The following is a 133,837-nucleotide window of genomic DNA, read 5'->3' on the forward strand; positions in this document are numbered from 1 at the left end:
AAAAAAAATATTAACTCTTTGTGCAGTTTGCTGGCATTCAAACTACTAAGTAATATCAAGTGTGACAATCTGATTTTGAATTTTTTCCCCCAAGAATTTTGTCCCCAAAACTGAATAATAATTCTGTACTAGACCCACAGTTCCTAAACTGTGTTATGAGACACCCCAGGGTGCCTCGGCAGCAAGCCCATGGAGCACCATAGAATACAGTTGACCCTTGAATAAATGGGCTTGAACTGCACTGGTCCATGTGTATGTGGGTTTTTTTCAATAGTAAATACTATGGTACTACACAATCTGTGGTTGGTTGGATCCGTGGATATGGAACCTCGGGTACGATGAATCACGTATAGAGAAGACTGACTATAAATTACACACAGATTTTCGAATGTGCGGAGGGTTGGTGCCCCAGCCCCACATGTTGTTCAAGGGTCAACTGTATCTTAAAAGTGCAAGGGAAACACAGTGATAGTCATCATCTGTCGGAAACTACGCAAATTACTAGTACAAGGTAGATCATGACTGCAACATTAGATTGTTTTCCTTTTGATAATGTCATATCTTTGCAAAGTTGGGTTTTCTGCAGTTGGTGTGATAAAAAGCAAATACTACATGAATATCAGTGTGGTACAGGAAATGAGTATGGTAGTGCCCAATCTGATTCCAAGGTTTGAGAAGTTGTATGGCACCCAGCACATCCCAGGGAAGTAAATAAGATTGCAGTAGTCTCCCTTATCCTCGGGAGACATGTTCCAAGTGGATGCCGGAAATCTAAGATAGTACTCAACTTTATATATACTATGTTTTTTCCTATACTAACAGGCAGTATATACAGCATGAATATGCTGGACAAAGGGATGATTCACATCCTGGGTAGAACAGAGCGGGGTGGTGTGAGATTTCATCATACTATTCATTTAATGGTGCACAATTTAAAACTTATGAATTGTTTATTTCTGGAATTTTCTGTTTAATATTTTGAGACAGCAGTTGCCAGAGGGTAACTGAAACTAGAAAGTGAAACTGTGGATAAGGGGAGACTACTGTTCTTTAAAATAGAATAAACGTATTATTTTTTTCTTTCAATTTATATGTATTTTTTTTCATATGACTACAAAACTGTGACAACATAAATATGTGTTAAGATAATTGGATCTGACAACTTAATAAATGGAATTTTTAGATATTTCTTTTGTCCTGAGTTGCTGTAAAAAATTAATGAGACACTAGAAGCACAACTGATTAAATTTTTTAAAAAATACACTTGTCCCTCTTTTACCTGATCCTTCTGAGCAAAAGGTCTAGGTGTGACAAATGGTAAATTTGTAGTTATTGGAATGGGACCCAGTGGAAGGAGAGTACTGACTTAGGTACCAGGGAGGACCCCTTTGGTCCCCGGGATGGGGGCATGGGACAGGGAGGGACATTAATGATTTGTCTCTGGAGAATTGCCTCTGGAGCTTCCTCAGAAAAGAAGACACCCTGGTTCTCTCCAACTATGGCAAGCCCTTTAAGTTGACCTGACTGCTGAGTTGGCCATTCCCTGCAAGATGGTTGGACCTTGATTTAATCACCATTCTCTTTAATCTCAGCTGAGAGCCTGTTGGAAACAACAGGGCTTGGTCCTAGCTCCTGTCCCTTCTACACAAAACACCCATCAGATCTCACCATCATTCCCCTGGCCATTGCTCAGTCATTCCATTGGGTGGATGAATGCCAGTTGGCTCGTAGCAAAGAAGAACTGTTCACCAAAGTCATGGTGACTTGCACTTCCTCCCTTCCTTCTTTCCTTCCTCCCTCCCTCCCTCCCCTCCTTCCTTCCTTCCTTCCTTGCCTGCTCTGTTCCTTTTAACCATTTGACTTGCAGTCTTTCTCTATTATTATGTTTTATGTCTATCTTTTTCTATTAAACACCATATAGGTGGATTTTGTTTTTAAATCTAGTTTGGTAATCTTTGCCTTTTACCTAGAAAGTTCAGCCCACTTATGTTTATTGTAATTATTACCACTGTTAGATTTATTTCTACCACTTATTTTGTGCTTTCTCTTTGTCCAGATTTTTCTGTGACTTATTTTTCTTCTTTCTTGCCTTTTTTATTTGGATTGATTGTGTTTTTCTCGTTTTATTATTTTTTTTTCCCTCTACTGATTGGATAGATATGCATTTTATTTCTTTTTAAAAAATAGAACAACCCTATAATCCAGCAATTCGATTTCTGGTTATTTATCCAAAGAAAACAAAAATGCTAACTCCAAAAGATGTATGCACCCCCCACGTTCATTGCAGCATTATTTAAATAGCCAAGATATGGAAACAACCTAAGTATCTACTGATGGATGAATGGATAAAGAAAATGTGATACACACACACACACACACACACAATGGAATATTATTCATTCATAAGAAAGGATGAAATCTTGCCATTTGTGACATGGTTGGACCTTGAGGACATTATGTTAAGTGAAATAAGTCAGACAAAGACGAATACTGTATGACTTCACTTATATGTGGTATCTAAAAAGACAAATAAATAAAAACAAAAAAACAAGCACATAGATAAAAAGAACAGATTGGTGGTTGCCAGAGGTTGGGGGCAGGGAGGTGGGAGAAATTGTTGAACGGGGTCAAAAGGTATAAACGTCCAGTTATAAAATAAAAAGTCCTGAGGATGTAATGTACAGCATAGCAACTATAGTTAAAAATACTGAATTGCATATTCACATATGTATTCAAATATGTATTGCATATTGCTGCTGAGAGAGTAAATCTTTTTTTTTCAGTTAACACATTTAATTATTCCTTACTATGAAAGTAATATATAATTAATATACAAAATTTTGAAACAACAGATTTGTGACTTGCCTAAGGTCATGCTGGTCTAATAAGTGGCACAGTCAAGGCTTAACCTTCCCTGGGAATCTATGCTGTCAACCGCAGTTTTGTATGAAACCATTTCCCTATGTTTGTCTCCTTTGGCTGACTCACATACAGGGTCAAATTCATTGTTATTTAACATACTGGCACGTATCAGTTCAGGGCATTTGTTTGTTTTGCACAGTTCCATCTGTCTTTAACATAGGTTAACAGTATGGAACTTCTCTTGGCCAAAAAGGCAGCCAAGAGTAGTAGTATTGGGGGATAGTAGTAACATCCTCATGATAGCAAATGTAACTGGAGAAGTTTTTGAGGCAAATGGAATGATACATGATAAACTGGCTCATTTCAGAGACTATCTAGTGCTCTGAAAACTTATGTCTAGCTTGATGGCAATGCTGTCATATTATATACAAGTTAGTAAATTATTGGCATACTGTTTGGCCAGGGAAGGTCCCAGGTCACCTCCTCCTTTCCTTGTGTTTCCCCAAGCTCTACTTCTGCTGATGGGGTTGTTTGTTTGCTTTGTTGAGAATCATACTTTAAGATGATGCTTGCATAAATACATCATCGCATTTGTTTCCTTGGTAAATATTGGCTTACTTCTCTTTTTAGTTTACATTTAAGTTCAAAGTAAGCCCTATAAAGTGTTGGAGAAACTATGTATCAGGGTCTCAGCCCCTTCATCCATAATATTAAGGGTTAGGTTAGATGATAACTGAAGACTTTTCCATCTCTCAGGTTCCTTAAACTTTCCATTAGTCACAATGGAAGAAATTTCAGGACCTGGGATCACATTAACACATTTTTTTATTTTTTTCAGCAAATTTGGGTGGATTCCAGGAAATGTTGCTAATTCATTTCCTGCCAGCTGCAGAGAGTGGAATTTGTGATTTTTGTCAGTTGATGAGTGTCAGATAATATTCATGACAAACTGAAATCAGAAGGGAAGCTGACTTTTAGTAGGGACATCAAAATGATAGGAGGTTAGGAACTGGACCCCGTTTCTCATGCGTGAAGTGGAATAAAGTGAAATAAAATTCTCTGCCACAAACATGTTTAGTGAAGTATAAAAAAATCTAGTTACAATTTTGGCTTATAAAAATAATATCGCGGGGCCTCCCTGGTGGCGCAGTGGTTGAGAGTCCGCCTGCCGATGCAGGGGATACGGGTTCGTGCCCCGGTCTGGGAGGATCCCATATGCCGCGGAGCGGCTGGGCCCGTGAGCCATGGCTGCTGAGCCTGCGCATCCGGAGCCTGTGCTCCGCAACGGGAGAGGCCACAACAGTGAGAGGCCCGCGTACCACAAAAAAAAAAAAAAAAAAAAAAAAAAAAAAAAAAATAATATCGCACTCCTTTCCTTTACTCTCAGAGCCTGAATGGAATGTAGACAGAATAATGACTGTCCAGGTACGTGCCACAGTGGTGCTCCTTTGAGGAGGTGTGGTAGGAAATGCACTGGTGGTAGAGGTAAAGAGACTTCCTTCGATTCTTGATTACCCCTCTCACTGGTGTGTGAACTTAGTCATGTTATTTAATTTCTTTGAGCCTACATGTTCTCATCTATAAAATGAAAATAATAAAATGTTCCTGAGAGGTTTATTGAAAATATTAAATTTTAACATATTGGTAATGGCTACTGCTCAACCAATCTAGGTCCACAGCTTCGTATTCAGAAGTTTGCAATCTAAAAGTTGTAAAAATTATTTTCTTGAAACCTCCTTGGTGGCAAAACCTCAACTGTCTGATCTGATCTCACTTGGTAGAAATTTTTACCTGATCATGTGAAGCTATTTACAGTCTTTACGTTACTTGAGGTGAATATTCATGTTTTGCTGCATAAATATGTGTTGATTATTTGTGCTGTCTCAGACCACTCTAGGGGAGGTATACAATGTACAATTTAATATCTTTTTAAAATTTAAAACTTCCTGAATTCTGAAATGTACACGGCCCCAAGGATTTCTGATAAGCGATTTTAGGCCTATTGAGAGAATAAATCTTAAAAGTTCTCATGACACACAAAATTTTTTGTAATTGTGTAAGGTGATGGATGTTAACTAGACTTATTGTGGTGAGTATTTTGCAAAGTATACAAATACTGAATCCTTACGTTGTGCACCTGAAGCTAATATACCATTATATGTCAATTATACCTAAATTAAAATATTTTAAATATATATTTTTAAAATTTAATATGCATGCTGAGAGAGTGTAGAGTTAATTATTATTACCCTCCTCCAGAACCTTATAATGTTTTTATTCTAATTACCTCCCTCCTGACTTATATGCTATTTTTCTTAATTAACCTCTTAGCTCTATCATTTTTTTAAAAATTTCACTGTATTGGACACCTCTTATGCTCCATTACAGATCCTCTCGGTCTTACCTGTCCCTTTATATAGCCAGTACTATGGTGAACAGTTTTCTGTGAGCACTCACCAGATCTACAGGGATACAAGCTGATAATGCCTAGCCTCAGGCTTGCCCTGTGCACCTCCTGCTTTCTGCCCTGAGGCTTCTGTGTTGATGCCAAGGTATGGAGTAGCCTGGGAACATCGTGGTGCGCCTAGAAAGTATAAGGGGTTAATACTCATTTTTTTTCATTTTAGTGTTTGGAAAGTCCTTTACAGAGGGTTTATTAGAGGTAAATCTCTGTGTTTGTCTGAAAATGCTTTATTTTACTATTGTTCTAGGAAGAAAATTTCACTGGATATGCATTTTCTAGGTTGACAGTTCTTTTTTTCCCTTAAACTTTCAGGCCTGTGGAGATGTGTGTGTGTGTGTGTGTGTGTGTGTGTGTGTGTGTGTGTGTGTGTGCCAGTGTCTTCCAGGCTTTTTCTTTTTCTTTTTAAAAAATATTTATTTATTTATATTGGCTGCGTCGGGTCTTAGTTGCGGCACACGGGATATTTTGCTGTGGCGTGCAGGCTTCTCATTGTGGTGGCTTCTCTTGTTGTGGAGCACGGGCTCTAGGCACGTGGGCTGCAGTAGTTGTGGCACACGGGCTCAGTAGTTATGGCTTGCGGGCTCTAGAGTTCAGGCTCAGTAGTTGTGGCACATGGGCCTTCTTGCTCTGCGGCATGTGGTATCCTCCCGGACCAGGGCTCGAACCCATGTCCCCTGCATTGGCAGGAGGACTCCCAACCACTGCACCACCAGATTTATCTTCTAATTCACAATGTCTTCCTTCAGCTGTGTCTTTTCTCTTGTGTTACTTTTCTTCTGAACATTTAATTTCAATTTTTATATTACTCATTTGTAGAATTCCTATTTTGGTTCTTTTTCAAATCTGCCTAGTCAACTTTGATAACCTTTGCTCTTACTCATGGTTTTAATTGCCACCTTTATTTCTTAAAACGTATTCAAGATTTATTTATATTCTGGGTCCAGTGATTCTTTTTTTGAAATCTTTGTGGATCTGGTTCGTTCACTGTAGTTCCTGCTTGTTTGCTAATGTTTTTAAAGGAGGTTTTATTAAGATCTATTTTACATATCATGAAACTTACCCTATTAGAGTATTCAATAATTTTTGGTAAATTTAATGAGTGGTACAGACATCACCACAAATCAGTTTTAGAACATTGTTATCACCCTAATAAATCCTCCAGGCCCATTAACAGTTCGTCCTCATTCTCACTTCCAGCCCCAGACAACCACTTGTCTACATTCTGTCTCTATACATTTGTCTTTTCTAGACTTCCCATATAAATGGAATCATACAATATATGGTTTCTTGTGTCTGGCTTCATCTTTTTTTTTTTTTTTTTTTTTTTTTGGTATGCGGGCCTCTCACTGTTGTGGCCTCTCCCGTTGTGGAGCACAGGCTCCGGACGCGCAGGCTCAGTGGCCATGGCTCATGGGCCTAGGCGCTCTGCGGCATGTGGGATCTTCCCAGACCGGGGCACGAACCCACGTCCCCTGCATCGGCAGGCGGACTCTCAACCACTGCACCACCAGGGAAGCCCCTGGCTTCATCTTTTAACATAATGTGTTTTGAGGTTCCTCCATGGCATAGCATAGTAGTTTATTCCTTTTTAATGCTGAATCTGTCCATTGTATGAACACACTACATTTTGCTTATCCATTCACCAGTTGATGAGCATTTAATTGGTTTTCAGGTTTGGGCTCTCATAAAAATTGATGCTATGAATGTATGCATGCAAATTTTGTGGGAGCATATGTTTTCATTCCTCTTAGGTAGTTTCCAAGAAGTGGAACTCTTGGTTCCTAAGGAAATTTTTTGTTTAACTTTTTGAGAAAACTGCCAAATGTTTTCCAAAGTGGTGCACCCCCTAACCTATCTGCTTATATGACCTGAGGCACTGCTGTGGCTGGACTGGCCGTTGGGTTCTTATTATGACTGCAGGATGCACCACAGCAGCAACCATCAGGGAACTTTGAAAAATTAAGTGCTGGAGGGTACATGGCATGCCTGAGGGCCACACAGCAAGGTCATGGGGAATTATATACATACATATATATATATATATATATATATAGAGAGAGAGAGAGAGAGAGAGAGAGAGAGAGACAGACAGACAGACAGACAGAGAGACAGATACAGAGACAGAGACACAGAGACAGAGAGAGAAACAGAGAGACAGAGAGACACAGAGACACAGAGACAGATAGAAAGTGAGAACCTGCAGTTCTGCCTTTATTAAGGTTGAGAGTGGGGTGGCTAGGGTTTTGCAGGTTCACTCTTCATTGGTGAATTTAAAACCTAAGAGCATGGACTCCCACAGGGACCTGCAGCAACAGCAGACATGGCAGGGGGCACCTGGCCAGGCGCTAGCTGGGTGATGCATTGGGGGAGCCTGACCCCCTCCAGATGCCCACCTTCCCGCCCGACTATGGCTTCCTCAGGCGCAAGGAGCATGCGATGGTAGCCCCTCAGCTGCAGGTGGAGCAAGGCGCAGCTGGTGCTTCATCAGCATGACTACTGCGCTCACTACCTCATTGGGCTTCTCAGGTGTAAGCTGTCACATTCCCCGACTTCCTGGCCTGCAAGCACGACAGCACAACTGGGACTACTGCGAGCACATGGACTACAGGAAGCGCCTGAAGGCATTTGAGTCAGAGCCCCGGCTGCTCCAACAACAGCAGGAGCAGAAGGAGGCAGACACAGCCAGAGCCAGGGGCCCGGTGAGGTGGCCTGAGAGGTGCCTGTAGTACAACTGCCTACCACCCCATGGACCAGTCAAGAAATAAAACCTGCAGGCCCCACCACCCAAAATAAATGAATGAATCCCAAGAGCAGGAATTAGGGCATGGGGAGGAAAAAGCAGGAGCACGCAAGAGGTCAGCATCACCCAGGGCTTTCTAAAAGGGGAACTTCTTGGGTGGAGGTGTCCTGGTTCCTTATCTAGTTATTTAGATGGCAGCATGTTTATTTGAGATGGACGTCTTTGAAACGGGTGTCTTGGCAGTGAGAAGCTTAATATCAGGCACTTGAATTACAATGAAAAAAATGCTTAATGTCCGGCACTTACAGCACAACATCCTTACTGACTTTATTATTGTATTAGTCATCTAGGGCTGCCATTACAAAATAGTGCAGACAAGGTGGCTTAAACAAGAGACATTTATTTTCTCACAGTTCTGGAGGCTAGAAGTCCATGACCAAGGCACTGGCAAATTTGGTTTCTGGTGAGGGCTCTCTTCCTGACTTGTAGACAGCCACCTTCTTGTTGTATTGTGTTTTCACATGGCCTTTCCTCTTTGCTCACAGGGAAAGAAAGAGAGATCTCTGGGGTCTCTTCTTCTAAGGACACCAGTGCTATGAGTTGGGCCCTACCCTTATGACTTCATTTAACCTTAATTACCTCCCTAGAGGTCTTGCTCCAAATACAGTGACGTTGGGGGTTAGGTTTCAACATATGACTCTTGGGGGGACAAAATTCAGTTCGTAACATCCTGCCCTCTGGTCCCACCAAATTCATGTCCTTCTCACATTCAAAATACATTCACCCCATCTCAATAGCTCCAAAAGTTTTAACCTACTCCAGCATTAATTCCAAGTCCAAGATCTCATCTAGACATCATCTAAATCAGATATTGGTGAGACTTGAGGTGTGATTCATCCTGAAGCAATATTCCTCTCCAGCTGTGAAGCTATGAAGAGGAAATAGCTTTGTCACATAGGCTTGTGGTGACAGTGGCAGCACTGGTGATGGCTGAATCACCTCTGGGGTTATTCTTTCCTTTTCTTAAAGGATTAAGCATGTTAAATCGCTCTATTGTCCTGTCCTGTAGAATCCCAGAAGTCCAAAAGCCATCCTTTAGAAAGCCTTCCTTTACTTCATCCAGTCTCTGTTCCCTTTGGTCCAAACTGGCAGTGTCTCTGCTGCTGTTCAACATAAACCTATTTTTGCTTCTAGCTTCTGCTGAGATAGCTGATTAACTCCATAGTTAACCATGGATAATCTCCTAATAGAGTGACTGTCTAGCCACACCCTTGGGTGTTCTCTCCAGAACAAGCTTTTTCACTTTTGCACTATAGATAGGCTGAGAACTTCCCAAATCTTCAAACTCTGATTCTTTTTTGCTTAATCTTTCTTTCAATTTATCTTTCTCCTCTTACTTTTTTTTTTTGTGGTACGCAGGCCTCTCACTGCTGTGGCCTCTCCCATTGTGGAGCACAGGCTCCGGACGCACAGGCTCAGCGGCCATGGCTCACGGGCCCAGCCGCTCCGTGGCATGTGGGATCCTCCCGGACCGGGGCACGAACTCATGTCCCCTGCATCGGCAGGCGGACTCTCAACCACTGCGCCACCAGGGAAGCCCTCCTCTTACGTTTTACTATAAGCAGGAAGGAGAGGCCAGGTCACGCCTCAACAGTTTGCTTAGGTATCTCCTCAGCTACATATCCAAGTTCATTGCTTGTGAGTTCTAACTTCCACAAAACACAAGACTACAATTCAGCCAGTTCATTCCCAGTTTATAACAAGGATCACCTTTCTTCCAGTTTCCAATAACATGTTCCTCATTTCTGTCTGAGACCTCACCAGAAGCACCTTTAACATCCATATTTCTACCAACAGTCCCTTCGTGGAAATCTAGGCTTTTTCTAGCATGTACCTCAAAAGTCTTCCAATTATACCCATCACCCACCTCCAAAACCACTTCCACTTCCACATTTTTATGTATTTTTTACATCAGCACCCTACTTCATGGTATCACAATCTGTATTAGTCAGGGTTCTCCAGTGAAACAGAACCATCAGGAGATATATGTATATCTATATATACATATATATATATATAGTTACATTTATATTATATTTATATATACATACACTTTCTACTAAGGAATTATAATACGTGATTATGGAGGTTGACAAATCCCAAGATCTTCAGTGGAGTTGCAGGAAAGCCAATGGTGTAGTTCGAGTCCAAATCCAAAGGCCTGAAAACTGGGAGAGCCAAGGGTGGTGTTCCAATCTGAAGGCTTGCAGACTGAAGACCCCAAAGAGCCAATGCTTTAGTTTGAGTCAGAAGGCAGGAAAAAGCTGATGTTTCAGTTCAATGGCAGTCAGGTGAGAAAAATTCTCTCTTAATCCAGAGAGGGTAAGCCTTGTCCTAGTTAGGCCTTCAATTGATTGGATGAGGCCATCCACATTAGAGAGGGCAGTCTGTTTTACTCCCATCTCCCAATTCAAATGTTAATCTCATCCAAAACGCCCTCCAAGAAACACACAGAATAATGTCTGACCAAATATCTGGGTACCTGTTGGCCAAACTGATACATAAAAGTAACCATCACAATTAGTATCTGTCCTATTTATTATAGCCATTCTAGTGGGTGTGAAATATCTTACTGTGTTTTTGTTTGTCTGTTTGTTTGCATTTCCCTAATGACTAATGGTGCTGAGCACATTTTCATGGGATTTTTACCCATTTGTATATCTTCTTTGGTGAAAGATCAGTTCATATCTGTTGCCCATTTAAAAACTTGCATTGTTTGTCTTCTTATTGAGCCTAATGTGTGTTTTAAAAATTAATTTAAACAAAACAACCTAACAAACAATCAAAACAGTTCACCCATTTTATTGACCCTAATGTGTTTTGTGATTTATTTTTTCTTGTGAGTTCCTGTGTGGGAACTTTGAGGGCCAGGTGGAGGGTGTATTTCTCCTGGGAGGATCTGTGTTTACTCTGCCTGGAACCCAGAGGTACTATAGGTGTAGGTCCAATTTCAATTAAATCTTCCCGGTAGTTTCTAGGCCAAACAGGTAATGTCATTTTCTGCCATTAGTCTTGCTGTGGCTCTGGTGACTTTATTTTCACAACAACAATAACAACAACAAATCAGGATTTGTGGTCAGAATGGAAATACTTACTGGGGACAAAGGGTCAGACTCTTGGATGTCATGACTGCCTGGGAAAATCCAGATTGTATATAGTGACAGGGCCATCCTCACCCTGAATTTTAGAGCCTGGCAAGGCCAAGTGGACAGAATTTGGTGTTATGAAAATATTATCTTATATCATTTGTAATTTAATTTTAAATACTTTAAACAGTACAATATGTGTGTGCTCTTTTAAATCAATATCCTAGGTATGGTTAATTAACAACTGAACTGTTGGGGAATGTAAACTCCAGGAGAGGTTGATTAGCTTTTGAAAGCTTCTAAGCAGATGTCCACACTTTAGAGAGCTTCAACTATCTTTATTTCCAGTCAACACTGAGACTATGTGGATTTTCCTTTGGTGAAATAACTAGTATTTATTATGTGTGGGTTGTCTAGAAATATTGTACAGGGTATTTCTATATCCTGTCTACTCTTTTTTTTTTTTTTTGTACGCGGGCCTCTCACTGTTGTGGCCTCTCCCGTTGCGGAGCACAGGCTCCGGACGCGCAGGCCTAGCGGCCATGGCTCACGGGCCTAGCCGCTCGGTGGCATGTGGGATCTTCCCGGACCGGGGCACGAACCCGTGTCCCCTCGTCCCCTGCATCGGCAGGCGGACTGTCAACCACTGCGCCACCAGGGAAGCCCCACGTATAACTATTTTTGAGTGCACTTGCTACTAAATGTTGGCATGAACAACAGAATTCAGTATACATGTTATTATAACATAACATTGTAACATTGTAAAGTAGGAAGGCTGTGAGGTAGAAGAACTCACATATAATGTTAAACAAATAACATCTACAAAGAGGGAAGGGGTATCCCACCAATTAGATTCCCGCTTTGGAAATTCTCCTGCTCCAATAATTTTCAAGCTATTCTGTTTTGGGAAGGAGAGGAGAGTCCTTGAATGTATGGATTAAAACGAGGTATGAGATATCTAAGGCTTGGAAAAGCTGTGTCTAGCCCTATTCCATATAGAGTATTTACATGTCTCTACAACATCAGCCAAGGTCTCTGGAAGCTTGACCCCAACCACCTCAGAAAACTTGGGGTTGGAGAGGGGTGCAGTTATTTGCCAAATGATTGGAGAGGGAGAGAAATCTTTATTTATTTGGAAATTATACCGTAGCTGCCGAGTTAACCACCAATGCTTTTACATAGTCTGAAGAAAGCTCTTCTTGGCTCACAGATTCAGGTATCAATAAATAATAATGATAGGCAAAATTTACTGCAGGCAATCTTCTCCTTGTGCCAGGTATTTTACACGCATCATCTCATTAACGTATGTACATTTCCATACAATCCTATGAATGGATGATTTTCTTCCAGTTTTATATATAAATACAGTGAGGCTAAAAGATCACATAATTAGGTGTTTGCATGTCAACTCAAGCTTTTTCCTATTCATCACCCACATCATTATATCCTCTAACTGGGAAGGATGGGGCAAGTCAATCTCTACATGAGCGTGTAAGCTAACTCTGTTTACAGGAGTTGCCAACGGCATGGGAGTCAGGATCTTTAAAACGTAACACATTTTAACTCTTAGATTCACTCCTAACTTCCCCCCCTCCCGCCCCCGTCTTGGAGCACCGCTTTCGGATGAACCCAGCGCTAGAGCGAAGCTGCTGGAACGGGAGAGGGAGGTATTCTTTGCAGGAGAGCCAATGAGACCGCTGGCTCTTGTGAGTGGCACGTCATTCGGCCAATAGGTTCAGCCCCTGAGGCCCCGCGAGAAGACGGGAACTCGGGGTTTGGAGCATGCGGGTCCGTGCCGCTGCGCGAGCGTTGAGCGCAGCTTTCGCTTGAGGCACCGCTGAGGTACGCGAGTGCTCGAACGCTGGTGAGAGGAGGGGACGCAGGTGTGGAAGGCCGGGGAGGCCAAGGTCGCTCTGCTACAGGCCAGCTGGGCTTTCGCTCAAGCTCTTGCTGGTGAAACGGGGGCCCCTCCGGCCCACTCGGACCCTCCCCTGTCCTCTCACCCCATATCCCTGAGGAGCCGCGAGGGCCTGTGGGCCCCTGGGTGGAGCCTGGGCCGGGGGCGGGGGCGGGGAGTTGTTATTTGAGGCTGGGGGGTAGGGGGTAGGAGGAACGCAGGACCTGGGAGAGGTGGGAAGGTGGTGCCTGGGGAAGGAGGGGACTCTGATGGGGAGAGGGGTTTGGGCGGGCGTGAGTGTTACTCGCACACAAGGGGTGGGCAGGACCCCCAGGGGAGTTTTGGTTTGGGGAATGATGCTTTCTCCAGGGTGGAAGGGATGTAGTATTTGCCTTCAGGAACCTCTTTTCTGGTTAGGCCCAGTCATATGCCCCAGCTCGGAGCTCGTACCTGGAGGAGTGGGGAACGTAGGCCTCGCCGGTCCTGGGACCTGCCTGTCCTTGGATTCTCCCCGCTTGTACCTTATACTCAGCCAGCCACCTGCTGACTAATCAAAGGAGAAAATCCGCATTAAGGGAGGGCCTGAATCTGTAGAAGTGATGGTGGAGGTGAGGGAGGGGTGGAGAAAGCAGAGGATTCCAGAAATCCTGTAATTGGTAGGTGTTATAGTGCCTCTCAGTGTGTACCAGTTAGGCCAGTGATTGTTCTGGTTTCTTCCAGTGGTGGTGAGAAGGTGTGAGTGAAGAGGCCAAGCTAACTGAAAAGGAGTTTAAACAATTAAACGGGAGAACTGTAGTAACCTTTGAGTAAGGGAGGCATATCCTCCCATTTTAGTGTAAAAGGTAATTTATTTAAAAAATTTTTGTCAGATCCTGAACTGCCTTCACCTATAGTTGACTTAGGAATTGTGCGTCAGTCTTTTCTTTGTATGCATGGCCTGATTTCTCTGTAGCTAATACTTAAGACACGTCTGCAAAAGTTAAGAAGAGGCTTACTTGTTGGTCACAAAAGATTCTTCAGGGGTCAGGGGTGAGTCCAGACAATGAAGGGAGCCCCTGAAAGAAGGAGTCCTGAAGTCTACAGATTATAAAGTGATTTTGAAGAAGCTTAGTGAGTCTGAGACTTGAGGGGCGAGAAGAGCATCATCCCTGGTTACCTTGGGGGGTGGGGGGAGGTGTTAAATTTCACCTGTGAGACTCAGCAGGCATCATAGGCTCAAACCAGAAAGGGTCTGTACCCTGGAGACCTCAGTTCTGGTAGAGTTTGAAAGAAGAGTTTTATAGAAAGGAATTGGGTAAAGATTCAGAGAAGCAGCTAAGGAACCAAGGAGGAGATGGAGAAGTTTAATGTGAAAATAGACTGGAAAAATATTAGGACTCTGGTAGAAGAAAGAGTGGCCCAAAATGAAGCAAAACCCATAAATATTTATGGACAAAAAAATTTTATGCTATGGCTACGTTAACTATAAACTTACTTATAAAGCAAAATCATGCCCATACATAAAAAGCGTTTCCGTTTACAACTGGTAGTTAACTTACAGGACTGAGTTCTCTAAGAGGCCATTTGGGTAGAAAATATAAGTAAATTCAAGGAGGGCTTGGCCTTTAAGAGATTGCTGATGGAGAGTTTAGAATATTCTGTGCTAAACAGAAGCTTTTGAAGTGAACGTAATGTAGGAGGCTGGTTGTATCACTGGCCTGATCCAAAGTAGCTTTTTTTTTTTTTTTTTTCCAATGCTTTGTGAGTCTGTCTTGAAGGAAAAGGAAAACAATTGGGAATCATTTAAATTATAAAATGATGGCAGATAATTAACCAGAACAGATTGACACCTGTGTCCTCTGCAGCCTTGCAATGGATCCTGTCCGACCACCCTTCAGGGGCCCGTCTCCTGTGCACCCATCTCAGTCTGTTCGGATGCCGGGCTCTTGGCAACAGGCTCCAAAACCTTTGGACCCAGCTCTGGGCAGGGCACGACCTGCAGGCAGAGGCCATGTATTTGAAAAGCGAGAGGAACCAGGCCCACAGAGTGGGCCAGTGCAAAAGGTAAGACCGTGTCTGCATACATAGTAGCAGCACACAGCTTATCATCAGGGCAAATAAGGGATTTCAAGGTACTTAGGAAACTGGGAAGCCCTATATGAAAGAAAGGGTTTGTTTTTTTTCCCTTGAGCAACTGGTCGCCTCTTGGAATATATTTCAAATTCTTGAGTTGCAAGTCTAGAAAAAGGGCCTCATAATGGATGTTAGATGGACCTGGGTAAATGCCTTAGTTCTCTAGCTTCTATAAATATAAATATATACATACATAAATAAGTTTAAAGGTACAGTCTTTTGTTTTTTTGTGAGTGTTTAGATTTCCACTCTGGGTTTGACTCTATGGTATTAGCAGCCACTCTTGCCTCTAAGGTCATAATTGTTAAGAATGGTTCCTTTCAGGGCTTCCCTGGTGGCGCAGTGGTTGAGAGTCTGCCTGCCGATGCAGGGGACGCGGGTTCGTGCCCCGGTCTGGGAAGATCCCACGTGCCGCGGAGCTGCTGGGCCCGTGAGCCATGGCCGCTGAGCCTGCGCGTCCGGAGCCTGTGCTCCACCACGGGAGAGGCCACAGCAGTGAGAGGCCCGCGTACCGCAAAAAAAAAAAAAAAAAAAAAAAAAAAAGAATGGTTCCTTTCAGAAGGCTCTTTGCCTTAATCTTAAAGAAAAAGAGGATCTTCAGCTATTGTTAGTGCTGTGTGTATACTCGCATGGACATGCATTCTTAATCTCCTAATTATATAGTAATTTTAAGAATGGTATTTGTCTATAATTAATCTCAAAGAATAAAGAGTTAGCAAATACAGGAAGAACCTAATAGTGCAGTTATGACAATTTTAAGTAGGTTGACAATGTCAGATGTAACGTTCTGTAAGAAGAAACATTATTGACAGTAATCCTATATTTTTACTCAAATGGATTGCTTGAGTCTGTATGTGGCAACTCTAATTGGTGTAACAGTAGTAAACTTCCAAGACTGCTACAGGAAAACGGTAGCAAGTTTTGTTGAGGTTGTTTAAAAAAACCCCCAAATTCTGATACCCTTAAATGATCCATTTTTTGGGAAAATTTATTAGCCAGTACACTTGTTCTCTCTAACCTTAGGTGTACAGGAAATGAACTAGAAAAATAATTCTGTTGCATTTGTTATAATACTGTATATCAAATCATAAACTGTAACTGTTTATGCTTGAAAACCTAATATGACATAAGTGGTTTTGTGTTTTTTTTTTTTACATAAATTTATTTATTTTTGGCTGTGTTGGGTCTTCGTTGCTGTGCGCGGGCTTTCTCTAGTTGCGAGGAGTGAGGGCTGCTCTTTGTTGTGGTGCATGGGCTTCTCATTGCCGGTGGCTTCTTTTGTTGCAGATCACGGGCTCTAGGTGCGCGGGCTTCAGTAGTTGTGGCTCGTGGGCTCTAGAGCACAGGCTCAGTAGTTGTGGCACACGGGCTTAGTTGCTCCACGGTATGTGGGATCTTCCCGGACCAGGGATCAAACCCGTGTCCCCCGCATTGGCAGGCAGATTCTTAACCACTGCGCCACCAGGGAAGTCTGACAGAAGTGGTTTTTTTTTAAGACCATAAGGATTTAAACAATTTTTATAAGGTATTTTTATTCTTGTAACGTTTATAGAATTTGAAGTGGATGATTTTTATTATTTACCAAGACTTGAAGAAAACCAGCAGTGTTTCTGGGGTTTTAAACTACATCTTAGAATAACTTTATCCTTTGACTTTCTGTAGGAATCTGTGGGTTTGGTCTCAGTGTTCCAAGGACTGGGCCTTGAAACAGTGTCCCAGACCCCTGTGGAACAGGAAATGCGTCCTTTAGGTATGTGGAAAACTAACTTGAGAAAACGTGGTGTTACATATGATTGCTTTGTTCTTAACTTTACACAGTTTATCTTCAGAAAAATTACTGTACTTTATAAAATGTTCAGCTCACGGTTACAGCTGGGGTTTGACCATTCCATTTAGGTAGAGGCATTTTAGGTCGAGGCTTGTCTACCAGTATGGCACACAAGGACAAAGAAGAACCCCATCCCACTTTTCTGGATCGTTCAGTGTTGGCATCTGGAGATAGCAAGATGGCAGAGGCCTTCGTTGGTTGGAATAGGTGGGTAAAGTTGCCTTCTTGGCTGGCCATCAAATTCAGATGAAATATCTCTTAAGGCCAGAGAGAAACTCTAAAGTGGGTTGTATTATCTCACAAAGAAACAATGCATGGTTTCATGGTAAGAATGGGTATTTTCCAAGAGTAGTCAGCAGCTACTGATGCAGTCAGTCTTTGGACGAGCGTAAAAGCAGTACTCCACTGCACAGTTCACCACCCTGTTTGCCCTCTTAAGAATTCAGCCTGGTGGTAGTGGTTCTTTAACCCAGGTGGGTCAAACTTCCATCTCAATTTCTGCTATGGAAGTTGGCCCTGAGAGTCAATATTAATAACAATTGATGAATAAGTCATGTTGGCATATTGGATTTGGAGCGAATCCCAATGCTTGGGTCCCTTTTGCTGACTCCTCCAGGAAGAGAATGTAGACTTGGGGGACATTTGGATGGGGCATAGATAGAAGCATGACTGAGAAAGTTCTGATTTGCCTCTTTTCAACATTTCAGAACGCTTGGAAGAGGGAATTTGGATGCCTTTTTATTACCAATGGGAAGAGCAGCTGGTGGTATAGGCAGAGGAGTATACAAGGCTCCCGGTGGTCTCAGCCTGAATTCTCAGGATCCTGCCCAGCTGTCACCTCCGCCACCTCTGCCCCCGGCCCCACTGCACTCTCTGGATCACCCACCACTTGGGACTGCAGAACACATGGAAAAGTAAGTCAGGAGTGCTGCCTTCCCTGCTTGGTGATGATGTGGAGGAGGCCTCTGCATAGTATTGCAAACTCTGTTCTGTTGTGTCTAAAGTCCTCCTTGGGTGGTAGGTACTGCAGGGTTGTTTTGTTTTTTGCCAGTGGGGAGAATGACAAAGAGGGGGGGCAATTCCTGATGAGGTGAAATGGGGTTAGTGATGATAGCATGTATCTATCTAGAGTCTACTCATGGCTTTTCATTTCCTTCCTAATTCAGACATAGATAATTCTTTGTCATGTTGAAGATAAGGAAGTTATCTAGGAAATACATTGCAGCAGTTCATTTTTCTCTCTAGAACTAATTCTTATGTTCTTAGTTAGCTGGCCTAGTTATTCTAGTGATATTACTAGGACAAATAGGGTGACCTTGCTTCTCTAATTAGAGATTGCTAAGAATTTACCTTCTGGCTTTCAAAGCTTCTTTTGTATGTCTTGATTCTTGGTCTGTGTACCTGTAAGCAAAGTGTGAAATACTACTTCCCCCAATCTATCTTTCCTTTCCTTTTCTTTCTTTGTATTTTTGTGGCATGGATTATTTGTTTGTTTTTGGCATATGTGGGTGCTTTTGTTTTTTATTTTTATTTTCTAGAGAGCCTTTTGTGAAGCAAGGATCAAAAGGAACACCTCAATCTTTGGGATTGAACCTTATCAAAATACAGTGTCGTAATGAAGCAGTTTATCAATATCATGTGACTTTCAGGTATTCACAGCTTTTTTTCCCCCCTGTATTGTTCACTTCTTAGAGAGCAGTAATGAAATAGTTCCACAGGAATAACTGAATTGTTTTTGTGTATAACTCCTGATGCAGCTCCCCCTACAGTAATCATCTATTCAGATCCTTGCAATAAGTTTAAAGTTAACATTTTGTGTGTGTGTTTAGCTATATTACCAACCCAGATTTTAACTTAATAGGTGCAATTTTATGCATGAGGTTAGAGGTGGATTTTCTGTGAAGTTAATGAAACTTAAGTTCAGGGCCTTTTACTTGCATAGACCCCTTCATAACCTTTTTAATTTATCTTGTATCTGTAATTCTGTATTCCTCTTCTTAAAGAGACACCCCCCCCACACACAATGGTATCAGATACACACCCCACAATACTTGGATCCTTCCTGCATGAGTGCTATACCAGCATTTGATGGCTCTCCAATGATAGTCTAGGGTTAAATTTGAGGGTGAAAAAAACAGACAAAATAACTTTAATTTTATATTAGTAACTTTAGGATTTATGATACTTATTTAAAAGTTAAGAATTTATATTAGTCTGTGTTCTTTTTTAAAATCTCAGGAGAGCCATTAGCTGGAGGTTATTAGCTGGAATTGTGAAAATAAATGAGTGTTCTGGAATATTTATGGAGAAAAAGGAAGATGGAAGACAATTTTTGAAGCACAGCTATTAATTGGTACAAGAAGAAGAAGTGGAATGAAAGAGAGAAGAAAGGAACAGTTAGGGGAACAATACCCTGAAGACAGGGTTATAAAGCCAGAAAGAAGGACCCATTTGAATGAGGGGGAGGTGGTTGACTTTGGCCAAAGGGAAAAAAGTTGTTGAATTTGCTTTCAAGAGGCACCCTTGGTGATTTTCTAGTAGCTTTATTAGTGTTATGGGGAAAAAACGAGATTAAAAGAACAAAGGAGAGCCTGGGCCATGAGAAATAGCCAGTGGATTGGTCACTTATTTTAAAAGTATGTAAGAGGAATGAGAAATGGAATGATAATTGCTTTAAAGGTTTCTGTGAGGTAAGAAACTAGAGGTGACCACATATGACAAGTGAAGAGAAGGAGTCAGGAAACCTGGTGAAATTGAACTAGCAAGAGGGGAAGGTGGTGGGAATGGGCCTGCTCTGGAATGTAAGGGATGGAGATGGGTGTTAATGAGAGGGAAGAGTACTTGCTCTGGAAATGGATTGACAACTGGTAATGAAACAGAAAGGAGTGAGAGACTCCTCACGGGTCTCTGCATTGACCAGGCTGTGGAGAAGACATGGATTCTATAAATCTCGAGATTGTAGATGTGGACCTTTTAAGCCACAATGTGAAGAGGATGAGAGAATACCGAGAGGATGTATTACAGTGACTGGTCATCCTGTAGCTCCCTTGACATCATGGGGCTCTAAAAAGACAAATTTAAATATAGTGTCTTGGGCATAATGCCATGTATGTGTGAATTTTTTAGAAGAAGCATTTTGAAATGTGATGTTAGCCTGTGAGTGCTTAGTTTGGGCGATGACTGTATTGGATTACCGCTTGATTTTTTTGTTGATGTTATCTTTCTTCATGTACTTGAACATGCTTGACCCTTTTAACCTTGGATTTGTTTAAACTTCGAAGTTGTGGAATAGGTTGTGTGTTACTGTGATCTATTGGGACAATCATTGTACAAAGTAGCTACTGGACTTTTTCAAAGCTGTAAGATTTGTGACAGTGAATTGATAAAAAGTTGAAATTGCTGTGAGTGAAAAATGGTTAGAGTAAAATCCTATATTTTTTTAAAATATATTTTTAAAAGAGTGTATATTTCTGTAGACGCTAGAGCAGGGATTAGCAAACTGTGGCAGGCCTGCTGGGCAAATCTGGCCCACTGCCTGTTTTTGTAATAAAGTTTTGCTGGAACATAGCCATACTTATTGGTTTACATATTGTCTACGAGGCTTTTGTGCTATGTTAGCAGAGTTGAGTAGTTGTAGCAGAGACCATATGACCTGTAAAATCTTTCCATAAAAGTTTTCTGACCCTCTGGTCTAAACTCTCGAAGAATGTACACTGACATGATAAGGAGTTGTGTTTGGGTGGTGGAATTATGGATTGTTTTTATTTTCTGTGAGCCAGTATCCTTGGGTCAGAGTTCTTTTTTTAGTCAGATGTATTTCAATTTTTTAATATGACCACTAGATGGAGCAGTAGTCATAAGTGACTGCGTCTCTAACAGACCTACTGCACAGCTGTAAAGTCAAACTGAAATAAAATCCTCTTTATTATTTTCTAGCCCCAGTGTGGAGTGCAAAAGCATGAGGTTTGGCATGTTGAAGGACCATCGAGCTGTCACAGGAAACATCACTGCTTTCGATGGATCCATTCTCTATCTGCCTGTTAAGCTTCCACAAGTGAGACCAAATAGGAAGGGCACTTTGGGATGAAGCATGGGTGGTGGGAGATCACAGTGTCCCTGAACATTTGAGTTGTACTTCCCTATTCTGAGAGGAAAGGCAGACTTCTCCATAACAAAGAAATTGCAAACGGAGAAACTTTTACATTTGAGTTCTTTCTAGTCCCTTCTCAAGAGGAGTGGTTGGAAGCCTTTGACCTCAGTGACAAAGAATAGTTCAAGATTGCAAATTCAAAAGGCTCTATTGCTAGTTCTCCATTGGGTTTCTCTTACCACATCCTTTCATAAATCCTACTTGTCATGCTGTGATTTTGTCTAGTGTGGACAGCAAAGTTACAGTAAAGAATAAAACATGTTTAAGATGTTGCAGTGTTCTAGAACACAGTTGGATTAGATTAGTGCTTGGTAGTGTTGTCATTTCTCTTTACTTGCATATGTTTATTTGTTAGGTTCTTGAGTTAAAAAGTCAAAGGAAAACTGACAGTGCCGAGATCACCATTAACATTCAGTTGACAAAGATCCTGGAGCCCTGTTCTGACTTGTGCATTCCGTTCTACAATGTTGTTTTCCGTCGGTGAGAAACGACTGAAGTCTTATTTTCTTTAACCTCAGTCTTGTATTTGTAACAAAACTCTTCAGGAAGCTTGGATGGTATTAAAATATAGTGCATATATAGATGAGTTTGGAAACATTTAATAAATAAATGGATGACATTAAGGCTAACTTATTAAAAAGTTATCTCAGGGTTTCCCTGGTGGCGCAGTGGTTGAGAGTCTGCTGCCGATGCAGGGGACACGGGTTCGTGCCCCGGTCCGGGAAGATCCCACATGCCGTGGAGCGGCTGGGCCCGTGAGCCATGGCCGCTGAGCCTGTGCGTCCGGAGCCTGTGCTCCGCAACGGGAGAGGCCACAACAGTGAGAGGCCCGCGTACTGCAAAAAAAAAAAAAAAAAGTTATCTCACGTGATTGTCCAGATTCGGGTATATGAAAGTAGGTTTGAAGTAGCTGGATAGAGGGGGATGGTTTCCTTCCATTCATTCAGGAACTTTTTTTTTTTTTTTTTTTTTTTTTGCGGTACGCGGGCCTCTCACTGTTGTGGCCTCTCCCGTTGCGGAGCACAGGCTCCAGACACGCAGGCTCAGCGGCCATGGCTCACGGGCTCAGCCGCTCCGCGGCATGTGGGATCTTCCCGGACCGGGGCACGAACCCATTTCCCCTGCATTGGCAGACGGACTCTCAACCACTGCACCACCAGGGAAGCTCCATTCAGGAACTTTAAAAGCAAATGTTTATGGTACATATTTAATGGTGTCAGTGATGGGGCTACTTGAAGAGGTAGCATGTAAAAATTTTTGCTAGAATTTTTCCCAGTCCTTTGAATTTTTGGATACAGACAGCTCATAATTTTTTAACTTTTCTGAAGACTCCCAAATTTTCATAAAACTGTTATTCCCCAACCACCTTTTTTAAGATGAAACATAGAACCTGATTTCTACTTAGTAAGCTGAACTGCCAGGAACAAACATAACTTCCTATGCCTGACTGATAATCACAAATTTAGAAACGGACTTTCTTGTGCTCTTTTTAGTTAATGGGGAAAAGTAACGTAAATTGAGCTTGGGAAGTCAACTTGATTTTTGGTTACCTAGTCAGTAGAAAAAGCTGCAGTCAGTTGCATATACTGCAAGATAAATACTTTGGTAATTTTTATTTTTCTTTTGGCAAGAGTGTTCTCAGCATAAAAGCTATATTGTGCAAAGAGCATCAACATTTCTGCTCTTTTAGGCTTCCAAAGGAAAATGTAGCTAAGAGCAATTGAACTTAACTCTTTTTAATTCTTCTACTAGAAAACCCATTCTTGCTCTTTATTTCAGGGTAATGAAACTTTTAGATATGAAGCTGGTGGGGAGAAACTTCTTTGACCCTACAAGTGCTATGGTACTCCCGCAACACAGGTTGGTGGTGTTTTCTTCTTCCTCACTTTTGAATGTTCTGGAAATAAATTTTTCATTTCAATCACCATATTAGTATTTTATGATAGTGGGTACAGTTTATGAGTTAATTATTTTCCATAATTTAGGTTTTTAGTAAGTTCACAATGATGTTGACTTAATTTGTTTCCTATTGCTTTCTCATTTTTATTGGGGAGGGGCAGTATCTGCTCAAGGTATCGCCTCAAATGAGGCATGGAAATATCTGTGGTTCTTTTAGAACCCCAGCGTAAAGGCCACCTATGTCTTCAGATTGCAGATCTGGCCGGGCTATGCAGTTAGCATCCGGAGGACAGATGGAGGTCTTTTCCTGCTAGCTGATGTCTCCCATAAGGTCATTCGGAATGATTCTGTGCTGGACATCATGTGAGTGGATGGTGGCATCTACGTTTAACAAACTAACAATTTTCTGAGAAGTTCAGTAATAGCTGGTAATAAATACAGATAAGCCATTGTTCCGTTTGGGTTTTAAATTGTAGAATAGATTGAGAATGCTGAATTGATGTGCTCTTTCTGTGAGTCCTGTCAGGATAGGCATCTGAATAGAGACCTGCTGCACTTAGACTGAGGAGGAATGTATGTAAGTCTCTGGTTACGAAGACTTGGTTTAATATACACATACCCTGAGTTCTTGTTTAAGTGTATTACTCTAGTAAATATTTACTGTAGTAAATATAGATGTGTATAATTTGTAATCGTTACATGAAATCCTGTCTTATACATAAATCTGTGTGCATCTATGACTTCTTTTTTTTTTTTTTTGCGGTACGCGGGGCTCTCACTGCTGTGGCCTCTCCCATTGCGGAGCACAGGCTCCAGACACGCAGGCTCAGCGGCCGTGGCTCACGGGCCCAGCCACTCCGTGGCACGTGGGATCCTCCCAGACCAGGGCACGAACCCGTGTCCCCTGCATCGGCAGGCAGACTCTCAATCACTGCGCCACCAGGGAAGCCCCATCTATGACTTTGTTAGGTTGTGTACCTAGAAGTGGGATTACTTAATGAAAAGGTCGAACATTTTAAAGACTTGAAATATTTACTATAATAAGATGTTTATATATATATTGACTGAATACTCTCTAGAAAATTTACTTAGTTTATTTTCTCACCAGCTATGTATAACTACTGGGTGCTACCAAACTTATGAATCTTTGCTTATCTGATAAATTCATTCATTCCATCAACATATATTTATAGTGCTCCAGTTTGTACCAGAGTTTTGGAACTTACCAGTTAACAAAACAAAGATCCCTCTCCTCATGGAGTTTGCATTGTAGTCAGGTGAGATAAATAGTAAATAATAAGCACGATAAGTAAATTGTATAGGGTACTAGAAGTGATAAGAGGTATGGAGGAAAGAAAAGGTAGAACACAGGGTAGGAGAGATCAGGAGTACTAGGGGTGGGATGGAGAGGGGAGAGAGCTGTCATTTCAGTAGCATGTCAAGCTCATTTGAACCAACACTTGGAACAGGTGAAGGAGTTAGCCAGGTAAATATATGGGCTAAGGGAATTCTTGTTAGAGGGACAGCTGAGGTAAAGGCCTAAGCCAGAAATATGCCTGGCTCTTCAAGGAGCAACAGGGAAGCCAGGGTGGCTAGAGCAGAGCAAGTGAGGTGAGGGCAGTGGAAGGATGGAGGAGATGGAAGGAAGAGCTGAGGATATAGAGCTTTGTAAGTCTGTTGTCAAAAGTTTCGGTTTTAGTGTGAGTGAAACAGGACTTGTAGCCAAGGAGTGACACGATGTGACTTGAGTTGTGAAAGGATCCCTCTTGTTACTTACTGCGTGGAGAATAGGCTTGGTGGGATGGGGTAGAAGTGGGGAGACCAGCCAGGAAGCTCTTGTAATAATCCAGTGGAGAAATGAGGGGGTGGCAGCAGTAAAGGTGGTCAGTGGTTGGCCTCTGGATTTGTTCTCAAAGTAGCGTTCAGTCGATTTCCCAGCCGGGTGGTGGAGTGTGAGAGGAAGAGAGAGGTTAAGGAAGACTCAGACTTTTTTGACTGAATTTGCAATTATTTATTTTGTCTCTCCTAGACTCTCTGTCCTTGATGGGGGAGACCATCTCTCTTTCTCTCACATGGTACACCCAGACGTAGTTTATTCCTAGCCTGTAGTAAGTGTTCAAGAATGTTTATTAAATAAAAATAGATGTCTTTAAATTCGCTCCTTCTTTATGGTTACTGTCTTTGTTTTTCTACTTAGAAAGGTCTACTTGTTTTAATTTCCAGTGTTTTAAACCTTCTGGAACTTGGTTAGGATCATAATGATTGTTTTGGTACGGTTACACAATTTATTGAAAAACACTTTTCTTTAGATTTAAATCACTATTTTTATCAAATGCTAAAATACTTGGATTTATTTCTGAATATTTCATTTTGAACCACTGGTTAAAACCAGTGTGATACTGTTTTAATTATTGCCGTTTTATTAGGTTTTATTATTTGTCAGGGAATTCTGTTTTCAGAATTTTTATTCTGTACCCCCCTTACTCTTTCATGTGAAACTTTGAATAATTTAGTGAAAATAAGACAAAAAGTCAATTGGCAATTTGAATGATATTGACTAGGGAGAGTGTTCAGTGAGGCTTCCTATTCATAAATTTGACATGTCTTTTCATTTATTGAAATTTATTTTTATTAAAGTTTTAGTCATATTATGACTACACAAAAACTATAGGTGAGCTATGTAGTATGTACTGTGATTATTTTTGTTTTCTGCACAATTATCTTGGATATAAAAACTGTCTTTAAAACATTTTTTCTAAGTGCATAATTTTGTATGTACTTACCATTAATTCAACTTTAGATTCACATCCATTTGTGTAATCTCACTGTACATTCAGGCACTAGGTATTTTGTCAGTTTCATCCTCCCTGTCCCCTCCCCCTCCCCCCCCCCCCAAATCATTTCTTGGATTGTTTAAATCAAATTATATCTAGCTTTGAGCTCCTGTTCTCCAAGACAGTAAGAAGTCCTAAGTCAGGTATAACCCCATTATATTACATACGAGACCCTGAGATGTTCATGGTCCTGGTCCTAGTCTGGCTGTAGTGCCTAGCACTCAGCCTTGGAGAGCATGACTCAGGTGTGGGGCTCTGCACTTCTTAGTTTTCCCTTGCAGCCTTGCAGTTGTTACACACTTGGGACTTTGCCACCTTTCTTTCCCTGTGTGCTTTATGTTGTTATGAACCACTGGAAACCACAGAAGAGCAGTTATTTTCCTGGAAGTTAGGTCTTAAGGCTAAAAGCTGCTGCATTTCTCATCAGGAATGCTTGACTACCTAAATGTCCATTGAGAGATGAATGGATAAAGAAGATGTGGTGTGTGTGTGTATATATATGTGTATACACACACACACACACACCACATACACACAATGGAGTACTACTCAGCCATAAGAAATAATGAATTAATGCCATTTGCAGCAACATGGGGGGACCTAGAGATTATCCTATAAGTGAAGTAAGTCAGAAAGAGAAGAACAAATACCATATGATATCACTTATATGTGGAATCCAAAATATGACACAAATGAACTTATTTACAAAACAGAAATAGACTCGGACATAGAAAACAAACTTATGGTTACCAAAGGGGAACGGGGGTAGGGGAGGGGTAAATTAGGAGTTTGGGACTAGCATATTCCAACCACTCTACATAAAACAGATAACAAGGTCCTACTGTATAGCACAGGGAACTATATCCACTGTCCTGGAATAAACCACAATGGAAAAGAACATGAAAAAGAATATGTACGTATATATGTAACTGAATCACTTTGGTGTACACCAGAATCTAACACAATATTGTAAATCCCCCAACTATACTTCCATAAAGAGGAAAAAAAGAATGGTTGGCTTATTTCTCAAAGGGTAATGAACAAAGAAGGTTAGGTTTCATATGTTGCTATTAAGTTCTCAGTAACGCATTTAACGACCCACAGAATTCGGTATCATCTTAGAAATCTCTGTGAAAACCTGAGTGGCTTCAGTTTGGACTGGCTGCTCTCCAGCGTAGCTGATAGTTACTGTCTGGGATTCCCCTTCACTGTGGTGAAGACTCCCTTTCCCTCTCACCACAGGTATCCTGTAGTTCGATCCCATGACGACTTCTTCCTGGTTTACTCTCTTGTTTCTGAGCTCTTACGTGTTTGAAATCTCTTTATTTTACCTTAGTTTGATTGGGCATAAAATTTGAGATTGGAGATAATTTTCCCTTGGAATTTAAAAATCATGGTTCCACTGGTTTTTTTTTTCCCTTCGGTATAATCTTTATTCATGTTCACATATTCTTTCACATATTCTTTCCTTATTTAAACTTAACTCTTTGGGTGTTATCATAGTAACGCTCTATTTGAATACACCTTATTTCTGAATTTTTCCATTTTTTCATTCTGTAGGTGAGTAAACAACCACCTCTTACACCATCCTTATATCTTTTTTACCTCATTTGTACCTTTTGAGCAAGCCCAAACTTGATTTTAGTAGTGCTTCATCCCTTCTTTTTTTTCATATTTTAATTTTAGATTTGATATGTTAAATGCTGTGTAGGTACTACACTTCTAAAAAATTATTATGGTTAGTAATATATTTTAGTATTGGTAAGGTAAGTCCTTCCACCTTGCTCTTACATCCACTATCTTCCTTTTTCTTTCCTATAACTATTTTTCACATTTATTTTCCAGATTAATTTCAGAATACTTTTGTTGAGAAAGTATGCCAGAAAATGCCACTGCAGTTTTGCTCCATTTTCTTTCTGCTTTCAGATTTACTGTTGAAAAAATCTAAAGCCGTTCTGATTTCTTTTTTGAAATTAAGTTTATTTTTTATTGCGGTATAGTTGATTTACAATATTAGTTTCAGATGTACAACGAAGTGATTCAAAATTTTTATAGATTATATTCCATTTAAAATTATTATAAAATATTGACTATGTTCCCTGTGCTAATTATATCCTTGTAGCTTATTTATTTTGTACATAATGGTTTGGACCCCCTGAATTCCATACCCTTATCTTGCCCTCACCGCTTCCCTCTTCCCACTGGTAACCACTAGTTTGTTCTCTTTAACTGTGAGTCTCTTTCTTTTTTGTTATATTCACTAGTCTGTTTTTTCTAGATTCCACATGTAAGTGATAAAATGCAGTATTTGTCTTTCTCTGACTTATTTCACTAAGCTAATACCCTCCAGGTCCATCCATATTGTTGCAAATGGCAAAATTTCATTCCCTTTTCATGGCTAAGTAGTATTCCAGTGTGTGTGTGTGTGTGTGTGTGTGTGTGCGCGCGCGCGCGCATGCTCGTGTGTGTGTGTGTGTGTGTATGTGTATCTCAGTTCTTCCTTATCCATTCATTTGTTCATGGACACTTAGGTTACTTCCATATCTTGGCTATTGTAAACAATAATAATAATAATGCTGTTGTGAACAATGGTGTGCATGCATCTTTATGAATTAGTGTTTTCTTTGGATATGTACCCAGGAGTGGAATTGCTGGCTCATATGATATATTTTTAGTTTTTTGAGGAACCTCAATACTGTTTTCCTCAGAGGCTGCACAAATTTATATTCTCATCAACAGTGTACAGAGGTTCCCTTTTCTCCACATCCTTGCCAACATTTGTTATCCGTGGTCTTTTTTTTTCTTTTTTAAATTTATTTTATTTATTTATTATTTTTGGCTGCATTGGGTCTTCTTTGCTACGCGCGGGCTCTCTCTAGTTATGGCGAGTGGGGGCTACTCTTTGTTGTGCGTGGGCTTCTCACTGCAGTGGCTTGTCTTGTTGCGGAGCACGGGCTCTAGGTGCGCAGGCTTCAGTAGTTGTGGCACACGGGCTTCAGTAGTTGTGGCTCGTGGGCTCTAGAGTGCAGGCTCAGTAGTTATGGCTCAATAGTTGTGGCGCTCGGGCTTATTTGCTCTGCGGCATGTGGGATGTTCCCGGACCAGGGCTCGAACATGTGTCACCTGCATTGGCAGGCAGATTCTTGACCGCTGTGACGCCAGGGAAGCCCCATCTGTGGTCTTTTTTTTTTTTTTTTTTGCCGTATGCGGGCCTCTCACTGTTGTGGCCTCTCCCATTGCCGAGCACAGGCTCCAGACGCGCAGGCTCAGCAGCCATGGCTTACGGGCCCAGACCGCTCCACGGCATGTGAGATCTTCCCGGACCGGGGCACGAACCCGTGTCCCCTGCATCGGCAGGCAGACTCTCAACCACTGCACCACCAGGGAAGCCCCAATCTGTGGTCTTTTTGATGATAGCCATTTTGACAAGTGTGAGGTGCTATCTCATTGTGTTTTCTGTGTTTTTTTTAACATCTTTATTGGAGTATAATTGCTTTACAGTGTTGTGTTAGTTTCTGCTGTATTAACAATGAATCAGCTATATGCATACATATATCCACATATCCGCTCCCTCTTGCATCTCCCTCCCACCCTCCTTATCCCTCCCTTCTAGGTGGTCGTAAAGCACTGAGCTGAGCTCCCTGTGCAATGCAGCTGCTTCCCACTAACTATCTGTTTTACATTTGGTAGTGTATATATGTCAGTGCTATTCTCTCACTTCGTCCCAGCTTACCCTTCCCCCTCCCCGTGTCCTCAAGTCCATTTTCTACGTCTGTGTCTTTATTCCTGTCCTGCCCCTAGGTTCATCAGAACCAATTTTTTTTTTTTTTAGATTTCATATATATGTGTTAGCATACGATATTTGTTTTTCTCTTTGTGACTCACTTCACTCTGTATGACAGACTCTAGGTCCATCCACCTCACTACAGAGAACTCAATTTCATTTCTTTTTATGGCTGGGTAATATTCCATTGTATATATGTGCCACATCTTCTTTATCCATTCATCTGTCAGTGGACACTTCCATGTTCTGGCTGTTGTAAATAGTGCTGCAATAAACATTGTGGTACATGACTCTTTTTGAATTATGGTTTTCTTAGGGTATATGCCCAGTAGTGGGATTGCTGGGTCATATGGTAGTTCTATTTTTAGTTTTTTAAGGAACCTCCATACTGTTCTCCATAGTGGCTATACCAACTTACATTCCCACCAACAGTGCAAGAGGGTTCCCTTTTCTCCACACCCTCTCCAGCATTTATTGTTTGTAGAATTTTTTTTTTTTTTTTTTTTTTTCGCTGTACGCGGGCCTCTCACTGTTGTGGCCTCTCCCGTTGCGGAGCACAGGCTCCGGACGTGCAGGCTCAGCGGCCATGGCTCACGGGCCCAGCCGCTCCGTGGCATGTGCAATCTTCCCAGACCGGGGCACGAACCCGTGTCCCCTGCATCGGCAGGCGGACTCTCAACCACTGCACCACCAGGGAAGCCCTATTGTTTGTAGAGTTTTTGATGATGGCCATTCTGGCCAGTGTGAGGTGATACCTCATTGTAGTTTTGATTTGCATTTCTCTAATGATTAGTGATGTTGAACATCTTTTCATGTGTTTGTTGGTAATCTGCATATCTTCTTTGGAGAAATGTCTGTTTAGGTCTTCTGTCCATTTTTGGATTGAGTTGTTTGTTTTTTTGACGTTGAGCTGCATGAGCTGCTTATATATTTTGGAGATTATTCCTTTGTCAGTTGTTCTGTTTTCAAATATTTTCTCCCATTCTGAGGGTTGTCTTTTCATCTTGTTTATGGTTTCCTTTGCTGTGCAGAAGCTTTTAAGTTTCATTAGGTCCCATTTGTTTATTTTTGTTTTTATTTCCATTTCTCTAGGAGGTGGGTCAAAAAGGATCTTGCTGTGATTTATGTCATAGAGTGTTCTGCCTCTGTTTTCCGCTAAGAGTTTTATAGCATCTGGCCTTACATTTAGGTCTTTAATCCATTTTGAGTTTATTTTTGTGTATGGTGTTAGGGAGTGTTCTAATTTCATTCTTTTACATGTAGCTGGCCAGTATTCTGAGCATCAATTATTGAAGAGGCTGTCTTTTCTCCATTGTATATTCTTGTCTCCTTTATCAAAGATAAAGTGACCATATGTGCGTGGGTTTATCTCTGGGCTTTCTATTCTGTTCCATTGATCTTTATTTCTGTTTTTGTGCCTGTACTATACTGTCTTGATTACTGTAGCTTTGTAGTATAGTCTGAAGTCCAGGAGCCTGATTCCTCCAGCTCTGTTTTTCTTTCTCAAGATTGCTTTGGCTTTTCGGGGTCTTTTGTGTTTCCATACAAATTGTGAAATTTTTTGTTCTAGTTCTGTGAAAAATGCCATTGGTAATTTGATAGGGATTGCATTGAATCTGTACATTGCTTTGGGTAGTATAGTCATTTTCACAATGTTGATTCTTCCAATCCAAGAACATGGTATATCTCTCCATCTGTTTGTAGCATCTTTAATTTCTTTCATCAGTGTCTTATAGTTTTCTGCTTACAGGTCTTTTGTGTCTTTAGGTAGGTTTATTCCTAGGTATGTTATTCTTTTTGTTGCAGTGGTAAATGGGAGTGTTTCCTTAATTTCTCTTTCAGAGTTTTCATCATTAGTGTATAGGAATGAGAGAGATTTCTGTGCATTAATTTTGTACCCTGCTACTCTACCAAATTCATTGATTAGCTCTAGTAGTTTTCTGGTAGCATCTTTAGGGTTCTCTATGTATAGTATCATGTCATCTGCAGACAGTGACAGTTTTACTTCTTCTTTTCTGATTTGGATTCCTTTTATTTCTTTTTCTTCTCTGATTGCTGTGGCTAGGACTTCCAAAACTATGTTGAAAAATAGTGGTGAGAGTGGGCAACCTTGTCTTGTTCCTGATCTTAGAGGAAATGGTTTCAGTTTTTCACCATTGAGAACAATGGTGGCTGTGGGTTTGTCATATACGGCCTTTATTATGTTGAGGTAGGTTCCCTCTATGCCTACTTTCTAGAAAGTTTTTATCATAAATGGGTGTTGAATTTTGTCAAAAGCTTTTTCTGCATCTACTGAGATGATCATATGATTTTTATTCTTCAGTTTGTTAATGTGGTGTGTCAAACTGATTGATTTGTGAATGTTGAACCATCCCTGGAATAAATCCCACTTGATCATGGTATATACATCCTTTTAATGTATTGTTGAATTCAGTTTGCTGATATCTTGTTGAGAATTTTTGTGTCTACATTTTTCAGTGATACTGGCTTATAATTTTCTTTTTTGGGAATATCTTTGTGTGGATTTGGTATCAGGGTGATACTGGCCTTATAGAATGAGTTCAGAATGTGCCTTCCTTTGCAAGTTTTTGCAGCAATTTGGGAAGGATAGGTGTTAACTCTTGTATAAATTTTTGGTAGAATTCACCTATGAAGCCATCTGGTCCTGGACTTCTGTTTGTTGTGAGTTTTTTTATTATTGAAATTTCATTACTGGTAATTGGTCTGCTCAGATTGTCCATTTCTTCCTGGTTCAGTCTTGTGAAGTTGTACATTTCTAGGAATTTGTCTATTTCGTCTATGTTGTCCATTTTATCCACATAGTTGTTTGTAATAATCTCTTGTAATCCTTTGTATTTCTGTGGTGACAGTGTAACTTCTTTTTCACTTCTGATTTTATTGATCTGGGCACTCTTTTTTTTCTTGATGTGTCTAGCTAAAGGTTTATCACTTTTGTTTATCTTTTCAGAGAACCAGCTCTTAGTTTCATTAATCCTTTCTGTTGCCTTTTTAGTCTCTATTTTGTTTATTTCTGCTTGTGTTCTTTATGATTTCTCTCCTTCTACTAACTTTGGGTTTTGTTCTTCTTTTTCTAGTTCCTTTAGGTGTAGGGTTAGGTTGTTTCTTTGAGATTTTTCTTGTTTCTTGAGATAGGCTTGTATCACTATAAACTTTCCTGTTAGAACTACTTTTGTTATGTCCCATAGATTTTGGATCATTGTGTTTTTTTTTTTCATTTGTCTCCAGGTATTTTTAAAATTTCTTCAGTGACGCCTTTTTTAGTAGCTTATTGTTTAGCCTCTATGTGTTTGGTGTTTTGCAGTTTTTTCCCTTTGTAGTTGATTTCTAGTCTCAGTGTTATAGTCAGAAAATATGCTTGATATGATTTCAGTTTTCTTAAATTTACTGAGAATTGTTCTGTAGCCTAGAATGTGATCTACCCTGGAGAATGTTCCATATGCACTTGAAAAGAATGTGTATTCTGCTGCTCTTGGATGGAATGTTCCATATATATCTATTAAGTTCATCTGGTCTAATGTGTCATTTAAGGCCAGTGTTTCCTTACTAATTTTCTTTCTGGGTGATCTGTCCATTGATGTATGTGGGGTGTTAAAATCCCCTACTATTATCTTGTTACTGCCAATTTCTCCCTTTATGTCTGTTCGTATTTTTTTTACGTGTTTAGGTGCTCCCATGTTGGTTGCATATATATTTATAATTGTTTTATCTTCTCCTTGGCTTGATCCCTTGATCATTATGTAGTATTCTTCTTTGTCTCTTTTAACAGCCTTTGTTTTAAAGTCTGTTTTGTCTGATATATGTATTGCTACCCTGGCTTTCTTTTGATTTCCATTTGCACAGAATACTTTTCCATCGTCTCACTTTCAGTCTATGTATGTCTGTAGATCTAAAGTGAGTGTCTTGTAAGCAACATATATATGGGTCTTGTTTTTGTATCCACTCAGCTCCTCTGTCTTTTGATGGGATCATTTGGTGCCTTTACATTTAAAGTAATTATTGGTAGGTATGTACATATTGCCATTCTGTTAATTGTTTTGGGTTGTTTTTGTAGTTCTTTTTGGTTACTTTTTTCTGCTTTTGTTCTCTTCCCTTGTGATTTAATGACTATCTTTAGTGTTAATGTTTGGATTCCTTTTTCTTTTTTGTGTATATCTATTATGGATTTTTGGTCTGTGTTTATCATGAGGTTTATATATATGATTATATATATGATTATTTTAATTTGCTGCTGTCTTAATTTCAAACACATTTTAATAGCTCTGCATTTTTTACTCCTCTCCCCCAATGATTACTGTTTTTGATATCATATTTTTATCTTTTTGTTTTGTGTATCACTTAACTACTTACTGTGGATATAGATGATTTTACTGCTTTTGTCTTTTAACCTTCCTACTAGCTTTGTATGTGGTTGATTTACTACTTTTACTGTATATTTGCCTTTACCAGTGAGCTTTCTTCTTTCATAATTTTCATGTTTCTAGTTGTGGCTTTTTCTTTTTTGCTTAGAGAAATCCCTTTAACATTTCTTGTAAAGCTGGTTTGATGGTGCTGAACTCTTTTAGCCTTTGCTTGTCTATAAAGCTTTTGATCTCTCCATCAAATCTGAACAAGAGCCTTGCTGGTCAGAGTGTTCTTGGTTTTAGATTTTCCCCTTTCATCACTTTAAATATATTATGCCACTCCCCCCCCCCCCCCCGCCTTTTTTTTTTTCTGGGAGAGGGAAGGATTTATTATTACTTGCAGCAAGTAAGGAGAACACTGGGGTTGTTTCCCAAAGCAGTGTCTCCTGTGCCACTCCCTTCTGGCTTGCAGAGTTTCTGCTGAAAAGTCAGTTGATAGCCTTACGGGAGTTCCTTTGTATGTAAGTTGTTGCTTTTTCCTTGCTGCTTTTAGTATTCTCTTTTTATCTTTAATTTTTGCCATTTTAATTACAGTGAGTCTTGGTATAGTCCTCTTTGGGTTGATCCTATTTGGGACTCTCTGGTGCTTCCTGGACCTGGATGTCTGTTTCCTTTCCCACGTTAGGGGGGATTTTCAGCTATTATGTGTTCAGATATGTTCTCTGCCCCCTTTCTTTCTCTCTTCTCCTTCCGGGACCCCTATAATGCGAATGTTATTGCAATTGATGTTGTCCCAGAGATCTCTTAAATTGTCCTCATTTCTTTTTATTCTTTTTGCTTTTTTTTGGTTCAGCTTCAGTGATTTGCATGCCTCAGACTTATAGTTTGCTGATCCATTCCTCTGTATCATTTAATCTACTGTTGATTCTGTCTAGTGTATTTCATCTCAGTTACTGTATTCTTCAGCTTCTTTTGGTTTTCCTTTATGTATTCTAACTCGTTTTTAAACTTCTCACTCTGTTCATCCATTCTTCTACTGAGTTCTTTGATCATCTTAATGGTCATTACCTTGAACTATTTACTGGGTGGATTGCCTGTCTGCACTTCACTTAGTTCTTCTGGTTTTATCTTGTTCCTTCATTTGGGCCATGTTCCTCTGTCGCCTCATTTTGCCTAACTTGCTTTTATTTCTGTGTATCTGGTAGGTTGGTTATATTTCCTGACTTTGGTGGAGTGGCTTTTTTTGGAGACATTCTATGTGCCCCAGCAGCTTGGTCCCCTCTGGTCGCCAGAGCTATGTGCCCTATGGGTGTCCCCATGTGGGCTGCATGGGTCCTTCAGTTGTGGTGGACTGACTATTGTGGGTGGTCTGGTAGGTGTGCCTGGCCCTGGTCCAGTTGGTTGCCAGGCCCTGCATTGTGCAGAGGCTGCCAGCCTCTGATTAGCATGACCAGTCACAAGGTGGCTGGCTGTGGAACTCCAGGGTGTCCTGGGACGAGTGCTGGCTCACTGGTGAGCACAGCTGGCTTCTGGCATGGGTGTTTGTGAGACTGGTGTTCCCAGATGATTGGGGCTGGTTCCTGACACAGCTGACTGCAGGTTCTGGGGTGTCCTAAGGCTGATGCCAGCCTATTGGTGAGTGGGACTGGATCCCGGAGTGGTTGGCTGAATCATCCAAGGTATCTTAGAGCTGGTGTTGGCCTGCTAGTGGGTAGGGCTGGGGCCCAGGATTTCCTGGGGCTGGTGTCAGCCTGCTGGTATGCAGGAATGGGGCCCAGGGGGTCCTAGGGATAGTGCTGGCTCACTGGTGTGTGGAGCCAGGTCGTCGGCCATCTGGTGGAGAAGGTCACGTCCAGTGGTGGCTGTGAGCTCAGGCGGGTCTTAAGGTAGCCTGCCTGCTGGTGGATGTGGCTGTTTCCCTGCCTGGGTAGTTGCCAGGTCTGAGGTGTCCCAGTACTGGTGCCTACAGGCTGGTGGGTGAGGTGTGGGGTTGGGTCCTGAGGCTAACAAGCTAGAGGGAGGATTCCAAAGTGGTGCTTACCAGCACCAGTGTTCATGTTATAGAACAAGCTCCCTAAAACGCTGCCAGTGTCCATGTGCCTAGTGTGAGCTACAGTTGCTTCCTGCCTCTCTGGGAGACTCTCCAGATCAGCAGGTAGGTCTGGTCCAGGCTCCTTTCAAATTACTGCTTCTGCCCTGGGTCCTAGAGTATGTGAGATTTTGTGTGAGCCCTTTAAGAGTGGAGTCTCTATTCCCCACAGCCCTTTGGATCGCCTGAAAAAAGAAGCCCCACTGGCCTTCTAAGCAAAACATTCTGGGTGCTCATCTTCCTGGTGTAGGACCCTTGTGCAGGGAAGCCTAATGCAGGGCTCAGACCTTCACTCCTTGGGGAGAACCTCTGCAATTGTAATTATCCTCCTGTTTGTGGGCCACCCACCCAAGGGTATGGGACTTGATTGTATCAGAACTCCATTCCTCCTACCCATCTCATTGTGCTTCCTTCTTTATATCGTCAGTTGTAGAAGGTATTTTCTGGTGGATTCCGGTCTTTCTTATCAGTAGCGCTCTGTAAATAGTTGTAATATTGGTGTGTCCATGAGAGGAGGTGAGCTCAGAGTCTTCCTTCTCTGCCGTCTTCCGTTCTGATTTCTGATTCCAGAATCTTTGTTTCTCCCACATGCTCCCTTGGGAGTTTTGGGAGCCCCTCTTTACTCCAGTATTTTGAAATTTTATTGGTTCTTCATTTCTTCTGCATCTCTTAGGATTCTATCTTATTTTCCATTTGCTTGAAGAACCCCCTGTAGTATTTCCTTTAGTGTGGAATCTGCTAATGGCATAACTTTTTTAAGGTATTATATCTTTTTTTTGGCCTTTGGTTTTCAGCAGTCTCGCTATTCAGGCATACCTCATTTTATTGCACTATGCATTATGGTGTTTTTTACAGGTTGAAGGTTTGTGGCAACCCTGCATCAAAAAAGTCTGTTGGCACCATTTTTCCAACAACATTTGCTCACTTTGTGTGTCTCTGTCACATTTTGATAATTCTCACAATATTTCAAACTTTTTATCATTATTATGTTTGTTATGGTGATCTGCGATCAATGATCTTTGATGTTACTATTGCAAAAAGATTACAACTGGCTGAAGGCTCAGATGATGGTTAGCACTTTTTAGCAATAAAGTATTTTTAAATTAAGATACGTACAATTTTTAGACAACGCTATTGCACACTTAATAGGCCACAGTATAGTGTAAGCACAACTTTTTAAAAAAGTGTTTATTTGACTTTCTTTTTTTTTTTTTTTGCGGTACGCGGGCCTCTCACTGTTGTGGCTTCTCCCGTTGCGGAGCACAGGCTCTGGACTCACAGGCTCAGCGGCTATGGCTCACGGGCCCAGCCGCTCCGCGGCATGTGGGATCCTCCCAGACCGGGGCACGAACCCATGTCCCCTGCATCGGCAGGCAGACTCTCAACCACTGCGCCACCAGGGAAGCCCTGCTTGCTTTATTTTTGAATGTTTTAAAACTTACTATTACTGGTTCATTATAAAGGGTGAAAACTCAGGAAGAGCCAAATGGAAGAAATGCTTGGAGCAGTGGAGGAGAATAGGGGGTCGGGGGCTTCCATGCTCTCTTCAGGCACACCCACCCTCCCAGCACTTCCATGAATTGAGCAATCAAGAAGCTCCCCCAAACCCATCAGTTAGAGGCTTTTATGGAGGTTCTGTTATGTAGGCATTATTGGTTAGATCATTGGGTCTTTGGTGACCAAGTTCAATCTGCAGCCCCTCTCCCCTCCCCAGAAATTGAGAGGTGGAGCTGAAAGTTCTCAGTTATGGGGCTGAAAGGCTAGGTTATGTCTTAGTTTTTCTGGGGACCATCCCCAATCCTGAAGCTACTCATGGGCTCCCAGCCCCCTGTCATCTCATCTTCTGCTTGTTTCAGGTTTAGTTTGCTCTTGTTTTTCCAGTGTCTCAAGGTAGAAGTTTAGGTTATTTATTTGAGGTATTTTTTCTTTTTAATGTAGGAATTTACAGCTATAAGTTCTCCTGTAAGTATTGCTTTAGCTGTATCTCATAAGTTTGATTATGTTGTGTTTTCATTTTTATCTAACTCAAAGTATTTTTTAATTTCCCTTGTAATGTCTTGTTTGACCCATTGATTATCTAGGGTAATATGTTGTTTAATTTCCACATACTTGTGTACTTTCCAAATTTCTTCCTGTTATTTATTTCTAATTTCATTCTGTGGTTGTCAGAGGAATTACTTTGTATATTTCTATCCTTTTATTGAGGTTTGTTTTATGATTTAGCATGTGATCTATACTGGAGAAGGTCACATGTGCACTTTGGGCATTTTAACTTTAACTCAAATATTTTTTTTTCTATCTACCAAGGAAAGTGCAAGAGTTAGGATTGTAGTGTGTCTTTATATCAGAAGCAGGGAGATGTTGAGACTTTGACATTAGCAAACCCATGACAAACAAGAGAAAGAAGCACTAAGGTCGTCTAAGGATGTGTGTTTGTGAACCGTATCTCAGGTTCCAACCACAGATAGGAAGGGGCCATGAGATCAGTGACCCAACTATCATTGACCCTGGAATTTGAACTAAATAAACAAAGTCACCTTCTTTCACAAATTGACAAGGAATGCCTTCATGACATTTGAGAAATTTGCTTTTTCACAAATTGGTTGCTGATCTAATGGCCCTCCAACCATAATGTCTCAGGAGTAGGTTGGCTTGGTTTCAAGACTTATCTGGCTTATGCCTCTATCCATTCCTTATAGAACACTCCCTTGTACATTTAACAGAGACAAGGAAATCCAGGACAGAACAAAAACGAATGAAAGACTTTATGCATATTGACAAGTAATAGCAAAAGCAAAATAAGCAAATGAAGAATAATCAGTTTAATAGCAAAAATATTTTCAAATAGTATATCTTCAAAACAAAAAACCTAAAAACCTTGTACAAAGAACTAGGTCTAATTATATACCAGATAATGCACTTCTAAACTGAAAGGTCAATATTATTAAAGCAACCAGAGCCTAATGAAACTAGTTAGACCTCAGATGGTTGTTGGGATTGACTAACTTGGCAGCAGATCTGAAGCACAGTGGAATTAAGCATAAGGGGCCCAATGAGTGCATCTGTTGGCTTGAGACTCTCTGGAGTGTTGCCTGGGAAGAGTTTTCACAGTTATCTTGCTGAGACCTCCAGAATTATCAAAGGATGATGAGACCTCTTAGAGAAAGCTGATTTACTGCTTACTACAGTAAGAGACTGTTGATCTTATACAGAGTACTGTATTTGAGTAGTGTGTAGTTCAGGACTGCAGACTTAAAACGGGCCAAGTAGGTCAACATCGTCTGTAAAAGCATTGTTGCTCAGGTGAGACTATTGATTGATTAGCGCTTGGTGGGATGCTTATTGGATTATCATTCCCTCATTTCCAGAAACAAGGGGATGACACTGGTTGAGTTGGCTTGCAAAAGTGTGTTTTCTGAGGTGAGTTGATGTAGATTAATTAAGCAGGTTTAAAATTGGTTCTTATGACTACTTGTTACCATTACTACAGAACAATCCATCTTTTCTGAAGTTTGTGGGGATTTTTTTTCCCCAAGAGTGTATGAATATCTATGTTTTCATCTAGTTTTATTGTTTAATTTTTTACATATTAATTTTAAAAAATATTTTTAAAATTTATTTTATTTATTTTGGTTGTGTTGGGTCTTCGTTGCCGCATGTGGGCTTTCTCTAGTTGCAGCGAGTTGGGGCTACTCTTTGTTGCGGTGTGCGGGCTTCTCATTGCGGTGGCTTCTCGTTGCAGAGCACGGGCTCTAGGTGCTCGGGCCACAGTAGTTGTGGCACGCAGGCTCAGTAGTTGTGGTTTGTGGGCTCTAGAGCGCAGGCTCATTCGTTGTGGCGCATGGGCTTAGTTGCTCCGTGGCATGTGGGATCTTCCCGGACCAGGGCTCGAACCCGTGTCCCCTGCACTGGCAGGTGGATTCTTAACCGCTGTGCCACCAGGGAAGTCCAGTTCTAACCTTTTAATCTAGTGATTTCACTTATGGGAAATCTGTCTCAAAGAAGCAATTTTAAGTATAGAAGAATCTTTATAAAAGATGTTCATCCAGAATTATTTGTTAAGAGTGAAGCAATAGAACTATTATTTAAAAAGTAAAACCAGTGAATTAATGTACCCTCCACTTAGTGAAATAGTATTATGGAACCATTAACATAGTTGAAGGTTTTGATTAAAAATACTTTTAATTAATTTTTCTACAATGTTGCAGGCATTTAATAGACAGTAGTGAGTTAGACAAGCATAAAATGTATTGATGACTAAAACTGTGCAAATAGGAAGCAAAAATTCATGAAACTATCTGAGATAAAGTCTCTAACCTTATTTCAAAACAACTTTATGTTCTAAGTGCTTTATATGTGTAAAGTCATGGAGTTCTTTCAGCAACACTGAGTTAGGTAGTTTTTTCTGACTCCACTTTCACACAAGGAAACTGAGGCACAAGGAGGTTAAGTAACTTGCTCAGGGTCTCATGTGCTGCTAAGTGGCCGAGCCAAGATTTGAACCCAGGCTTTGGCTCCAGGGTCTGTAGTCAGTGTTGAACTGTTTCAGGTTTCTGATGGTTTTTCATCACTTACTGCAGCAAGTTCTGCAGGATACTAATTGCCTACAATGGTAATAGATGTTCAGTGAGCTAAAAGGGAAAAGGGAAGGAGGAGTCTGTGGTTCAATAAATTTGTAGGTAAATGAAACTAAATATGTTTCTCTTTTTTATCAGCCTGTTGTGGTAATGTGTGTTGTGAACCTCTAAGAAGGGGTTATATTATGCAGAATGGACTCAACTTTTTTGATTGTAGAACCTTTTTCACCCCCCTCAGGACCTCTCAAGGGACCAGTGTTCCTCAGGAATGTACCCTAGTTGACATTGGCCCATAGACGAGTCCATGGTCCATGCTCTGACCCACAAAGGAATTCATATCTGGTCCCTGTCTGTCTTCAGCCTACACTGACCATCTTCTGACCCTTTTTCACCTCCTTGCTCGCCCCAGTCCCAGATCCCTAATTGTCCCCTGCATACCTGTGCTTCCGCCTAGGGTGTTACCTACCAGCTGCTATGGCGTCTCTGCCTGGCAGGTTGCTCCTTCAGGTATCACCTGCCTCTGTAAACTTTCCTTGACTCCCTGTGCATGCTCAGACATGCTTTCTGTGAGTTTCTGTTGTTACCTTGTTCATGGCACTGTTACAGAGGTTGCCTCGAGAGTGCATTTGTCTGTGGTGAGTCTTTCCATCTCTTCATATTTAGCATCTTCACCAGTGGTGTCTTCTGAAAGGTAGTTGTAATTTCTTCTGTCAGCTAGAAAGGGCAAATATACTTTAAAGAATGTTTTATTGTTCTTCTGTAGACTATCTCCTAATAATGATACAAATTATTTTGATGATTAGTGTACCTTATTTTAAGGAATACAGTGAATTTTATCAATTTATAGTTGCTGTTTTTAATTTCATTTTTATCCTTTCACTTTTTTTTTTTTTGCGGTACCTGGGCCTCTTACTGTTGTGGCCTCTCCCGTTGCGGAGCACAGGCTCCGGATGCGCAGGCTCAGCGGCCCTGGCTCACGGGCCCAGCCGCTCCGCAGCATGTGGGATCTTCCCGGACCGGGGCACGAACCCATGTCCCCTGCATCAGCAGGCGGACTCTCAACCACTGCGCCACCAGGGAAGCCCTGTCCTTTCACTTTTTTTGGGTAATGTTAAAAAGGAAAGAGATGAGGGTCCTATCTCTTAAAAGAGACAGCTGGCGCCTTTTGGTGCTATGTAGTTGTGATTGTAACTCTAAAGTACTTATTTGCATCCCCTATGCCTTTCATGCTACTCTGTGTATACTGCATATGATCCACAGGTTTATTGTCTTTTTCCAAAGGCATGCCATGTACCAACAGCACAAAGAAGACTTCCAGGACGAGTGCACTAAGCTTCTGGTTGGCAGTATTGTCATAACCCGATACAACAATCGTACCTATCGTATTGATGATGTGGATTGGAATAAGACTCCAAAAGATAGCTTCACGATGTCTGATGGGAAGGAGATTACATTCTTGGAATACTACAGGTAGAGGGAAGAGACTGGGCTTGGGCCTGCAGGTTGGGGCTGTAGTCTCCTGTTCTCTAGCAGGAGTGGCACACAACAGGACACTTCAAAAATAATTGGATTGGTAATGCACCCAAGATTGATGAGCTCATTTGTGGGATTTGACCTGAATTTGCTACCCTTACAGTTTTATTTCTTTCAGTACTTTTTGGAAGTTATTTCATAAGTTAATCTCAGGGCTTCGAATTGTGTTTTCTTTGCTGTTTTGTTTACAAGTCTGTTTGGAGAGATTAAATTCAAGTCATTAATCATTTGACTATCATTTTGCCTTTTTAGTTACCTAAGCCCTTTAACCTGATACAGTTTTTAAACAAATTCTTTCCTGGACTGTTATCCTATTTCCCCTCTATTTAATTGCAGCGTTAACTTGAGCCTGCTTTTTCCATTTATGTGTATGCTCTGGTGAGTTTCTGATGGATCCTTGACAAGGGTATAATGCAGATTGTGTACCTCAGTCCTGGTTAACACTTTGACTGTGATGCTGTAAGAGTGGTGATGCTGCTTCTAACTTTTTCCCCTGCCTCTGTTCGGCTCTAGCAAAAACTATGGGATCACAGTAAAGGAAAAGGACCAGCCACTGCTGATCTACAGGCCCAGTGAGCGACAGAATAACCAAGGGATGGTGAGTTGGAGGTGTAGGGGTCAGGGTGTCAGGCCTGTGCTTCCATCTAAGTTCTCCACCCATCAGCCCTGGGAGCCGTGGGACCTGTGATTACAGTGGAGCTATGATTGCAGTGTGGTTGGGGAAAGCTGTGTAGGGTTTTGTCTGTCTCCTCTAGCCAGAGTTGCTTTTGCAGTCTCCTTAGTGAGGAACTAAACATCCATAGAGCGAGTTAGGTTAAGGAATAAGGAGAATTTACTGCTAAAGAAGATGAAAACACTGGGTCCATTAGGGAAGTTACAGGCATTTTAATAGAACTGGGGGCCAGGGAAAAGTGCCTTGGTACCTGACTCCTGTTTTCAGAGTAGAGACTGAAGATCAATAGGTTAAGATGAGACAGAGGCACCAGCTTGATAGGAGGTATTGTCTCAGCTTATCTGGAGGCCGAAGTGGAACAAAACTTTTAGCTTTTCTAGTTTTTTCTCTCCTTTTGACAATTTGAATATTTTTCTCTTTACCTAATACAACAGGCTATCGTGACTTGAGGGAGAAAAGGGTAAAACACCTGTAGTGTTTCCTGCACTCTTCTCTGGGGTTTGTGTTCCTTAGTGTGCCAGTGATACACCTGCAAGACCAGCTCTGGGCCTGGGAGGTCTTGTACTGGTCAGGGGAAGAAGATCCTCTTTTACTGCCTTGCTTTCCCTCTGTTCTCTCCTCAAAGCTGCTAAAAGGCGAAATCCTGCTGCTGCCTGAGCTTTCCTTCATGACTGGAATCCCTGAGAAGATGAAGAAGGACTTTAGAGCCATGAAGGTAAGAAGTGCCTGCTTTGAACCAAAGACCTTTTTGATAGCAGATACAGCTAGAACTGGGCCAGGTTTGCACGTCACCTGGGCAGGTTCATTTTTCCTCTATATAAAGCATAATCTGTGTCCCTTCCCACACACTGTGAAAAAGCCAATCAGAACTTTCTTTGGAATGTTGTTACAATAGTAGAACGACTGGATTATAAAGTAAAAGGAAACAAATAGTTCTGGCATCACCCTCGCCAATCAGATGGATGACTGTAAGCTGGTCATATGACCATAAATGAGGTTCTTTGAGAGCACTGAATTTTTTTTAACATTTCTGTAAGCCTTCAGTTTATTTGAAGGGAGGAGGAGATAATGTAGCAAAAAGTCAGCAAGTGAGAGGATGAAATTAAAGGATAGAAGTTTACTCTGTGGGGCTCGGGGTGTCCTGGAAGTCTCATGTTGGGCACAGTCTTGTAGGAAATAGCTGGAAGGCAGAGACGTTTGCAGCAGTGTGGGTCCAGACCCCAAGGGCTTCACCTCCACACTGTCTGCTTGGGGCTTTCCACCCTCACACTGCTCTGCTGTCTCTCTCTCAGTCCTTGTCTGTCCTAGTTTTGGAACCCCGGCCTTGTCTCAGATGCCACGTATTGTTTTTAGTAACATCATAAAGAGCTAAAATGAAGTTCTGTAAGAGATGTCTTTCATGTTTACCTTCTGATACTTCTGCTTTTAGTATGTAGGTCAAGGCTCCTTCCTTACAACTCTCAGTAACGTAATGATTTTATGATCTATGGGGCTATCTGTATAGCCCCATAGACTCAATGCCCTAATGACTGCCACACAGGGAGCAACAGCTGCACAGTTCATTAGTCCCAGAAGAATGAAGAAAGAACTCACTTACGTGATTCAGAATCTTCATGCACACCTATTAGATATTCATTCAACAATAAATATTAGAAAACACCTATTATGGGCCACACACTGGACCTAACAAGTGTCTTACGGTGACATTAAGTGGCTAGTATCATGTGACATAAAGTAGAAGACTGGATGTGTTTTTCCATTCCATTATGTTTGCCTGCATGCCCGGCATAGGGCATTTCCCCCCCCGCCCCAGATATTAAATAGATGTAATCAAGCCCCCTTACATGGCTTTGAGAAAAAGAATAAGATTTAGATGTTATAAGAAAAAAACAGTGACAATTTTAAATACTTACTTTTTTTTTTTTTTTTTTTTTTTTTTTTTTTTTTGCGGTACGCGGGCCTCTCACTGTTGTGGCCTCTCCCGTTGCGGAGCACAGGCTCCGGATGCGCAGGCTCAGCGGCCATGGCTCACGGGCCCAGCCGCTCCGCGGCATATGGGATCCTCCCAGACCGGGACACGAACCCGTATCCCCTGCATCGGCAGGCGGACTCTCAACCACTGCGCCACCAGGGAGGCCCTTAAATACTTACTTTTAAGTATGTATGTATATGTATAACTGAATCACTTTGCCGTACAGCAGAAATTAACACAACATTATAAATCAACTATATTTCAATAAAAAAAACCCAATTCTTTTATGGTTGACATTTTAACCTTGCACTTCATGCACATTATGAGATATTTATTAAAGCCCTTGGAGATATTTTAAAATTTCTGTAGATTTCAATGGGAAGGAGGTTTTCCATGGAAATTTGTTATACATTAGGGTTTATTTAACCTCATACTGGAGAAAGTAATAACTTAGTATCTCAATTTTGGTTCTATTTAGGATTTGACCCAGCAGATCAACCTGAGCCCCAGACAGCACCATAATGCTTTGAAATGCTTGCTACAGAGAATTGCAAAAAATGAGACAGCCAACAGTGAACTGACACGTTGGGGACTCTGTCTGCAGAAGGATGTACATAAGGTAAACCAGAAAATATGATGGTAGGAAACAGCATTAACCAAAGATTTTAGAGCTTTGTGAGACTAGGTGATAACTTCCTATCTTGTCTTTATTTTGTAGTTTTTGCTTTATAATTACACTTTTTTTTTTTGGTCCTAGTCATAATACTTGAATTTCCTTGACTTAATTGGCTAGTATCTCTTTCAGATTTTCTTTTGTATTTCCCAGGATCTGAGCTGTTAATTTCCAGTTGAGCAAAAGGAATATTGACTTAAAATTTTACCTCATTTTTAGTTTTCCAACCCAAATTATTCTTAAAGTTCTCTATGTCTTTTTTCTTTTTTTCCCCTAAGTTTTTCTTTATCTTTCCCAATAATTAACTTGTGTTTCTTTGAATATACTACTCTCATTCTTTCCGTAGGCATAAAGTCTCAGACTTGTACATTTTAATTTTCGCATGGCCCTTTCTGCCTGCAATTTGCCTGAGTCCATTCTGTTGTATTTTGTGCAGCGTGAGCCATAGTGCAGAGGCAGCATGAGGTGGTGGTGAAGTCCTTGGCTTTGAATCTCAGTTCTACCACTTGCCATCTTAGTTACTTGGAACAAATTGCTTAGTATCTCTTATTTTCTTTATCTGTGAAATAAAGATAATGATTGAGTTAAAGGAATTAAATGGTAAAATCTTCAGCATACTATCTTGACACATAGCAAGTGCTCAGTAAATATTAGCTTTTATTACTTTTAATTTTCTTTCTAGGTTATACCAAAATAATTTTATCTTTTCTCTAGTTCTCGTGCACTCTGAATTGACTCCTTGTTAAAAACTGTTTCTTTTTTTTTTTTTAAATAAAAGTAATGGAAAGTCAATAAGGAAAATGTGGGTACTGTAGAAAATGTAAAGAAGGAAATAAAAACTTCAGTAGTTTCATCACCCAAAGATAATATCTTAGTGATTTATTTTAGACACATTAAAGATAATATTATTTTCAATATATTTTGTTTCCTTAAACTTTTTTTCTGTGAGGGTGAATCTTTTCTTAAAAAATTGTGCTTATAACTGTATATGGTTTTGCATCTTCTTTTTAATTTATTATTATATCTTGAACATGTGTTCATGTTATCAAATATTGTTTGAAGAGGCAGAAAACTTAAGCCAGAGAAGAGAAAAGTTTATCCATAATCATGCTGTATCAGAATAAACACTGTTAACATTTTGGTACATATCCTTCAGTGTTTTTTTGTCTGTGTGTATGTGTATGCACACAATCACATGCAGCATGTTTTCAGATGGTTTCCTTTTTTTTTTTTACTCAGTTTATTTAGAATTTTTTTCCATGTCATTTAATATTTTTCTAAATATTTTAATGGCTAACAGGTATTCATTTTATTAATAATTTCCTATTCTTTTACATTCAAATTGAATTTAGTATTTTCCTGTTATAAGTAGTGAATCTGTGAACATCCTTGTAACTAAATCTTTGCACATGATGTTTATTTTCATAGATTTATGGAAGTGTAATTGTTAGGTCAGAGGACATTTATGTTTTTCGTACTTTTTATTATATATTACCAACTGCCTTGTAGAAAGGTTCAGTTTTTTACTTTCATAAGCAAAGGTGAACATTCTTGGTAATACAGGTATTGTTATTCTTTGTGTTAAACTTTTATAATATTAAGAAAATCATTAAAAATTTTTTTGATTATAGGTAAAATAAGTATTTTGTTACTTTTTTAAGAAAGCAAGGAGTAGAGCTCATAAAAAGTAAAAATCCTACATAATTACATATTCCCCCAGAGATACTCATTACTAAATGTGGACTCATTCAGTTTTTATAATGCATACATTACTATTTATTTTTTGCAAAAACAGGATTATATTAAATGTACTTAGAAAGTTATTTTAATAATTGCAAATATCCATCATATTGATATGTTATCAACTTAGTTATCTTATTTTTGGATATTTAGATCTAATTGATTCATTATTATTAACTTTAATTTGGTCTTTCATTATATTTATGCTTTTTTTCCTGCTTTTCTTTTGTATAAAGTATAATAGTAGTTTATGTTCAGCCTTATTAAGAAATATTCTCTGATTTTCTACTTAAATTTTTCCCTTAAACTGTTCTTAAAGATTATTTTCCTGTTCACCTTGTATTTATAGGCATTTTACATGAATTCCCTGGTTCTAAAGAGACAGTGTTTTCTGATTCCTTTCTTGGGGACCATGTTGGAAGCTTCAGTAATTAAAGAGCGGCGCCTATCAAAATTCACCTGTATGTGTGTCCAGAGTTTTATTGACATGGACTCTTACTGCTAACAGTTGCATTTTTCTACCATTTTCAGAAGTTATGACAGGGACAGGTCTATATGGTAGAGTTGATCAGGCCCCAGAACAGTATCAGCATTCTTCTAAATAGTGTTTACAGATGGTTCATGTCATAGGCACTTTATTTTCTGTTTAGATTGAAGGACGTATTCTGCCAGTGGAAAGAATTAACTTAAGGAATACATCATTTATCACATCTCAGGAACTAAACTGGATTAAGGAAGTAACCAGAGACCTTTCCATCTTAACTGTAAGTGACTTGTGAGGTGGTAAAGAGAGGTCCAGTATTCCTAGAAGTGTGGAAATTAGGAAGCAGGAATTATTTAGTGTCCTCTTTTTGAGAGGAAGTACCAACTGAATTCCCATCCTGAATTATTTACTAAACAGAGGTCCTTTGAACAAGAGCGAGTTGATGAGTTGGTAGAGGGAAGCCCTTTGCTTGACCATAGACTTACGACAAGGAAATAAACTGCCATGGTAATTCATTCAGTGCCAGCCTATTACCCACTCTCTCTTTGTTCTTCCTTCTTCTTTTCTCTTTCCTTCCTCTTTTTCCCTAGGGTTTCCATGAAAGAAATAAAATTAAAACAGTTTCCCACCAAGGCAACCAAAGAACAAAATGGTATATATATATATATATATATATTTTATTTTTGCGGTACGCGGTCCTCTCACTGCCCTGGCCTCTCCCATTGTGGAGCACAGGCTCCGGATGCACAGGCTCAGCAGCCATGGCCCACGGGCCTAGCCACTCTGCGGCATGTGGGATCCTCCCGGACCGGGGCATGAACCTGTGTCCCCTGCATCTGCAGGCGGACTCTCAACCACTGCGCCACCAGGGAAGCCCAGTATATAATTATTTTTAAATGTTTTTGGCTCACCTGGTCTCTATGACAGTGCATAAAGTACATACATTTGTTTCTAAAACTTTTTTTTTGAAATATATTTAAAGACAAAGTGCACTTATGTATATAACTTGATGAATTTTCATAAGTTAAATAAACCTGTGTAATCAACACTGAGGATTAAGAAACAGAACTTTACCAGTGCCTCAGAAGCCCCACCCCCATGCTCCTAATTACTACCTACCTGGCACCCTTACACAACCCAAGAATGACCACTATTCTGACCTCTAACAGCATTGATTTTTTTCAGCTGTGTTTGTACTTAATATATACATGAAACCATACTGTATATATTCTGTCATGTCTGGTTTCATTTCTTCAGCCTTGTTTGGTAAGTTTCTCCATACTGTTAGGTATAGTTACAGACCTTCGATTCTCATTGCTGTGTAGTATTCCATTGTGAGACTGTGCCACAATTTACTTATCACACACATCTGCATTAGTAATCAGCATTAGATAAGACAGGACTCAAGCAGAGAGAGTGAAAAGCAATTTGTTCTTTAGAATAACATCTCCTGATATGAAGTTGGAGTGTTGGGGAAGTTGTGGGAAGTACTAAAAATAGCTTGTTGTTGCTCTAGGTCCCCATGCATTTCTGGGCGCTGTTTTACCCAAAGAGAGCAATGGATCAAGCCCGAGAACTGGTGAACATGTTAGAGAAGGTAGCTGGCCCCATTGGCATACGCATGAGCCCACCAGCCTGGGTGGAACTGAAGGATGATCGCATAGAGACCTATGTCAGAACCATTCAATCCATGCTGGGAGTTGAGGTAATAAATTAATTTGAGTAAATTTTCAGGATGTCCATTCTGAAATAGTTGAATACTTGATTTTTATTTTTTTTTTTTGCGGTACGTGGGGCTCTCACTGTTGTAGCCTCTCCCATTGCGGAGTACGGGCTCCGGATGCGCAGGCTCCGGACACGCAGGCTCCGCGGCACATGGGACCCTCCCGGACCGGGGCACGAACCCGTGTCCCCTGCATCGGCAGGCGGACTCTCAACCACTGCGCCAGCAGGGAAGCCCTTGAATACTTGATTTTAAATTATCTTGGTTATTGGTCTGCTATGGATGATGTCCAGGAATCTGTATCTTACTCATGTGCACGTGAAATACTGAATTAACAAAGTAGTCGTCATGCCCTTTGGTTAGTTTCGCTTCTCTCCTTCTTTGTTGGCACTCTCACTCACTCCAGCGTTCTGTTCCTCACGTAATTGCCTGAGATAATAGCTGACTTAACTTCAATTTTTTATCTATATAGAACATGTGCTCAGAAAGCAATTTCCTGGGCCAGGTGCCATCTTGCACGATTCAGTACTGAGCTGTCACAGTGTGGTCAGGCTCAAGATTCAAATTGCTCCAGTGATGAACTTGGCAGTGGGCCCATCAGCTTGGTCCAGATAGCCGAACCAGGACTACTGGAGCTGAGCAGGTTATAGTGTTCACAACTCAGTAGTTCAGGCCTGCAGTTCTTATCTGTTCGTACATAAAACAGAGGAAGAAGATTAAGGAGGGAAAAAAAGCAGACCAGAAGTTTTTGGAAATAACTAGTCCTTGCAATGAAGAGTCAGTTCTTGTGAGATCAATACTAGAATTGATATTCTAGTATTGACTAGAATACTAGTCAGTCATGACTTTCTCTGTTCATCCACCGCTCTGCGTGTGTCATCTGTAGAAGCACGCTCATGTTCTCTCTTTCTTTGTATTTTCTTCCTGACTTCCCATGCCTTCTTACTCTGCCATGGCCTCCCCCGGGCCTGATCATTGATAAATTCTGCCCTGCTTTCAAAAGAAAAACCCAGCTGAGTGTACCTCAGCTCCCCCATCTCACGACTTGGCCTGTTCTCTTTATGAGAGTGCACTGCCAACAGTCTTCATGTAGCATGGATATGAGTTTCATTCATAATGTTGACTCCTATTGGTCTTGCTATCTCTCTGCCATCTTTAGGGCATTCTGTTTTATTATTCTCTTTGTTTCAGGGTCATAAACTCAGATGTCTATGGGAGTGAAGTGGGCCAGGAGGGGACTCCAGGGAACTAAAGAGAGTAAACCCCATGACTGCAGATAACAGCCCAGCATTGTCAAATTGATTTTTAGTTTGTTTATTTATTTATTTATTTTATTTTATTTATTTATTTTTTTGCGGTACGCGGGCCTCTCACTGTTGTGGCCTCTCCCGTCGTGGAGCACAGGCTCTGGACGCGCAGGCTCAGCGGCCATGGCTCATGGGCCCAGCCACTCCGCGGCATGTGGATCTTCCCGGAACAGGGCATGAACCTGTGTCCCCTGCATCGGCAGGTGGACTCTCAACCACTGCACCACTAGGGAAGCCCTAGTTTGTTTATTTTTCAATAGAAGCCAAAAGTCTAGATTTGCATATGTGTACACCTACCTATGTTTAAATGTTAATTTTAAAAAGACTTGTGAATCATTACAGGGACTAAAAAAACCACATCTGTTTCCTAGATCCAGCCCACAGGCTCCCAGCATGCAGCCCATGTTCTACGTGACTTTGGAAGTTCTTTGATCTGATTGCTGGAACATGTGTCCTCTGAGAAGTCTTCATTTAAAATTAATCTTGATTTGGAATAGTATACTGTTGATTTCTGTTTCTGTCATAAAGCATTGGCAACTTTATTTCACTTGTGTGCTACTTTATTCAGATTTTGAAGGATCCTCTGTTCTTAATATCAGATCTCTTAAGCAGTGAGAGGTAGAAGATGCTGATATAAGATATTCTGCTGGCAGTATCATTCTCTCTCCTAATCAGAAAGTTAGGAAGATCTACTTATGGATTTGGCAGTAGCTTCATTTCCTCTGCATTTGGCTCTGAATCCTTTCTTCTGGTATTGTATCCTGTGTTTCCTAGTTAAAGTTCTATGGCATGAATGTAATAAGGTGCTTAGTTTACTAAAGAGAGTGGCAAAAAGCATTATAGTACATTGAAAGCATCAACTAATAAGAAACCCTTGCATATTTTTAAGCCTGGTTCTTTTCCAGGGATCTTAAGTGTCCTAATCAATTAATCAGGTAATCAGGACCAGCTCTAGGTAACTTACGGTAACATGTTATGTAGCTAAGCAAAGAAGCCTGGAACCCAGCAAATGCTCACTCAGGTTCAAGGACCTTTTTCTCTGTTGGAATGTCCACCATCTTTGTTTCAGTCCTCTCTTTACCCTAAAGGTCCTGTGGCTTTGCAGACTCTTGAGCTGCCTCTGACTGGAGCCCTATCAAGGTCTGCTCAGAGTTCCAAAGCCTGGCTTATATATACTTTATCTCCTCAAGGGGAAGATACAGATGGTTGTTTGCATCATCATGGGCACATGTGACGATCTCTACAGGGCCATTAAAAAGCTGTGCTGTGTGCAGACTCCCGTGCCCTCGCAGGTGAGTAGAAACTGGGCAGGAGGTACAGAGGGAAACTCTAGCCTCCCTTGAAGCTTGGAAAAGAGGGACTAAAGTAACTATTAGAAGCCAGCATATGTAGATGCATCTGGTGAAACTTTCTTGTTACAGTAACCTGGCTAATAGCAGACGTTCTTTGTAAATGCTGCTTGCTTTCATGTTCCCAAATGAGCACTTTTGCTGTTCATAGGTGAGTCGCCAGGTGGTTTCACATGACTGGGTTCTGAGAGTATAGGCTTTCCTTTGAAAGGAGAAAGCTGGTTTTCCTACGGAGGTTAAATTTTTTTTTAATCTGCATGAGATCTTTTTGAAAGTTTTTGTTGGCTGATTGTTTTTTGGTTTTGATTTGTGTCGTGTGTGTGCACACACACACAACATGCCTGACTAGAAACTCTAGAATTAGAACTGTTAGTACAAAGTGTATTATCTGCCAGCTGGAGTTTCTTAAACAAATGTAGTACTTGCTGTAGAATTGTTTACATTGTTTGAAAGGTTGATAGTGTCCTCTTTCCCCTCTATTACAGGTCATCAATGTCCGAACCATTGGCCAGCCCACCAGGCTTCACAGTGTGGCCCAGAAAATTTTACTTCAGATTAACTGTAAATTGGGTGGTGAGCTCTGGGGAGTGGATATTCCTCTGGTGAGTGATGCTGAGATGTGTCTTCATTCAATTCAGCATCCCAGAGAGTCCTACCTAGCTATTTTCCTAATTTCCCACCTAGAATTTTCCTCATTCTCAGTGCTTATAGTCTGAGTGGTTCATTGCTTGTTTTTGTATAGCCCACAAGCTTAGAACGGTTTTCACATTTTTAAGTGGTTGAAAAAAATAAAAATAAGACTAATATCTCCAGACACATGAAAATTATATGAAATTCAGTTTTCAGTGTCCTTAAATGCATTTTTATTGGAACGTAGCCATAGTCCTTTATGTACCACCTGTGGCTGCTTGTGTGCTGTAATGGCAGAATTGAATAGTTCCTCCAGAGACGGTGTGGCTCACAAAGGCTAAGGTATTTACTTTTCAGTCCTTCACAGAAAGTTTGCCAATCCCTGGTCTTGATGATCTCTGACTTTGTTCATAGTGTTTAAAAAATATCAAGTTGATTGCACTCTTTCTCTTCCTTTCCCAGAACTTATTTTCATATGTTGCTTTGGGGTTCAGATAACAATTAAAGATGGGGTGATGCATTGCTTGGATTTTTGGTTTGTTTTTGTTTTCTAACCCAGAAAAAATTAATGGTGATCGGGGTGGATGTTTACCACAACCCCAGCAGAGGCATGCGCTCCGTGGTTGGCTTTGTCTCAAGCATCAGTCTGTAAGTACCACTCCTGGCTCCATTGTGTTTGGTTACCTTATTTTAATGCCTAATCTTACTGTAAAGCCAGAAAAAATTTTTGAATATTTAATATTACAGTAAAAGTATACTGAAATTCTTCCTTCTCTATCTTCCTGTGATATTAATTTGTACAATCTCTTATCACATGTGTAAGTTTGTTGCCTGGCTACAGTGTAACCTCTTTCAGAATGGGGTCTGTGTCTTGCTGGTGGTGGGTTTTTTCCCCTAGAAATGAGGGGTTTTGTTTGTTTTTTCTGGTTGTAAAAATAAAGCATGCTCATGCAAAAATCTCCAGAAATTTAGAAAGTGAAAAAATTCCTCATGGTCTAGCTTTCATTAACCGTCACCAAAGATTTGGAATATGTATATACTTTTAGGTACTCTTTTATGCATATAGTAACATATAGGTAGCTGGTATACACATACCAGTGGCACATTACTATGTATACTGTTCCTCATCTTCTTTTATATACTTAAACTGTATATTTTGGTCATTTTCCCGTATTGATGCAAATAAATCTCCATCAATTCTTTTTAACTGCTGCGTGGAATTTATTATATGCTATAGCACTATTTATTTAACTAGTCCTCTGTTGGTGGATATCTCGGTGGTTAAATTTTTTCAGTTGGAAGCAGCTTTGTAGCAGATATCCACAATTATGCCTGTATTTTTATATTCTGTAGCTGGCTTACGTGTATCTTTTCCCTACATCAGTGAGTGTTTTTACATGTAACATAAATGTGTTTGCTGGGTACTTGTGTGATTGGGGCATGGAGAAGCCTGTGTATGCTGACATTCAGCTGTGGGCCTTCCTTTGTGAGCGTGTGTTCATCTCTCTCTCCCTCTCTCTCCTTGCCTCTGCCCCAGCACCCTCACGAAATGGTATTCACGAGTGGTATTCCAGATGCCTCATCAGGAGATTGTGGATAGCCTGAAACTGTGCCTGGTGGGCTCCTTGAAAAAGTTCTATGAGGTGAGGAGAACAGCAGTTCTAAAGTATCGGGGTTTTTAAGGACTGCCTTCCTGATCACTTTAGGAGGAAGTCTGATTTAGTGAGAGGGATCCCAACTGGAAGGTGAGTTTCCTAAACAGACGGACAGGCAGCTCCGAAGGACTGTTTTCAGGCTTCTACTTGTACAGAGCAGCTTAAAGAGCTCAATGCTTTCACTTGATTTGGTAAGTAATGATTATTTCCCTGGTTGTCAGCCTGATGCCTGTGTGCATAATCTTCAGGCCCTTATAGGAAAGTCAGGGTAAATTTTAGTAATTAAAGCAGCTTATTAATTTTCTCAGCTTTTTATGGCTGTCATTAGGCGCTGGTTCTTTTCATTTAGGTTCAAGACCAGTGCCTCCCTGAAAATCACCCCTAGAACTCCAAAGAATGCTAACCATGGAGAATTGCTGTCATTAAGCTGATATTGGGTCTGGAACAGTGAGCAAGCAAGGTACTGGGTTTTGCCTTGGCCAGTACATCAAAGGAAGCACTGATAAGTGGCTTTCATTTCTTATGGTTCAGTGTTAGCCCTTTGCATAGAGATTAAACAGCAAGAAATTTAATGGTTTCGCGTGATTAAAGTCAATCTCTAGAGCTCCACCTTGTTTCATTTTAGAATAACGTTTCCTGTAGTGTCCTTTCAGTAGTTTGGTTCTGTTTCAGTATTAGAGATTGTGTAAACCAGAAGTTAAATTTTTGTCCCTGTAGAGGTCCATGTGATATGCTACTTTGTTACCAAGTCCCACCCACACTTTCCTTCTTGTTGTTGCTATTGTTTGCCTGCAAAGTTGTGTATGTCTTTTCAGCCCTAGCTCAAGGATTAGTTCTGTGAAACCTTTCTCGTTTCCCCTCCTCTGCTCCATCCCTTAGCTAGACTTATTTCTTTATGGTCCTCTCCCAAGGCCCTCTGTTAACATTCTGTGTAGTGATTATCACATCCTGCCTTTTATTAGTTGTTTGTATCCTTATTAATCTCTCCCTCTGGGTTGTAAATTACTTGAGCACTGTTGGGTTATGGATGGTTCTGTAGTAGTAAATTACCCTAAAACTTAGGGACATGCAGTGAGCATTTATGATGTTCGCTGTCAGGAAGTTGGACAGGGCACAGTGGGCTCCAGTTCCTCTCCATTTGGGCCCCTTCATGTGGTCTTTTCACATGAGCTAGTTTGGGCTTCCTTACAGCATGGTGGCTGGGTTCAGAGCTTGAGCATTCCAAGAGATTGAGAGAGCCAGGTAGAAAATGTGTTCCCTTGTATATCTCAGTCTTGAAAGCCATGTAGCGTCACTTCCACTGCATTCTGTAAGCCAAGTAGTAGTATCACTGTGAATATGCCTGACTTTTGGAGGAGCCAGTGTGAGGTAGAGGTGGACTTAAAGAAACAACTGATACACTCTGTAAGGCCATTACATATATTCTGATATTTCTGTACTAATTACTCTTTCCCCCCTTCATCTATTATAAGGCACTGTTTGCACCTTACAATAAACTTGTGCAAAACTCTTTAGCATAGAAGTTAGCTGGTGGTTAGCTAGTCCTGTTCTTCCTCAGGCCAGTAATTTTTCCATTTATATTACATCCTGAGGAGGCTTTAACCCAATTTCCCAATATATTTGCTTATCAGTATTGGTATTATCATAAGACTTATTTACATGGTATAGTTGAATCTTACCAACAAGGTCACCCTACATCATGATGCAGGGTGGTAATAGACATAACCTGAAATATAAGAGTCAACAGTGGCACATTACTAGAGACCCACGCAGGCATGAATAATTAGTTCAGTTCATCATTATATTGTAAGACCAAAATATCTCCCAGAGCCACACCACTTAAGTTTGCAGGCTTCCATTCAACATTGTCAGGTTCTGAAAGCAGCAGTTCATTTGCCATTTCAGACATTGGTATACTTGAGCTAATAGACAGTGTCACCTCTTGCTCTCAGTGTCTTTTAAGGCACCAGTGTAATATTGTATTTTCCTCATTGCACAACCATTTATTCATTCCTTTATCCTCAACTACCATTCTTCCTTCTCTGTATTTATACCCAAACTTTTCCACCTTTAAATGGAACATTAGGTTTAGCCACTGTGCTGGTCTAGGATGCTGCCAGCAATACTAGTCTAGCAATTGCCTCCCCCTCAGTCCACTGCCATTCACATAGCGTAGGATTATATAGGTCAGAATGAGTGGGCTATCTCACCTCCTAGGCAATATAGATGCGTGTCCTGTGAACCTCAGTTTTGCCCGAGGGGGTGAAGGCACAGTCCACCCTGTTAGGCCCTTAGGAACTCTAATTACAGTTTCTTGCTTAGGGATTGTTATGGGTTGAATTGTGCCCCCTTAAAAAGATATTGAAGTCCTAACCCCAGTACCAGTGAATGTAACCTGTTGTGGAAAGAGTGTCTTGGCAGATGATCAAGTTAAGATGAGGTCATTAGAGTGGGCCCTAATCCAGTATGCCTGTTTCTTATGAAAAGAGGAGATTTGGACACAGAGACAGACACACATAGAGGAAAGGCAATGTGAAGACACAGGGAGAGCACCATCTACAAGCCAAGGAACACATGAGGCCACCAGGAGTCATGGGACGATAGATTCTCTGTCACAGCCCTCAGAAGGAAACAACCCTGCCAACACTTTGATTTCAAACTTTAGACTCCAGCACGGTGGAACAGTACACTTCAGTTAGTGGTACTTTGTTATGGCAGCTCTAGCAAATGAATGCATGGTTCATCCCAGCTTCTAGCACCCAAAGTTGCAGTCCTGGTCCAAGAACCACTGCATCAGGTAGTAAAAAAGAGGGTTAATGTCATGTGGAGGAAAACAAAACAAAAAGTATTGTCATAGCAGCATCCTTCCCCACCCCTTGTTCTTTAGATCCCCCAGAAAAGGAGAGGAGTTTATCTAGTGGGGACATTCCCTTGGCCCCTGTCATGTTGAGTATGAGTACACACATAAAATCATGTAAGCTAGCCCTTCACACCTTTATTCCCTTCATTTTAAACAATAAATGTTTCAGTTGCTCATTCTAATTTTCTGTCAAACTGTTACTCTGGGGATGAAAGTGTGTTCCTTGGTCTGAGGAAATGTGACTTGGCGGTCCAGATTGGTATAGTGCCTTCTGTTTTAGTTCTTTTATAGTATTTTGAGAATTTGTATCTACCAGCAAATATGCAAAACCCAGTCCAGAATAGGTGTCTGTTTCTGTCAGGGACAATTTGTAATCTCCTGGAGCTGCAGAGTCAGTCCAATTTGCCAGTGTGTGCGGGGCCTTCCCCTCAGGGAATCTGCCCCCAGAGCCATCTGCATTCTCTTTCCTCTTGGCAGTCAGAACAGTTTATTGGAATTTTGCACTTCAGAGGGTATGAGAAAAATATGTGTAGATTTAGCCCATTTCTTCATTGCTTCAGCCCTCAGTGTCCACTCATTTCATGGACCCAGGTACCGCTCGAGCAGACACACCAAGATATCTGCTTGCTGGTAACTACTTTCTGATCCTGGAAGGAGGTAGTTACTCCCCATTCACCCTTCCCCCTACTTCCTGGTAACATCTAAACTGCTTTCTGTCTCTGTGGATTTGTGTATATTATATAGAGATAATCATAAAATACATGATCTTTTGTGTTTGCCTTCTTTTATTGATCGTGTTTATAAGGTTCATCTAAATTGTAGACTATATTATTACTTTGTTCTTTTTTATGGATGAATAATGTTCTATTGTATGTTTATCCATTCATCATTGATGGACATTTGTACTGTTTCCACCTTTTGACTATTGTGAATTATGTGAATAATACAGGCTGTGAGCATGCCTGTATATGTATTAGTTTGAGTACCTATTTTCAGTCCTTTTGGGTATATACCTAGGAGTGAAATTGCTGGGTCATATGGTAATTCTTTGTTTAACTTTTTGAGGAACCCTCAAACTGTTTTTCACAGTGGATGCACCATTTCACGTTCCTATCAGCAATATAGAAGGGTTCCAGCTACTCCACATCCTTGCCAACACATCTTATTTTCCTTTTTTTAATGGTAACTCTTGTGAAGTGGTATCTCATTCTGGCTTTAACTTGCATTTCCTTAATGACTAATGATGTTGTACATCTTTTCATGTGCTTATTGTCCATTTATATAACTTCTTTGGAGAAGTCCTTTTGAGTCCTTTCCCTGTTTTTTAGTTGATCTATTTGTCTTTTTCTTTTTGAGATGTAAGAGTTTTTGTTTTTATTTTTACATATTCTGGATACAGAACTCTTGACTGATGTACGATTTGCAAATATTTTCTCCCATTCTGTAGAGTGTCTTCACTTTCTTGATAATGTTATTTGATGCGCAAAAGTTTTAAATTTTGATGGAGTCCCATTATCTATTTTTTCTTTTGTTCCTTGTGCTTGTGGTGTCAAATCTAAGACTCTGTTGCCGAATTTGAGGTCATGAAGATTTACGCTTTTGTTTTCTCCTAACAGTTTTAGAGCTTCAGCTGTTACCTTTAGGTCATTGATCCATTTTGAGTTACATTTTGTATGTGGAGTGAGGTAAAGGTCCAACTCTACTCTTTTGCATGTGGTTATCCACTTGTCCCAGCACCACTTGTTGGGGAGACTATATTCTTTATAGAATGGTATTGGCACCCTTATTAAAGATCAATTAGCCCTGGATGTTTGGGTTTATTTCTGAACTCTCAGTTCTGTTCCATTGGTCTCTATGTCATCCTTATGTCAGTACAACACTGTTTTGATTATTGCTTCTTTTTAGTTGGTTTTGAAATTAGGAAGTCTGAGTCTTCCAGGTTTTTTTTTCCAATATTGTTTTGGCTATTCAGAGCCCCTTGGAATTCCATATGAATTTGAGAATAGGCACTTCAATTTCTGTAAAAAGGGCCATTGGAATTGTGATAGGAATTGCATTGAATTTATAGATCACTTTGCAAGTATTGTCATCTTAATAATACTCACTCTTGCAATATGTGGACACAGGATGTCTTTCCATTTATTTAGGTTGTCTTTATTTCTTTCAACAATGTTTTGTAGTTTCCATGTTCAAGTGTTTCACCTCCTCAGTTAAATTTATTCTGGGTATTTTATTCTTTTGAAAGCTACTGAGTATGGAATAGTTCTAATTTCATTTTTGGATTGTTCATTGCTGGTGTATAGAAACATAATTGTTTTGTGTGTTAATCTTTAACCCTGCAACTTTTCTGAACTTAACTAGCTTTATTAGATTTTTTCCCCCAATTCTTTGGGATTTTTCTATATAGAATCATGTTATCTGCAAATAGAAATTGTCATACTTCTTTTTTTCCAATTTCGATGGCTTTTATCTATTTATCCTGCTTATTAGTTGCTCTGACTGGAACTTCCAGTACAATATTTAATAGCAGTGGTAAAAACAGGCATCCTTGTCTTTTTCCTGATCTTAGGGGGATAGTTTTAAGTCTTTCTCCATTGAGTATGATGTTAGCTGTGGGTATTTCACAGACTCACTTTATCATGTTAAGGAAGTTTCTTTCTGTTCCTAATTGGCTGAGTGTTTTTATAGTGAAAGTGTGTTGGGTTTTTATCAAATGCTTTTTCTGCATATTAGTTTATAACAGTCTCATTCATATTAATACCAAATTGATTTCAGTAGTACACAAAAAATTTGTTCCTTTCTGGTACTATGGTATCCCTCCTTCTCTGTGCTAATTTTATTTTATTTTATTTTAATTAATTATTTTTTGGCTGCGTTGGGTCTTTGTTGCTGTGTATGGGCTTTTTCTAGTTACACTGAGCGGGAGCTACTCTTTGTTGCAGTGGTGGGCTTCTCATTGCAGTGACTTCTCTTGTTGCGGAGCACGGGCTCTAGGCACGTGGGCTTCAGCAGTTGTGGCGCATGGGTTTAGTCGCTCCGCGGCATGTAGTATCTTCCCGGACCAGTGCTTGAACCCATGTCTCCTGCATTGGCAGGTGGATTCTTAACCACTGTGCCACCAGGGAAGCCCTGTGCTAATTTTATTTATTTATTTATTTATTTATTTATTAAAAAAAATTTTTTTTGCGGTATGCGGGCCTCTCACTGTTGTGGCCTCTCCTGCTGTGGAGCACAGGCTCTGGATGCAGAGGCTCAGCAGCTATGGCTCATGGGCCTAGCTGCTCCGCGGCATGTGGGATCTTCCCGGTCTGGGGCACGAACCCCCGTCCCCTGCATCGGCAGGCGGACTGTCAACCACTGCACCACCAGGGAAGCCCATGTGCTAATTTTATATTAGGGTTTCCAGAGAGGCAGATCAATACGGGGTGCGTGTGTATGTGTGTGTGTGTGTGTGTGTGTGTGTATTTTGAGGAATTGGCTCATGTGATTTATGGAGGCTGGCAAGTCCAAAATCTGCAGGGTAGGCCAACAGGTTGGAGACCCAGGGAAGGGCTAATGTTGTAGATCAAGTTTGAGTTTGTCCTAATTGGTATGTTTTAGTCTTCTTGATGTGTCAGTTAACTTTTGAATCAAATTTGGGAATTTTTGGTCCACTATTTCTTCAAACACTCTTTTGCCCCTTTTTCTCTCTCCTCTGCTACTGAGACTCCAATTATTCGTATGTTGTTATGCTTGATGGTGTCTCACAGGTCTCAGAGGCTGCATTCATTTTTCCTCCTTTTTTTTCTTTCTGTTTCTCACACTGGATAATCTTGATTGATTTATCTTTTAGTTCGCTGATTATTCCTTCTGCCTGATCACACCTGCTCTTAAGCCCCTTCGATGAATTTTTCATTTCACTTATACTTTCTGATTCCAAAATTTTTGTTTGGTTCTTTCTTACAATTTCTATCTTTATTGGTAGTCTTTACTTTGTGAGATTTTCCTTAAGGTCTTTAGATGTAGTTTTCTTTAGATCTTTGAACATTACCTAAAAATGGTTGGGGGCTTCTCTGGTGGTGCAGTGGTTAAGAATCTACCTGCCAGTGCAGGAGACACAGGTTCGAGCCCTGGTCTGGGAAGATCCCACATGCCGCAGAGCAGCTAAGCCCGTGCGCCACAACTACTGAGCCTGCGCTCTAGAGCCCACGAGCCACAACTACTGAGCCCGCGTACCACAACTGCTGAAGCTTGTGCACCTAGAGCCCATGCTCCGCAACAAGAGAAGCCACCGCAGTGAGAAGCCCGCGCTCGCAGCAACTAGAGAAAAGCTTGCGTGCAGCAACAAAGACCCAATGCAGCCAAAAATAAATAAAAATAAGTAAATAATTTAAAAAATAAATAAAATAAAAATGGTTGGTTTAAAGTCTTTGTCTAATACAACCAATGTCCAGGCTTCTCCCCATACAGTTTATTTTAACTACTTTTTTTTCATGTGAATGGGCTGTAGTTTACTATTTCTTGGCATATTTCATAATTTTTTATTGAAAGCTAGACATATTTATTTTTAATTAAAAAAAATTTTTTTAAGCTACATTTCTTTCATTTTTAAAATATTTATTTGGCTGCCTCGGGTCTTAGTTGTGGCATGTGGGGATCTTTGTTGCAGCATGCAGGATCTTTCATTGCGGCACGTAGCCTTCTCTCTATTTGTGGCACATGGGCTCCAGAGCACGTGGGCTCAGTTGCCCTGTGGCATGTGGGATGTTAGTTCCTCGACCAGGGATCCAACCTGTGTCCCCTGCATTGGAAGGAGGATTCTTAACCACTGGACCACCAGGGAAGTCCCTAGACATTTTTAATATAATGTTGGCAACTCTGCAAATCAAATCTCCACCCCCAGGGACTGTTGTTGTTGCTCTTTGATGCTTTCCCTGGCCCGATTCTGTAATCTTTGTAATCTAAACTGTGTGTAGCCACTGAAATCTCCCCTTAGTTTAGCTTAGTGATCAGCCAATGACAGGACAAAGATTTCTTCAAACGCCTTGAATATTCTGCACCCTCCAGTGATTGCTAGATTATTTTCACAGTTACCATGGTAGTGAGGCTGCAGGTGTCACAGCTACTGCAGAGAAAGGGGAATATGAATAGAGCAAGTTAAAACATCACAAAGGTCAAGATTCAGCCAATTTTATTGAATAAATGCTGTTCAGATTGTTTTAAGCCTCTGGTTAGTTTCCACATTTCTAAAAAAGTTCATTTTGACCATTTGTGCAGTGTGCTTGTTGCTTTTATGGTTGAACAGATTTTTGGAGGTCCTTACTTTCTCATTTAAGATCTTGAAGAGTGCTTTTGACAATCTGCTTTTGTCAAGTGCAAGTGCTTTTCTAGGTGGACAGTGATTAGAGTTTAGAACCCACTAAGGGTAGATTGCACAAGAAAACCTCCATCATTTTGTTTTAGGGCCCCAAAGGGCTACATTCTAGGAATAAGGGTGATTGAAAACAAACTACAGCTCATCTTTGAATTATTTTAAATTTTTGAATCAGATATGATGACCCAATGTGCTGGTGTTTCTGAGTTTCTCATAGTGCAAATACTCCAGACACCTGGAAGAAAAAAACTTGAATCTTCTCCGTATGAACAGTATCATTCCAGGAGCCATGTTATTTCTGTTAACAATACTGTAAATACAGGCATACCTCAGAGATATTGGGGGTTCAGTTCCAGACTACCACAGTAAAGCTAGTACTGCACTAAAGTGAGTCACAAATTTTTTAGTTTCCCAGTGCATATAAATGTTAGGTTTATGCTATACTATAGTCTGTTAAGTGTGCAATGAACAAATGTGCATGTCTTAATTAAAAAATAATGTGTTGGAAAAATGGCACTAATAGACTTGCTCAACACAGGGTGACACAAACCTTTAATTTGTAAAAAAAAAAAAAAAAAAAATGCAGTATCTGCGAAGTGCAATAAAGTGAAGCACAATAAAATGAGGTACGTCTGTGCTATGTTTGGCAGTTTTTAAAAAGGAATATAGGGCTTCCCTGGTGGCGCAGTGGTTGAGAGTCCGCCTGCCGATGCAGGGGACACGGGTTCGTGCCCCGGTCTGGGAAGATCCCACATGCCGCGGAGCGGCTGGGCCCGTGAGCCATGGCCACTGAGCCTGTGCTCCGGAGCCTGTGCTCCGCAAGGGGAGAGGCCACAACAGTGAGAGGCCCGCCTACCGCAAAAAAAAAAAAAAAAAGGAATATATTTATATTATACACACATGTATGCACATGTGTATATATATTTTGAATATTATATATATACACACATGTGTATATATACACATGCATATGTCATGTATTTATTATATGAATATATATACATATATATATATGTATGACTACTTGAATTTAATTGAGAAGTTAATGAAGCAAAGAAGAATAAGTAGGTGAAGATACAAAATGACAAAAACCCAGAGAGATGATGAGAGCTGCATTTGGGTTCTTTTTCTTTAGGGAAATATGCTAATTCTGGAAGAGGCAGCTGAAACATTGAAAAGCTGTGGAGCACTTTTGAAGTCTTTAGGGATCAAAAGCTGGAGGCCAGGGCCCCCAAGTCAGTGGTAGTCGTGAGTCTTCTCCCCACTATTTGGGCTGTGAATGTGAAGAGCTGCAAACTAGGAGTAAAGAGCTATAGGTAGATCAACTCTGAATGATACTAGTCCTTGAATATGGATTCAGGTGAACTCTGACTGCTAGTTTTATTGCCCACTTGCCAAAAGCAAATAAAAACCCTCTGAAGAAAGATAACATTATTCTGGGCATCAGATTTTTCTGCAATATCTAGAAATCAATAAATAATAACCAAGAACACAAGAGAAAAAATGAAGGGACTGAAAAACTAAGAAAGTCAACAGATAATTGATCCAGATGCACAGAGGATTCAGATAGATGAGTAGTCGGACACATTTTAAAATAGCTACACTTAAGTTCAGAGAAATGTAAGACAACATTAAGAATTTTAGCAAAGAATTGGAAACTGGGGAAAAATTGAAATTTCTGGAACTAAAAATTATAATAACCAAAATTAAACACTTAGTGAATGGGTATATTAGGTTGCTAGGGCTGCCAGAACAATGGCTTAAACAATGAAAATTTATTTCCTCACAGATCTGTGGGATGGGAAGTCCAAGATCAAGATGCTGTGCTGGCAGGGTTGGATTCTCCTGAGGCCTCTCTCCTTGTTTTATAGATGGCTGTCTTCTCTCTGTGTCACATGGTCTTTACTGCATGTGTGTCTATGTCCCAGTCTCCTCCTCTTAGAAAGACACCAGTCATATTTGATTAGGGCCCACCCCAGTGACCTTATTTAAACTGAATAACCTCTCTAAATATCTGTTTCCAAATAGAGTCACATTTTGGGTATGGCAGGTTAGGACTTCAACACAAATTTTGGAGAAACACAGCTCTGTGCATAACAGTGGGCAACAGTAGTTTAGACTTAATTGAGGAAATTAAGAGACGATTGAAAGATAGGTAAGAAGAAAATAATCAAACTGCACTGAGATACGGAGGGTTAGAAAATATAACAAGGCAACAGACATGGGAGTTATGGAGTTAAAATATATTATACACGTAAGTGGTCCAGAAGGAGGTTAGAGAGAGCAGAAGGCAGAAAAACAATGGTAAAGAATATTCCAAAAGTGTTAGAAGACATTAAGTCACAGATACGAGAAATCCAACAAATCCTGAGCAAGATATAAAAAGAAAAGTACACTTAGGCACATTATAATAAAACTGTTGAAAGTAAAGACATATATACATATTAAGGCAAGTCAAAGGAAGATAAAAGAGGTTACCTTCAAGGAGCAACAAAATGACTAGTAGTGAACTAGTCAAAAGAAACAGTTTAAGCCACAAGATAATAAAATAATAGCTACAAAATGCTGAAAGAAAATAACTACCACCATAGAATCCAGTATCCACTAAAAGTAACTTCTAATGTGAAAAAAGACATTTTGTGGCAAATAAAAAATTGAGAATGCTTGTCACTGGCAGATTTGCACTGAAGGAAAATACAAAAGAGCATTTTTCACCTACAAGGAAAATTATCCCAGAAAACACTTAGAAATGGTTAAAGGAATAAATACAGGAATAAAAGTGCCGAGTATGGGGATAAATTTAAATGAATACCTACCATCTAAAATAATAATGTTTTTGAGTGGGTATGTATTCATTTGTGTGTATAAATTTCAAATTGATGACAGTAATAGCACATATATCTGGAAGAAGTAAATGAAGTTCCAGTGCCTTTAGTTTCTTGAATTGTTGGGGAAAAGGTGAAAGTACTAATTTATATTACACTTTGATACACTAAAGAGCTATGTTGTAATTTCTAGGGTAGCCACTAAAAGAATAAAAAAAGTTACGTAACAATCAAAATGAGAGAAGAGAAAATAACAAAAATTTTTTTAAGGAAGAAAGGAAAAGAATGTAGAACCGGTGAAACAAATAGCAAGCAATACTTGGACCTTGAAAATGTTATGCTAAGTGAAAGAAGCCAGTCATAAAAGACCACGTTTTATATGATTCCATTCATAAGAAATGTTCAGAACAGGGAAGTTTACAGAAACAGAAAGTAGGTCAGTGGTTGCTTAGGGGTAAGTTGGGGAGAGAATAGGAGGTGGGTAGAGTGGTGGTAGTTTAAGAGTGTGGGGCTTCTTGTTGAGGTGATGAAAATGTTATAAAATCCATTGTGGTGATGGTTGTACATATCTGTGGATATACTAAAAAACATTGAATTTTACACTTTAAATTGATGAATTATATGGTGTGTGGATTATGTCTGAATAAATAAATTTGTTAAAGAATGATATAGAAATTCTGGACTTATAAAATGTAATAAATGAAAATTTCAGTAGAGGGGCCTAACATCAGATTGGATTAAGCAGAAGAAATAACTAGCAAATTTGAAGATAGGTCAGCTGAGATTATTCAGTGTGAAGAAAAGAAAGAAAAAAATAAGGAAAATTAACAGGCTCAGAGATCTGTGGGACACCATCAGCCATAGCAATATAAACATAATGTGATTCTCAGAAGGGGAGTAGTGAGAGAGAATTGGGAACAAAGGACATTGGAAGGAATAATAGCCAAAAATTTCCAAAATTAATGAAGAAAGTAATCAATTCATCCAAGAAGCCTAACGAACACTAAGTAGGAAAAACTCAAAGATACCCATACCTAGACACAACCAAGTAAGACTGCTAAAAGACAAAGAGGGCATCTTGAAAGCACCAAGAGAAAGCCGCTCATTATGTTCAAGGCATCTTCAGTAAGATTAAGAGCTGACTTCTCATCAGAAATCATGGAGGCCAGAAGGCAATGGGATGACATATTCCAAATGCTGGAAGAAAAAGGTTGAATAAGAATTGTATATCCAGAAAAGCTGCTGTTCAGAAATAAAGGAGAAACCTTGGCAATAATACTATGCTTAGTGAAAGAAGCTAGACATAAAAAGCCACATATTTATATTATTCCATTTCTGTGAAATATCCAGAATAGGAAAATTTGTAGAGACAGAAAAGAGATTACTGGTTTCCAGGCATTGAGGATGCTGGCAGGAATAGGGCGTAACTGCTAATGGGTATGGGGTTCTTTTTGGGGTGTTGAAAATATTATGGAATTAGGTAGTGTTGATAGGTATATAATTTTGTGAGTATACTAAAACCACTGAATTATACTCTTTGAAATGGTGAATTTTATGTGATTTACATCTCTTTTTTTTTTTAATGGAGAAAGTAAGACTCTCAGATAAACAAAAACTAGGGGAATTTGTCACTAGCAGACCTGTCCTACGAGAAATACTTAAGGGAGTCCTTCAGGTAGAAATGAAATGATACTAGACAGTAATTTGTATCCACATGAAGAAGTAAGTACCACCAGGAAAGGAAACTATATAGGTAAACATAAAGAGAGCAAAAATATATTTTTGTTTGTAATTTTTCTTCTAGTCTGTGTCTTAAGAGACAAGTGCATAAAGTGGTAATTATAAATCAAAGTGGATGTGCATACAGTGTATAAATACATAATTTGTATGACAATAAAGGCACAAAGGAGAGGGGAGGGAATGGAGCCATAATAGGAGGAAAGTTTTTGAATAATACCAAGATTAATTTTGTATTGGGACTTCCATGGTGGTCTAGTGGTAAAGAATCTGTCTTACAATGCAGGGGATGCAGGTTCTATCCCTGGTCAGGGAAATAAGATCCTACATGCCACAGGGCAGCTAAGCCCACGTGCCACAACTACTGAGCTCGCGCGCACCTCAACTAGAGCCCATATGCTGCAAATTACAGACCCCACGTGCTCTGGAACCTGCGTGCCACAACTGCAGAGCCCACGTGCCCTGGAGCCTGTGTGCCACAACTAGAGAGGAGAAAACCTGCATGCCACAAGTAGAAGTCCGTGTACCACAACAAAGAGCCCGTGCACTGGTGCAACGACAGATCCCACATCTAAGACCCAACACAGCCAAAAATAAATATAGTAAATAAATAATAAATCATCTTTTAAAAAATACTTATTTATTTATTTACTTATTTTTGGCTCCATTGGGTCTTCACTGCCGCACGTGGGGGGCTTTCTCTAGTTGCGTCGAGCAGGGGCTACTCTTCATTATGGTGCATGGGCTTCTAACTGGTGGCTTCACTTGTTGCGGAGCACAGGCTCTTGGTGTGCGGGCTTCAGTAGCTGTGGCACACAGGCTCAGTAGTTGTGGCTCATGGGCTCTAGAGCGCAGGCTCAGTAGTTGTGGCTCACAGGCTTAGTTGCTCTGCGGCGTTTGGGATCTTCCTGGACCAGTGCTCAAACCCGTGTCCCCTGCATTGGCAGGCGGATTCTTAACCACTGCGCCACCAGCGGTTTAGATCTTTAAAAGCATCTTTAAATCTTTTAAATCTTTAAAAAAATTTTGTATTAACTGCCCAAATGAGATTGTTATAAGTTAATATATTAACTGTAATCGCCAGGTGAAACACTAAGAAAATAACTCTGAAAAATAAAAGAAAAAGAACGACAAGGGAATTAATATGGTAACTAGAAAATGTCTATTTAATACAAATTAAGGCAGTTGAGGAAGAATAGAGGGACAAAAAAGATATAAGGCATGTGGGAAAAAATAGTAAAATGGCAGATGTAAATCTTACCGTATCAGTAATTACATTAAATGTAAATGGACGAAACACCAAAGGTAGAGATTAGCAACTTGGATTAAGTGAAAATATGAAGATGTCCTTTCTCCAAGAGACATATTTTAGTTTCAAAGACACAGGAGGTTGAAAGTAAAAGAACGGAACAAGATAAACCAAAAGAGAGCGGGAGTAGCTATACTAATAACAGGCAAAACAGACTTTAAGATAACAATTGTTACTAAAGACAAGAAAGGACATTTCGTAATGGCAAAAGGGTCAGTCCATGAGGAAGTCATAAAATATAAACGTATATGAAACTAACAACATACATTCAAAAATATATGAAACAAAAACTAACATAAGTGAAAGGAGAAATAGACAATTCTACAGTAATAGATGGAGATTTCAAAACTTCATTTTTGATAATGGATAGAACAATTAGAAATAAGATCAACAAGGAAATAAAATACTTGAACAACTCTGTGATCCACCTCAACCTAACAAGACATCTACAGAACATACAACAACAGAACACACATTCTTCTCAAATGTGCGTGGCACATTCTCCATGATAGAACATATGTCAGGTTATAAAACAAGACTCAGTACATCTTAAAGGATTAAAATCTTCCAAAATATGTTCTGAAACCACAATAGAATGAAATTAGAATATAATATGTGGGACATTTGGGAAAGTCACAACTATATGGAAATTAAACAATACTCCCAAGTAACCAAGAGGTCAAAGAAGAAATCAAAAGGGAAATTAGAAAACGCTTTGAGATAAATGAAAATAAAGACAAAACATACCAAAACTTGTGGATGTATGTAAAGAAGTGCTTAGAAGGTAAATTTATAGCTGTAAACACCTATAATAAAAAAGAAGAAAAATCTCCAAACAGCCCAAGAAACTCCAAGAAACAGCCCACCTTAAGAAACTAGAAAAAGAAGAGCAAACTAAAAGCAAGAAAGAAGGAATTGATATAGATTATAGCATAGAGAAATGAAATGGAAAATTGAAAAACAACAGAGAAAATCAATAACCAAAAATTGATTATTTGAAAAGATCAACAGAATTGATAAGCCTTTAGCTAGACCACCCATGAAAAAGAGAAGATCAGATACTAAAATCTGGAATGAAAAAGACTTCACTACTGACCTTACAGAAATAAAAAAAGGATTTTAAGAAAATACTATGTATGAATGGCTGTTTGCCAAGAAATTAGGTAACCTAAGTGAAATGGACAAACTCCAAGAAAGGCACAAACTGTCAAAACTTTTTAGTTATACCAAACATTTAAAGAATTAATACTCTTTCACAAACTCTTCCAAAAAATAGGAAAGGAGGGAACACTTGCCAGTTCATACCATAAGGCCAATATTACCTTGATACTAAAGCTAAACAAAAATATCACAAGAAAACTGCAGAAGACATCTAGACTGGAAAGGAAGAATTTAAACTACGTCTGTTTCTATTTGACATTATCTTACATATAGAAAACCCTAAAGAATAAACACACTCTATTGTAGCTAGTAAAAGAGTTCAGCAAGGTTGAGGATACAAGACTGCTGTACAACAGTCAACTATTTCTTTACACTAGCAATGATCAATCCAGAAATGAAATTAAAATAATTCCATTTATAACAGCATAAAAGAGAACGATGTAGGAAAATGTTTAACAAAAGAAGTGCAAAAAATATACTGAACACTGCAGAACATTGCTGAAAGAATTGAAGTAGACCTAAGCAAAAGGAAAGACAACCCATATTCAAGACTTAATATTGTTAAAATGTTAGTACTCCTTAAATTAATCTACAGATTCAAGGAAATACATATCAAAAGTCTAACATTTTTTTTTGCAGGAATAGACAAATTGATTTTCAAATTCATATGGAAATGTGAAAAATTCCAGAATAGGCAAAACAATTTTGAAAAAGAAGAAAATTGAAGGACTCATACTTTCTGAATTCAAAACTTACTACAAAGCTAGAATAAACAAGACAGTCTGGTACTGAAATGGAAAGAGACGTAGAGATCAGTTGAGAGTCCAGAAGTAAACCTGTGTGCTTATGGTAAACTGATTTCTGCAAGGGTGACATTCAGCGGCAAGAAAGCATAGTCTTTTCAGGAAATGGTGCAGGGAGTACTGGGTATCCACATGCAAAAGAATGAAGTTGGATCCTTGCCTCACACAACATATAAAAGATAACTCCAAATGGATCAAAGACCTAAATGTAGGAACTAAAACTATAAAACTCTAGATGATGGCATAGGTTTATATCTTTGTGACCATTTAACAGACAACAGTTTATTAGATATGATACTGAAAGCAAAAAGCAAGTCAAGAAAAACATAAATCAGACTTCATCAAGTTTAAAATATTTTGTGCTTCAAAGTACAAGAAAGTGAAAAGACAACCCATGGAATGGGACAGAATCATTCATCTGGTATATCTAGTACAGGTATAGTTTCCAGAATATACAACTGAAAAACAAAGAGACAACCCAGCATAAAAATAGGCAAACATTTGAACAGACATTTCTCCAAAGAGCATATACAAATAGACGAGAAGCACATGAAGAGAGCTTAATATCATTAGTCATTAGGGAAGTGGAAATCAAAATCACAATGAGGTACCACTTCACATGAAAACCAGATAAAGGCATTACAATAAAGGAAGCTACAGATCAATATTTCTCATGATTATAGATGCAAAAATCTTCAACAGAATATTAGTAAAGCAAATCTAACAATGCATAAAAAGAATTATACACCATAACTGTTCTGAGTTGAATACAGCCTCTACAAATTCATGTCCACCTCGATCCTGTGAATATGACGTCACCTGGAAATAGGGTCTTTGCAGATGCAGTCAGGTTAAGATGAGGTTAGGCTGGGTTAGGGTGGGCCCTAAGCCAATGACGTATTCTTATAAGAAGAGGGAAGTTTGGCCAGAGTCATAGAAGGTCATGTGAAGGAGCAGAGACACAGACACACAGGAGAAGGCACTGGAAAGGTGGAAGCAGAGATTGGAGTGATGTATCTACAAGCCAAGAAACACTAAGGATTGCCAGAAACCACCAGAAGCTAGAATAGGCAAGGAAGTATTCTTTCCTAGGGCCTTTGGAGGAAGCATGTAGACCTGCTGATACCACAGTTCTGGACTTCTGCCCTCCAGAACTGTGAGAGAATACATTTCTGTTGTTCTAAGCAACCCAGCTTGTGGTTGTTACAGCAACCCTTAAAAAGGATACAACAGCCAAGTGGTTTGTATTCCAGTTATGCAAGGCTGGTTCAGCATTTGAAAATCAATCAGTGTGGTCCGTCACATCAACAGGCTAAAGAAGAAAAATCCTATCACGTCAATAGATGCAGAAAAAGCATTTGACAAAGTCAACTCCCATTCGTGATTAAAAAAACAAAAAAAAACCCCAAGCAAACAAAAAACAACAACAAACCTCCCAGCAGACTAGGAGTATAGGGGGAACTTCATAAACTTAATACATAACATCTACAAAAATCCTGCAGCTAACCTTGTACTTAATTGTGAGAAACTAGATACTTTTCCTCTAGGATCAAGAACAAGACAGTTATTTCTTCTCTCACCACTCCTATTCAGCATCATACTGGAAGTCCTAGCTAATGCAAAAAGACAAAAGGAAGTAAAAGTTATACAGTCGAAAAGGAGGAAAAAAAACTTTGCAGGTAGCATGATGTCTATGTATACATCTCAAGAAATCAACAACAAAAAAACTGGAATTACAAGGTTGCAGGATACAACATAAATATACAGAATTAAATTGCTGAAAAACCCCACAAAATCAATTCCTTTTCTATATATCAGCAATGAACAATTGGCATTTGAAATTAAAAACAATACCATTTGTATTAGCACCAAAAAATGAAACATTAGATATAAGTCTAACAAAGTTTATATAAGATTTACATGAAGAAAACTCTAATAAAACTCTCATGAAAAATATCAAATATCTAAATAACTGGAGAGATATCCCATGTTCATTGATAGGAGGACTCAATATTGTTAAGATGTCAGTTCTTCCCAATTTGATCTATCGATTCACTGTAGCCCTAGTCAAAATCCCAGCAAGTTACTTTGCAGATATTTACAAACAGATTGTAAAGTTTAAATAGGTAAAAGACACAGGGTAACCAACACAGTACCTAAGAAGAACCAAATCAGAGGACTTCTGTTACTCAAAGAGTTACTGTGAAGCTACAGTAATATAGATGGTGTGGTATTGACAAAAAGAAAAATAGACATGTCAGGGTAACAGAATTGAGAGCCCAGAGGTAGACCTATACAAATAGATTCCAGTGATCTTTGATAAAAGATCATGGGGGCTTCCCTGGTGGCGCAGTGGTTGAGAGTCCACCTGTCGATGTAGGGGACACGGGTTCATGCCCCGGTCTGGGAGGATCCCACATGCCGTGGAGCGGCTGGGCCCGTGAGCCATGGCCGCTGAGCCTGCGCATCCAGAGCCTGTGCTCCGCAACGGGAGAGGCCACAGCAGTGAGAGGCCCGCATACTGCAAAAAAAAAAAAAAAAAAAAGATCATGGGCCACTTCACTGGAAAAGGAGAATCTTTTCAACAAATGGTGCTGAAACAGCTGCCCATCCACATGCAAACAAACAGAACAAACAAAACCAAAAACTATACCCAGACCATATACCTTTCACAAAAATTAACTCAAACTTATCTTTAAAATGCAAAAGTGTAAAAGGTATAGAAGATAACATAGAAAATCTTGGTGACTTTGGGTTTGGTGATGACTCTTTGATACCAAAGCACTATCCATGAAAGAAAGAACTGATAAACAGAACTTAATTAAAATTAAAAAAGAACTTCTGTGAAACTTTTGTGAGAGGCACTAAGAGAATGAAAAGAAGCTACAGACTGGGAGAAAATATTTGCAAAACACATATCTGATAAAATACTGTTATCTGAAATATACAAAGAACTCTTAAAATCTCAGTAAGAAAACAACCTAATTAAAAGATGGGCAAAAGACTTGCACAGACTTCTCACCAAAGAAGATATACAGATGGCAAATAAGCATATGAAAAGGTACTCAATATAACATTAGGGAATGGCAAATTAAAACAACAAGATACCACTGCACATCTATTAGAATGGCCAAAATCTAAAACACTGAGAACACCAAATGCTAGTGAGGATGTGGAGCAATGGGAACTCTCATCATTGTCTGAGGGAATGTGAAATGGTACAGCCACTTTGGAAGGCAGTTTGGTAGTTTCTTACAAAACTAAACATACTCTTACTATACGATTTAGCAATCACACTCCTGAGTATTTACCCAAATGAGGTGAAAACATATGTCCACACAAAAACCTGCACAAAGATTTTTATAGCAGCTTTATTTATAACTGCCCAAACTGGAAGCAACAAAGATGTTCTTCAGTGGGTGAATGGACAAATAATCTATGGTACATCCAGACAATTAAATACTCAGCAGTAAACAGAAATGAGCTATCAAGCCATGGGAAGATATGGAGGAATCTTAAATGCATATAACTTAAGTGGAAAAAGCCAATCTGAAAAGGCTACATACTATATGATTCCAACTATAGGACATTCTGGAAAAGACACAAAACTATGGACACAGTAAAAAGATCAGTGATTGCCAGAGGTTTGGGAGGGTGAGGAAGCGAAGTATAAATAGGGAGCACAGGGGGTTTTTAGGGCTGTAAAAGTACCATAATGGTAGATAAATGACATGCATTTCTTAAAGCCTACAGAATGTAGAAGAGAGTGAATGCTAATATAAACTGTGGACTTTAGTTAATAATAATGTATCAGTATTTATCAGTTGTAACAAATGCACCATGCTAATGTAATATGGTAACAATAGGGGAAACTATGGTTGGTGGGGAAGGTGTATATGGGAACTCTGTACTATGGCCTCAAGTTTTTTGTAAACTTAAAACCGGTCTGAAAAATAAAGTCTCTATTTAAAAGCATGCACACACAATGAGATACCACCTCATACACACTAGGATGGCTAAAATAAAAAAGATAATAAGAGTGTTGTCCAGGATGTGGAGAAATTGGAACCCTATACATTGCTGGTGGGATTGTAAAATGGTAGAGCTTCTTTGAAAAACAGTTTGGTATTTCGTCATGTTAATGTTAACATAACATTATGTTAAACATAGAGTTACCATATGACCCAGCAATTCTACTCCTAGGTATAAACCAAGAGAATTGAAAACATATGTCCACACAAAACTTGTATATGCATGTTCATAGCAGTATTATTCATAATAGCCCAAACTGGAAATAACCCATATGATCGATGAATGGACAAATGTGATATAGCCTGTAATGTAATATCATTTGGCAACATAAGGGAATGAAGGACTGATACAACATGGGTGAACTGTGAAAACATTATACTCAGTGAAATATTTAGTCACAAAAGACCACATATTACATGATTCTGTTTGTCCAAAATAGGCTAATCCAAAGAAACAGAAAGTATGTTAGTGTGTTCCAGGAGTTGAGGTTAGGGTGGGCGATGGGAAATGACTGCTAATGGGTATGAGATTACCTTTTAGGGTGATGAATATGTTCTAAAATTAGCGGTGATGGTTGCAAAATTCGATAAATGTAAAACTTTTGACTTTTATACCTAAAAGAGTGTCTTTTATGGTATAGCAACTTATATCTCAATAAAGCTGTGATTTAAAAAAAAGCACCACTCCCAAACATATGTCTAGCTTACGTACCCTCGTGGAATCAACAAAATCAACACATGCTGCCAGGGAAAAACAGGTTCAAAAGGCTGGCTTATTTCTCTGGGCCCCCATCCTTCCTCTGATACTGCCTTCAGGTAGATGTTTTTATATTTTGTCCAGCTTTTCCAGTTGTCCTCAGTGGCAGGGTTTCTTAGAAATCCTGGTCCACCACCTGAAGCCTTGTTGGCAAGTTTAATCTCATCTGTGGTTTTATTTAATATCTGTATTTAGATTTATATTTCTGGTCCAGCAGTTCTCAAATTTTCTGGTCTAAGGAAATCTTTACCTTCTTAAATATTATTGAGTTTTTTGTTTGTATAGGTATATATCAATAATTACCATGTTAGAAGTTAAAACTGAGAACTTTTTAATGTTTTTAAATTTACTTTAAAATAATAAGCTCAATATAGTTAATAACACAAATAACATTTATTTTATTTTTTATTTTAATTAATTAATTAATTTTTGGCTGCGTTGGGTCTTTGATGCTGCGCACAGGCTTTCTCTAGTTGCGGCGAGTGGGGGCTACTCTTCATTGTGGTGTGTGGGCTTCTCATTGCTGTGTGCGGGCTTTTCATTGCGGTGTGTGGGCTTCTCATTGTGGTGTGCGGGCTTCTCATTGCAGTGGCTTCTCTTGTTGCAGAACATGGGCTCTAGGCACACGGGCTTCAGTTGTTGTGGCACATGAGCTCAGTAGTTGTGGCTCGCGGGCTCTAGAGTGCAGGCTCAGTAGTTGTGGCCCACGGGCTTAGTTGCTCTGTGGCATGTGGGATCTTCCCGGACCAGGGCTCGAACCCATGTTCTCTGCATTGGCAGGCGGATTCTTAACCACCGTGCCATCAGGGAAGTCCCATAAATAACATTTTAAATTAAAGATTACTTTCAAAATGTTTGGTGATGTTTTACATTTTGGCGAATGGCTTTAATGTTTGGGTTAGTAAAAGGCAGGTGAATAGCCTACATTTAATTTATTGCAGTGTCACACATCATTTACTTCCTGGAAAATTCTACTGGATATTTATGAGCAAATTAGAGTAAAAATGGCAAGTAATGTAGTAGTAGTATTGTGAAATTAGTTTTGACTCTGTGGACTCCCTAAAACATCTAAGGGGAAGAATTGGAGCCCAGAGCACACATTGAGAATCACTCTCTGGCCCATACCCTTCATCTGAGCTCCTAGACCACATCTTCAGCTGCCTGCGTGGCCCCTCTAGTACTTGGATGTCTCATGGGCCACTGAAACCTAACATGTGAGTCTGAGTGCCAGTGTTGCCTTCCACTCATGTGAAAATCAAAACCAAGCTACATTCTTGACACTTGCCTTAGATTTAGCTCTCATGATTAGTAATCACTTAATGTTGAGTTCATCTGTTATTTGGCCTGAGCTTTGAGAAAATTAAACTCAGCTGTAGTTAATTCAACCCCTTTTGCTTCTCCTGTGGCTCTGGCTCTGGCTCTGGCTCTGGCTCTGGCTCTGGCTCTGGCTCCGGCTCCGACTCCGACTTCATATTGCTGGACTGGTCTGACTAGTGTTCGACCCTGGAGACAGAAGGGAGTGGGCCACGGTATTGCCTTTGGAATCAAAAGTTTCAGGCAGCCAGTTTACAATGTGTGAGAGTATAGGTTCTTTCTGCTTTTCAGTTCCACCTTCACTTCCCTTTTCTTAGCACAGTTGGGAGGATCTTAGGGTGGAGAGTTATCTTGAACAAGTGATTATTTGGGGACTCTTCCAGACTTCAGCCTGCCCTTTCTGCACCTGCCATTTCTAGTAGCTTGCCTGACCTCTTCTTCCTTTTTTTCCCCCAGTTTTTTTAATTGAGTAAAATACACATAACATAAAATTTACCATCTTAACCATTTTTAAGTATAACATTTCAGTGGTATTAAATACACTCAGAATGTTGGGCAGTCATCATCATCATCCATCTCCATAACTCTTTTTTTTTATCTTGTAAAACTGAAACTCTGTCCCCATAAAACTAATTCCCCATGCTCCCCTCCCCCTAGCCCATTGCCACCACCCTTCTACTTCCTGTCTCTGATTTTGACTACCCTGAGTATCTCATACATGTGGAATCATACTGTATTTGTCTTTTTGTGACTGGTTTATTTCACTTAGCATAATGTCTTCAGAGTTCACCCATGTTGTAGTATTCAGTACATTGCAGTGCTACCTGGAATCCTTTACCCTTCTTGCTGACTGAATTGTCTGCTAGTTCTTTCACTGAGGCATAATATTCACTTTTTCCTCTAGAGAACAAATGTCTTATACTTCTCTGTTCCCATAGCATTTTATTTATATTCTTTGTTATGTTATTTGTAATGTATTGAGAGTACTTTGTGTCTGTCTCCCCAGTGTTAATTTGAGTTCCACTAATATTTGGAAGGTATCAAGATAATTTTTTTTTTTTTTGGCTGCATTGGGTTTTCATTGCTGCGCGCAGGCTTTCTCTAGTTGTGGTGAGCGGGGGCTACTCTTCTTTGTGGTGTGCACGGGCTTCTCGTTGCGGTGGCTTCTCTTGTTGCGGAGCACGGGCTCTAGGCGCGTGGGCTTCAGTAGTTGTAGCACATGGGCTCAGTAGTCATCGCTCACGGGCTCTAGAGCACAGGCTCAGTAGTTGTGGCGCACAGGCTTAGTTGCTCTGTGGCATGTGGGATCTTCCCGGACCAGGGCTCGAACCCGCGTCCCCTGCATTAGCAGGCAGATTCTTAACCACTGTGCCACCAGGGAAGCCCCCAAGATAATTTTTAAATTTTCTGAGGCTAGCACAGTGGCTCATATCTAGTGGTCATTAAGTGTTTGTTCAATGAATGAATGGAATCACACATAAAAGAACATCTCAGACTTCCAGCAAATATTTATTTTCTGCTTGATATTCACCATTGTATTCAGTGCTAGGGATAGTAAGCCACAAGCACAGTCCTGCTTTCATTAACTTGTTGTTTCATGTATTTACCGTAGTACTGAAGTGACTCAATAATGTATATTTAACGTTTATGTTTCAGTATTGTGATTTGTCTCATATTTTGACCCCCCTAGGTCATAGTCTTATCATTTATGAAATGAGGAGAATGGACTAGATGACCTAGAGAAGTTACCATTGTTGACTGTTACTATTAGATTTGAAAGCTCCTTAATAACAGGAATCATGCCTTTCACTTCTACTGGAATCTTACATAGGGCCAAGTATAATGTCTCACACTCAGTAGTTGGTTAGCAGGTTTTAAAGAAAGAGGTAATATCAGTGAATACTTGAGACGAATTTGATTCTATTTTTCACTCCATTGATCTTGTTAGATCCCTTCCCTGTGCTTTAGAATATCTGTATTTCCTTGATCTAGTTTGTTCTCAACTTTGTGTGTAGCTTAAAAAAATTATATACATATATACACACACTTTATCCCTCTTAACCCTGAGAAGAAGAAAAGTAAGGTGGTCATTTACATCCATTTTTCAAGTGAGGAAACTGAGTCTTCAAGAGCATAGCTGAGGAGCAGACATTCAGACTCAGTCCCAGGTCTCCTGACCCCAGCCCCAGTGTAATTCTTCTCCGTTTCCTCATCTGTGAAGTCAGGTTTTCTTCCAGATCTAAGTGCCTTTGTTACCCACCCTTTTACACAACGTATCAGTTAGGGGTCTTTGGGAAGTCACAGAAATGTGCTAACTTTAGCAAAATGGGGATTAATTGGTAACATCATGGAGAGTCTTAGAGGATTCGTGAGAAGGTTGAGCGTCAAGCTGGGAAATGGATAGGGTTCCAGAAGCAGGGACCTGAAGAAGCACCACCACAAAGGGAAAAACTCCAAATGTTTCTTATTCTCTGTTGAAGAGTCAGAGTGAGGGAGGAGTGTTCCTCTGGGGCAGTTTTGTTCCCCCAATGGGCAGCTTAGAGACATTTTTGGTTATAACTGAGAGAGATTGCTACTGGCATCTAGTGGGTAGAGGCCAGGAATGCTGCTAAACATCCTCTAGTGTCAGCCCCAATAAAAAGAATTCACTGGCCTTACATGTCAGTAGTGTTGAGGTTAAGAAGCCCTGGATTAGGGGAAGGTACCTTGATTAATAATCGCCCGAATTCCAATGTACCCTGTTGGAGGCAGGAGGACACTTAAAATGCTCTTACCAAAAAGAGGTGGAATAGATGCTAGACAGCCAAAAACAACATAAAAACAAAAAAGTACAACTGGGGCAATAATTCCAATCTTGGAATGTGAAGATGAATCACATATTTGTAAATACAGTACTTGCGGGGTCTCAGAAAAAAAGGGACATTTATAAAATATTTGAATTTTAAACTCCAAAAAGATGCTAGGTGATTATTTATTATTAAAAAGGGTTCTTTGAAATGAAACTTAAATTTTCATGTAGAGTAACCTATAAAGAATATGTAGTATAAGCCTATCTAATTCAATGATAAGTTAGGGTTTTGAGGGGAATTGTGAACAAAAACCTAGGATGAACCAAAATCAGAATCAAACTGTCACTAACTGAATTAAACCAAAGCACTTTATTTATTTATGTATTTCTTTAGCCATGCCACGTGGCATGTGGGATCTTAGTTCACCAACCAGGGATCGAACCCATGCCCCCTGCAGTGGAAGCATGGAGTCCTAACCACTGGACCGCCAGGGAAGTCCCTAAACTAAAGCACTTTAAAGAAAACTTCTAGTTTAAAAGGAAACAGCTTATTTTTTAAAATTATTGAAGTCACATACAACTAGAACATAATTATATTCTCTAAATGGGGAAAAATTATTTTCAAAACTGATTCAAGCCAGCATTTAATTTGATTTGGATCCATGGACAATTTACCAGGACTTCTATTTACTTAGTTATATTAAGAATGTTAAAAAAAAAATAAAAGGAATGCTTCACACTATACCTGATGGTAGAGTAATATTTAGTAAAGGATCCCCTTTCATTTGTTAGCAACTTTGGATGTTGCTGATACACAGAAACATGAGGCTGGTGGATCTGTGGGATGTGCAGTTATATGTTAGAATGTCTGCAGCAGTTCACCTTGTTTTTTGCCTAGACAGTAATTAGCGTTAAATCCAAGTAGTAGGAAGATTGATTCAGCCCATAATTTTCCTTCCTTTTAACTTTTTTTCACACCGTTTCAGTATAAGCCGTATATGTGACTCAGAGCTTGCTTATTTGGTTTCATATTTTATAACACCTTTGGTGTACCAGACCTGTTTTACTACCCCGAGGAAGTCTAGAAATGACTAGAAGCTGCTTCTCCCTGCCCTTCCAACATGATGGCTTTGGGCCCAGCTGTGAAAGGGACCTACTGCCGTGTCTCCAGGTTGTCCTCTGAGTGAACCTTTTTCTGCCTGTGGTCATTAGCCCCAGGGCTACACAGTTCACCTCAGCAGGGTGTTGTTTCAGGTGAACCACTGTCTCCCAGAGAAGATTGTGGTGTACCGTGATGGAGTGTCTGATGGCCAACTAAAGACAGTTGCCAGCTATGAGATTCCTCAGCTACAGAAGTGTTTTGAAGCTTTTGAGAATTATCATCCCAAGATGGTGGTATTTGTAGTTCAGAAGAAAATCAGCACCAATATGTACCTGTCTGCTACCGAGCACTTTGTGACTCCCTCCCCCGGGACCGTGGTAGATCATACAATAACAAGCTGTGAGTGGTAAGTGGGCGAGACACAGTAGTTCAACAAGAATAGGTTGGAGAAGTTATCTGTTCCCTGGGTATTGGAATGGGGAGGTTGCCTAGAGAGAAGTGGAATGGAATCAGAGATTTTACTGTTAAAAAGTAAAATTTTAAAAACTATTTTAAAACACACAAACCAACAATGAAGCGTTTACCTCTTAAGTATATAATATTGAACATACAGTCTTTTCCTAAGACTATGCATGCTTAACCTTCTGCACATAGATGTCATTTCTACCACCATTCTTAAATAGCCTGTTGAGTCAGGAGACCTGAATTCTCAGCCTAGTTTGGTCCTTGTATGTCCTTGATCCAGTCATTTGACCTCTCTGAGCCTTAGGTGAAGGAGCTAGAATGATCTCCAAGATCTTTTCCAGCTCTGGCCAAATCCAACTATACCATTACTTTGTACTTTTTCCTTTCTAGGGTGGACTTCTACCTTCTTGCCCATCATGTACGACAGGGTTGTGGCGTTCCTACCCATTATGTTTGTGTTCTCAACACTGCACACCTGAGCCCTGATCATATGCAAAGGTGAGCTGACCAGTAACTACTCCTCCCTTGTAAGTAATTCTGGCCAGTGAGCTAAGGCTAAGACCTGGAATTTTAAAACCACTGAATTAAACAAACTGGATCACTGGTTTTTGGCTTAATAAGTTTCTGATTCTCTTTGGAAGCATTTTGAATTTATCTTTTGAAGTTGGATTTCCTAATACTCATTTTCTCTTATATAATCAGAAAAGACAAATACTGCCCACTGCCAGGAATATTTACCCCTTGAGTTTCTTCTTGTCTTTCATGATAATGGTATCTTTTTGAGGTGCGACTGATAATCCTTGTTGTACACTAAAATTACTTGGAGACCTTTCAAAAAATACACCCAGGCCTCACGAACTCCAAGCATTCTGAGGCATTCGCATTTTTAAAAACTGCTTCTAATAATTATGACACACAGCCAGGTTTGAGATGGATTGCTCTTGCGCTCAGATTATATAAATACTTTGCTGGGGTACTTACCTTTCTGCAGCTTTTTCTTGAGGCAAAAAACAAAAACAAAAACATGTTCTCCTTGCTGTTTTCCTTGTTTTGATATAAAAAGAGGAGCACCTAAAGTGGGAATTTCCCCATGCCCTCTTGACTTACAAATAGTGGAAATAGATACAATTCCACTTAAAAATAATGATTCCCAAAAGTTGCATCATGTATTCCTCAGTCCCCCAGTTTGCTGGTAAGTATGCTGAATCACACACCCAGAAGTACATAATGTGCTCCAAATTGAAGATGGAAAGTGAAAAGGATCATGTTTTCTTCTTGGCCTACAGGTTGACTTTCAAACTGTGCCACATGTACTGGAATTGGCCTGGTACCATTAGAGTTCCAGCTCCTTGCAAGTATGCCCACAAGCTAGCTTTCCTGTCAGGACAAATCTTGCATCATGAACCAGCCATCCAGCTGTGTGAGAACCTGTTCTTCCTGTGACAGAACAATCAGGACATGGGCTGGTCAGAGCAATCAGACTTCTGAACTCAGCTGTGAACTCAGCTGTGCAGGATTAACAGTGACTGAAAGGGGTGTTGTGTTGGTGTTTTCCCTTTCACCGACCCAGTAGAATAAGATATCTTTTTTTTCTTTTCTCTTTTAAACCTGATATCACCAAGAAGCAGGTTCCACCCTAAGGATCAGCTAGAAATTGTCTCGTTGCCTTTGTAGAGCACATGGGGGTAGTCTGCTACTGCGTAGATGGGGTGGGTGAAGACAGGGGACCCTTTAGGAGCCTCCAAAGCCAACTTGAGCTGTAGAAACCCGCAGAAGCAGCGATTGCACTTACAAACTCTGTTTACTAATAATCAGTTCCCATTTCTGGTGCCAGAGGTGATAATGAATGAAGTCTTTGCAAGTTTCTTGAAGTAGGGAGCTACTTTATTTGGGCAACTGGGAAAGGTAAGAAGGCAAGGTTTTTCAAGATATGCCTATTGCTGGAAAATGTGAAAGGCATGTAGTAAAACCAGCTGGTGGGATAGTCAGGCCCTTGCTGACCTAATCTTCTCTAGGGATTGAGTTGATGACACGTGACTTGAGCTGGCTTTGAAAGGTGTTTAGCTATTCCTTGGCCTCCTAAGAGAGGCCAAATGCAGTTTTTTCTGTATATTTCAGTTGCTTTATAGCATGCCATGTTGATTTCTTTCTGCCTCCCTCCCCACCACATATACACACACTCGGGCACAAAGACAGCTTTGCTCCTTGTTACTGATCTTTAGTAAGTTTCAGTTTTTTTTAAATTAAGCATCAGAACCTGTGAAATTCAGCAGCTTGGAAGGTTCATGATGGGGCATGAGCTTTTCTTGACCCTTTCTCCCCAGTGTGCCACCTTCTTTTCTGTTGATATGTTTGCAAATTGAATCACTCATTTCCCTTGCTCAATACCCTCTTCCTGGCTGTTGGCTCATTTTGTTAGGAGTTTTTCTGAATCCATGTTACGATTTCTAGAAGTTGGCTTTGGGAAACATGACACTCCTTCCAAAGTCCAGACGTTTCAGTTTAGAAAGTTGTCACTGTGTCTGTGGGTTTCAGTGTTTTGGGGAAGCACTGTTTTTGTGTGTTTATTTTTCCCCGTTTAAAAAATTTCCAGTCCCTTCAGGGCTAATTCAGTCATATCTTGCTTTACCTGGGTTTTAAAAGACAGTTACATTTAATCTTTTCAAATTTGCATTTATTGATTTTTTGGTATGATGGCAGGGAGGGGATGAAGCAGAAATCCCTATTTTATATGACAGTGTGTGAGAAGAGAAACTTCAGCTTAAAAATCTTTAGAAGAAGAAAACTGAGCAAGCGTTGCTTTGGCAGAGGCTGAGCGGCTCTGGGTGTCAGTGGTCTCAAGTGCACTTTGGTTCCATTTGGAGTGAGGGACAGTGGAAGGCTGAGACCTGGGATTTAAACACCATGGAATCCGACACACTGGATCACTGGTTTTTGGCTTAACAGTCTCTGATTCTCTTTGGAAGCATTTTGAATTTCTCTTTTGAAGTTAGATTTCCTAATACTCATTTTCTCTTATATAATCAGAAAAGACTAATACTTGAATATAGTATAAAATTTTCACTTTTTGTTCCTGGTTTTCTTGTCTTGTTTTTTCAGTCTTAATGTGAAATGACTGGGTCATGGGGTGGGAAATAAATAAAAACAAATTTGAATAAATGTGTAGTTGTGTTTGAAATAATGTCATTGACACATGATATTGATATAGTTCTTTTCCTTTGTAGAGCTGTAACACTTGTTAAAATTACTAATTTGTTACTAGGCATGCTGGATGCAGCTCCAGTATTAGTACCCAGGTAATTGCACTGGGATCTGGCAGTAAGATTTCTTGGAAAAGACACTAACAGTCTTACTTCTGGGACAAATGAGGCAAGCGCGCGCGCGTGCGTGCGTGCGTGCGTGCGTGCGTGCATGCGTGTGTGTGTGTGGTCTTGTTCTCAAAAAGCTCTTTTCCCGTCAGACAGTTTCTGTTAGCCTGAGTGAGAGCCAGCTCCTAAGGGTGGCCCTCCCTTCTCACCTTTTCCTAATGCTTGCCCTTCTTTGCATGTACTTCATGGTGTGTCTGTAACCTTTAAAAATACCTTCCCAAAGCACCCTGGCTGCTTGCCTCACCACTACGTCCTTTTCTGTTTATTTAGAAACTCCACCTTAAATGATGCAGTGCTTCTTGAACTCATTCTAGAAAGAACCCAATTTCTTTTTTTTTAATTTTTTAAAATTTAAAAAAAAATAAATTTCTTTTTAAAATTTATTTATTTATTTATTTATTGGCTGCATTGGGTCTTTGTTGCTGCGCCGGCTTTCTCTAGTTGGTGGCGAGCGGGGGCTACTCTTCGTTGTGGTGCGCTAGCTTCTCGTTGCGGTGGCTTCTCTTGTTGTGGAGCACAGGCTCTAGGTGCGTGGGCTTCAGTGGCTGTGGCTCACGGGCTCTAGAGCACAGGCTCAGTAGTTGTGGCGCACGGGCTTAGTTGCTCCGTGGCATGTGGGATCGTCCCAGACCAGGGCTCGAACATCATATGTTCATGCTCAACATCATATGTCATTAGAGAATTACAAATTAGAATGAGATACCACTGCACACCTATTAGAATGGCCAAAATCCAAAACACTGACAACACCAAATGCTGTTGAGGATGTGGAACAACATGAACTCATCATTGCCTGAGGGAATGCGAAATAGTATAGCCGCTTTGGAAGAAAGTTTGGTAGTTTCTTACAAAGCTAAACATATTTTTATCATATGATCAAGCAATCACACTGCTTGGTATTTGCCCAAATGAGTTTACAACTTTTGTCCACACAGAAACCTTCACATGAATGTTTAAAGCAGCTTTATCCATAATTGCCAAAACTTTTAAGCAACCAAGATGTCCATCCGTAGGTGAATAGATAAGCTATGGTACGACAAGACAATGGAATATTATTCAGTGCTAAAAAGCAGTGAGCTATCAAGCTATTGGAAAGACCTGCAGGAAACTTAAATGCATATTACTGAGTGAAAGAAGCCAATCTGAAAAGGTTACATACTGTATGATTCCAACTATATAACATTCTGGAAAAGGCAAAAACTAGAGACAGTGAAAGGGTCAGGGGTTAGGGGAGAGGAGGGATGAATGGGCAGAGCACAGAGGATGTTTAGGGCGAGGAAACTATTCTGTATGATACTGTATTGGTGGATACATGTTATTATCTATTTGTGTAAACCCATAGACTGTGAAACACTAAGCATGAACCCTCATGTAAACTGGGACTTTAGGTGATTATGGTAAGTTGATGTAGGTTCACTAATTGTTACACATGTACCATTCTTGTGGGGGATGTTGATAATGGGGGAGGCTGTACGTAAACGGGAAATCTTTACCCTCTGCAAACTATGCTGTGAACCTAAAGCTATTCTAAAAAATACATACATATTTTTAAGAATGAGTAAGTGTGGGTGTTCCTTGCTGGTCTAGAGGTTAGGATTCGACGCTTTTCACTGCCCTGGTTGGGGTTCAATCCCTGGATCCCTGGTTAGGGAACTGAGAATCCCCCAAGCTGCACGGCACAAAAAAAAAAAGAAAAAGAATGAGTACGGGAGACTTCTGGCAACACAGCAGACTTGAGCTGACCATACTGACGAAGGTTGGCCGAAACAGAAAAAAAAATTTTTTTTTATGTTAAGTAGCTGGATTTTCAGGAAATGGAACGAGAGAAGAGAGGAAGATGGGGGGGAAGGAGGAAGGAGGGAAAATATTGAGGCACAAGAAAGAAAGGGAAGCCAGAGTGGTTATAGTTGATGCCAACACGGCATCCCAGGGTTATGGACAAAATGCAGGGACAGGAGCACTGAGCTTTTGCATTTCAGATAAAGGTAGAAGATGCAGTCTTAGACCTTATGTGGTGCAGGATTGCTGGGGTGAATTCTCCTAGATGAAGAGAGCTGGAGCCTGGAAGGGGAGCAGAGTAGAAGGTCCGTGCCAACCATCCTGGGGCAGCAGCAAGAAAGTTAGACGAAAGGCATTTATGAGAAATCCCCAAGCTTGGGCCACAGACAGGTGTGTGCAGCCTGAATTCATATTAGCATGTAGAAGGACCACATGCTGAAAAACTACCATGAACATTGGCCCAGACTGGTGAGAGCCCAGAGCCCTGGAGAAACAAATAATCAACTGGATTGCAGCTCACAGAGGTATAAATGGGAACTATGGAAAAGAAGATATAGGAGAGAATGAGAAGGTCTAATAGGAGTTCCTGCAGGTTAAAATAGAATAAGCCACACAATTATGGACGATATAAAGATAGAGTTTTCCAGAATGAGAGACAAATATGAATCCTCTACCTGAAGAAACTCATTGAGGATAAAGAAAAGCACAACCACTCCTAGATGTACTGTAGTGAAACTACAGAACACCAAAGACAGAATCTTAAAAACAACCAGAGAGATTGCTTATGAAAGAAGTTAGACTGGCAGCAGACTTGTTACCAACCACAACAGATGCTCAAGACAAAAGGAATAATAACTTAAAGATGCAAAGTCAACTTGGAATTCTGTTCCCATCTAAACATTCTTTCAAAGATGAGGACTGGGACTTCCCTGGTGGCGCAGTGGTTAAGGATCCACCTGCCAATGCAGGGGACATGGGTTCGATCCCTGGTCTAGGAAGATCCCACATGCTGCGGAGCAACTAAGCCCGTGCGCCGCAACTACTGAGCCCACGTGCCACGACTACTGAAGCCCGCCTGCCACAACTACTGAAGCCTGTGCGCCTAGAGCCCGTGCTCCACAATAAGAGAAGCCACTGCAGTGAGAAGCCCGCGCAGCACAACAAAGAGTAGCCCACGCTTGCCTCAACTAGAGAAAGCCCGTGGGCAGCAATGAAGACCCAATGCAGCCAAAAATAAATAAATAGATAGATAGATAGATAGATGACCAAAATAATATTTTCTAATAAAGATCAGAGCAGAAATTAATGAGATAGAGAATAGAAAAATAATACAGAAAATCAACAAAACCAAAAGTTGGTTCCTTAGATTAACAGAATTGGCAAGCCTTTAGCTAGACTGGCCGGGGGGGAAAAAAAGAAAAGAGAGGACTATTAACGTTACAGAAATGAAAAGGATTATAAAGGAATACTATGAACAATTAAATGCCAACAAATTAGGTATCTTAGATGAAATGAACAAATTCCTATAGATAACTTGCTCCTGAACCAAGTGTTATTTTTCCCAGTTATCTTTTTTTGCCTGCTGAAACCTCAGATGATAACAGAAGTGACGAATGTGGCTTCTAAAGATGTTTTCTTTTGTCTGACAGAGTGTGGGGTGCTAGTCCTCTGACATGATTTTGGGTAAACTAGAACCTTCACATTCCTTCTGATCCTCTTGAATTCGTTAAGACATGCCAAAACATAACTCATTTTTCCCCTTAAAGTGTCTTAGAAACCTCGCCATTGGTTTCTCTCTTCAGTCTCTCTAGAGCTCGCCTGATAGCTGGGGGCTGGAAGGGGGGGGGGATCTTTGCCCCACCCTGCTGATCTAGTTGTCTACCTTGTCAACACACCACAGAGCGGGCTTTGATTTCGAGTCCCCAGTCCCACTTTGTACACTCTCTGGGCCAGGGTCTCATTTCCCTGGCTTCTTTCTCAAGGCTGTGCCACTCACTTCAGCTACAAGAAATCTGTCTGCATATCTTTTGAAAAGGCAGGCGGCTGTGGCATCTTGTCAGAAGAGAAATAACAGTCATGAAAATGTCAGGTTTTTATGTTTACTTAAATATTGCCCAACATGAAACTTCTAGTGAGCTGACCTGTTCAGTCATCCAACTAATATTTTATTGAGTATCTGTTATGTGCAAGATGTTATGTTAGGGGATGCAGGTATATACAGAAATCTTTGGTAAGCAAGACAGATTAAGGTCCAATAAAGAGGTTAGAGATGGAAATGAAATAATTTTTAAGGGGAAAAGCAAGTACATAAACCATAAAAAATGTTTTAATTCTGTGAATCATGATCCAATAAAATCAATTTAGTGGGTTTGTTACCACTTTTTAAAAATTGAAACAATATAAAATATCAGAACGTTGACTATACTAAGGAAGTTTTGTAAGATTTTTGTTTGCTATGTTGTTATTTGTACTGGAGATGCAGTGTAAAATATTTTTTACTGTGGGTTACAGTAAAAAGTTTGAAGGGGTAGGTCAAATATGCTTCAGGAGAATCAAGAATCTTTCTGAAGGGAGGTGGCTTTGAAGAGTTAGAATTTTAAGAAGTGGACATGGGGAAGTAAGAGGAAAAAGGGCTATATTAGGTAGAGAGAAAGATAGAATTGGGGCTTCAAACCTGGCACTAGGCAGGAAAGACTGCGGGACAGGGCAGGACTTCGGGTATACCTAAAGAATTTTGTGTGGGGGTGGCTATGGAGAGATAAGACCTTTTGATTTTTAGCTGTGTTAATAATTAATTGAATTCCCTGATGGATTACTGATAGCTTATCAGCTCTGGTGGACTTTGGCAGCTCTACCCCTTTCTGGTTGCAAACAAGTGAGAATGCTGTGATAGGGCCTGTGGTGGGGTGTCTTGTCCTGCCTCCCCTCCCGTTTCTCTGAAGGTACCTTCCCCCCTGTTTGTAGTATTGACACATTGCCTGGAAGAGCCTTTGGGATTGCTTTTAGAAGAGTTTAACACCTCTGTAATATGTATTTATGGGCTTCAAACTTTTCAGAGCTCCGTGTGTTAGAAGCATGCTTGTTTTACTTAATCACTGGGTGAGTTTCTCATTCCTTTTCCAGAACTTCAAGAAAAGGAAGGCATGGTAGAGACTGGTCCATTTCTGACAGCCCATTGGATTTGGGGTTGAGAGTCCCAAATGAATGACATAATGTCTGAAAAATACTCAAGTTTAACCAAGAAAGACGAATATAAAGGGTTATTACAAAGATGAAGGGGCTCTGAGGGAGATTCTGCAAGAGATACAATTACTTTGAAATCTCTTGGAAAATGAGAGGAATATCACCCCACCCCTTACTCAACTGGAGCACTGTAATTGCAGGGTGAGGATAATGAAATTTTAGAAAAACCCACGGCCCAGCTAGTCTCTCCAAGAGTGGCATAAACAATCTGGCCTGGTCTGGCTTTGCTTCCGTGCTTTCCTTCTTTTTCCCTCTCGACCTTCGTCCTAAGGAGGAACAAGGCTGCCCCGGAGGCCTGGATTCTTCCTGCCACCCACTCCAGGGATTGTCTGCTTTCCTTTCATCACAAGCACTGCCATCATGGGCCTTCCTTTCCCCAGGACTTGCAGGGTGGGATGTGGTCCCCCTTCTCTGTGCAAATACAGAGACACTTAGTGTCGGCTGAGCACCAGTCATTGAGCTGGAACAGGGACTTGGGTACTAACAGGCTACAATTCTGCTTAGAAAGCCCTTCCTTTGGGTCCCATAGACCGAGGTGGCAGCTGGCTTAGCTGCAGAGGAAACAATCATGACGTCCAGCAGAACAGAACAATGGGAATTTAATGGGTGGCTTATTTTCTCAAGAAATTTGCATTTCCGAGTCTTGATACCCATCTCAATAGAACTACTCCACATCAGAAAAGACTCCTAGGACACTCCTCACACAAAAATTAACATTTCTCCCAGCTTTCGGTTAAGCAATATGTGGTGCGACATCTAATTCGAAAATGAGTATAATATGGCTTATTTAGAACTTGAACAGGAATTTTTTGTTCTTTCGTCTGGTGGGAAAATGCAGAAAAAACATTATCTATGGGTACGTCCCCTCCCAGGGAGTATTTCAGAATCGAGCTTTTTACATTAATCAGAAGTGTTAAGATATATATATATATATATATATATATATATATATATATATATACATATTAGGTGGGTAGCAGTGTTACTCCGAGGAGATGGAGGCCGGGTTGTGAGAACTTCCCACGTAAGGAGGAAAAGGTCTTAATGGGAGGTTTCCAGAGGAAGGAGGAGCCTGTGGGATGGAATTCGCGGCAGGGTTACGAGATGAAGCTAGGCTCTCGGCGGGCTAGGCGCAGAAGTGCGCTGGCTCGCCCCGCAAGCCTGGGCAAGCCAAGCGCTGGTCGGGTCTAGCGGGCGGCTGGCAGCCGGCTCACACACGTAGCCCTACAGCCAGCCAGGGCCCCACGTGGCAGGCCCTGGGGAGAGTGGGGTGGGGCGGGGGCGGGGCGGGGCGAGAGCGGGGGCGGGCCCGGCCGTGACGCGCAGGGTATATAGCGGGGCATGCGCGCCGCGCGGGGGAAGGACGCAGGCCGGGGGGTGAGGGCAGGCGTGCTCCCTGCGCGGGCGCGCCGACCTAGCTGCGCTGCTGCTGCCGCTGCTGCCGCAGCTGCTGTCGCTTCGGGCCGCCCGAGGGCCTGGTTTGTGAGGGTGCGCCGAGCCAGGTGGCGTCCGCCCAGCTTCAGGTGAGGTGGGGAGGGCGTACGGGAGGGGCGGCTCCGTGCCCCGGGGATAGGGCATCGCGCGCGGGAGCAGTGCGCCTCTGGGGCTCGGGGTCACCGGGTGGGGGTGGGGGCACGGCTGCGCAGAGGACCCCGAGCCCGGCCGCGGTTTCGGGAGTCGCTCCGGCGCACCCGCATGCGGACCGGGACGCTGGATGGAGGCGACACCTGGCTACCTGGCCGCGGTGCCACGACGAGGGTTACTTGGTGGCGAGGGAAGAGAAGGCGCAGCTACGGTCCCTTCGGCTGGAGAGCGCGGGATGTGGGAGCCGGAGCAGGATGTCGATAGCCGCACTAAAAGACTGAGAGGTTTCCTGGAGCCCATGAACTCGAGCTCAGAAAAAGCAGAGAGTAGATGGGCAAATCTGGTGGGCAGCTCACGGGGCGGCTCTGATGGTGCACTGGTGTCTGGACTTTGCTTTTCAGGAACTGAGTCCCTCACCCCACCCTGGCCAGACCGCCTCCCAGCTGGAGATAAATGACCCGTATCTTCCGGCCGGCCCGGAGCAGGAGCTGGAGGATGGCAAAGGAGGGACTAACTAAACTCCGACCTGGCTTATCCCGTGGGCATGGCTTTTTAGCTATTTTTGGTCCCTACCGACCGCGTTAGGTGGTCTGGCTCAGGCTGCCCTCTCTTGGTGGGTTAGGGCAATGGGAAAAAATACCATCATCCAAGCAGTTTACAGTGTGATCCTGGGGTCCAATTGAGTCAAGAAATTTTCCGCAGCTCTGGCTTGTGGCTTCAGTTTTGAGGATCTAGAGTCTGCTAGGGCCTGGGTGTCCGTGAGTATGTGAGCCTGATTTGGAGAGTGGCTGAGGGCTCTCCTGGGGGCCTAAGAAGGGGTGGGAGGAGGAGCAGCTTTGACCTGACCCTTCCTCCTGGAGCCTCCCTGGGCTTGGTTTTGTCTGGAGTCACTCTTTCCTAGGAACCCCAGGCCAGTTAGGTCGGCTGCTGGGAAGTGGTGGTGGTAATGTGGTGGGTACTGGCCTGGCTTCCTGGCCTCTGTCCCAGGTCTGCTCCTAACTTGCCCTGTGTCTGAAAGAAGGAGTCAGGTTAGATGTGTGGTCTCTTACCCATAGCATCTACAATTAATCCTTAACTCTTAAAACAAGAGCCATAAAAACTGAGAGAAACTTAATGAAGCAAGAGAAAGAATGTCGAGAATCATAACTTTTAGCACCTGAAATTGAAAACTGCATATTCCATTTCCTGTTGGAGGCTCAGAGGTGAGTTTTTCATAAATTGTGTGATAGCCACTATATAGACTAGTGGTGCTCTTCCTGGGTTGCAGAGAGCACCAAACAGAATGATTGGCCTTGTCATTTAGGCAAGAAGACTACGTTGAGGTACCAGGGCCCCATGGCTCTCAGTATTTCATCACTGCACTGTGTAAATACACAGTGCCTGGTCCGTGCTTGGCTCTGCGCTTGGCCACTGGAGAGTGCAAAGAGGGGATGGGGCCTGGCTCCTGGAGACACTTGTTGGTGGGGGAGAAAGAACATCCATACATGAAGAATAAGGTAGCAACACAAGAGAGGTCACACTGTTGTGTTTGGTCAAGTTCAGAGAAGACAGCACTCTACTAGAGATGGTATAAGGTGACAGGAGAATTCCAGGCTTTTGAGCCAGGTAAATCTGTTCATAACCTGGCCCCATCACTCTCCAGCAGGAGACACTTCTGAACGTCTGTAGACCTGTCCTCACTGCTGTGCATCATGTTGTGGTTGTGCCTGGAGCATAGTAGAGGTTTGTGGTCATCTACATCACCATTATCATCATCTTCTCTGGGATGGAGTGGATTATTTAGGGGTCCCAGGAGCTGATAGGTAGGTTGGGTTGTAGGAATGGTATGAGCCCAGACGTAGGGTTGATTCATCACCTCCTTGGGAACATGGATGCAATTTCCATGCCTTTCCGGATAGGCCTCTTTTCAGTGGCCTGCCAGGGATTGTTCCACATATTCACTGTCCCACAAAGACTTTTTTTCCACCTTTGGTTTTGGGAGCTACTTTGATTCTTTCAGGTAACGGTGATACTCAGTTTCCGGGCTGATAAGAGGCGGGTAGGACTAACACTGCGTGTGTATCTGCGCGCATGCGTGCGTGTGTGTTTGCGCATGCGCACGCACCGTAAATTATCAGTCACTGGACTGGTTTCGGTTTTCAAACCCCTTCCACCATCTTCTCTTCCTTACCTGTTCACACCTCACTCAGTTCCAGGAGGACCGTCAATACATGTCCAATATTTACAGGATCTTGCGATCTAAGTGGCAGTGCCATGAACAGATGTATATGTCTGGAAATCGGGATCTCCTCCAGAATAATTCAGCCTTTTCGTACTTGATGCCTGCAGAAAATAACGCTTAAGCGTTTTGCAGAACCACCCATGATAGGATATTGAACTGGAGGGACTTTGGGAATCTTCGAGTCTAGGCCCTTTGTTTTACAGCTAAAGAAACTGGATCTAGAGAGGTTAACTGGTGTTTCCAAGTCACATTGTTTGCTAGTGGCCAAGAGGCTTGATTGAGAGGACCAAAGAAAGGTGCAGTTTTCATTCCTAAGTGTGATGATAAAATTGCTGATAATCCTAGACTTTTCCTTGGAAACATGAAGAAAAAGGAGCCAGTTGTCCCTGTGCTTATTTGGGAAGTTCTCTGCTTGTGTGGATAGAAATTTCTTCTGGAGGAGTCTTCTCCCCTCTCTTCCTGACTCCCTGGAGACATAGGAGGGTGGGGAGAGGCTGAGGAAGGGTCATGATGATGGGGCCCCAGGCAGGACTCTCGGTGTCTACAATGGGACTTTGCTGACCTCGAGGCTGGCGGGCTGGCAGAATGCCTGCAGATAAGGAGTCCAGAGTCCACCGCCAGCCAGGGGCCTCGTGCCCTCCTGGGGCAAGCAGGGCGACCTCACCACAAGGTCTTCGAGGTCCAGCTGCCTTGTTCTCACCCTTACTGTGGCCATCGAGGCTCCCAGGGGGTACCCCTCGTTGGGCCCCGGGTGAGATCCAGAGGCAGAGCCCCCTGTGGGAGGGAAGGTGGCCACAGAATCAGCCCGGAGAGAGCACTTGGCATGCCCCTATGTGGGAAACCAAATTCCCTGCCTCAGATCTGACTGCAACACCGGGCCTCCTAACCTTCCTCCAGCTTCAGGCCCAGGAGAGTCCTGGGGTTTGGTGGAATAAGAATGTGACTGTCCTGAATTTATTACCATTGGGTCCCTAGAGGCTCTTACTCAATGCACTCAGAATTAGTAATTAATAAAAAATGTCAGCTAAACGTTGGGAATTTTTTTTAAAATCCATGTTTTGAACAATTCATTTTTCCTTAAAAACATGTGCATGCATTTTTTTCTTCCAGTTTTTTCTTCCAGACTGACATACAGCACCGTGTAAGTTTAAGTAAGGTGTACAGCATAATGGTTTGATTTACATACAGTTATGAAATGAGTACCACAATAAATTTAATGAACATACATCATCTCATAGAGATAAAAGATTAAAGAAATAGAAAAAAATTTTTTTTCCTTGTGATGAGAACTCTTAAGATTTAACTCTCAACTTTCATATATAACCTACAGCAGTGTTAATTATATTTACCGTGTTGTACATTACTTCCCTACTACTTATTTTTCTTATAACTGGAAGTTTGTACCTTTTGGCTGCCTTCATCCAATTCCCCCACCCCCAATATGCATATATCTTTATTTGCCAAAGCCTGATTTAGGGCTAAGCCTTTTTCTTTGGGTCTCTAGGTCCCCTAATTAAACTTGCAAATTGTTTGTATATAAAAATCACACTTGTGATTTTTTGTTTCTTTTCTTTTAAATTTTTTTCACCGTATGTCAATTATATCTCAATAAAACTGGAAGAAAGAAATTTTTAATGGAAAAACATTTTTTCACTAGGCTATATATATTCACATAGTTCAAAGATCAGGAGGATAAAAAACTTGAAAAAGCAACTACACACCCCCCCCCCACCCCATACAGTGAAAAGTCTCACCTCTGCCCATCCCACCCCATTTTTACAAATGCTATAAGTTAACATTTTAGGCATTGTTTAGCACCTTGCTTTTTTCACCTAGCAACCATTCTAGATCTTTCCCCATCGGCACAGAAATACTTTTATTATTCTTTTACTATAGCTGCATATCATTCCAGAATAGGAAAGCAAAAGTAATTTTTAAACCAACATATGTTGCATCCCTCTCTCCCCCAACTTGGGTTGTTTGCATGTTTTGTCATTATGTACAGTGCTACAGTGAATAACTTTACAAATGGCATTTCCTATGTGTATGACTACAGAAGAAATTCTCAGAAGTGAGATTGCTGGGTGACAGGATATATACATCTGTTAATTAGTCTCCATTAAAAAATAATAGTAGGGCTTCCCTGGTGGCGCAGTGGTTGAGAGTCCGCCTGCCGATGCAGGGGACACGGGTTCGTGCCCCGGTCCGGGAAGATCCCGCATGCCGCGGAGCGGCTGGGTCCGTGAGCCATGGCCGCTGAGCTTGCGCGTCCGGAGCCTGTGCTCCGCAGTGGGAGAGGCAACAGCAGTGAGAGGCCCGCGTACCGCAAAAAAAAAAAAAAAAAAAAAAACCATAATAATAATAATAGAGCAATAATTTAAGACATTTGCAAACCAGTCCATGTGTAGAATCCTACTTTTTAAATGCACTAATGCACTAATCTTTTTTTCTTTCCATTTGTAACACATCTTTCTAGATAAGCAGTTCTCAAACTTTCTGATCCTAGGATTCCTTAATATTGTCTTTCATTTTTTGGCTATATCTATTATTTACCATGTTAAAAATGAAAACATATAAAATGTTGTTTATTCATTCACTATTTTAAATGAATAAAATAAAGGTCATTACATGTTAACATAAAAAGCATATTTTTATGAAAAATAACTTTCCAAAATAAAAAAAAAGTCGAGGAAAAAGTGGCATTATTTTTACATTTTTGTGCATCTTCAGGATTTCAAAATAATGATTTCTTAGATAATAATGAGATAACAGGTTAAAATAGGTATAGCATACATTTGCTGGTAAATACTCGGCGGACAAACCGAGTTAATCTCTGAAAACAAACTGAGTTAATCTCTGAGAACACACATATTCATACCCTAAACTTCTACCTTAGAAATTTTCAGAAAACTTAAGACTGCATAGGCACACATTCATCACACTTCATGTAGCCTCAAAAATGAGCGTGAAAAAGCTTTTAACATCTTAATTTTATAATAAGACTAGTTTTTACCTTGCAGACCTGAAACAGTCTCAGTGACCCTAGGTGTCTTCTAAGACCACAATTTCAGAATTGCTCTTCTAGATCACTTAGTTTCATTTTTGTAGAAATAAAAACTTTTTCTCCGTTTATATTTCAGTTACTATTTAATTAAATTAGAATCATAAAAACAAACAACTGGCATAAAGAAGTTTGGGAATGGACTCCCCTGGTGGTGCAGTGGTTAAGAATCCACCTGCCAATGCAGGGCACACGGGTTCGATCCCTGGTCCGGGAAGGTCCCACATGCCGCGAAGCAACTAAGCCCCGTGCACCACAACTACTGAGCCTGCGCTCTGGAGCCCACAAGCCATAACTACTGAAGCCTGTGTGCCTGGAGCCTGAGCTCTGCAACAAGAGAAGCCACCACAGTGAGAAGCCCGCCCACTGCAACGAAGAGTAGCACCTGCCGCAACTAGAGAAAGGCCATGTGCAGCAACAAAGACCCAACACAGCCAAAAATAAATAAATAACTTTATTTTTAAAAAGAAAAAAGAAGTTTGGGAAGAGACACAACAGACTCTTGGTCAATGAATCCTGGACTGGTGACAGCAGAGGGAGCCTCTTTGCTGCAGGGATGGGCCCAGCCAGCAGAGCTCAGCTAAGAGAGCTCCCGCTCCACGAAGACAGGCAAACACTGTCTCTGTTCCAGAGAGGCTTGTAAAATATGTGTGGGGATGAGCTGAGTACATATGGAAACTTAACATGCTATCTGTGGCATTCGTTAAGCTCCATTGAGTGGAACAGACAAGAGATACTTAAAGAGGCCGGTAGAAGGCAAGGCGATGTGGAGCAGGAGTGGTCTGGAAAGGCTTCCTAGAGGTGGAATTAAGCGAAGTTTTGAAAGTTAAGAAGAGAGGGAGGGCTCCTGGCCGGGAGAGTTGTGTGGATAATGGCACTGAGATGTATATTCCTGGGGCAGGGGTGGTCACCCTAGGTCAGAGTGGCTGATAGAAGAAAGAGCAAGTGACGTGGCTAGAAATTTAGGTTGGATCCAGTTATTTTGAAGGGCTCTGGGGTCTAAGGTACCAGTATTCTCTAAGTCTTAGCTGTTTCTCTATCAAAGACTTGCTGCTCGTTTCAGCAATGGTGTCTTGGGGTCCAGCCTGCTCTTATCCAGAGCAACTCCAGTGGCCCCAAATCTACATCCTTTGCACCAGTCCACTTACTCCATCCAACCTCCTGCCCCTGATTATCGAGAGTAATGCATACTTACTGACAAGTATAAAGAGGTATGGGAGAAGTCTAATCCTGTGGCCCTGAGGCAACCTCTGTTTATCTGCTCAATCATTTCCTTTCATTTTAAACCTTTTTTTAAAAACTCGTTTTAGACTTAAAAGTTGCAAAGAATATAGCAGAGTTTCTTTATAGCCCTCACTCCATAGTATAATTATCACGAACAGGAAATCAACATTGGTGCAAAACTTTAAACTACAGGCCTTATTTAAATTTTACCAATATTTTCGCTGATGTCTTTCTTCTGTCCCAGGATCCAGTCTGCCATCCCATGTTGCATTTAGTTGTTATTTCTCTTTAGTCTCCTTCAATCTGTAACCATTCCTCTATCTTTCTTCCTTAGAACAAGGTCATGCATTTTTAGCAAGAATATCACAAAAATGATGTTGCATCCTTTTAAGAGCATCATGTCAAGGCATTCATGATGTTGATGTCTCATTACTAGTGATGTTTTCCTGGATCACTTGGTTAAATCAGGGCCTGCTGGACTTCCACCCTGGAAAAGTTACTCTCATGTTGAATCCTTCTATGGTTCAAATCCCTTTCGCCAGGAGGAACCCATTACCTGATTAGTTCTGACCCATACAGGATCATTTATCTATCTTAAGGTCAACTAATTTGGTCAGCTGATACCAGCAAAATCCCTTTTGGAAGATAATGTAACCTAATAACAGGAATGATATCTCATTTTCAGGTCCTGCCCATACACAAAGACAAGGGTCATTGGGAACCATCTTGGAATTTTGCCAACCATAGCAAGAGAGTCTCAGATAAAAGTTATCGAGCCTTGGGCTTCCCGGGTGGCGCAGTGGTTGAGAGTCTGCCTGCCGATGCAGGGGACACGGGTTCGTGCCCCGGTCCGGGAAGATCCCACATGCCGCGGAGCGGCTGGGCCCGTGAGCCATGGCCGCTGAGCCTGTGCATCCAGAGCCTGTGCTCCCCAACTGGAGAGGCCACAACAACGAGAGGCCCACGTATCACAAAAAAAAAAAAAAAAAAAAAAAAAATTATCGAGCCTTAATTCCATCATCAAAGTATTAGTTTCCTAAGGCCACCCTAACAAATGACCACACTCTGTGGCTTAAAACAACAGAAATTTATTAGATCTGGAGGCCAGAAGGTTGAAATCAAGGGGTCAACAAGGCCACATTCACTCTGAAGGCTCTAGGGGGCATCCTTCCTTGCCTCTTCCAGCTTCTGGTGGCTCCAAGTGTTCCTTGGCTTGTGGCAGCATCACTCCCATCTCTGCCTCTGTCTGCACACGGACTTCTCCTCTGTGTGTCTCTGTGTCCAAATCTCCCTCTCCTTTATCTTATAAACATAGTCATCATTGGATTTAGGGACTACCCTAAATCCAAGATGACTTCATCTCTGAGATCCTTAAATCATTATATCTGCAAAGACCATATTTTTCAATAAGGTTCCATTCTGGGGTTTTGGGTAGACCTGGATTTGGTGGGGGGTATTATTCAACCCACTACGCTCAGGATCGGGGGAACTGTGCTTTGTAAACTGTGGTTCACAGAGCTGCAAAAGAGAAGGGAGATTTGTTTTGCGACCAGAGTCAGAGAGCAGGCCTGGCTGTTGAGGAGGCAGGGGCCCAGCCTCAGGCTGCCTGCTCCCTCCTGTTGGCACAGATCTGGGAGCCAGGTGGGTATAAATGATTGAGGACTCTGGCTTCAGAGTCCCTACATGCTAGACACTTTGCAATGCCAACAGTTTGTGCAAGGAGTTCTCACTGAGTGTTGTTTCCCTGTAGGAAGGGCACGGCAGACATTGTAGTACCCATTTGGCAGAGAGGGGGAACTGACTTCAAAGAGTTTCTGTAAATCGCAGAGTGTCGGAGCTAGTCTGTGTCTAGTCCAGCAGTCCTGACTAGACTGAAATGTCAGACCAGTGCCCCAGACAAGAGCCAGGTTGATCTGTCAGAACTGCGCATACAGATACCTGGATCTCACCCAGGAAGCTCTGATTCAGGAGAACTGAGGTGAGGCCCTGTCACCGGAGCAGGCAGATTGGGGCACCAGGCACACATGAAGTCCAGCCCATGGCAGATTAGGACTGGAATCCACCTCCAGACTCTAAGTGAAGATCTTTAAAAAGGGGAGAGAAAAGCCTTCCACTTGGTCATCATTAAACCTTTCCTGGGCTTCCCTGGTGGCGCGGTGGTTGGGAGTCCACCTGCCGATGCAGGGGGTGCGGGTTCGTGCCCTGGTCTGGGAGGATCCCACATGCCGCGGAGCAGCTGGGCCCGTGAGCCATGGCCGCTGGGGCTGTGCGTCCGGAGCCTGTGCTCCGCAACGGAAGAGGCCACAACAGTGAGAGGCCCGCGTACCGCAAAAAAGAAAAAAAAAAAAAATCCGCCTGCCAACGCAGGATACACGGGTTCGAGCCCTGGTCCGGGAAGATCCCACATGCTGCGGAGCAACTAAGCCCGTGCGCCACAGCTACTGAGCCTGCACTCTAGAGCCCGTGCTCCGCAACAAGAGAAGCCCGCGCACCGCAGTGAGAAGCCCGCGCACCGCAACGAAGAGTGGCCCCCGCTCTCTACAACTAGAGGAAGCCCGTGTGCAGTGATGAAGGCCCAATGCAGCCAAAAATAAATAAATATTTTTGAAAAATAAAAAAAAAAAAAGCCTTCCCCGTTTCCTAATTGAACTCTAAAATGAACTTTCTTCTTATTTTTTTGGCTGCCCTGCCCGACTTGCAGGATCTCAGTTCCCCCAACCAGGGATTGAACCCTAGCCACAGCAGTGAAAGCATGCCAAATCCTAACCACTAGAGCACCAGGAAACTCCCTTAACCACCTTAAAGTAATGCAAGTTCATTGTAGAAACTGCAGACTAATAAAAAGATAACACAAGTTACCATTAAACTTACCACCAAGAAATAACAGTTTGTTATATATTTTTAATTTTTTCTATGAATGCATACATCTTAAGGAAAACTGGTCTGCTGTACATAGTTTGCAGTTTTACATTTACATTACATAGTTTTACATTTGGTAGTGTATATATGTCCATGCCACTCTCTCACTTTGTCCCACCTTACCCTTCCCTCTCCCCGTGTCCTCAAGTCCATTCTCTAGTAGGTCTAAGTCTTTATTCCTGTCCTGCCCCTAGGTTCTTCATGACCTTTTTTTTTTTTTTTTTTTAGATTCCATATATCTGTGTTAGCATACGGTATTTGTTTTTCTCTTTCTGACTGACTTCACTCTGTATGACAGACTCTAGGTCCATCCACCTTGCTACAAATAACAATTTCGTTTCTTTTTATGGCTGAGTAATATTCCATTGTATATATGTGCCACGTCTTCTTTATCCATTCATCTGTCGATGGACACTTAGGTTGCTTCCATGTCCTGGCTATTGTAAATAGAGCTGCAGTGAACACTGTGGTACATGACTCTTTGAATTATGGTTTCCTCAGGGTATATGCCCAGTAGGGGGATTGCTGGGTCATATGGTAGTTCTATTTTCAGTTTTTTAAGGAACCTCCATACTGTTCTCCATAGTGGCTGTATCAATTTACATTCCCACCAACAGTGCAAGAGGGCTCCCTTTTCTCCACACCCTCTCCAGCATTTATAGTTTCTAGATTTTTTGATGTTGGCCATTCTGACCGGTGTGAGGTGATACTTCATTGTAGTTTTGATTTGCATTTCTCTAATGATTAGTGATGTTGAGCATCCTTTCATGTGTTTGTTGGCACTCTGTATATCTTCTTTGGAGAAATGTCTGTTTAGGTCTTCTGCCCATTTTTGGATTGGGTTGTTTGTTTTTTTGATATTGAGCTGCATGAGCTGCTTGTATATTTTGGAGATTAATCCTTTGTCAGTTGCTTCATTTGCAAATATTTTCTCCCATTCTGAGGGTTGTCTTTTCATATAAGATGACTTTAAAAGTTTTTTCTGAAAGAATGAATGTGTAAGAATAGCCAAGAACAATTTTTAAAAGAAAATAGTGAAGTTGAACTTGCTTTACCAGAAAAAATTAAAAATAAAAAATTAAATGTGACATTGACACAGGATAGATAAATAGAACAGACCAGAAACGTCCAAAAACAAACCTCAGTACATGTAGGAATTTAGCAAACAACAATGATATTATTTATTACTAGTTATGGTGTGATTTTGAGCAAGTCTTTTTAGCCTCAGTATCAACATCTGTAAAATGGGGTTGATACCATATTTCCTCAATTTTAAAATGCTTTTTTGTTTTATTTTCATGTTTCTGAAATAGGGAGGTGTCTCAGTGATGTGTACATTTAATGCAGTATCTTTTTATGCTCTGAAAAGCTGTCATTGATACTTATAATTAGGGGAGTACTGTGGAATCTAAAATAAGGTTGTTGAGAAGAGTAAATGAGATAATGAAAACAAATTGCTTAGCACAGTGCCTGGCAGACACCAGTAAATCCTAGCAATTCTTATTATTATAAAATTAGGGAAGAAAGGATTGTGGATGAGTTACAGGAGTGTTCAGATGCAAATACCAGAGTCCAGTCAAGGCTGGTTTGGGCAAACAGCATGTAAAGCATCTGGCGATTCACTGTGGGAAGCTGGGTTCCTGCTCAGTGGTGCCTGCAAGAATGCAGGCTGTCTTCAATTGATCTTTCTGCTCTGCCATCCTTAGCACATAGGACTTCCTTCTCATGGTAGTCGAGCCTGTACCTCTGAGCAGGAGGGAGGAAGAGAAAGAGATGGCACCACAGCCCTGCACTTAGGTTTCACCAACAGAACAGCCACCTGTGGCCTTTCTTTTTTTTTGCGGTATGCAGGCCTCTCACTGTTGTGGCCTCTCCCCTTGCGGAGCACAGGCTCCAGGATGCGCAGGCTCAGCGGCCATGGCTCACGGGCCCAGCCGCTCCGCGGCATGTGGGATCCTCCCAGACCAGGGCATGAACCTGTGTCCCCTGCATCAGCAGGCGGACTCTCAACCACTGCGCCACCAGGGAAGCCCCCTGTGGGCTTTCTTAGCACAAAGGATGTAGTTGACTTCACCTCTGGTTCTTCCCTTTTATAGACTCCACAGTTGAGGTTTACAAGGACAATAGACTGTTCATTAAAAAGCATTGGGATAATTGGCTATTTTTTTTTAAGTTAGATTCTCTTTGTCACGCTATGTCAAATTAAATCGTAGATGACTTAGAGATTTAAATTTTTTTAATGCAAGAAAAAATGGGTATATATTTCTGTAATTTCAGGGTGAGAAAGGGTTTTCCAAGCATGATATTAAAAGCAGAAACCTTATAGGAAAAGTGGGATATATTTGACTTTACTTAAAAATTTTGTAAGACCAGTTAATGAAATTAAAGGGCAAATGACTAATTAGGAAGAGTATTTGTAACATGTGACAAAAGGTTAATATTTTTACCATACGATGAACTCTAAGTACACCAATGAAAAAAAAAGGTAAATGGGGGTCAGCAAAAATGGGCAAAGGAGAGTGACAGGCAATTAGCCACACTGGTAATCAAAGGAATGCAAATTAAAAGAATGATGAAAATGGTTTTTAACCTATTTGGCAAAGATGGAATCCTATTTTAATACTCAGCGTTGGTGAGAATCTTATGAAGCTGGCATCCTTACCCACAGATAGTAGTAGTAGTAAATTGGTTAAATCTCAGAAGGGTAGTTTAACAAATTGTGTAGTAAGTTCTTTTTTTTTTAATTTTTATTATTTATAATTATTTTTATTTTTTATTTAAAAAATTTTTTGAATTTTATTTAATTTATTTTTTTATATAGCAGGTTCTTATTAGTTATCCATTTTATGCATATTAGTGTATATATGTCAATCCCAATGTAGTAAGTTCTTAATAAATATTTGTTGACTGCAGCCCCGGGGGCAGGGACTGGCCCTGGGCCAACTTACTCCTGGATCTCACTGATTCCTTTCCTTCTAGGCAGGTTCCTTTCTCCCCTTGCGGTCTTTCCCTATGCCCTGCTGTCAGGTTGGGCTGGGTGGGTGCAGGGAGGCAGCCAGCTCACCTGAAGGCCTTGCGTTCTACCCCCTGGTTCCCAGGATTTCTGGGTTCTCCCAAAGGCGGGGGTGGGCAGACCCGAACCCAGACCCAAACCCAAACCCACTGTTGTATCTTCACTTTTACTGGAAGCCTGAAAGTTTGGTTTGTATGGGAGAAAGTGAGGTGGGGCACGTGTGTCCTGCTAATCAGGAGAGCCCTGCAAATCCCAGGGAGCAGGCTGTACTGCAGGCTACCCTCCTCCTTTCCTGGAAGCGAGAGGGCCCCGGCCAGCCCCCGGGACTCGCTTTTCTCAGAGCACAGAGTATGTGAGGCTTGGGGCGAGGTGGAACCGTGCTGGCCTGCAGGGAAGCTGGCCCGGCTTTCTCTACCAGGGATGAGCCAGAGGAAGAAGGCCCTGGACTACCTCGCTGCCTCTCCTCCTCTCCCCCTGCTTCCTGAAGGCCGGCCAGTGACATTGATTGGCGTATGTATATTTCAGGGCTGACCACTTCCCCTCTGAGAGGCTGGGCAAGTTCTCAGGATACCAGGTCCCTGGGGAGTTAACCGGGCTAGCAAGCCACAACTGTTCTCATCACCTTTCCCAGAAAAGCGCGAAAAGTACAAAGTTGCCTGCTCCCCCAGACTAGGGCCACCAGCCAAAGTGCCCTCTGGGGCAGCCTGACCAGCCCTAGGAACAGATTCTGTCCCCGTTCCTGTTCCTCCCGCCTCGGCCGCCCCCTGCCATCCACCAGACGCCATGGAGGTGCTTCCCGTGGCAGAGGCCTTGACCATGGGTAAACCGTGGCATGCACCGCTCTGCTGGCCAGATTCTGCCTGTGACCTTGGCTACTCACACTGGTCCCTCTTTTTGGCAGCGGCCACGAGCCCCCCCCACCCCCCCACCCCGCACTTCAGGATATGTACAGTTGGCACATTGAGAGAGATTGTGAGCAACGGGACCGGGACTCAGAGTTTCCATGACCAGCTGAGAAATTCTAGAAACAGCCTGTACTTGCGGGGTTTCCTTTCCTTTTCTCTCCCTGCCACGGGGAAAAGTTAACGTGGAATTTTCAGCAGGGCGATCAGATGGTTGCCTGTCCTCGGCACATTTGCTTCCAGGATGGGGAAGGAAAGGCTTCCTGTCTGTGCCTCTCCCACCACCTTACTGTTGGGTCTCCCACCCCACCTTATGTTCTACTTTATTTTATTTTATTTTATTTACCTTATGTTTTATATTCCAACTCCAGACAGACTTCTCTGGCTCTCTGGGGGTCTTCAGCTCTCTTGAAGCTGCAGGAGAGGTTGTCCCTCCCCGTATAACTGCTAATAGTTCGACTGGGGGTTGAGATCAAAGAACAGTAAGGTTCTAAACTCGGGGGCCCTGGACAAGGGGGTCGTGGGAAATTAATACATCATTCAGCAGATATCCTTTGGGGGCTCTCCCGGTGCCAGGCACTCACTCCTCCAGGCTCAGGGAAGAAGATAGGCGTGAGTCTCCACCATTGTGGAGTTTACAGTCAGTAGGAGGAGATAGATAATAAATATATTTTAAAAAACAAAAGAAAGAAGACTCTGTAAAATAGTGATATATGGTAAGAAGAAAATAAAACAGAGTGTTGGGATTCTGAATGACTTGTGAGTAGTTTTTTTTTTTTTTTGAAACCAGGTGGCCCTCCACTTTGAGAAGGTGACCTTTGAGCTGAGACTTGATATGAAATCTAGGGGAAGGGCATTCTCAGCAGAGGGAACAGCAAGTGCAAAGGCCCTGAGGTCAGAATGTGCTTGGTGTGCTAAAGGAACAGAAAGAAGGCCTGGGTGGCTGGATCCTGGTGAGGTCAGTGGGGTTAGCAAGGACCAGACCTCACAGTGACTTATAGGCCAGGAAAAGTGGTTTAGATTTGACTCATTTGTTGTTTCGTCGTTTTGTTTTGTTTGGCTGCGGCACACGGGATCTTAGTTCCCCAACCAGGGATCGAACCCATGCCCCCTGTAGTGGAAGCTCAGAGTCTTAACCATGGACCGCCAGGGAAGTCCCAGATTTGATTCCACTTGTACTGAGAAGCCATCGTGGATTCAAAGCAAAGGAAGTGCTGAGATCAGATTTGTACTTTAAAAGAATGACTGTTTCATTGAGCTGTACACTTAAGACTTGGGCACTTCACGTGTATATATGTTACACTTAAAAAGAGAGAGAAGGGACTCAGAGAGTTTGGGGGTAAGTGCTCAGTGGAAGCTGGAAGCCTGGTTAAGAGATTTTATTTTATTTTAGTATTTTTATTTCAACCAGCATTTCAACATTTCCTTCACTCAGATTTCCTGTCTTCAGATTCAGACAATCCTTCCAGTCTTCTGGAGGAGAGGTCTTGAGGAATGAATTGGTCTTGTGAGTAGCACCCAAAAGGCAGTTACTGGAAACTTGTAATATACACTCAGTGCTAATGTTGCTGTAGTTCATTCACTTTGTTTTATACTATTCCGGTGTGAAAGTTGGTTAGTTTGTTGATCTACTCTCCTGCTGATGGGCTTTTGGGTTGCTTCCAAAGTTTTTGTTATTGTGAATAGTGCTGCCGCAAGAATTCTGGTATCTGTCTTTTTTTTTTTTTCCTCTCTGTTTGGGGCTGAAAGTCATCCAAACTAGAGGATGTCTGAGTTGCAAGCTAAAAATCAGAAACCCTTTCCAGGTGGCATTCTGATTGCCCCTCGGAGTTGGTGTTGGCAGGAGAGTGTAAGCCTTTAAGTCTGGTTAGAATGTTGATCCCTTTTTAATAGGCAAGCAGTATGTGGGGGCGGGGAGGGCAAGTGGAAATACATCGTGTTGTTAAGGGAAGTCACTTATGGCACCATGTTGTCTAGAGACTGCTGCCTTGAGGGGTATTTTAACCTGAGAAAGGGGAGCTTGTCCATGTGGGTCTTTTGCTGTCCCTGATCTGTATCTGAGGATGATAGCCAGAAACGTGGTTGCCTTTGCTCTGAAATCCATCTGAGTGTGCTCTTGACAGCCCCTCTCTAGAGCTCTGGCCGGGCAGAGATGGAGAAGCAGAAGGGCAAAGTATCGGGGTCCTTATGCTGTCCTTAGCACCTTTGGCAAGAGGGAGCTTTGAGAAGACACTGTGTGTTCCTGCCCTTGAGCCCTTGGCCCTAAATACTGCATCTCCAGTGCGGTGTATCCCAGCCATCCTGCACTCTCTGGAGAAGTGAAGGTATGTCTGTTTACATATGCATTTGTATTTACATACTCAAGCAGCAAGTATTTATTTAGATCCTACCAACTTCCTAGGATTGTTATGAAACAACCAAGAAAGTTAACTGAAAGTGTTAGGAGTGTCACTGTGAGACAGTACACCACTGAGACAGAGTGGTAGGATTGAGAGGAGGATGGGGTAGGACGTGTGCTGGGGAGGATTTGGGGTGGACCAGAGATGGTGCTTTTTCCTGCAGTTCATTCTTTTTAAAAAACAAAAAAACCAACACGTCCAGGCCCTTCACACTTGTGGAGAGAGTGCTTGGAACACATTCGGACTACATTCAGCTTTCTGACTGATGTCTCTACCATATGTTAATCAGCCTGTCCAGTCCTGGTCCTGTGGGCCATGTGGAGACAGGAGGGTGCAGGGGTGAAAGGGAGCAGGGGCAGACGTCTCAGGCGGAGCCCAGGGTCGCGGCCAGAGAATAGTGGCAGCTGAGGGTGAACTATGATGGGAGCCTAGTTGGAGGGACCCTTGCCTGCCAGGCAGAGGGACTAAACTTTGCTGTTGGGTAGGGGAAGTGATGGAAGGTAGGTATTTTAGCATGATCCTCGGAGGGGACAGGGTGGAATGGAGCGGGCGTGAGTGACTAGTGCGGGTGGCGCGCTGCAGTGCTTTCTCCTCCTGAATCCCAAGAAGAGGGGCGCTCCTGTCACGTGGTGAGGCCCATGCTGAGGAAGCAGAGGATGAGGGAAGGCCTTTCACCTCAGTAATCCCATGGTGACTGCCAGTGACCTTGGGCCAGGGAATGAACCATGTGGGAGGTTTGGAAAATGGGGGGGAAATGGAGGAACTATGATTCAGGCATGTAATTGCTCAATCTCCCTCTGTTTCTTGCCACCTTCCTGTCTCTGGTTTGGAAATACGGGCTTCTTTCCTCTTTTTCCCAATAACCCTCTGTCTCCTGAGAGTAGGGCTCGTTTTATGACTCATGCTGGTAAATATAAGGCCCAAGATGCAGCCTGTGCCTTCCTACCCGGGCCCTGGCCACGTGCTCATGAGCAGTAACTCGGGGAAGGGGCCACCACCGCACAGCCGCGGTCCTTGCCCTCTCTGGTGAAGAAATCTGGTAATCTAACGACCTTCCCCTGAGAATAGTGGTCCTCAGACCTCCGTGTGCATCGTGGTCACCCGGAGAGCTTCCTAAAACACAGATCGCTGGACCCCATCTGGAGTCTCTGATTCAGCAGATTCGGGTGGGGCTGAGAATTTGTGTTTCCAACAGGTTCCCAGGTGATGGTGATGCTGCTGGTCCGGGGACCACACTCTGAGAACTACTTTCCTGGAGAAATTATCACTCCCAATTCAGCATCTCAGCTGAAGAGATGGCGCGGTCAGAATCTTTGAGGAGGAGTGGGGGGGGGTGTTGCGCTGGCTTAAGGGTGGGAGGGTTTAAAGGGGGAGATAGTGGTGCAGCAGGACATGGAGGGAGGGGGATGGGTGGGCTGGCGTTAGGATAGAGAGAGTCTTTGCTGCAGGCAGAGCAGTGGTGCCGTCCTCCGGCCTGGCTTCTAGTAGAGAGAGGTTCCCTGCACCAGGAAAACCAAGTGTGCCTCTGCCTGCGGTAGCCCAGGGTCTTGTAAGGGGTCACTGTCTGGAAAGAGCCCACCTCCCTTCTCAGAGGACTCTTCTGAGCCATTTGGGGACTTCTTGTGAGAGGCCCTCGGTGGCACAGTCTGCTCACACAGTGTTGCTGCCCGGGAGTTGGAGTCGGCATTTATGAATGACCCTCCTGCTACAGCAAGAGAGTTGAGGTCTCAGCCTGATTGAGGAAATGATCAGGGGGGTGGAGGGCGGTCTTTTCCAACTCACTCTGATACTTGTGGTTAGCAGCACAGTGAGGTGGCTTGTTTCTCTCCTGGTAACCACTAAAGAAGAGCCTCTGCAGGTCTTTAATGGAAGACTGCAGGACCAGCAGCCCCAAGGGGCAGGGAAGCACCCCAGGCTGGATCGAACCTGGGAAAAAGAAGCCTTGCTCTTTAGACCAGACTGGGTGCTGTGTTCTTCCACCTGGAACCCAGGGAACCTCCTCCCTGGGCTCCTGGCTTCTGTTCTTGCCCACCTCCAGCCTGTTCTCCGCACTGCAGCCAGATCAGTATACTAACAACACAGATCTGGTGGTACCTCTGCTGAAAATGATCCCCACTGCCCTCCAGATGGGGTCTAGCCACCTTCACGTGGCCTATAGGCCTGTGCCTGCCCTGGCCCCTGCCACATCCTCTTGTGTACACCTGGGCTCTTAAGTTCTTAGATGCGGCATCTTGGCCGAGGCATTCCAAACGAAGCTGCATCTTTCTGGAACATTCTGCCCCATCCCCACCCTGTCACCTTCACCTGGCCCACTTTTACACGCCCTCGAGGTCTCAGCTAAAATAGTGTCTCTTTCTGGAGGCCTCCCCCGACCCCCGACACTAGACTTGACCGCCTGCTGTGTTCTCTAAGCTTCCTGTGCTCCTTGCCGTGACCTATGGCGGACGGTTTGTTTGGCTTGTTCCCCACGCATCCACGCTGAGGCAACCCTGTGGTTTACTCTTGTTGTCCTCGTGTGTTTACTAATAGCGCCTCCTTTCACTAGCAGGTGTGTTACTTTGGATAATCAATTATGGTCCAAGCTACTAAAAGTAGAGAATCAAAAAACGACATTTTCCAGGCATCCTTTCACTGGAATTCCCAATGTGACATGCATTCTCCCAATTAGCTACACTCCATCTAGTCTTAAATATGTGGATATCCTCTTCCTCAGGATGGACCCTGGGACATCCATTTGCTGGTGTGGATCGTGGCCGTTGCGGCATAATCCTGGAGCAGGCAGTTTCCTTGTGCCATAGCTTCCTGATGGTGGCGGGGGCAGCAGCTCCTTGGCCGACTGGCTCTGCACTGTGATTTTGGGAGTAGCTCCTGGACACTCAGTCTTAGAGTATGGTTTTTCAGCTCTTCCCATGATTCTCTGGGCCATTTAATATGTTACACAAAATCTCTTTCTGCTTAAATTGCCTAACTGAACCCGGATCAATACATAACCCTTGTCATCATTGTTCTTGTAAGTTGCTTGTTGAATTGTTTGCTTTCCCTGCTCTGTGAGGGCAGGTACTAGGCATTCCCTAGCATTATTCCCGGTATGAAACCGGTAGGCAATGAATATGTATTGAATGAATGAACTCTTGGACTGAGTTTTTTAAAGTCCGGCAGGTGTAGCTAGCCTTTTGTTCAATGAATATAAACAAAATTGAAGGAATGGGGATTGTTTAGTCTAGGGTAATAAGTGGTCTGGACATCTGACTTTGGGGAATGTCTGAAGGCCCCGGGGGCAGGGTGGGGAGCTGTGGTAGTGGGTGGGTTAGAATGTCTGTGGAAGGAGGCACTGAGCTACCTGTTCCGCGATGCCAGCAGACATCAGTTAGGTGGGAGGTTGGATTTGGCATCTTCCAGCAGAAATTCTCTGCTTCTTCCCGCTCGTGTGCCCAGCACTGGTCCAGACACTATGCTATGGGGAAGCATAAGGGGAGGACCCCCTTGCCTTCAAGGAACAAAAATCTATCTGGAAGGCTCCCTGGGAGACCAGGTCATTAGGAGTCCAAAGTAGCTGGAGATGAGTGCTCAAAGGGTGGTCCCAGAAGGCTTCCTGGAAGAGGAGGTAATCCAAGAATAGGCAGGTTCAGGTCTAGGTGAGGGGATTGGCCTGAGAGCTTGGAGAGCAAGGAACAGAAGGAACAGACCTAAGTACACGCGGTGCTATGACCTTTAAGCTCTCTCTCTCGTTTATCAGAATGACCCTGAGAGCCTGGACATTTCATAGCCTAATTGTGCTGGGCGCACATGGTACGTTAGTGGCAGGCCCCAAGTTTGAACCCAAGCCTGCCCAGCTCATCATGCTGTCTGATTTAGCCACTAGATCCTACATTTTACTTACTTATTTGACCCTGAATAACAAGTTGGGAAGTTTTGCTTCAAATGGGTGATGTAAGTGGTGGATGTGAGTACCTTGTTTCCTAAGCCCCATGCCGGGCCCCGTGGTCTGACAAACAGAAGTGGACTTAGAGGGACAATAGGTCAGAATTTTGCAATGGAGTGTCTGGGAAATGTTGATGGATGAATGAGAATAGAGGTGACTCTTGCCCTGGCCTCTGGTAGGGGGGAGTCCTGCAGACTCCTGCTTACCGGGCTTCCTGACTCAGTTAGTTGGTTTTGGAAGGTTTCCTTGCTCTGGCAAGCCCAGGCTCCGCTGGGACAGTAGAGTCTGGCAGATGCACAACTCTCCCCTGCTGGTCCAGCCCTCAAGGCTCAGCATGTGGCTAAATCAGCCGTCCCAGCCGCCCGTGCTGGCTGCCCAGGGCCCTGACGCCGCTGGCCTCTGCCCTTCCCAACCTCCCTTCCCCCGGCAGTGACTCGCACAATGGGGGCTCAGTAAATATTGGTCCATGAACGGCAGGCTAGTGGTTCTAATTTTGTTCTCTGCTTCTGGGTCACCACTCTTTTTTTTTTTTTTTTAAGTTTTCTCATCCTGCCTCTCCCCGCGATGTGAGGTTTCATGGGGACAGTATAGTAAGTGGGTCACCAGTTCCAGGTACCCCCCACTGCCCTCCTCCCTGCCAGCTCTCCTACACTGTCAGTGGAAATCTCCCACCCTGGGTGGCCTTTGGCTGAGCCAAAGCCTGAGGCTGAGGTTCTGGGAGTGCGAGCTGCAAGGGGAGAGAGCACGTCCTTTTAGGGAATGTGGGAGAGCAGTTAGGAGGGAGGGCCTACGGAAGCAGGAGAAGAACGGGCCCGTTGAGCCCTGGGCCCGTTGGGCCAGGCCGAGGACTTGCTTTCAGGCCGTGATATTTGCACTGTACTTGGGAGGGAGTTTCATCTTGTCCGAGAGGAGAGTGGCCTCTTGGACAATGTTCATTCGGTGGGCAGGGAGGACCACAGGCTCGGTAGTTTTTCTCAAAGCTTTTTGGACTCCAGGGAGCCTGTAGGGGGGTGTGTACTTGAGTACCATGCTGCGAGACTATTGGTTTTCTCATGGTGTCTATGGGGACTTACACAGAGAACTGTATCTTTGTTAGTTTGACCATGAGTGCTGGGAGTACACTAATTATTTATAGAACACTTGGCAGTTTGTGTCGTCACATTATTAATTTTACAGCTTCTAGATTTTGTCCCATACTTAGAAAGTTCTCCCTATCTCCCTGATTATAAAAAAAATCACCCATGTTTTCTTATATTGTTGTACCTACACAACCCACTGGGACACATCAATGATGCATTTTAAAAGGTTAAAAACAAAACAAAACACTCCAAATCCCACCACTCAGAAATAGTCATCACTAATATTAGGTGAACATTATTCCAGACAACCTTCCAGACATGCTCACAGATACACGCATATAGAGAAATAGATATAAATACTCTAAAACGTGGGAGCACGTGACAAATTAGGAGATTGGGATAAACATATACATACTACTATATATAAAATAGATAACTAATAAAGACCTACTGTATAGCACAGGGAACTCTACTCAATATTCTGTAATAACGTATATGGGAAAAGAATCTGAAAAAGAATATATATACATATATATATATAACTGATTCACTTTGCTGTACACCTGAAAGTAACACAACATTGAAAATCAACTATACTTCAATAAAAATTAAAGAAAATACTCCTATAAAAAAGTATTAAAACTTCCCTGAATGTAACCAAAGCAAAACTGTAGTAAAATTAAAGGAATTATTAAACTATGAAGAAATGTGTCTTTCACAAGAGAGATGATTTCCTAAAAGACACCAAAAAGGCTAAAAAAAAAAAAACCTTGTGAGTCATGTCTATAATTACTTGTTTCCATTTTAGATGGTATTTATTGACTCTGCTATGAAAAATGAGGACATTAGCTTTTTTTTCTTTTTTTGGCTACATTGGGTCTTCGTCGCGGTGTGTGGGCTTCTCATTGCGGTGGCTTCTCTTGCTGCGGAGCATGGGTTCTAGGTGTGCAGGCTTCAGTAGTTGCAGCACGCGGGCTCAATAGTTGTGGCACGCGGGCTTAGCTGCCCCGCGGCATGTGGGATCTTCCCGGACCAGGGCTCAAACCTGTGTCTCCTGCATTAGCAGGCGGATTCTTAACCCACTGCACCACCAGGGAAGTCTCAGGACATTAGCATTTTCACATTTTTTTCTCATCTCCTTTCTTTCCATCGCTTGATTGTATTAATTATATTATTAAATTGTCCATGATTATAACATTTAGATTCTGTCCTATAACCGTAATCCCCATAGTTTTTAATTATTTCTTATTTGAAGGGTTTTAATGCTTACCCATGGTTTTTGCATTCCTGAGCCTTCATTTTATTTTTCTACTAATTAGCTGCATTTCATTATCATGTCATTTTCTTCCCCCCTAGAAAGGGGACTGAAGTCTCTGACTTATTTCATGCTTGAGAATTTCTGCCTGTTGTCTTTACCAATTTGTATGACATCACAGCTGGGAATAATATTCATTGGTTCATATTTTATTTCTCTCAGAATTATGTAAACACTTGCATTTCTTCTGATGCTAAATGTTGCTATAGGGAAGATGAAGGCAGTCTGAATTTTCTGCCACTTAAAAGAAGTTTTAGTACATTTCACAGTTTTTGGAAGAAAATATTATGGGATGGGGGAGTTACTTCTGGATTCCTGGAAAAGTTTTCTTTTTAAGTTTGGTAACTTCACTAGGCAGTGTCCCAGTGTTGAGCCTTCTGCATGACATTTTTGTGGAGTACAGTGTATTATGGCAATCATCAGATTCTGTTTTTCCTCTCATTTCAGGGAAATCATGTGTTTTTTATCTTTGAACATATTTTTTATTCCAGTCTCAGGTTCTCTACTTCAGGAACACCAGTTATCCTGGCATTGGTGTCCTGTCGTCACTATGTGCTTTAATTTGTCTTTTCCATCCGCATTCACTGTGCTTATCTCAAACCTTCGTTTCAGTATCTCTATTTGAAATTCCTGGCAGAATTCTGTTCTCCGTTCATTATAATCTGTGTATTAGTTATTCAGTGATGTTCTGTTGGTCTTTTTTTGGTAAGCCTGCATCTCCTTTTGTTTTACAGCCCCATCTCTGAGCCCTGGTTTTATAGTGTGCATGTTCTAAATTGAGTTATTCCACAGAGTGGGCAGTTTTGAGGGATTGCTGTCTCTGGAGTGATGTTTTCCTTTCCATCGACATCTTTGTCTCTGCGTGGCTGGCCTGCTGTTTCTCCTCCTCATATTCATGCTAGTGCTTTTTGGCTCTTTTGGCTCTAAAATAAGGCAGTGACTTTCTTCCCACCCCTTTGAGGCTGGTTTGTCCCCCGCCCCAGTGACAGCAGTGCCGAGTGCTGGGTATTTATGGCGTGTTCTCTGTAGCCTGAGTTGGGGGTGGAGGGCATGGATTGGGCCTGTGTTCTGGGACTTTGGTGGTGGCCCCGGTGGTGGCCCTGGACTGGGGAGGTGCTATTGGAGGGGGAGGAGGACCCACTGGAATTGGACAGCTTCCCCAGTTCAGCCTGCAGCCTTGCAGCCCTTATTTCCCTCAGGGAGAGTCAGCCCATTGTTCTTGTTCCCCTGCCACCTGTTTCTTTGTTTCCCAGCACCTTTTCCCACTACTCCCCAGTGGTAGGGGAGGAAGACTTGGCAGCAGTCTGCCTCTCTTCAGATCTGGGGTGGTTTAGTGAGAATCCTCCTGGGGCCGGGCCGGGCCAGGGCTGGGAGACCAGCACGTGTGGTGCCTCCTGCATTCCTTTCCTTGCCTCTGGTTTGGAAGTTACTATATCAGATTATGTCTCTTTCCTTGTTTGCTTGCTGTGGGTGACTTTTTTTTTTTTTTTTGGCTTGCTTTTTACTATTTTTGTTTTTAACTCAAAAGTTAGTTATCAGTTGAAGGAAAAATGCTGCCATTTCAGTTCTCCATCTTAATTCAGAAATCTTTATTTTTATATAGTGTTTCAACATACCTTTCTTTCTTAGTACTCAAAGAAAGCTCTGTGGATTTGTTTTCCTCTTTCCAATATAAGGAAGGCGACCTAGTGAGATCAGTGAGGTACAGATGGGACTTCTCGCACCAAACCCAGTGGTCCTTCTGTTGCCAGAGCTGCACTTTTCCTAGTTACCAGCACCCACAGCAGGAAGACAAAGGCCAGAGTTTTTGAGTCCTCAGGGCCTCCACCTCCACCCTGAGGCCTGGCTTTGTCTTCGGTCTGCAAGTTTCGGGGATTTTTATACACCTCTCCTGAGGCAGGCTCTGGAAGTTGCCCCCTTGGCTCACCCAGACCATGTGTGTCTGTTTTACCCCTCACTGGTTAACCTTTCGTGGGGAGTGTCCACTGGGGAGACATTTCTATTAGGCTGACGGGTCACAGCCTTAGAATGGGGAGGGGATGGGGACTGGAGGAAGACCAGTCTATTTGACAGTCTTCTGCAGCAATGAGCTGTGGGGAGAGAGCCCCCAGGGGGATGGCAGCTGCCTTGTGGTTGTTAGTTGGGTATGACAGCACAGGCACCTCAGAGACCCCCTGCTGTCTGTCCCCAAGAGGAATATAAGAGAACTTGATGCCTCTTTTTACATCCTTTGGATTTCAAGTGGGGAGGAGACAGCTGAGGAGAAGGCTTAAGATGATTCACTAAGGCCAGTCAGTAGTGCAGCCAAGGACCTCGGGAGCCATCATGCCTGTCACTGTAGCCTCTCCTTCTCCCCTGCCCCCTCACCTGCACCTCCTTATCCACCCCTCTGACCCCCGTGGTCATTCTTTAGTGTGGACCATCAGTCTTTTTTAAAAAATTTATTTATTTTGGCTGCGTTGGGTCTTTGTTGCTGCACGCAGGCTTTCTCTAGTTGCAGCGAGCCGGGGCTACTCTTCCTTGCAGTGCGCAGGCTTCTCATTGCGGTGGCTTCTCTTGTTGTGGAGCACGGGCTCTAGGCATGCGGGCTTCAGTAGCTGTGGCATGTGGCCTCAGTAGTTGTGGCTCGCGGGCTCTAGAGCGCAGGCTCAGTAGTTGTGGCGCACGGGCTTAGTTGCTCCGCGGCATGTGGGATCTTCCCGGACCAGGGCTCGAACCTGTGTTCCCTGCATTGGAAGGCGGATTCTTAACCAGTGTGCCACCAGGGAAGCCCTGGACCATCGTCTTTTCTCAGTTTTAACTCAAGTGCTTTGCAAAAGCCCAATTCAGACTGCCCTTGCACACACGCCACGCCTTGGCCTGCCGCTGACTAGCATCGCAGCTGAAGCGTTCGAGTCTTCCAATTCACTGTGCGCCCACCTAGCCCATGCTTTGAGGGGGCTCAGAGTAGGCATAGGGTGCTGCACAGAGAAGGTAGGGTCCCAAACACATCCTTTGCCCATTTCCTGTGACTTAACCAGTTGGCCTTGGAAACCGCTGTGCCTTAGCCATGTTTGTCTCTGGAGCATTAGATCTTACCTTCCGCGTTCCATTCCTCAGCCCAGAGGAATCTGAGAGGGAGAACGGTGGGCTGTCTGGCCAGCTCGTGGTCAGGGAAGGGAGTGGGTGTTGGGAGGCCCAGCGGCTCCCAGGCCCCCCGGGTCTCCGTTGCCTGTTCTGCTCACATCAGTGTCCAGTCCCTGGACCAAGCATCACGGAAAGTCACTACTCTGTCCCCATGAAGAGAAGTAAATGTTTGCTCATCTCTGAGACGGGGGGTGGGCATGGAAAAAATGCAGCACGGTAAATATAAGAGTAAAGTTATGTCCACGGGACAGAAGTGCCACTTCCAGGATGAGATATTTCTGAGCCAAGTGAAGGGACCACAGGCAGGTGGAATCTGATTTAGGAGCCTCCAAGGTAGGAAGGCACTTCTGAAGCTCCACAGAGGGTCCAGAGCCAGAGCATCTCCTGTCGACTCTCACCTCACCCTGCACCCGCCCCCGCCCCGGGGAGGTTGGGTCTGGAGCCTTGAAGACAGACCTAAGGCACTAAAATAATTTACTTCTTGGAACCTGAGCCAGGTGAACAAAGGGGTGGAGAAGACTCCAGCTTCTCTTTAGTTGGGGAGCCTGGTCCTCTGAGGCAACAGCATACTCGAGCCTTTGTCTGCAGCTTGTTTTTTTTAATTTTTATTATTATTATTATTTTTTGCAGTACGCGGGCCTCTCACTGTTGTGGCCTCTCCCGTTGTGGAGCACAGGCTCCGGACGCGCAGGCTCAGCGGCCATGGCTCACGGGCCCAGCAGCTCCGCGGCGTGTGGGATCTTCCCGGACCGGGGCACGAACCCGTGTCCCCTGCATCGGCAGGCGGACTCTCAACCACTGCGCTGCCAGGGAAGCCCTGCAGCTTGTTTTTAATGCCTGGCCCCATGGCCTCTTCTTACTCCTCCTGGAAGGAAGGTGGCCTTGAGGGCGGCTGGCTCAGCTCCCCGGCGGGAACGGCCCACCCAGGGCCACCCATTTCCATGGACTTAATAGAACGGGCTTGGGCTTCCTCCTGCAGCTGGAGCTGGAGGCGAGGACCCCTGCCCAGCCTCACCATCCCGCTGCTCCGGAGCTGTATGTGTCCTCTTCCTCTCTTCTTTCTTTCCTCCAAAGAATCTCTTATAAACTTTCTTTTTTTCCCTAAGAATAACTTACATCTCCTTTGGAGCAGAAAGCTCCCCTTTCATGTCTGCCAAAAAGCCAGGGTCACTTGGATTTGAAGTGTCTTTAACGAGTCCGGGATCCCTGGACCAGGACTCCTTACCGCCCTCCGGCTGTTTCTACATTCTCCTCTGACTTTCCGGGGTGGGTGTCGTGTCTGGAGTGCGGGCCAGGTGGGAGGGCTCCACCCCACCCACTTCCAGGGACCCCTGGGTCACTGAAGAGCAAACGCTGAGTCGATGCTTACCTGACGTGAATGCCTGTCCAGGTACAGCTACAAGTAGCTCAGGTGTCTCGGCCTTGAAGTGTTTTTGCATGTCTCCTGTTTGTGAGTGTTCTGAAGTTGCTGCAGATGAATTTGATTGCTTGTTTTCTTGAAGAAGTGATTCTGCAGAGGGAACCCTGTAACACAGCCTGTCTGTGTTACACACCTGGGGGGTTTCCTCCACAGGTCTTCAGGGCATCTTACGCCTGGATTTGGGGTGCTTGCTGGGACTGGTAGAAACTGGGGTAGATCTGCCCAGAGACATGCAGGCTTTGGTGGCTTCTGCATGGGACCTGGGGCATGTATGAGTGTGTCTCCACACAGAGGGGACATTGGCTAAGAGTGCCCTGACTTTAGTGTCGTTCACACCTGTCTTTAGTTCATTAAAAATTCGATATCTGGTCTACTTGCTGGTCATGGACCACGTTCCCTGATCCCCAAACCCCAGTTTCCTCATCTGTTATTTGGGGATAAATGTCCTGCCTTCTCTTAAAGGAATCAGTGAGTGTCAGGTGCTTCAAGTAAGGTCACACTGGGACTGCTAGCTGCTGTCCTCACCTCTGTGCCCCCCCTTTCCTGAACCCATGCAGCTCCCCCCTTTTTTTTTTTGTGGTACGCGGGCCTCTCACTGCTGTGGCCTCTCCCATTGCGGAGCACAGGCTCCGGACGCGCAGGCTCAGCGGCCATGGCTCACGGGCCCAGACGCCCCGCGGCATGTGGGATCTTCCCGGACCGGGGCACGAACCCGTGTCCCCTGCATCGGCAGGCAGACTGTCAACCACTGCGCCACCAGGGAAGCCCCTCCCCTTTGTTTTAACAGTACAACACACGCCTTAGACAAATCACAGTGTGTTCGGGCGGAGAACAGCTTTCTTTGTACCGTGGGGTTTAGCTGTTTTGGATAAGATCCACCCTGCTCACTGTAAGTTAACTTTTGGGTCTTGGTGGAGATTTGAGAGTTTTTAGTTTCAAAGTAGCACTTGTACAGACTATCGCTTTGGCTGATGCCTAATCCATTCATTTGTGTGACTCAAAGTATATTCACTGAAGAGTGATGGTTTATGTCTCCAGATTCTGTGCCTGCCCCATGTGTGGAACCTAAAGCCTGGAATGTCCCGGGTATGCTTGTGGTCGGGGACTTGTGCGATGTAGGCGTGGAGTAAAGTCGGCCACCGTGCTTCCATTGGCAGCTTAATATCTGAGAGGGAGTCAGAGTTGAGGAACCCTGCCAATTATAAGTCTTATGATAATCATAGCCATGTTTATCGAGTGCTTTCTTGAGTCTAGTCACTTGCCAAAACTCATGTCGTTAAATCTTCACAAAAGTCCAATGAGGTGGGTACAAATTTTATAGATGAGAAAACTGAGGTGCGGAGAGAGAAGCTACGTAACTTGGCCAAGGTCACTGCTGGGAAGCAGCAGTGTGGAAATTCAAGCCAGGTCTTCCTGACCCTAAAGGCCATGGTACGCTCTATCACCGCTCTGGGTGATTGTAGAATGTTGACTCTGGTTAAATAGCTTGCCCAAGATCACACAGCTGGTAAACGGCAGAGTCAGGATGTGGATAAGCCTGCTCTTAACCACTTTGCTCTGGTTCCTCTGTCCCAAGTAAGGTCGGGGAGATGGAGTGATCCACGTGAGGCATCATGCCAGAGCCCCGGGTGCCCCGGGGAGGCATGGGAATAACTGCAGTGCCTGGGCTCCTAGGCCTGGATTAAATAGGAGGCTCATTTTCCCCTCCTGGTATTTGTTTTATTTCACAAGTTAAATTATAACTATACTCAGGGAAATGATTAACAAAAGAAAAATCATCCATCCTGCTCCTGAAAGCTTTCATTTTTTCTCTGTTCCTTCTCAGTTCTTAACTCTGATTACATAATTGTGTTCTGCTTCTTTATCTAACATTAAACTCACGATTCTCCTTTTTATAGCTGCATACTATTACATGAAATTGATATAATCCACTTGACCACAACACATCTTTCTGCCAATAGCCTTTTTATTTTTGAATTGCTTCTCTTAGTGTAAATTCTAGAAGTAGAGTTATTAAAGGATTTAAATACATTTATTATCATATAACTTTTCCAGAGTCATATTATGTATACAGCCCCCAGAAGTATGTTATTCTGTTGTTCAGCCTCACTAACATTTGGTTTTATATCATTTTTCTTTTTTTTTTTTTTTTTTTTTGCGGTACGCGGGCCTCTCACTACTGTGGCCTCTCCCGTTGCGGAGCACAGGCTCAGCAGCCATGGCTCACGGGCCTAGCCACTCTGCGGCATGTGGGATCTTCCCGGACCGGGGCACGAACCTGCGTCCCCTGCATCGGCAGGCAGACTCTCAACCACTGTGCCACCAAGGAAGCCCGTTTTTTAATCTTTTTTAAAAAGTGTGTTTTGCTATTTTAATAAGTAGCAAAGTAGCACCCTCCATCTTTTAAATTTGTATTCTTAACAAGCCAGGGAGACTGAGTATTTTTCATGTTGGTTCCCTAATTTAGGTAGTATAGAAATAATCCTTTGGCATGTTTGATGGTGTATATTTTTCCCAGTCTGTTTTTTATCCCCCCTCTTTAAGTGGTAGTGTTTATTTTATTTTATTTTTTAGATTTTCCTTTGGAGAATTTCAAACATATACAGAATTAGAGAGAATAGTATCATGGATTCCCACCTACCCATCACTCAGTTCCAACAATTATCAACTCATGCCCAGTCTTGTCTCATCTATACTCTAATGCAAATAGCCACTCCTTGGTTATTTTGAAGCAAATCCCAAGTAAGATATTTAATCCATGATGATTTCAGTATCTCTAAAAAGATAAGGACTTTAAACACCCATAGTTTTTCTATACTTTTTTCTTTTCAAATTTGGTCAAACCTATTGATTTTGTTTTTTTATCTTCTGTTTCAAAAGAAGGATTTTTCTCAAAAGCTAGGCAGAGGCCTTAGAGAAGGGGTGAAGAGTCAGTTTTGATACCAACTGGATTCAGAGTCTGAAGAGAGACCCTCCTGTTTGGAGCGCAGCTGACGGGTCTGGTGTGGAAGGAGAGGATGGGTGTCCTAAGCCTTGCCCTCACCTGGCCTTCTCCTCTTGCAGCCTCACCTGCCACCATGAAGCTGCTGCACCCAGCCCTCCCCAGCTGCCTCCTGCTGGCTCTGCTCGCTGTGTGGACAGCTGCTCCTGAGGCTCATGCTGTGTCCGTGGGGACACCCACCGTCAGCGCAGCCTCTTTCTTGCAGAACCTCATGCATCGCTACGGGGAGGGCGACAGCCTCACCCTGCAGCAGCTGAAGGCCCTGCTCAACCACCTGGACGTGGGAGTGGGCCGGGACAACGTCTCCCAGTCCGGGCAGGGACCGAGGAACCTGTCGACGGTAAGGCTCCCGGCTCTGCCCAGCACCGTCTCTGTCCTTTCAAGCTTCCCAATCTAGTTGGGGGCAGGTGAGCCTTGATGACAGAGCAGAGGGGCCACTTCTTCCCCTGCGGTCGGGATCAGCTAGTCTGAGGCTCCAGCAGCGCCTCCCAGCCTCCTACATGGGTGTTTTGAAGCCCTTAGCAAAGGGCAGCCATGAAGTAGGGGCTCTCAGCCCTCCAGACCCTTCCTCAGAGCCGCACTGGGATCTCCTGGAACTGCTGGTAAGCTGGAGCTCCCGGGTCAGCTAATATTTCTAATAGAGTTTCTGCAAAGCCCTTTGCCCATTCTCCTAGGTGAGCCTCAAAGTACCTCTACATGCAGGTGGCAGATCTTCATTATATCCTGTATATACTGAGATACTAAGGGACCCACAGTGAGCTCTGGAGGGACCAGGATTAAGACTCAGGTCTTTTTTTTTTTTGGCGGTACACGGGCCTCTCACTGTTGTGGCCTCTTCCGTTGTGGAGCACAGGCTCCAGACACATAGGCTCAGCGGCCATGGCTCATGGGCCCAGCCGCTCTGCGGCATGTGGGATCTTCCCGGACTGGGGCATGACCCCGCGTCCCCTGCATCGGCAGGCGGGCTCTCAACCACTGCGCTACCAGGGAAGCCCAAGACTCAGGTCTTTTGGCTCCTGGTTCTCTGTTCTGTCTTCCATATCATCTTGGCTAATCAGAGTCTGAGGCTGTGTGTGGCAGCCAAGTATAAGTCAGCCAGCCACGTCTTTACATATCTACTTTGTTCCCTGTGCCGAGTGTTGTGAGAAATAGAGAAAAATGAGTCACGTTTAGGGAGTTTACTGTTCAGTGGGGAGCTCAGCCAACCAAGAACAGAGTTAACTGATATTCAAATGAAGTGCTAGATGCTGTGGCTTGGATAGTCATTATAGGATTCAGAAATGAGAGAGGCGGGTGAGTGTGCACGAGATGGTCAAGGAAGCTTCTGTGTGGGGTGTCCTGGAGCTTCGCCTTGAAGGAGAGCAGAGTTTGGAGAGACTGAGTCGCCAGGCTGGGGGAGCCACGTGGCGTGTATGCAGAACCACAGGGGCGTGGTGCACGTCTGAGTCGGAGGGGCGGCTGCTTTGGGGGGCTCATGCAGCCTGACCCCAGAGGCCTCCTGGCTCAGCAGCAGGTTCTTGGGGTCACCGAGTCCAGCCCCCAACATTTTTTTTTTTTAAGATTTTTTTGATGTGGACCATTTTTAAAGTCTTTATTGAATTTGTTACAGTATTGGTTCAGTTTTGGTTTTTGGTTTTCTGGCCGCGAGGCATGTGGGATCCCAGCCTCCCTGACCAGGGATTGAACCCGCACCCCCTGCATTGGAAGGCGAAGTCTTAACCACTGGACCCCATGGAAGTACCAGCCCCCAGCTTTGTAGGCCCAGAAACCCTCACTCGTCGGCACTCCCAGAGGGCTGGCGCCCTCAGAGACAGAGCCACGTAAAAGCAAACTCAGTGAAAGACTGACGTGTAACTGTCTAATTAGAAGTAAAATGGCAGTGTTTCATGGGAACGGTGTGTGAGAACCACTTAACCTGATGCTTCCCAAGGGAACTGAGAGCTCATGCCCACTGGGCAGCCCACACTTGCTCCATGGCAGACCCTGAGTCTTCAGATTTCCCCCGCTTCCTTTCCCAATCTCTGCCAACACATCCTGGGGACATTACTGTATATGGTCCAGGAGACTACTGTTCCTCTTAGACACCTGTGCTCAGTAACTCTGGAGAAGTATGTCAAGTCTGCATTTTACTGTAATAGCTCCCTGGGCTATTGTAATGTGGCCAAATTTGGTATCTGGGAGAAGCTGTATCTTCAGGTATGCACATAGAGGCATGTTTCCCAGAAGCCACACCCTGGTCATAATGATTGGAATTCGGTTATTCCCAGAACTTCTGGGTAGCCATTTACAGATGGGTGAGTGGAGGTATGTATGGGTGGCTGATCTCTAAGATTACTTATCAGTCTTTCAAGTTTAGGGACCACTTTGCTCTCATCCTTGGAAATTAGCCTGCAGGTTCCGTGAAATTTGGACGGTTACATCTTCTATTTTCCGTCTTGGAAGGCTCCTCAGGGGCAAGGTGTGTGCCTTTGGGTCCTAAGAGGCTTTCCGCCCCTCCCACTTGGTTTCAGTGCTTCAGTTCTGGAGACCTCTTTGCTGCTCACAACCTCAGCGACCAGTTGCGGATTGGGGGGCGTGAGTTCCAGGAGTTCTGCCCCACCATCCTCCAGCAGCTGGATTCCCGGGTCTGCTCCTCCGAGAACCAGGAGAACGAGGAGAACGAGCAGACAGAAGAAGGGAGGCCCAGCTCGGTTGAAGGTGAGCCGGCACGGGAAGGCAGGGCCTGGTGTCCGTGCTTATCTGCATGAGGACCGCTGGGCTGATCAGATAGAGCTGCCCGCTGAATGTCTGACCGGTTATCATCCTCTTATCATCGTCGGGGAGGGGCGAGTTGGAGTCATGACTATACCGGTATCTCGTGGGCTCCCAAGACCGGTCCAGCACATTGCCAGGCCGGGCAGCGTGGCTGGTGAGCGTTCCGTCGTGGGGCTTTTGGACCAGCCTCGAGGTGCTCTTTCTGGTCACTTTTCCGTTTTGGTTTTCATTAAACTACCAGGGGACCAACACCTCGATTTTTGAGTTTAACATTTAAGGCCTTTCACAGTCTGCCCTCGGCCCACTTCATCCTCCTCCCCCTCCCCTGCCCGGTACCCCTGCTCCAGCCGCAGTGGTTCACCGTGGCCTGTGTGTGCACACGGCTCCCTTGGGCCTGGATCGACCTTCTGCAATCCTGTCGTGCTGGTGTGAGCACTTGGTACCTAGCATGTGCCGCCTGTGTCACACCCCACGTCGTTTCCTCCTGTCATTATTTAACTCCTAGGGCCTATAGCCTTTCATGTTTTCATCTGCCCCTCCATCTGAAAGGTAAGCTGCTTTTGGATAGCAGCGTTGGTGTATATTTTTAGGCTTCTCCACAGCACCCAGCAAGAGGTAGACTCAAACATTTACTGATGGGTTGGCGGATCTCTGTCTGCCCCGATTGCTGCCGAGTTCAGAACGGGCTGCCCCCCGGCAGCAAGAGTACCTCCACCCTCAGTAATGGAGGCCCTCGTCTGTTCTTGTTCCTCCACAGTGTGGGGCTTTGGTTTCCTCAGTGTCTCACTGATTAACCTGGCCTCTCTCCTGGGAGTCCTTGTCCTGCCGTGCACAGAGAAAGCGTTTTTCAGCCGTGTGCTCACTTACTTCATCGCCCTGTCCATTGGAACGCTGCTCTCTAACGCGCTCTTCCAGCTCATCCCAGAGGTGCAGTAGAAAAGAAACGTGCGCGTCCTGTCTCCCTGGGGCGTCCCCGCCCCGCCCCTGTGCTCCAAGGCACCTGACAGCCGCCACCTGAAACATTAACTTCTTCCTCATGTCAAGGGATGCAAATGACTTCTGCCTCTGGATCTTCAAGGGCCTCCTCTCACTCCTGGGGCACCCAGGTTTGCCTCTGGCCTCTTCAGGGGATGTCAGATGCAAGGCTCTCAGCACTTGTCCCCCATGCTGTGGACCTGTCAGCCTCCTTCCCCAGTCAGTGCCTTTCCTAAGCCCTGTCGGCAGGGCTGGAAAGGAAAGCAGCTGGTGGTGGCTGTCCCTGCCCTTGGTCCTCCGGACCCCCCTCTGTTCTAAGTAGAGAACCTGACCGTACTCAGGTGTGGCCACCAAGAGATGATCCACCTGGAATGAGGTGGAAAGAAAGAGGTTACCGACTGAAAAGTTGTATTGACCTAAAAAGTACATGATCCTTTTTATTTAAGCAGGCCCTAATCCACAGTATAGAGGGCCAAACATAGAATCAAGGCTATTTAATGAAAAAAGCAAAATCAAAATTACCAAATAAAGGAAAGGGACCCACCGTCCTTCACACCTTGCATCTTGACGTTTTCCTGATAGGACTGACTTCCTGGCACCCCTACTTGACTGTTCTGAAATGTTTGTTGATTTTGTTCTTTAATTGTAACCACTGAGGAGCTAAAAAAAAATAAGACCCAAGGTGACAGTCTGCCCACCTGTCAGCTCAGGCAAGGACGTGCAGTGGGGCGATGGGTGATGTGTGGACCTTCTTTGGGAATGTTGATGGCCGCCTTCCATAGGCAGCTGCCTGGCCTTTCCCAATCAAAAGACTCTATGGGATGCCCAGCCTTGCCTTGCCTGTTCCCTCTTCATGATGAGGAGAGAAATCTGGTTTAAGGTGAACCATCTTGATGCTATGTCAGAATTCCACATGAATCTAGCAAGCACTTCTCAGGGCAGGCCTCATCTTGGGCTACTTTTTTTTCCGCTCCAGAAATTAAATTTATTAATTTTTTCCCAAGATTGGAAGTGAAATGCTGTGTTGCCTGTTGAATGGGAATACAATAATGGTACATACTCCGCCCCTGGGCTCACAGGGGAGGCCTCATCCTGGCTCACTTTTGTCCTGCCCGGAGTGTGTGACACTGGGAAATGGTAGAGGAAATATTTTTCGACGGGGTGATCTTGGAACTCTGTTCTCTACACTGCAGCCCTCTCAGAGCAAATGGAAACAAACAAATAAAGCAAAACCTGAGGGAGTTCCCTGGTGGCCTAGTGGTTAGGATTCCAGGTTTCCTGTGCCATGGCCCAGGTTCAGTCCCTGGTCGGGGAACTGAGGTCCTGCAAGTTTCGGGGCATAGCCGAAAACAAAAACAAAAAACAAAACAAGGTCATAGGGAAAAAAAAAAAAAAAAAGGCAACAAAACCTGAGATGTTAAGAGAATGGATTTTGTGGCCATCGGGCCTTACTTGTCCGTCCCTTCTGCCCTGCACGTCCGACTTCGTTGCGTCCTGCACAGAGCGGACCAGGCGCGGGAAGTGTCCCATGTGCCTGCATAGCGAGAGTCAGATGTGCCAACACGGCAGCCCAATGATCTGTTGGTCTCTTCCCCTTGCTCTGGTTTCCTGTTCCATAGAGCTCTCGAGTCCAGAGTCTGCTGGGCAGCCCCTGGCTAGGCCTGAGCACACCTTGGCTACAGGCCAAGGCAGGACCTGCCCTGCCAGGCACAGCAGCTAGCAGGTGGGACTCAGCCACCAGGCAGCAGGGGCGAGAGACGCGGGGTTCCAAGGCCACCGCGAGTTCCTCCCCGTTTCTCCTGAGCTGATTGAAGGACATTTCATCGGACTTGAATCACTAACAAATGTTCTGTTTCTCTCTCCCTCCCTGCTTGTCTCTCTGATTTTTCTTGTTTTGCCTCCTTCGTTAATCTCCACCAAAACCCCCTCCCACTCTACCTCCCGCCCTTTCTACCTCTCTCGCTGAATGGTGGCTGCCGTGCCATGGGGCGTTCGCCCTTGTCCCTGTCCTGGGTGGGGCTGGCTCCCCCTCCCCGGCAGTCTGGGGGTACGGTCTCCTCTGTGTGACCGTCATCTCCCTCTGCTCCCTGATGGGGGCCGGCGTGGTGCCCTTCATGAAGAAGACTTTTTACAAGCGGCTGCTGCTCTACCTCATAGCTCTGGCGATTGGAACACTCTACTCCAACGCCCTCTTCCAGCTCATCCCCGAGGTATGGCCAGCCTTGCACAGGAGCACGCCGCCTCCTGGGGGATGGCGGGACACAGTGGGAGGGCCCTCCGTCTCCACAGCAGGCCTAGAGAGGAGGTCCTCTCCTTTTGGAAAGTGAAGCTAGGATGTAGGCAAGAGTGAGGAGAGGCAGCTTAGAGAAGGTTTTGAGAGCTGGTTCAGATCCCAGCTCCACCGGCCACAAGGTCTGTGCCCTTGGGCAAGTCACCTGACCTCTCTGTCCTTCCAAGAATAATACGGGCGGACCTCAGGGTGATGCCGAGAGGGTTATGTGAGTTAATGGTTCTTAAACACCTGGTGCTATCTGTTGGGTGAACAGAGGTAGTGTAGTTAGGTCACTTTATGGCTCCCAATTTGGAGCTTTTGGCACCAAAAACAGAATCCATAGGTCTCAATGAAAAGCTCACTTCTCCTCAGGAGGATGTTAAATTCTAAAGACAACCTGTCTTTTTTTTTTTTTTTTTTTTTTTTGGTACGCGGGCCTCTCAGGCGGGCCTCTCACTGTTGTGGCCTCTCCCGTTGCGGAGCACAGGCTCCGGACGCGCAGGTCAGCGGCATGGCTCACGGGCCCAGCCGCTCCGCGGCATGTGAGATCTTCCCGGACCGGGGCACGAACCCGTGTCCCCTGCATCGGCAGACGGACTCTCAACCACTGTGCCACCAGGGAAGCCCGACAACCTGTCTTTTGCATCAAAAAATAAGCTAGAGAGTTATGAGGATTAAATAATGAGCTCCTAATCCATGGAAGGGCCTTTATATAATAGGTGCACAGTAAAATTTTGCTGTTGGCAAAAAAAAAGAAAGAAAATAAGCTGGAGAGAACCCACCAGTCTGGCCTCACGCATGTTGATGGCACCTTTGCCCCTTCGCCTGGGCTAACCAGGAAACCCTTCATGAGAGAGGAGGAGCCCAGTGTTTGTAAGGCTTAGCAGGGCCTTGGAGGAGTTTCTGATCCCGTGTGGTCTCTGCGTAGACCTGCTGATGGCAGGAATCCTGAGGCGCTTCCCTTTGGGTAGTCTAACGGGCCTGGATGAGCTGGAGGTGAAGCAGAAAGATGACGCCCCGGGCTCCTTAGAGCACTTTGTTTTCCAAGACGCAGTTTTGTGTTTTCTGAGTTGATCCTTAGATCACCTCTGTGATGTGTAGGAAACAAGGAATGTTGTACCCATTTAACAGATACAGAATCTAACCTGCACAAGAGCTCATATCTTAGTGCTTTTTGTGGACAACTGTTAGTTGCCTCTATCCACTCCACTTTTCCTTAAGATGATTTGACTCTCCTGGAAAGTTGGCCGGAATGAGTAATTTCTATTCTAGAACTTGACCTTTAATGTCTCTTAGAAAACTACACTAAGAGATTGCATTTCGTCCCTTTAAAATAGAAAAGAAAAACACTTAGCTTTTAAGCAGCCCGGAGTTCCTGGTACTGATGGTCTTTTATCTGGGACCTATTCACGAGAAGGCTGGCGTTTATTCAAGAGGCCCATTTCCTATCAGAAAACTTACGAGCAGGTCAGCAGACACTTTTCCAAGGCCCCCCTGCACAAGTCAGGAGCATCACTGAGAATGCAATTCTCCTGATTTCTACTCCTATCTGCTTCCCAATGGATTCTTTTTTTTTTCTTTCTTTCTTAATTTTGGCCATAATTAGTGAAGTTTCCAGAAACCAAGACAAAACCCCCAAAATTGACACATGCAGTCACACAGTCTGCTTTCTTGGCTTTGTGGTCACTGGGAGGTCTGCGGTCAGGAAGATGCCGCAATTCTTGCTATTTAACTGGAGAAAGGATTTCCCATTTTAGAAAGTATAACTGTACCATCTCCCTGTGTGTTTACAGGCAGATCAGCCAGGAACGCTATAAAACGATGAAAACAAACACAAGTGTCTCCTCCTTAAAGATGGAATCTGCCGGCAGAGTCTTGTAGCAAAGCTCCAGGAGAAATGAAGACAGAGTCCTCATTAAAAGTAGAAAGTCACATCCAAGGCTGTTCTTCCTGAGAGTAAAATTCTAAAGACAGTCTGTCTTTTGCATCAGAAAATAAGCTAGAGAGAACCTAGCAGGTCTGGTGATGTGACATTAGGAAAACATCAAGGGTTAGATTTTTGCTGGAAAGGGATTGAGTACATGGCAGGGTTGTCCCGGTCTCTTCCTTTCCTAGAGTCAAGTGGTTAAAGAGATGAGAGGGGACCAGTGAAGATCTTCTATATTCTTAAACTCATTTTGTTTTCTTGGGTCCACAGGCTTTTGGTTTCAACCCTCTGGAAGATTATTATGTCTCCAAGTCTGCAGTGGTGTTTGGGGGCTTTTATCTCTTCTTTTTCACAGAGAAGGTCTTGAAGATGCTTCTTAAGCAGAAAAATGAGGTGAGGCCTAATCATTGGTAAAAGAAGCGCCTCTAGGGAGAGGATCCATCTCAGAAATGTGTCCGGTAGTGGTGTTACCTCAGTGCCAATCCAGTGAGCTTACCTGGATCCTCCGGCCATGGATTCAAACCCACAAACTATTTCATGAGTAGATATCTCACTTCACCTCAGGAGGGTATTAGCAGTAGGTGAGGGCGAATCATCAGCCATTGCAAGGAGCACCTCTAAACGTTCTTTGCTGTGCCTCCTGGCAGGAGTGAGTGTTGGCCCTGAGGTCACTCCTCTGAGATCCGTCCCACGGCAGCACCACATGCCCTTCGATTCAGCTTTCTCCAACACCTTGCCCTAGGTTTCTGTCCTATTGCCTGCTTATGTTTTCTTGGATGGTGGGAGTGAGGTCTTCCCGGTGCTGGGAGCTCCTGCCGGGTGGGTGGTTTTGCACTGACCCGACCCCTCCCTGTGGTCCCTCCAGCATCATCACGGACACAGCCATTATGCTTCTGAGACGCTCCCTTCCCCGAAGGACCAGGAGGAGGGGGTGATGGAGAAGCTGCAGAACGGGGATCTGGACCACATGATTCCTCAGCGCTGCAGTGGCGAGCTGGATGGGAAGGCCCCTGTGATGGACGAGAAGGTCATCGTGGGCTCCCTCTCCGTCCAGGTCAGTGGGCCATCCACTGCCAGAGGGGGAAGGGGCCCTTAAGCGGTAATGGCCTTGATGACTTGGGCCTACCTTGAAGGTCCGTCGTCCACCCTTTCACAGGGGGGCTTTCTTGCAGGACCTGCAGGCTTCCCAGAGCGCCTGCTACTGGCTGAAAGGTGTCCGCTACTCTGACATCGGCACACTGGCCTGGATGATCACCCTGAGTGACGGCCTCCATAATTTCATCGACGGCTTGGCTATTGGCGCCTCCTTCACCGTGTCTGTCTTCCAAGGCATCAGCACCTCGGTGGCCATCCTCTGCGAGGAGTTCCCACACGAGCTAGGTAAGTGGGCTCACACCCCGCCCCCCAGCCCCTTCCGCCTGTGCCGACTCCTCCCCCCACTCCAGAACACACATTATGATTAATTAACACATTCTCTATGCTATGTGCAATCAAACCACTAATTCTCAACAGCTGAGTTAATAATTGAAAATTGATCATTGGACGGGACTTCCCTGGCTTTCTAATGGTTAAGACTCCACGCTTCCGCTGCAGGGGCACAGATTTGACCCCTGGTCAGGGAGCTAAGATCCCGCATGCCGCGCAGCATGGCCAAAAAAAGAAGGAAGGAAGGAAACTGATCATTGGAAATGATGGCATTTTTTCCTGGGGTGGTGGTTTCCCCCACAGTCCCATAACCTGTGGCTGTTTCCTCACCTCTACACTGGGCTTAATACTGGTACCTACCTCATTGATTTATCGTAAGAAACAAAAGGCAAAAATAGTGAAAAGGACTTACTGCGTGCCATACACTATTCTAAGTGCTCAATATAGGTTATCTCTTACATCCTATTAATCTTCCAACGGCTGAGATGTATGTTAGGACACTGGTGGGTAGAAGAAATAGATGAACGAGGGGTTGGAAGGTCCTTGGTTTTATCAGAGGGAGAGTGTAAAAAGCCTAGACTTTTTGGAAGCTCAGACACTCAAAGTCATGTCCTGGCTTTGCCATTTATTGGCTTGTGACTTTGGGCAAATTAATTTTTCTCAGTGTCAATTTTGTTTTCGAAAAATACCATTCATTGCAGTTTTGAGGAAGGAAGCTCCTTCTGTTTCACCATCAATCAGAAGAGAAATGAGGGGCTTCCCTGGTGGCGCAGTGGTTGAGAGTCCGCCTGCCGATGCAGGGGACACGGGTTCGTGTCCCGGTCCGGGAGGATCCCACATGCCGCGGAGCAGCTGGGCCTGTGAGCCATGGCCACTGAGCCTGCGCGTCCGGAGCCTGTGCTCCACAACTGGAGAGGCCACAACAGTGAGAGGCCCACATACCGCCAAAAAAAAAAAAAAAGAGAGAAATGAGGCCATTGCTAGGTGTTTTTCTCTTTTGAAAATCCTGTGCATTGTTTTCAGCCTCTAGGCTGGTTGTACATTCCCAGCCTCACAGATGGAGACAGCTGCTCGGCGTGGTGGTAAAGGGGGCCCTAGCCTTGTCACCGTGATCTCCAGTCTGGGGCCATCTTGATTTTCACCCACACTCCCTCCAGCGTGTAAGCATGTCCTCATCAAGCTGTGTGTCCCACGACCTAGTATGAATCTTCTGTCCACACCCTCCCCTCTTGTTGTCCCCACCATAGGAGACTTTGTTATCCTGCTCAATGCCGGCATGAGTATCCAGCAGGCTCTCTTCTTCAACTTCCTCTCTGCCTGCTGCTGTTACGTGGGCCTGGCCTTCGGCATCTTAGCTGGCAGCCACTTCTCTGCCAACTGGATCTTTGCCCTGGCTGGAGGAATGTTCTTGTATATTTCTCTGGCTGATATGGTAAGTCTTCCATAGTTTTAATGCCTTGTAGGCAAAACTGGATCGGGTTATGAAATTCATTGGATTGGGAGGACAGCTAAGGGGCATTAGTTAGTTTTTTTTGTTTTGGTTTTTAAAATAAATTTATTTATTTATTTATTTTGGGCTGCATTGGGTCTTTGTTGCTGTGTGCAGGCTTTCTCTAGTTCCGGCAAGCGGGAGTTACTCTTTGTTGCGGTGCGCGGGCTTCTCGTTTCAGTGGCTTCTCTTGTTGTGGAGCACGGGCTCTAGGCACGCGGGCCCTAGAGCGTGTGGGCTCAGTAGTTGTGGCTCATGGGCTGTAGAACTCAGGCTCAGTAGTTGTGGCACACGGGTTTAGTTGCTCCGCGGCACGTGGATCTTCCCGGACCAGGGATCGAACCTGTGTCTGCTGCATTGGCAGGCAGATTCTTAACCGCTGCGCCACCAATAATAACTTTATTGAGAAATCAAGTCACATGCCACACGATTTATAAATAAAAGTGTACTGTTCAATGCCTTTTAAGGGGACATTAGATTTTAAAGGATGAAAGGCCTATGTTCCTTTAGCATATGTCGTTAAAGAAATTGTTGTATCTCAACTCCAGGGTCCTTACTTTAAGTATTGCAGAATAGAGACTTATAGATAAAGAATGGGGGAGGGAGGGAAGGAAGGAGAGGAAATTACCCATAATTATTCTCCCCAAAAACAACACTTGGGTTTGTTTCTTTTTCATCTCAATGCATTGTGTTTGTTTTTAAATAACTCTAATCACATGGAGTACACAATTTTATATCCTGGTTTCTTTTTTTACTTAATACATCCTAGACATTTTTCATGTTGCATACTCTTTAAAAGCATCCTTTTCTCATTAGCAGTAGTATTTGGTGAGAGGATTTACCTTCTCCAGAACAAGAATTGCTGGTTCAGAAGGGATGCGTGGTTTGAGGTTTTAATATGTATCGCCAAATTGCTTTCTAAAAAGCTTACCCTTCTTTAATTTACATCATTAGCAGTGTCTGAAAGTGTACATCGTACCCGCTAACGTTTGGTATAACCATTTAAGTAGTTTTGCGTTTGCTAGTTTAATACCTGATTTGTTGCATCTTTATAACTAACAAGGTTGATTTCCTTCCTTGTTGGCATGATGGTTCTTTGACAGGTTTTCATGAATTATTTTCCATATCTTCGGAAAGCAGTTTTTTGTTTTTGTTTTTGTTTAATATTTATTTATTTATTTCGTCATGCTGAGTCTTAGTTGCAGCAGGTGGGCTCCTTAGTTGTGACATGTGGGATCTAGTTCCCTGACCAGGGAACGAACCTGGGCCCCCTGCATTGGGAGCGCGAAGTCTTAACCACTGCACCAGCAGAGCAGTCCCGGAAAGTAGTATTTTTGATGAGATGATGAGAGCACTGACCACCATGGTCCATCCTCAGCCCATGGAAACATCTTAGATTCTCTCCTCCGGTGGGTGGCCCTCCCTGGGGTTAGGGTATTTTTGTCACCTGCCTTGCTGGCCAGCAGCAAGAGGCCTTGAGTCACGGCAATGCTTAGTTCCATTCTCTGGCCCCTTACATGGTTACTGAGTTTCCCAAACAAGTGACAACATTCTGATAGCAAAAAGACCTTTTGAAGTGTTTTTAAAGATCACAATAATTTTTATCAAAGTGGTTATTTTTGGTCCGCATCTAAACACATCCAGGGTTACATGCATGTGTAGTACTTTGTTTCACTTCCATAGCTGTAAAGTAGTGGTAACCACCTTGGAGAAAGGCTCTAACGTTTAAGTTCTAGAAGTTATTGCTGTTGATTTTCTTTGTAAACCAATCGTATATTATATATCTTAATTATAACTATTATAATCATATATTTATACTAATGATTGTGGTGGCCTTATAATGTAAAAATATAATAATAGTAAATGCTGTAATAATTGTTAGGTAATATACATATGACTGAATTGTCCTGCACTTAAAGGTTAAGAAAGGAACTGCAGCTCTCGTGTTTTTTTCTTCTTCCTCAGTTCCCTGAGATGAACGAGGTCTGCCAAGAAGATGAAAGGAATGGCAGTGTCTTGATCCCCTTTGTCATCCAGAACCTGGGCCTCTTGACTGGTTTCAGCATCATGCTGGTCCTCACTATGTATTCGGGACAGATCCAGATCGGGTAGGGCCCTGCCAGGAGCCGGCGGGATTGGCAGTCTGGCCCTTGGCTGCCGATCCCTGGCCCGAGGACTCCTCATCCAGGAAGCACCTCGGAAGAGGCAGTTCTATTAAAAACTGTGACATGGAGACTGTATTCCTGCATTCAAATGTCAGCTGTTTTTAAAATGCTGTATCCTAGGAATAAGCTGTCCTGGTAACCAGCCTCTAGGTAGTGCCTCTCTCCCTTTCCTCTTCTTTCTCAGAGTGATTCTGGAACTGAATGCAGCTTAAAAGACAAGACTAACTTTTTTCTCTGGTTGCCCTGGCCTCTTTCTCTTCCAACCAG

At 42.8% G+C, this 133,837-nt stretch overlaps 2 protein-coding genes across 4 annotated transcripts; both read left to right on the forward strand.

Annotated features, from left to right (window-relative positions):
- Positions 1 to 14,957: 14,957 nt before the first annotated feature.
- PIWIL2 (piwi like RNA-mediated gene silencing 2) lies at positions 14,958 to 82,430 on the forward strand (the record flags this gene model as incomplete). 2 transcript variants are annotated; one of them, XM_079706920.1, is made up of 22 exons in its annotated part: positions 14,958 to 15,152; positions 16,884 to 16,975; positions 17,122 to 17,256; positions 17,757 to 17,963; positions 18,588 to 18,698; positions 20,986 to 21,103; positions 21,555 to 21,679; positions 22,979 to 23,066; positions 23,355 to 23,461; positions 42,025 to 42,213; positions 42,790 to 42,874; positions 43,575 to 43,664; positions 45,400 to 45,540; positions 47,985 to 48,098; positions 49,335 to 49,523; positions 52,039 to 52,140; positions 52,683 to 52,799; positions 53,387 to 53,475; positions 54,365 to 54,470; positions 80,675 to 80,928; positions 81,378 to 81,485; positions 82,274 to 82,430. In XM_079706920.1, 22 exons carry the CDS (start codon positions 14,961 to 14,963, stop codon positions 82,428 to 82,430), a joined length of 2,916 nt encoding a protein of 971 aa, XP_079563046.1. The 2 variants fall into 2 exon arrangements, with proteins under 2 accessions (XP_079563046.1, XP_079563045.1); XM_079706919.1 differs by lacking the exon at positions 81,378 to 81,485 and having other exon boundaries at positions 14,961 to 15,152.
- A 38,209-nt stretch (positions 82,431 to 120,639) lies between these two features.
- Positions 120,640 to 133,517, forward strand: SLC39A14 (solute carrier family 39 member 14; the record flags this gene model as incomplete). 2 transcript variants are annotated; one of them, XM_079705845.1, is made up of 8 exons in its annotated part: positions 120,640 to 120,903; positions 123,074 to 123,260; positions 124,075 to 124,244; positions 128,762 to 128,884; positions 129,357 to 129,545; positions 129,664 to 129,871; positions 131,164 to 131,348; positions 133,371 to 133,517. In XM_079705845.1, the coding sequence occupies 8 exons, from the start codon at positions 120,640 to 120,642 to the stop codon at positions 133,515 to 133,517; spliced, it is 1,473 nt and encodes a 490-aa protein (XP_079561971.1). The 2 variants fall into 2 exon arrangements, with proteins under 2 accessions (XP_079561971.1, XP_079561970.1); XM_079705844.1 differs by lacking the exon at positions 124,075 to 124,244 and adding an exon at positions 126,333 to 126,502.
- Between the last annotated feature and the right edge of the window lie 320 nt (positions 133,518 to 133,837).

This window comes from Hyperoodon ampullatus (genome assembly GCF_949752795.1).
Source record: "Hyperoodon ampullatus genome assembly, chromosome: 6".
In the NCBI taxonomy this organism is placed as follows: domain Eukaryota; kingdom Metazoa; phylum Chordata; class Mammalia; order Artiodactyla; family Ziphiidae; genus Hyperoodon; species Hyperoodon ampullatus.